Source organism: Elephas maximus, chromosome 25 (genome assembly GCF_024166365.1).
Source record: "Elephas maximus indicus isolate mEleMax1 chromosome 25, mEleMax1 primary haplotype, whole genome shotgun sequence".
Taxonomy (NCBI): domain Eukaryota; kingdom Metazoa; phylum Chordata; class Mammalia; order Proboscidea; family Elephantidae; genus Elephas; species Elephas maximus.
Genome location: NC_064843.1, coordinates 44,018,534 through 44,162,712, shown reverse-complemented (window position 1 = coordinate 44,162,712; position 144,179 = coordinate 44,018,534). Strand labels below are relative to the sequence as shown.

At 40.7% G+C, this 144,179-nt stretch overlaps 1 protein-coding gene across 2 annotated transcripts; it reads left to right on the top strand.

Annotated features, from left to right (window-relative positions):
• The first annotated feature begins 46,517 nt into the window (after positions 1-46,517).
• On the top strand, positions 46,518-109,207 carry GPCPD1 (glycerophosphocholine phosphodiesterase 1). Of its 2 annotated transcripts, XM_049868803.1 has the most exons (20): positions 46,518-46,721; positions 53,427-53,503; positions 66,383-66,479; positions 70,845-70,929; positions 76,700-76,775; positions 78,622-78,663; positions 80,995-81,118; positions 85,931-86,162; positions 87,819-87,981; positions 88,307-88,439; positions 89,578-89,632; positions 91,654-91,746; positions 94,240-94,317; positions 95,520-95,559; positions 96,999-97,060; positions 100,486-100,551; positions 101,994-102,130; positions 102,803-102,938; positions 103,480-103,640; positions 108,688-109,207. In XM_049868803.1, the coding sequence occupies exons 2-20, from the start codon at positions 53,455-53,457 to the stop codon at positions 108,875-108,877; spliced, it is 2,019 nt and encodes a 672-aa protein (XP_049724760.1). In that variant the 5' UTR covers positions 46,518-46,721; positions 53,427-53,454; the 3' UTR covers positions 108,878-109,207. The 2 variants fall into 2 exon arrangements, with proteins under 2 accessions (XP_049724760.1, XP_049724761.1); XM_049868804.1 differs by lacking the exons at positions 46,518-46,721; positions 70,845-70,929; positions 76,700-76,775.
• Positions 109,208-144,179: the final 34,972 nt, after the last annotated feature.

Sequence of the window (144,179 nt, the reverse complement as noted above, 5' to 3'; positions counted from 1 at the left end):
CAGGAGACAGGAGACTGTAATTATGGATTTTACCTGTGTGTGCTTAAGTTTGTATCACATTGTAAAAGAGAGATAACCAAGACCATCCCTGAGTTGAAGCCTTATTTCTTTCCTGACTGGCCCAGGAAAACATTCATCATTGTAGTAACTTCTCTGTAACCTTTACAAGTTCCTCACCTTCTTCATTTTGTTCAAACCAAATAGTTCTCTGGTGAGAGTCTGGCCAGAAGTTTTGTCTCCTTAACCAGGCAATAAAGTATAGCATCACTGGTTTCCTCCTAACCCTCAGCCCTCTTAGTTACTCAAGACACACATGGGTGGTCAGTTGAGACTTCTTGTTGTTAGGTGCCGTCGAGTTGGTTCCCACTCATAGTGACCCTATGCACAACAGAATGAAACACTGCCTGGTCAAGTCGACTTTGAGGAGGTAGCTCTTCCTCAGTCATCTTTTTAGTGCCTTTCAATCTGGGGGGCTCATCTTCCAACACTATATCAGACAATGTTCCGCTGCTATTCGTAAGGTTTTCACTGGCTAATGCTTTTCAGAACTAGGCTGACGGGTCCTTCTTCCTAGTCTGTCTTAGTCTGGAAGCTCAGCTGAAACCTGTCCTCCATGGGTGATCCTGCTGGTATCTGAATACCAGTGGCATAGCTTCCGGCATCACAGTAACACGTAAGCCCCCACAGTAGGACAAACTGACAGACACGTGGGGGAGTTGAGACTTAAATACTGTTTATTTGGAATTCTTACCAGAACAATCTATAGCTTTCAGTGTATAGAAACCAGCATACAATGAACAGCAAGTGACAAAGTGGGAGCTGGAGCCAATGGCAACTAAAAGGCCTGAGTACAAATTCAGACTTTCCCTCATAGAAGTTGGGTGACTTGTTTCCTGTCCCCTACTTGCTTTATAATTACAGGTAGTTGCCAACTTACTGCGGGATTCTGTTCTGTGGTAAGTTGATTCTGACATAAGTCTGACGTAAGTCATTATTATTGCCTATTGTTATCAGTATTTTTATTAATCTGATCATTATTTGTCTTTGGGGGTTGGAAACATTACATATAAACTTAGATATATTTTAATACATACATAAAAGTACACAAATCGTAAAAATTTATGCTTAAGAAGAGTTGGACAACATTGGCATTTTGTCAGTTGTGGTAATAACTCCACTTGTGGAAGGTTCTGGGTCATCTGGATTGTCCCTGGGAATAATCAGTATGGTCCTTTTCTTTTTTTCTTCACATATTTCACAGTAACATCTTCCTGCCTCCTGAATCTGCCTAACTACTTTAGCAAAGCGATTAGCGTTTGTGTCCATATCTTCAAGCAACTAAGGTCCCTGATTTAGGTTAAATCAAGCCTCAGCTAACCGCTTCACTGTAAACCATAACATTGAACATCTGCAAGTGAAAGCAATGCAATATTGAATGCAGTTCATATTTCTAACAACAAACCACCAAGAAAACCTGTTGCCATCGAGTCAGTTCTGGCTCATAGTGACCCTATAGGAGAGGGTAGAACTGCCCCGCAGGGTTTCCAAGGAGCGCCTGGTGGATTCAAACTGCCGACCTGTTGGTTTGCAGCCATAGCTCTTAAGCACTACACCAGCAGGGTTTCCTTCCTATCAACAAGATGTACAAAAAACAGATGGTTGTAAGTGCGGTTGTCGTGAAACGGAGACTATCTGTGGTATGCTGTCCAGATTCCTTTTCAGACCAAAAGGACCGATCTCCCAGCCACTGACAGCTGAGTCCCTCTCCAGGAACTGCCTTCACCTACAAAGAACCATCTCCCTCAGGGCCATGCTTCTTCCCTGGGAAGCCTGCAGACAATATCTGGTTGATGGGGAGAGTTGGGTGAAGGGAATAAAGGTTCAGCCCCCTTATTCCCACCTTCCTTGCTCCAACTCAGGACAACTCGAAGGAGTCAACCAGGAGTGGATTATCCAACAATAGGCAAGGTAAACATGGTGGTTACCTTGCTTACCAGATCATCCGTAGTGAACAATCTCACATTTTTTCACCACATCGAAGATTCTTCTAGGTATGGCTGGCATCTATCTCTCTCCCAACCCCACAGTATCTTCTTACAGAATCAAAGCCTCTTTTCAAATTCACGATCCTTGACAGGGGCAGGGGCAGGGTAGTTAGCAAGGTGTCTTCGTCATCTAGTGCAGCTATAACAGAAATACCACAAGTGGATGGCTTTAACAAAGAGAAATTTATTCTCTCATAGTCTAGTAGACTAGAAGTCCAAATTCAGGGAGTCAACTCCAGGGGAAGGATTTCTCACGCTGTCCGCTCTGGAGAAAGGTCCTTGTGATCAATCTTCCCCTGGACTAGGAGCTTCTCAGCGCAGGGACCCTGGGTCCAAAGGACGCACTATTCTCCTAGCTCTTGTTTCTTCGTGGTATGAGGTCCTCCTGTCTTTCTGCTTGCTTGTCTCTTTTAAATCTCAAAAGAGATTGGCTTAACTGTAGATTAATCTTGTAGACTGAGTCTATATAACTGCCACTAATCTCATCTCATTAACATCATAGAGGTAGGATTTACAACACTTAGGAAAATCACATCAGATGACAAAATGGTGGACAATCACACAATACTGGGAATCATGGCCTAGCCAAATTGGCACACATTTTGGTGGGACACAATTCAATCCATAACACAAGGTAAACAGGGTTTACTTGTGTCTACTTACCTAATCTATAGTGAACAATTTCACTTGGGTTTCACCACGTTAAAGATCTGGTAAGCAAGGTAAGTACCTTGCTTACCTTACCTGTTGGATAATCTGCCCTCGGGTCATTCCAGCTTCAGAGCTTTCCGTGGGATTGGCTGAGGCCTTGATGAGACTGCTTAGCAGCCCACTTCTCCTTCTACCCAATCCTGCGTCCCTCCTTTCCCTTCTACAGTTGCTGATCCCAAGAACACTCCCTGATGAGTCTGCACCTTAATGTCCTTCTCTGAATCTGCTGCCTGAAGTATCAACCTGGAACAATCGTGTTTTATGGCGCAGTTTTGGGTGATTTATTCCATACTCAGCTTCATGCCTAAGGCATTAGGAGGAGCCCATCTTTTCTCCATCCCCAGGCCACAGTGACTCCTGAATTAGGGCAAGGAAATTCATAATGAGAAGAGGTCTGCTGGAGCCTTCTGAGAAAGAAACTTAATTTTCCAAAAGGTCTTACAGAAGAGATGTTCTTTGTCATTTCATATGACGAGGAAGCATGTCGCCCTTGAGTTACTGATAGACATTTTGAGCTGATGAGGAGAGAATAGTGCTGAGATTACAGGCAACATCTGAAGCTAGCTCTACCTCTGATTTCTCAACTTGTGAACCAATGTAGTCACTTTATTGTCTAAGTCAACTTTAAGTTCCCCAACTATAAAATGGTGTTGATGATACCAGAACCTCCCTAATGGGGGATGCTTTGGAGAATAAATTATTAATACAGTCAGTACATGGGAAGCACCCCATGAATGTTAGGGATTCATATGGTTTTCAAAACCCATGGCTGATTTCCATGATGGAAGACAGCGCCTTTCCTTTAAACACGGGTTTCTCAAAGGTACAAAGGTTTTTCTTGGACGACGTCTGGGCCTTTCCTCCAAACTGTAGTTTGCAGCTTGGTTCAAAACTGAGCTTTCCCAAAGATGAGAAAGTAAGGGAGCAAGGAAACTAGATTATTGGAAATGGAACAACCAGAATTAATGAGAATGTAATGTAACCGAAGTCATCGAAAAATTTGTGTAGAAATTGTTAAACAGGGACCTAATTTGTTGTGTAAACTTTCACCAAAAAACACAATAAATATTATTTTTTTAAAAATCCGAGCTTTTCCAAACAACTTTTAAAGCATTGGCATTAAATTGTTTTTATTGTGGTAAAAATGTATATAACAAAACTTTTGCCAATTCAGCAATTTTTATACGTACAATTCAATGGCATTGATTATGTTCATCATGTTTTGCAACCATCATTGCTACGCTTTTCCAAATTATTCCACCAGCATTAAAAGAAACTCAATGTCACATAAGCACTGAGTCTCTGTTTTCCCCTCCCTCTCATCTCTGGTTACCACTAATAAGCTTTGGTCTCTTTCTTTTCCTTGTATAAGTTTTTTTTTGGTTGTTGTTGAGAATATACAAAGAAAAAAAAAAACAATTCAATAGTTTCTACATGTACAATTCAGTGACATTCATGATGTATATTCTTTGAGTTGTGCAATCATCCTCACCCTCCTTCTTTGAGTTGTTCCTTCCTCATTAACATAAACTCACTGCCCCGAAGGTTCCTATCTAATCTTTCGAGTTGCTGTTGTCAGTTTAATCCCATACAGATAGTTCTTAAAAGCACACAGTGCTCAAGGCAGATATTTTTTACACTTAAGTTGAACTCTTGTTTGGTTTTAAGAAGGCTTTAGGGGGTATTTTTGGTTTAAGGTTTCAAGATGCTCTCACGACAATAGTTTCAAGGGTTCATCCAGCCTCCATGGCTCTAGAAAGTCTGAAGTTCACGAGAATTGGAAATTCTGGTCTGCATTTTCCCCTTTTGATCAGAATTCTTTCCTAGAATCTTTGATCAAGATGTTCAGTAGTGATAGCTGGACACCATTCAGTTCTTCTGGTCATTTGGCAAAGGAGGAAGATGTTATGGAGGCAATTAGCCACACATTCCATTTCCTCCTCCTATTCCTGACTGTCTTTCTTCCTCCGTGGCTCCAGTCAAATAGAGACCAAATTGTTGTGCCTTGGACAGCCACTTGCAAGCTTTTAAGATCCCAGGCACTACACAATGAACTGGGAAATAGAACAGAAGCACTAAACACCCTAAGGCTTCAAACCAAGGAACCAAATCTCATAAGCTGTTTCCTTGCACATAAGCAGCCTCAGCAGCTACTCTTTTTTGTTGTTGTTGCGAATGTGTCTATCACACAACTTTTCCCAATTCAACTTTTTACAAGTGTACAACTTATTGACATAACTTACAATAATCAATATACTTTTCCCATCACCATAAACCAAAACTCAGTACTCCCTAAGCAGTAACTCCCCTTCTCCCCTTCCCTCACCCTTACCAAAAAACCCAAACTCATTGCCATGGAGTCGATTCTGACTCATAGTGACCCTACCACTAGTAAACGCTGTCTCTAAACATTTGCCTTTTCTCGCCTTTTTATATAAGTGAGGCCATATAATATTTGTCCTTTTGTGATTGACTTATTTCTCTCAGCACAATGTCTTCAAGCTTTATCCATATTGTAGCATGTATCGAGACATCATTTCTCCTCCTGACTGAGTAGGATTCCACTGTATGTATGTACCACATTTTGTTTATCCATTCATCTGCTGATGGGCATTTGGGTTGTCTCTACCTTTAGGCCATTGTGAATAGTGCTGCTATGAACGTTGTTGTACAAGTCTCTGAGTCTCTGCATTCAAGTCTTTTGGATATATACCAAGAAGTGGAATTGCTGGGTTATATGTGCATGGCACATGGTAGTTCTGGAAACCCTGGTGGCGTACTGGTTAAGTGCAACAGCTGCTAACCAAAGGGTAGGCAGTTCAAATCCACCAGGCGCTGCTTGGAAACTCTATGTGGCAGTTCTACTCTGTCCTATAGGGTCGCTATGAGTCGGAATCGACTTGACAGCACTGGGTTTGGTTTGGTGGTTTTTTATGGTAGTTCTATTTTTAGTTTTTTGAGGAACTGCAACGCTGTTTTCCACAACAGCTGTGCCATCTTGCATTCCCACCAGCAACGGGTGAGGGTTCCAGTTTCTCCACATCCTCACCAACATTTGTTATTTTCCGCTTTTTTTTTTTATCTCAGCCATTTTAATGGGAGCAAAATGAAATGGTATCTCATTGCAGTTTTGATTTGCATCTCTCTGATAGCTAATGACATTGACCCTCTTTTCATGTGCTTGGTAGCCGTTTGAATGTCCTCTTTGGTAAAATGTCTATTCAAGTCCTTTGCCCATTTTATGATTAGATAAGCTTTGGTTTTCATAAGCAGTGGCAACTTTTAAAACAAATCACAGGTGGAAACCACAGATATGCATATTATTGTTGTTGTATACAGTTAAATAGTAATAACGGAAACATACGGTGTACTTACTATGCGCCAGATACTGTATTTAGCACTATATGTATAGGTGATGTGTGCATGCTTGTGTTAAATATAGAAATTCACTGAAACCTCCCAATTGTCCCGTAGGGTAAGCACTATTATTATCTCTATTGCAGCTCTTGGGGACCCCCTGCATGCATTCATGCATTTGCAAGAGTACAAAGGATTCCATGTGGAGTTTGATGAGCATGGCTCTCTTTATTTACTCCGCGAATACAGATACTTTGAATCCAACCTTGGGTCATAAGACTTGGGGGAAAAAAGCAGAAAATAGAATATATGTGGTACCAAAACCAAACCAAACCCACTGCCATCGAGTCGATTCTGGCTCATAGCGACCCTAGAGGACAGAGTAGAACTGCCCCAAAGAGTTTCCAAGGAGCGCCTGGTGGATTCAAACTGCCGACCTCTTGGTTAGCAGCCGTAGCACTTAACCTCTATGTCACCAGGGTTTCCATATGCAGCACAGAAAGTCTAAAGTAATAACTCCACACACACATACATTCATCTCAGAGCTTTAGCTGGATCTCTGTGATGGCAGCTGTTGAGAAGTGCAGCTCAGTCACAGACTTATTCATCTTACAAACAGGCCTGAGAGGATACAATTTGCAAGAGGAAAGGGGAGGCACAGGCAGATTAAGGAATGGCACAAATACCCTATATAGAAATGTGAAATGTTATATTCACTGGGAGAGGGGTGACCATGCAGACCATAGGGTGTGTTAGGAAAACGTTTTACTTCCTCCTTTTGTTTAAGCTGTGCCATCTGAGAGACCTAATGTCTGTCTTTGGGAGGCTGTACCGATCCTTCCATTTCCTGATGGGTGGCTGCAAAATTAAGAGTTCTATCTGTAGCTACACTGGTAGGGAGTGTTAGAGTTCAGGGTTAGGACTTACGGAACCCATGTCCACACTGGACTCTTCTGAGAGACTTGGAACACCAAAGCTTTCAAGAACTGTCCTTAAAAAATGTGTGTACTAATTGTTTAATGAGAAGCTAGTTTGTTCTGTGAACCTTCTTCTAAAGTACAAAAAAAAAATTAAAAAAAAAAGGGAATGAAGGCCTCGAGTAAACAATATGTTTTCATAGACTTTGGCACTCAGGAAAGATTGTTCTGTGACACTAACCAGCAGAGAGGCAGGATCAAGGAAGCGTTTTTTTCCCCCATTACAAGTCATGTTTCTAATTTCTATCATCAAACAATATCCTAACTTGTAAGGCCTTTGGGGGAAAAAAAAAACTTATGAACATGCTTTTTAAGTTTTACTTCATTTGCAAGTAATAAACTTTGTACTTGTAAATTGTGTATGAGGTTTTCCTATGCTATACTCAAAAAAAAAAAATTTTTTTTTATACTCTATGTCTAGCTAATATAAAAGCCTTAATAAAAATATCTTTCCAAAAGAGTAAAAAAAGAACTGTCCTGACATCTCTGTCCCCAAAGTGTTGTTACAGACCAAATAAACCCACCTGAGGGCAATGCACTACTTAGGGAGAGAGATGGACGAGGACCCAAGACAACATCCTATGGACAGGGCTTGAGCTTAGAATGGGCAATAGAGCTATGCCTAGCAGCCAAAGAGGCTTGTGACAGTAAATGTTATGCGACATCTTGCCTAGGCCATGATTCTCAGTATTTTGTGATCTGATGTAATTATCCTCCATTTTGTGATCTTCCATAAGTAATATAATGTAATCACCTCCATGACGTGATCTGATGTGATCAGCCAATCTGCTGAAAGGAGAGTTTCCTTAGGAATGTGACCTGCACCCAATATATATATGTGGATGTTCTGGCAAAGCTCACTTCCTTGATCTAGATCCTGTTTCTGGCTTGTCATCATCTGACCTCTGGTTCTCAGGACTTGAGCCAGTAGCTTGTCATCTGATCTGCTAACTGCGGGATTTACCAGCTCTGCAGCCCTTTGAGCCAGCAGACCACCATCAGACCTACTGATTCTGGGTTCATCAGCCCCTGCAACCACTTGAGTCAGGAGAAGCCTCCAGCTGATGCCTGACCCACAGACTTCGGAACTCGCTCGCCTCCGCAACTGCATGAGCCATTTCCTTGAGATCAATCTTTCTCTCTTCCTCTCTCTCTCTCTCTCTCTCTGTGTTTCACTAATTTTGTTTCTCTAGAGAATCCAGCCTAAGACATGACTCTTATGCAGGGAATGGAAGATGAGCTGACATGGGTTGATTTAGGAACCAGTTTATGGAACAAGTGAAGAATTTAACTTTTCGAGAAGTTTTCCCTTGAACTAGAGAAAAATTCTTATATAGGCTCATTCTAAATTCCTTTCCTCATATGTTTCACATGTGGTAGGAGTTTACCTCAGCTGCTTAATGAAATCCTGATACACCTGCATACCTTGTGAGTCCTGATGATTTAGGGAGGGCTTGGGGGACCACACTGGTGCTGGGAACTCCGGGTTCTGCTCGGCATGACTCTGTCAGGGCCAAAAGACATAGACAGAGTAGGGGAGAATGAAAGGCAATTTTATTGGTTGGCCAAGCAAGGAGACAGTTGGGGCTGCGTGCCATCCAAGACTGCCTCACAGGCAGCTCATTGAGGTTGTTTTATATAGGCAGAATCAGTTTCAAAATACAAAATGGTGCACATAGGCGCAGAGAGTTTTAGAATGAGTAAGCAGTTTCCAAGGCCTGGTTTGATTCCTTCCGCAGGAGGAAGTTACCCATTTTTGTTCATTAGCATGTTAGCTCTCCACACAGGGTGGAGAATTTACCATACATGAGGCAGTTAATGAGCTAAAGGTCATCTGGAGTGCCATGATGGAGGGCAGGATGTGTTTCAGCTGATTCCAGCTAGCTAGTGGCTGTTTCTTTTCAAAGAAGTTCTGAGGAGAAAAATAACTTAAGAAAATGGGCTGGGTGAGGTGCTGTCCTGAGGAGACAAAGATTTTTAAGAAAAAGGCCTAGCCCTGTCTTAACAAAAGAGCTTGGGGTGGTCTAAGGCAGAGGGACAAGCCCCTCAGAGCTTGACAGCTGATGGAATCCAGGGGTGGATGTCAGGAAACCCTTGAGTGTCTTCCATATAACAGAAAGTGCAGATTAAGAGGTCCAGAAAACTCACCCTTGAGTTTTAAGCATAAAGAGGTCAAATAAAGTTTTTGGCTTAGCAGAGAGTAATCAAAAATCCATTCCAAACATTTCTCTACAGACTTGAAAATACTTGGTTGATATTTCCTGTGGCGGTTGATTGTAGAAGTCATGGAAACTGTATATTTCTTAAAGAAAGAAATTCACTATAAGTGGATTTGGCGTCACAATCTGTGGTGGGTTCCTTGTTGAAGGACTCCAGGTCAGTGAAATCCAAGTTTTTTTTGGTAAAGATTGCTTCCTGGCAGAACACCTAGGTGACAGGTGGGGAGGGACAGGAAGCCCAAGACTCTGGCTTACCTGTCACTCACCAGCAGTGTCACCCTGGACAAGTACCCTGGCCCCTTTGTACCTGGAATTTATTTTCTTTAAAATGAGAGGGTCGAATGTTATGGACTGAATTGTGCCCCCCGAAAATATTTGTTATAAAGCCTAACCCCTATACCTGTGGATGTGATCCCGTTTGGGAATAGAATTTTCTTTGTTATGTTAATGAGACCATTATCAATGTAGGTATGTTTTAAACCATTCATTTTTTATATATAAAATAGCAGATTCCAAACCCACAGTTCAATTCCTACAGGCACAGGAGAAATATCTACACTATCTGAAGATAAAGGAGGCAGACCAGTCATGTAAGTCCAGGAATTCCAAGAATGGCTGCCTAGAGAAGCTGAGACAAGGATTTTTCCCCAGAGCAGACAGAGCTTTCTCCTAGAGCCCGTGCCCCAAATTCATACTTCTAGCCTCCTAAATTGTGAGAAAATAAATTTCTGTTCTTTAAAGCCACCCACTTGTGGTATTTCTGTTATAGCAGCACTAAGAAACTAAGACATTAGACAAGGTAGTCCCTGAGGTCCCTTCCAACTCTGAAATATTTTGATTATAAGTCTTGCCTCATTTCCTAAAGGTGGAGAGATTTGAAGGAGGCCCATGTCCATGGGACCCAACTAAAGTAGAAGACCCCCTACTCAGGGTCTGCCAATCTGGCTGACTCATGGAAGCAGACCACACCCCATCTATGTTTGTTGAGCAATATAAGGAAGGCTCTGACTTGTGTTTCATGATATCTCATAACTTCTCCCAGGAGTTCAGCAGCCTCTGTGAATTATAGTTGGAACTGGTACAATTTTCTACATTGAAGTTAAACTGGGCAACTCTATGCAGGCCCAGTACAAACAACTCTCTTTAGAAGCAGCCAAGAAATGGTCTTAACAGACACAGCATGCTTGGATTGTTTAGCACAATCACTCGGCTTAATCACCTGACCCTTCCAGTTCAAAAAACAAAACAAATATTCTTCTCTTGATATCATTTAAAATTTTTAATTAGGTCATAGGTAGGGACTGTATGAAAGTGGCAGGAGCAAATATAAAAAGTACTTCAGAGCTAAAATATGCTTTCTTCCTTATAGAAACAAATATGAACAACTGGGTACATTTCCTCCTCAAAGTTTGCTCAGGGACAGATGAGTCTGGGATCTTTGGCCGTTGACTCACTTTCTATATGCAGAAATAATTATAGTTGTCTGAAGATTTGCCAATGCAGGCTTATTCCCTGCAAAATAGATTTCTTCCCAGAGAATTTCCACTATCTGCTCATGGTTTTAGGATTTATTTTGAAGTACTTGAAAAATTTTTGTTTCCTTGTGATGTGATATCAATTCACTTAGCAAGAATATAGGCTCTCCTGAAAGCTAGAATTTCAGGATCTGTAGCTCAACAGAGGTAACTTTCGGCTTTTATGAAATGTCAGAAGGTAGATGCTTCAGTGGGATAAATTTAACTAAAAACTTGCAGGTGGTTTGTATTCAACATTTAGGGATTTATTAACAAAACAGAAGAGAAGCAGTTTATGGTGTTAGAACAGAATTCAAATTCCTGAGTAAGTTTCAGCCAAGGAACTAACTTCAGCTGCAAAACTATTACATCTGAAGGGAACCTTTGCACTTTAAAGAGTATATTTTCTTAATGTTGACATTTTCTTTGAATATAGAAATTAAGAAGTACCAGACCCTAATCTGGAGTTTCGTTCATGTATTCATATGAAAGAATTTAAGTTGAGCTCAAACTTCTTCTCTTACTCCATCAAGACAATCTCCATTTCATGGGACTTTGGTCTTAGAGGAGGAAAAATGGGAAAACAACAAAAACTCTAATGAGAAACACAGGAAATGAGACTTGCCGTGGGAAAATTCTTCCACTCTCTGAATTTTAAGTCGAAGGCAGCTGTGTCATTGAAGGCCAAGACTGTAACAAAACAGGAACTGCTTAGCTAAGCACTTTCCACAGAGGGGTCGCAAGAGTTGGCCTCCTTTTGGGTTTCAGATGCTAATTTACCTCATCAATTTTTAGATATGGGCATGATTGGGTGTGACTGGTCGTGCCCAACAAGATCCTGAGTTAGAAAAGTAGTTCATTGTTTGTTGCCTTTGATTTGTTTCAAATCTAACAAGTTTCTTAAAATTCTCTCGGTTTCCTCATTTATGAAAAATTTAATATTGGCCTAGTTTTATGCCAATAGGAATAACCGTGATGATGGGAAGAAGAAAGGAGCTAAGCAGAAAATAAGGAGAAGAAAAAGATTTACTTCAGGTAGCATGGTCGGAGAAGGCCTCTCCCAGTGGACAATCATTAAGCTAAGACCCAAAGGAAGACAGGGAACTAGCCATGAAAACAGTAGGGGAAGAGCTTCCAGGAAGAGGGCACAGCATATGAAAAGACCCTGAGGCTGGAAAGGGCTGGGGGTAGTGAGCCAGGGAGACAGTGGCATGGAATGAGCTTGGAACAGTAGGTAAGAACCAAGTCCTGTAGCAGCTTAGAGGTCACTGCTAGTTTATATTTAATCCTAAATACAATGGGAATCCATTGAAGGGTTGTAAGTAAATACAGTGTGGCATAATCCGACTTACATTTTAAGATCAATTTATTTTCTGTGTAGAGAATGGATTGAATAGGACGAGGAGACTGGGTGGTAATGGAGGTGGACAGGTTTGAAATGGAATTTGGAGATAGAATTAATAATACTTTCAATGAATTGGATATAGAGGGTAAGGGAAGGCATAAATCAAGATATATCTAAGTTTCTCACATGGGCAATTAAATGAAAGGTGATACCATTTACAAGACAGGTAATACTTAGGGTAGGAGAACAAATGTGGGAGGTGGGTAACCAAGGACACCAGGAGACACATTAAGTCTGTAAAATGCCCTAGTAGGAATATGGAGAAGGTGGCTGGATATGGAAGACTCATGTTCTAGGAAGAGGTCAGGGCTGATAACATAAACGTTGACATTGTTGCATCTAGATGGTATTGGAAGCCATGGAATTGGATGAGATCATGCAAGGAAAGAGCAAAGACAAAGAAAAGACAAAAGATCAAGATCCTCAACATTTAGAGGTTGAGTAATAGAGGAAGAACTTACATAGATGGTCAGGGAGATGACAAACAAGGAGAAAATGATACCACAGAAAACAAGAGTGTTTCCAGAAATGGTGGAGTGGTCAACTGGATCAGTGTTGCTTACCAGTTACCAGCTGCCATCAAGTCTATTCTGACTCATGGCAACCGCGTGTGTGTCAGAGTAGAACTATGCTCTGATTTTTCAGAAGTAGATTTCCAAACCTTTCTTCCAAGGCACCTCTGGGTAGACTCGAACTTTCAACATTTTATCAGCCAAACAGGTAAATTGTTGTACCACCCAGGGATTCTGCAATGCTTAGACATCAGTAACTACAAAAGCAGAAAAACTGGATTGGGCAACACGGAAGGTGTTGTTGACTGATAAAATCAAGGTGCGTGAAGTGATGGGGGCAAAAGCCAGGCCAGAAAGAATGGAAAAAGTAAAGAAATAGAGACACTGTGTAGAGGACATTCTTCCAAGAAATTTGTCTCTGATGAAAGCAGTTTAAAAAACCCTTGTTTTCCTATGTGCTGTGAAAGAACAAAGCTCTAAGTTTATTGTCTTATTGTAGTCTGGTTTCCCCTTCCTGTTTTGACTGCAAAGTTTTCCCTACTTAAATTTTCAATGAGCACTAACTGGAAAATCACCTCCTTTCATCCCAGCATGAAGCCTGAACATTATTGTCCTACTTGTTATACTTATTACGTTTGCAAAAGTAAATTCCCGGAAAGACTGTGTCCTTGTTGAATAAAGGTATCGTTTGGGTGGCCCTGATTTCTTGTTTGAAAATATCTTTCCATCTTCATAAAACCAATTAACTATTCAGGAGAAACATTCTGCTTGTAGTTCAGCCAAGAAACTGAAAAAGACCTTTCATGGGCAGGGGCAGCCTGTCTCCTGTTGTTACTGCCCCAGGGCCCCTCTTGGCTCGTGATCCAGGTTTAACTGGTCCGTTCATACCTATCCACTACCACACTTAACAGATCCTCCTGGAAACAGAAACAGCCCTTTGTTAACACGAATAGCCAATTTTAGTTGAACAACTCAAATACAACTACTTTTCTCAGCCTCCCCTGCAGCTGGGTGTGATCACGTGATTGAATTCTAGCAAACAAGACGAGAGGTTTTTTGAGGACACTAGGGAGTATTCATAACAAATTATGGATAACATCGTGAAGAATGGAAATTCCAGAACACTTCATTTTGCTCGTGAAGAACCGGTACATAGACCAAGGGGCAGGCAGTCATTCCAACAGAAGAAGGGGCAAAACCAGGAAAGGTGTGCTTAAGGGTTATATCCTTTCACCATACTTCTTCAATATGTATGCTGAGCAAATAATCCCAGAAGCTGGACTATATGAAGAAGAACTTGGCATCAGGATTGGAGGAAGACTCATTAACAACCTGCCATATACAGATGACACAACCTTGCTTGCTGAAAGTGAAGAGAACTTGAAGCACTTGCTGATGAAGATCAAAGACCACAGCCTTCAGTGTGGATTACACTTCAATATGAAGAAAACAAAAACCCTTACACCTGGGCCAGTAAGCAACATTATGAAAAACAGAGAAAAGTTTGAAGTTGTCTAAGATTTCATCTTACTTGGATCCACAATCAATGCCCATGGAAGCAGCAGTCAAGAAATCAAACGACGTATTGCACTAGGCAAATCTACTGCAAAAGACCTCTTTCAAGTTTTAAAAATCAAAGATGTCACTCTGAGGACTAAGGTGTGCCTGGCCCAAGCCATGTTATTTTCAGTTACCTCATATGCATGCGAAAGCTGGACGATGAATAAGGAAGACTGAAGAAGAATTGATGCATTTGAATTATGGTGTTGGTGAAGAATATTGGATATACTGTGGACTGCCAGAAGAACAAATAAATCTGTCTTGGAAGAAGTACAGCCTTAGAGGTGAGAATAGCAAGACTTCATCTCGTGTACTTTAGACATGTTACCAGGAAGGATCAGCTCCTAACGGACATCACGCTTGGTAAAGTAGAAGCTCATCCAAAAACAGGAAGACCTTCAAGGAGATGGAGTGATATAGTGACTGCAACAATGGGCTCAAACATAGCAATGATCGTGAGGATGGCTCAGGATCGGGCAGCGTTTTGTTCTGTTGTACATAGGGTCACTATGAGTTGGAACTGACTTAGTGGCACCTAACAACAACAACAAGGGAGTGTCCTTAGAGATAACGGGCACGCCCTTCTTCTCCCCTTCTATCTTCCTATTGTCCTACTGAGTAGATTATGGACTTGATGGCTGGAGCTTGAGCAACCATCTTGGACCATAAAGTGGCACAATAAGGATGGTAGAGCAGGAAAATGAATGGAACCTGGATCCCTGATAATTGCAGAACCACTGTACCATGTCTTCTACCTCCCATCTTTATTTACACAGGAAAGAAATTAATTTCTTTCTTGTTAAACTCCTATTACTTTGGGCTTCCTGTCATCCATAGATGAAACTAATCCTAACTGATTCTTCCCTACATTTAGTTTACCTAGAATTCTTGCAGGTAAAAACTCAAGTTTATTAGTTTTCTATTGTTGCTATAACAAATTTTTACAAACTTAGCAGCTTGAAACAACAAACCTATTATTTTAAAGTTCATTGGTCATAGATCTGACATGAGTCTTACTGGGCTAAAATCAGGGCTGTGTTCCTTTCTAGAAGCTCATTTGGTTTGTTGGCCAAATTCAGCTCCTTGTGATTGTAGGACTGAGGTTTTTGTTTCCTTGCTGGCTATCAGATGAGGGCTGATTCCCGCTTTTAGAGGCCATCATATTTGTGGCTCATGATGGTAAGTACAGTCCCTCTTGCACTTTGAATCTCTCCTCATTTTTCTGTCTCATCTCTCTGACCCAGCTGGGAAAGGCCTCTGCTTTAAGGATTGTATTGGGTCCACCTAGATACTCTCTCCATCTCAAGGGCTTAATTCCATCCTTAATTCCACCTGCAAAATCTCTTTTCTTAGGTTTCAAAGATTAGGGTGTGGATATCTTTGGGAGGGCCATTGATTTGCCTGCCACATGAGTGTCTTATCTCATACCTGATTTGCTTGACCAGCTCTAAATAAGGAAGAATCATCCATGAGACAGGTGAAGGAATGCATTTTAAAAATCTTATTAATCGAACTTTCTTGAATATATAGACAGCATGGGATCTTACTCAGCTAGGAATAAGGATTATGAAGGCAATGTTCTTTTGGGAGTCCTGCTTACCTCATTGGCCCACTCTGTGGCCATATTCTTGATTCCAGTTGTTGCTTGGTGTACACTGGTCCAGAAAACTGATCCTATTCCAAATATAAAGGCATACTTCAAATCAAGAGTTTATTCTTGGGGTGTCTGTGTAGATGCCTTTTCTTCTAGGAAGTCTTCCCTGCCTAAGCTTAGACTAGGGAAAGGTCTCAATTTCTTGCAAAGCCAGGCCTTGCCAGCTGGCATGCCCTACAGAATACAGCTTCAGCTGAACAGACTTTCTGGAGAGATTGTGTGTAGTTCAGGACATGTGTTCTGTTCTACTACAAATGAGCATTTGGGTTGTTTCCAATTTCTGTTTCTTATCAATAACACTGCCATGAATTTCTAGTAGGTGTTTTTTTTTGTGTGAACGTGATCATAAACTGTAGTTTGTCCCCTCTTTATGAGTTCTGCCATGTTCCCCAGCTACAAGACTTACGACTAGTTCTCTCGTGTATTTCTGTGTCCACTGTTCTTCTGAACTTAGGGTTCTGTCTGCCTCTCCAGGGAGGAAATTCCTTCTCATGATCATCAAGGACTAAAGCTCAGAGCCTTCCTCTGGCCATCTCTGTCTCCGAAACTGGTTATCTGCGCCTTTGGACCGCACCCTGAGGCTGTGAGGACTGGCCCAGCCTGTCAGGCTCTAACCTGTGATTGGATGGAAGAGAAAAAAAGCATATTCCAAAATAAAGCAGTGTCTTGGGGCAAGTGAGGGCTTGGGTTGGTGAAGGATTGCAATAAGCCCCTTCCATGAGTACTAAGGCTCAGGTATAGAGAAACAATCAGACAACTCACTATGGACTTGCTTAAAATTGAAAATAAAATAAAATAAGGAACGATACCTAAACAATGCCCCAATCCAAACCAGGATGATTTTATCTATTCTTCTTCATATGTTTCCATTCCAAGTTACAGAGAACAAATGTCTTTTTTTAGTAGAGTTGACAAGGCTCTTTCAGATGAGAAATACTGTTTTCACTGAGTTTTGGGCTTCCTGTTTGTTCACGATGGTGTGTCTTTAAACCAGAAGAAGAAGGAAGGAAGGAATCAAGAGTCTCAAGAATGCTACAAAACTACCATCGCGTTGTTCCGGAGAGACCCAGCTTTATGCTTTGCTAGATTTGACCGTTGTTCATTTGTCATTCTTTTTGAAGTTCTGCCTTTAGAGAATCATGTATTTGACATATATTTTGTAAAAGGCAACATGTCTGAGACAAACATTCTATTTAGCTTTGCCCTCTGCCTTCACACTATTGGTATAAGGGAAATAAAAACAGTTCTTGAGAGCAGAGAAAGGGCTTCCTAGAGAAGGGAGGCTTGCACAGACAGTTGAAAGATAAGTTGCAGTTAGCTAAGCAAAGGGGAGGAAGGATAGAGTAAGGATGTGTTTTAGACAGAGGAACTAGCATGTGCAAAGACCCAGTGGCATAAAAAAGGAAGCACTCATTCAAGATGCAGAAAGAAGGCCACTGTGGCTAGAATGTAACCAGCAAGGTGGAGACCAGTACAAGATGAGGTGGGTGAGGTAAGCAAGGCCCAGGTCTTGCACAGTCTGTGGATCACAGAAAAGAAGTTGGGTCACTTTCCCCATGCTAATTACCACAATATTGTAGCTAAAACATTAGAACATTCGACAAAATCAACAACTATAAAAACACCAGGAGCAAGGAAAACAACAGTACGTGGTTTTAGCGGGTACAGATGAAACCACATAATTCGAAGCCTCATCGTAATTGGGTAATAATGATAGCTCTGACCAAAGTGCATTAGAAGGGTCAAAAAGGAAATTAGCACCGAGTTTTAGCCTTGCAGGTATATTGATACACGTGAGCTGTGCTTATGAAGTTTTTTTTTTTTTTTTGCTGTTATAACTACAAGGATTTTTTTGAATAAAAAATAAGAAATTTCTGCTCAATCACTGCACAGAAATTTGATAGCCAGTCATTTTGGTGTCACCCCCTCTAACAGTGTCACCTGGTGTGGTCTACACTCTCTTCACCTGCCTGGTGACACCATTGCTTCTGCTAGAAGTAAAAAGAAGATAGGTATGGAGGAATTTAGAGCTTTGAAGAGAGTAAAAGAAGATTTGCTATACATTTTGGGGGAAACAAGTGTGGTAGGTAGTTTCTAAAGACAGCTATGCCTCCTGTATTTATATTCTGCTGTGGTCTTCTCCCCTTGAATCTGCATTGGCCCTGTGACTCATTTTGATTGGTAGAATGTGGCAGGAAATCTTCTAGTCCGGAGCAAAGGAGAGTGAAGAAAAAAAGACTCGAGGAAGCAATTAGTCCAAAGGACTAATGGACCACTTGAATCACAGCCTATACAACCTAGATCAGAAGAACTAGATGGTATCGCTACCACTACCAACCACTGTGACTGGGGTCACAACAGAGGGTCCCAGACAGAAAAAAAAAAAAAAAATTATTTATTTTTATTTTTTTTTTACAGAGCAGGAGAAAAATGTAGAACCAAAAAATCAAATTCACAAAAAAGACCAAACTTACTGGTCTAACAGAAACTGGAGGAACCCCTGAGACTATGGCCCTAAGACACCCTTCTGACCAGGAAATGAAGCCATTCCCAGAAGCCACTTTTTAGCCAGACAATAGACAAGCCCGTAAAATAAATAATAACATCAGAGAGGAATGTGCTCCTTAGAGCAATCAATTATATGAGATTGAAAGGGCACTATTTGCCCAAAAGCAAAGATGAGAAGGCAGCAGGAAGGGGTAGAAAATCAGGACAAAAGAAAGCGGGGAACCCAGGGCAGAAATGAGGGGAGTGCTGACACATTGTGCGGAATGAAACCAAGGTTGTGAAACACTGTGTACAAACTAGAGAAGGGGAATCTAATATGCTGTGTTAATCTTTCACCTAACGCACAATTAAAAAAAAAAAAAAAAAGAATGGCAGGAAAGATAATGCGTGACTTCATTGGCTATGTCACCAGAAATATTGTACTTCCATCTGGATTTCTTTTCCCTTTTTTTTTTTCCCCCGTGGCTGTGATCCCGACATTTTTTATTACTAACAATGCTGAGATGAAAATGTTTACACATGAGTCTTTGTGTATATCTCTGATAATTTCTTGCTTTTTTTCTTTTTATTGTGCTTTAGGTAAAAGTTTACAGAGCAAATTATGTTTCTCATTCAATAATTAATACACAAATTGTTTTGTGACATTGGTTGCAATCCTTGCGACATGTCAATACTCTACCCTTTTCCATTCTGGGTTCCCTGTTTCCATTCATCCCATTTTCCTGTCCTTTCCTGCCTTCTTGTCTTTGCTTTTGGGCAGATGTGCCCATCTGGTTCATATACATGATTGAACTACGAAGTGTGTTCCTCCTGTGTGTTATTGTTTGTTTGATAGACATGTCTAATCTTTGGATCTAGGGTGAACTTCAGAAGTGACTTCAGTTCTGAGTTAAAAGGGTTTCTGGAGGCCATAGTCTCAGAGTTCCTCCAGTCTTTGTCTGACCAGTAAGTCTGGCCTTTTTTTGTGAATTTGATTTTTTGTTCTACATTTCCCCCTCCCCCACCCCACCCCCCGCTCTATTCAGGACCCTCTATTGTGATCCTTGTCAGAGCGGCTGGTTGTGGTAGCCAGGCACCATATGGTTGTTCTGGGCTCAGGCAGGTGGAAGCTGTGGTACTTGTGGTCCATTAGTCCTTTGGACTAATCTTTCCCTCGTGTCTTTGGTTTTCTTCATTCTCCTTTGCTCTGGATGGAATGGGACCAGTACATGTATTTTATAGAGGCACTCTCAAGCTTTTAAGACCCACAGATGCTACTCTCTGAAGTCTGATGTAGAACATTTTCTTTATGAACTATGTTATGCCAATTGGCCTAGATGTCCCCACAGACCATGGTCCCCAGCCCTCAGCCCAGTAACTAAGTCCCTCAGGGAGTTTGAATGTCTATGAAGCTTCTATGACTTTGCCTTGGTCAAGTTGTGCTGACTTCCCCTATATTGTATACAGTCTCTTCCTTCACCAAAGTTACCACTTATCTACTATCTAGTGATTTCCCTTCTCCACCCTTGCCCTCCCTCACAACCATCAAAAATTGTTTCTTTCTGTAATTGTAAACCTTTCCTTGAGTTTTTATAATAGTGATCTCAAACAGTAATTGTCATTTTGTGATTGATTTATTTCACTCAGCATAATGCCCTCCAGATTCATCCATGTCGTGAGATGCTTTGCGGATTCATCATTGTTCTTTATCATTCCACAGTGTTCTATTGTGCATATGTACCATAGTTTGTTAATCCATTCATCTGTCGATGGGCACTTAGGTTGTTTCCATTTTTTGCTGTTGTGAATAATGCTGCAACAAATATGGGTATGCACATGTCTATTTGTGTGACAGCTCATGTAAATATTCCTAGGAGTGGGATTGCTGGATGATATAGTATTTCTATTTCTAGCTTTTTAAAGACAGGCCATATCATTTTCCATAGTGGTTGTACCATTTTACATTCCCACCAGCAGTGCATAAAAGTTCCAATCTCCCCACAACGTCTCCAACATTTGTTATATTGTTTTTTTTTTAATTAACACAAGTGATGTCAGGTGAGATGGTGTCTCATTGTAATTTTCATTTGTATTTCTCTAACAGCTAATGATCATGAACATTTCCTCATGTGTCTGTTAGCTGCCTGAATGTCTTCTTTGGTGAAGTGTCTGTTCATATCCAAATAATCTTTTTTAATTGGATTAGTTGTCTTTTTGTTGCTGAGGTATCATAGTATCTTATAGATTTTAGAGATTAGTCCCTTGTCATCACCAAAAATTTTTTCCGTTAGTAGTTTCCCTTTTTACTCTTTTAATGAAGTCTTTCGATGAGTGTTTAATTTTTAGGAGATCCCAGTTATCTAGTTTATCTCTGGTGTCTGTTCATTGTTAGTTATGGTTTATATCCTATTTGTGTCATATATTAGCACCACTAATATTGACTCTATTTTTTCTTCCATGGATTTTTATAATTTTTGGTTTATATTTAAGTCTTTGATTCATTTTGAGTTAGTTTTCGTGTATGGTGTGAGGTATGTGTCCTGTTTCCTTTTTTTTACAGGTGGACATCCAGTTTTGCTAGCACTGTTTGCTAAAGAAACTGTCTTTTCCGCCCATTTAATGGATTTTAGGTCTTTGTCAAAGATGAGCTGACCCTAGGTGGATGGATTTATGTCTGGGTTCTCCATTCTGTTCCATTTGTCCATGTGTCTGTCATTGTACCAGTACTAGGCTGTTTTGGCTACCGTGGTTGTATAGTAGGTTCTGAGATCCAGTAGTGTGAGGCCTCCTAGTTTGTTCTTCTTCTTCAATAATGCTTTACTTGTCTGGAGCCTCTTCCCATTCCATACAAATTTTAATGTTGTCTTCTTTTATATAACAGCATCGCTGTTACCCTGTGTTGGGCTTTTTTTTTTTTTTTTAATCTTACTTTGTTTTTTTGTTTGTTTTTTTGATTTCCCAGTCTGGGTTGACTTCTGGTTGCTCTGCCCAGTGCTCTAGTCTTGGGTCGATGCCTGATATTATTGATTTTCTAACCAAAGAACGCCCTTTAGTATTTCTTGTAGTTTTGGTTTGGTTTTTATGAATTCCCTCAATTTGTGTTTATCTGGAAATGTCTTAATTTCACCTTCATATTTAAGAGACAGTTTTGATGGATATATGATTCTTGGCAGGCTATTTTTTTCCTTCAATTTTTTAAATATGTCATCCCATTGCCTTCTTGCCTGCATGGTTTCTGCCGAGTAGTCCGAGCTTATTCTTATTAGCTGTACCTTGTAGGTGACTTTTCTTTTATCCCTCACTGCTCTTATAATTGTCTCCTTATCTTTGGTTTTGGCAAGCTTGATTGTAATATGTCTTGGTGACTTTCTTTTAAGATCTACCTCGTGTGGCATTTGATGAGCATCTTGGATAGATATCTTCTCATCTTTCACAGTATCAGGGAAGTTTTCTGCCAACAAATCCTCAACAATTTTCTCTGTATTTTCTGTTATTCCTCCCTGTTCTGGTACTCCAATCACTCGTAGGTTATTTCTCTTGATAGAGTCCTACATGATTCTTAAGATTTCCTTGTTTTTTAAAATTCTTTTATCTGATTTTTGTTCAAATATGTTAGTGCCAAGTGATTTTAAGTTCAGAAATTCTAGCTTCTACTTGCTCAATTCTGCTCCTCTGACTTTCTATTGAGTTATCTAATTCTGTAATTTTATTGTTCATCTTCTGAATTTCTGATTGCTGTCTGTCTATGGATTTTTCCAGCTTATTAAACTTTTCATTATATTTCTGAATAATCTTTCTGAGTTCTTTAGTTGCTTTATCTGTGTGCTCCTTGGCTTGTGCTGCATATTTCCTCATTTCCTTCCTGATGTCTTGAAGGGTTCTGTATATTAAACTTTTGTGTTCTGCATCTGGTAATTCCAGGAATGCACTTTCATCTAGAAGATCCCTGGATTCTTTGTTTTGAGAGCCTGTTGAGGTGATCATGGCCTGTTTCTTTATGTGACTTGATATTGACTGTTGTCTCTGAGCCATCTATAAGTTATTGTATTAGTTTATGCTTGGTTACTGTGTCGTAGCTGCTTGCTTTGTTTTGTTTTGGTATACCCCTATGGGTTGCTTGAGTGAGCTAGCTTGATTATTTTCACCTTTGGAGCTCTGGTGTCCTGTCCCCAACTGGCTAGAGCTGTTATCAGGTATGCCAGTCTAGGAGTCCATTCAGTTTTCTTGCATGAATTCAGCTCAGGTTTCCAGGTAGCTGATATCGAGTGTGTGGTACAGGCTCTGTCCTAGAGTCTTAGAGGGGCAGGGGTGATTGGCATATATACTGGTATTTGATTGCAGCAGGGGATCACGCTCTGACCAAGGCAGGGGGCTGAGAACCAACCCCCAAGTGTCCCTGAGGAAAACACGTCTCTGTTCCCTAGAGCATGCTGGCGGGTGGGCTCTGCAGAGGGATCATGGGCACCCAAAGTTTTTATTGTAAGGACTGGGAGGCACCAGGTATCCCTGCACCCCTGTCGCAGGTGGCTGGGCGACACAAGTGGAGCCACCAGTCCTTAGGTCCCTGTTGTGGGTAGGTAAGGACCTTGTTTAATAGGCAAAGCAATGTCAAATATCAAACACCCACCTCTCCACCGCACTGCTGAAATGGTTAGAGTTTGCCAACAAGGGCCTATTTTCCTGAAATAGGCCCACACAAGTCCATGCAGAAGGGAAAGGTACTCAAGGTCCACGGACGGTTTATGCCTGGACAGGAGCCACTTCTGTCCTGAGCTACCCCAATTAATGGAGCTAGCAAATTATCTTTTCCCCCCAGTTGGAAATTTTTCCTTCCCCAAGGCCGGGAGGACGGCTCCAGGTGCTCACCAGGGTCTATCTCAGGCCCAGGGATTCAGCCGCTGAAGCTGGCTTGGGGAGGGGGGTGCGGTAAAATATACGCAAGTACTTAGCCTTTGCCAAGAGCGCCCTTCTGCTCAGGTTCCAGAGGTGTGAGTAGGCTGTGTGGCTGGCTGCTTCTCCCTGAGGAAACTGTGGCCGAATGCTAGGACCAGCCCACCGCTGCCGCTGCCGCTCAGGGAATGGTGCCTGAGGGCTCCCCGTGATTCAGGTCCGGCAACTCCTCTCCACTTCTGAACAGTCTCTTCCTTCCCCTGCCCTCTAAGTTCGTTGTCTAAGCTTGCCTTTGATGCTCAGGGCTCCCAGCTTGTCACAAATATACTTGTTTCACTTGTTTTTTCGGGTCTTTGTTGTAAAGAGGGCTCGACGGAAGTGTCTGTCTATTCCACCATCTTGGCTCCTCCTCCCCATTCCATATAAATTTAATGATTAGTTTTTCCATCTCATTAAAGAATGCTGTTAGTATTTGGATAGGGATTGCATTATATCTATAGATTGCTTCGTAGAATTGATACTTTCACAATGTTGAGTCTTTCTATCCATGAGCATGTTACGTTTTTCCATTTATGTAGGTCTCTTTTGGTTTCTTCCAGTAGTGTTTCATAGTTTTCTTTGTATAGGTCTTTTACCTCCCTGGTTAGATCTAGTCCTAAGTATTTTATTATTTTAGAGGCTATTATAACTGGTATTGTTTTCCTGATTTCCTTCTCACAATTTTCTTTGTTGGTATATAGGAATCCAACTGATTACTATACGTTGATCTTGTATCCTGCTACTCTGCTGAATCATTCTATTAGTTCCAGTAGTTTTCTTGTGGAATCTCTAGGGTTCTCTATGTATCATATCATCTGAGAATAGGGATAGTTTTACTTCTTCCTTGCCAATTTGGATGCCTTTTTTTTTTCCTTTCTTTTTGCCTTATTGCTCTAGCTAGGACTTCCAGCACAATGTTAAATAGGAGTGGTGATAAAGGGCATTCTTGTCTTGTTCCCATGTTCAGGGGGAATGCTTTCAGCCTCTGTCCATTGAGAATGATGTCCACTGTTTGTATAAAACCAAAAAAACCAAACCCAGTGCCGTCGAGTCGATTCCGACTCATAACGACCCTATAGGACAGAGTAGAACTGCCCCATACAGTTTCCAAGGAGCCCCTGGTGGATTCGAACTGCAGACCCTTTGGTTAGCAGCCGTAGCACTTAATCACTAGGCCACCAGGGTTTCCGACTGTTTGTGTAGGTGTCCTTTATTATGTTGAGGAATTCCCCTTCTATTCATATTTCATTGAGGGTTTTTATTACAAATGTTGGACTTTATCAAATACATTTTCTGTGTCAATTGAAATGATCATGGGATTCTTTTCTTTTGTTCTATTTATGTGGTGGATTACATTGCTTGATTTTCTAATAATGAACCATCCTCACATACCTGCTATGAAGCCCACTTGGTGATGGTGTATTATTTTTTTGATATGGTGTTGAATTCCGTTGGCTAGAGTTTTGTTGAGAATTTTTGCATCTATATTCATGAGAGACATTGGTCTGTAATTTTCTTTTTCTGTCGCATCTTTGCCTGGCTTTGGTATACTGGCTTCATGGAATGAATTGGGAGCATCCCTTCCTTTTCTATGCTCTGAAATAGTTTGAGTAGTGCTGGTGTGAGCTCTTCTCTGAATGTCTGGTAGAATTCTCCAGTGAAGCCGTCCAGGCCAGGGTTAATTTTGTTGTTGTCATTGGAAGTTTTTTTTTTTTTTTTAACCTTTTCAATCACTTCTCTTGTTATGGGTCTGTTCAGATTTTCTACCTCAGTTTGTGTTAGTTTAGGTAGGTAGTGTGTTTCTAGAAATTTGTCCATTTCCTCTAGGTTTTCAAATTTGCTGGAGTACAGTTTTTCATAGCACCTTTTTATTGTGGAGCCCTGGTGGTGTAGTGGTTAAGAGCTCAGCTCAGCTGGTAGTTCATATCCACTGCTGCTCCTTGGAAACCCTACGGGGCAAATCTACTCTTTCCTGTAGGGTCACTATGAGTCAGTATTGACTTGATGGCAACGAGTTTGGTTTGGTTTTTGGTAGTATTATTGCGGAACTATTTCTCTTTTCAGTGCAGTTAGAGTTTGTTTTATGTATTTTAGAGCCCTGTCATTTGGTGCATAGGTATTTATTAAGGTTATATCTTCTTGGTGGATTGTCCCTTTAATCATTATACAATGTCTTTCCTTGTTTTTTATGGAGGATTTTGGTGTAAAGTCTATTTTATCTGGGATTAGTGTTGCCACTCTTGCTCTTTTTTGTAGCTATTTTCTCGATATATATTTTTTATCCTTAGATTTTTAATATATTTAGGTTTTGGTGTCTAACATGTGTCTCTTGGAAACAGCATTTTTTTAAATTGTGCTTTAAGTGAAAGTTTACACCTCAAGTTAATTTTTCATACAAAAATTTATACACACATTGTTATGTGACCCTAGGTGCTATCCCTGTAATATGTCAGCACACTGCTCCTTTCCAAACCCGGATTTCCCATGTCCATTCAACCAGCTCCTGTCCCCTTGTGCCTTCTCATCTCACCTCTGAACAGGAGTTGCCAATTTAGTCTCATGTATGTACTTGAACTAAGAAGCACACTCTATGTGATTATCATTTTATGTCTTATAGTCTAGTCTAATCTTTGTCTGAAGTGTTGGCTTCGGGAATGGTTTTAGTTCTGGGCTAACAGGGGCTTCTGGGTCCATGTCTTCTGGGGTCCCTCCAGTCTCAGTCAGACCATCAAGTCTGGTCTTTTTACTAGAATTTCAGTTCTGCACCCCCACTTTTCTCCCGCTCCATCAGGGACTCCCTGTTGTGTTCCCTGTCAGGGCAGTCATTGGTGGTAGCCGGGCACCATCTAGTTCTTCTGGTCTCAGGCTGATGGGGTCTCTGATTTATGTGGCCCTTTCTGTCTCTTGGGCTCATATTTTCTTTATGTCTTTGGTGTTCTTCATTCTCCTTTGCTCCAGGTAGGTTGTAACTTTGCCCATGTTTTAAATGAGTTTGTCTTTTTGTTGTTGAGGTTTTGCAGTATCTTATATATTTTAGAGATTAGACCCTGATTGGATGTGTAGTAGCTAAAATTTTTTTCCCCAGTCTGTAGGTTATCTTTTTACTCTTTTGGTGAAGTCTTTGGATGAGCATAAATGTTTGATTTTTAGGCGCTCCCAGGTACCTAATTTCTGTTCTGATATTTGTGCATTGTTAGTTATGTTTTGAATTCTCTTTATGCCATGAATTGGAAACCCTGGTGGCGTAGTGGTTAAGTACTGCAGCTGCTAACCAAGAGGTCAGCAGTTCAAATGCACCAGGTGCTCCTTGAAGACTCTATGGGGCAGTTCTAACCTGCCCTATAGGGTAGCTATGTGTTGGAATCGACTCAATGGCAGTGAGTTTGGTTTTTTTTTTTTTTGGTTTTATGCCATGAATTAGGGCTCCTAACATTGTCCCTATTTTTTCTTCCATGATCTTTATCATTTTAGATTTTATATTTAGGTCTTTTATCCATTTTCAGTTAGTTTTTGTGCATGGTGTGAGATATGGGCCTTGTTTCGTTTTTTCCAGGTGGATATTAAGTTATGCCAGCACTATTTGTTAAAGAGAATGCCGTTTCCCCATTTAACATATTTCAGACCTTTGTCAAATATCAGCTGCTCATATGTGGATGGATTTATGTCTGGATTCTCAGTTCTGTTCCATTAGTCTATGTGTTTATTGCTGTACGGGTCCCAGGCTGTTTTGACTACCATGACAGAATAATAGGCTCTAAAACCAGGTAGTGTGAGGCCTCCCATGTGGACCTTCTTCAGTGGTGCTTTACTTACCTGGAGCCTCTTCCCTTTCTAAATGAAGTTGGTGATTTGTTTCTCCATCTCCTTAAAAAAATGTCTTTGGGATTTGAATCAAGATTGCATTGTATCTGTAGATTGCTTTGGGTAGAATTGACACTTTCACAATGTTGAGTCTTCCTATCCATGAACAAGGTATGTTTTTCCATTTACGTAGGTCTCTTTTGGTTTCTTGCAGTTTTCTTTGTATAGGTCTTTTATGTCTCTGGTTAGCATTAATCCTAAGATTTTTATCTTCTTGGGGGCTATTGTAAAAGGTATTGATTTTGGTGATTTCCTCTCTGAAGTTCTCTTTGTTGGTGTAGAGGAATCCAGCTGATTTTTGCATGCTTATCTTATATCCTAATATGTTGCTGAAATCTTCTATTAGTTCCAGTAGTTTTCTTGAGGATTCTTTGGGATTTTCTGTGTATAATGAACACACGTGAATGGGTGTTGGACTTTGTCAAATGCCTTTTCTGCATCAATTGATAAGATCAAGTGGTTCTTGTCTTTTGTTTTATTTATGTGATGGATTACATTGTTTTTTTTTTTCCTAATGTTGAACCACCCCTGCATACCTGGTATGAATCCCACTTGGTCATGGTAAATTATTTTTTTGATATGTTGTTGAATTCTATTGGCTAGAATTTTGTCGAGGACTTTTACATCTATGTTCATGAGGGATATTCGTCTATAATTTTCTTTTTTTGTGGTTGGGGATAACATATTGATGGGTTGTGTTTTTTATCCATTCTTTCACTGTCTGCCACCTGGATCTCTTGGAATGCTCACCCTGCAGGAAGTCAGCCATCGTGTAAGAGGTCTGACTGTTCTTAGACCACCATGCTGTGAGGAAATCCAAGCTCATCTTCTGAGGAAGCCACTTGAAAAGAGAGAAATTCCCGACCACCTCCCTGCTGTTCCAGCCATGCCACGTGAGGTGCCAGACATGAGTGCAAAGAAGCCATTTTAGACATCCAGCCCAGTTAGCCTTTCAGCCAACTGCAGCCCCCAAAACCAAACCTATTGCCATCGAGTTGAAATTCCGACTCATAGTGACCCTATAGGACAGAGTAGAACTGAACTGCCCCATAGGGTTTCCAAGGAACGGCTGGTGGATTCAAACTGCCAACCTTTTGGTTAGCAGCTAAGCTGTTAACCACTGCGCCACCAGGGCTCCACTCCAGCCCCAGTCACCATCTAACCGTAACTACATGAGAAACCCTAAGCAAGAACCTCACAGGGAAGCACAATCAGCCAACAGGAGATAATAAAATGGTTGTTTTAAGCCAATAAGGTATGCAGTGGTTTGTTCTGCTACAAAAGTGACTGGAACAACCATAGAGATTGTTGATTAGGGAAACATGAGGATTCCTTGATAGGACTGAAAATCATCAGTTTGTAAAGGAGCTCTTTCACCAGCTGTGTTACTTTCTCCAACTCAGCTTCTCAGGTTTGAAGCCAGAGGAAATGAACAGAGACTCAAGCAAGACTATTGTTTTACTATATGGCATAAAGAGACTTCAAACTCCCAAGTGAAACTAGGCATTTAATGAGACTGTGTTTTATTAAATAGGAGAAAAAGGATCTAGAAAACAGAGCTGTGGTTCCCAAACACTTGTTGTCTAGGATCAGTGTTGTTCAAGTAATTAATTTGTTTAAAAAAAAAAAAAAAAGGCTGATGTGTGACCATTAACAGTTCCTCTTCTGAACTCTTGACCACTTGCTTTCATTCACAATATTGTATCTTCTACTGTAATTACTTAGGTATCTGCATTATTTCCACCTATGAAATGGTGACTTCTAGTAGAGCAGGGGCTATCTTATTCTTCTGAGCATCTTTGTGACCCTTCACCCTATGTTTCAGATAGGCCTTCAATAAGTTGGTAGTGCCACTAGGTGTTTAATTTTTATGAAGGATCATCGATGTCTTATTATTGTTAGCACTTTTCTTGATCATGGAGTGGAGTGCTGGAAGCTTTCAAAACCACTGAAAACATACATCCCATGCTAGTCTTTGGAGTCCTCTTGGTCATATCAACCTCCTCAATCTTGGGATAGCTGTTGACTTTGGTGAAGGCTTCCAATTGCAAGTACTTCAGTCCTGGATATTAAGTGAACCATTTATTAATGGAAAAGCTTATCCCTCGGGGCAGTAGAGAAGAACAGGATGACATTTTTTCAAAATGGCATGCTGGTGGTATCTGACCTACTCTAACTTCACAAGGGGGAGAGAGAACCATTAGCAAAAGCCCAAGGCTGATTCCTATGAGGTGGAGATCAGATATGCCTCTACCCTCCAGCCCTCCAACCTTTTTATCAATTCTGACACCAGTCGTCCCTCCCATGGCACTCTACTTCTCTGCTGCATTCGATAATTTGTTGCAATGGCCATGCAGAACTCACAGACAATACTCACTACTCTGAGGTTATTAGGGAAGTAACAGGTTACATCTCAGATTCAGGGACACTCAGGATACAGTTGTTGATCAGGCCAGCCTCTTCTCAGCAGTGCCTGCAGGCAGGCCTCTCTCTGGCCCCTCGGCCTCTGCCCTGCTCAGGCAAGTGTTACAGAGCTGTTTAGCTCTGCCATTAAGTGCCTGGAGGCACTCCTCTCTGCCAATAAGGCTCAGCCCTAAGGCATTCAGTTCTCTCGCCCCAAAGGTCAGTGAGCTAGCTCTGCAGCCAAGTGCCTGGAGGCACCCTACTGCAGCCAGCAAGCCTCCTGTCTGAAGGCTCTCAGTTCTCTTGTTCTATGGGTCAGGAAGCCTAGCTCTGACAAGTGTCCAGAGGCGTTCCACTCTACCAGCAAGCCTCCTGCCCAAAGCCACTCAGCTTTCTCTTCAAGTAACCCATCATGCTGTCTCCTGGTTATGCTGCTGCCATGTCTCTAACGCTGCTTCTTGCTATCTCTCACTGTCTTTGGTGTTACAGTTCCCTCTTTCTGTCTCTTAAATCTAGGAGATTCTCAATGCAGAGGTCCCAGGTCCAAAGGACGCTGTCCACTCCTGGATCTTCTTTCTGGGTGGTATTGAGAGCCTCCTTCCTGCTTCTGGGATGGCTCATTGTAAGCCCAGCAATGGCAAAACGGATCAATCCCCTCGTTAGGGTACGATACACCTTATTTACATGGTCCGACCCTCGTAAGGGTGCCATGCACCTTATTTACATTATTAACAAGCTATCCAATCCCCTTGTCACAAGTAACTCATTTCCATAGTCTCGCCCAGTCTTTTGGTGGGAGTTACAAGACCACGGCTAGAAAGGCCATGTAAAACAACCCGTTGTACTGCAGAAATTAAGTGATTTATCCAAGATCTCCAGAAATGTAATGGGGAAAATGTAAATGAAATTGAAACCAAAGATGATGATTGCAGTCTTGACGTTTGACAGTTACCATCAGTGCAAACATTTCCCACTTTTGGTTTGTTTTTATGAGTCATTATGTAAAAGCTTCTGCACAGCTGCAGGGCATGGTCCTTTCAGAGCCTCGGCAGGGAAGTAGGGCATTTAAACCCAGGATTGCAGCATCAGGTCTACTGTGACTGGTGCTTTTGTGTAAGAGGTGATCCTATGATTTTAGATGCTCACATAATTTTTAATGACTTTGGTTGACATCACCTTGAACTATAGTTAGTGTTCGACTATCTAGAAAACCCTGAAAAATATTATATAACCGAAGAACTTCAGGTGACTGATAGTTACAGATGCCAAAGGACTACAAAATGAGATGTTCCTTGAGCATTGCTCCACATTCAACTGTGGCTACATCATGCCGAAGGAGCCCTGGTAGTGTGGCTGCAAAGTGCGGCTGCTCTGTGGGAGAAAGACATGTCAGTTTGCTTCTGTAAAGACTTACAGCCTTGGAAACCCAATGGGGCAGTTCTACTCTGTTCTATAGGGCCAACTATGAGTCAGAATCAACTCAACAGCAGTGGGCTTTTTTGGCTTAGATTGCTGAAGAGTCCCTGGATGGCTGGTGCAAAAGGTTAAGTGCTCAACTACTACCCCAAAAGTTGGTGGTTCAAAACAACCCAGTGGTCCCTTAGGAGACCAGCCTGGACATCTGCTCCCAAAAGATCACATCATTGGAAGCCTTATGGAGCAGTTCTACTTTGCACACACGGGGTCACCATGGGTCACAATTGACTTCACAGCAACTAACAGCAAGACTGAGGTGAGTCAGAGGACTGGCAGCATTGGCATCCCCTGGAAGCTGTTAGAAATGCAGAATCTCAGGGCCACCCCAAACCTGCTGAGTCAGAATCTGCATCTTAACTAGATCCTCAGGTGATCCGTGAGCACTTCGAAGTTTCAAAGGGCATCCCGTGATTATATTTGATTACTGCAAATGACCCATGACACCTATATCTTACTTCCTCCTACCTCATCTCCCTCCTCTTCTTCCTCTCTCTCTCTTCTATGGGACATATGCCAGGAAAACAGAGACCTTCAACTCACACATACATATGCGTGTAATATATGTACACATCTACATAGGTTTGCATATATATATATTTTTTTATGAAGCATAATTCTGTAATGAAGCTGAGACTGAGTCGAAGAAGGCAGAGGAGGAGATGGGCTATACTTCTCTCAGCTGAGTTTGAGCTTTGTCTTCCATACAGCAGTGAGGAGTTGGCCTTTGGGAGTGGGAAGGTATGGTCTTGGCTGCTCTCTTCTTCGACACCTGAGGGTGGTCCCGAGGTCACATCACTCACAAAAGTATTCAGAAGGAGGCAAGGCATTGACTCTGCCCCTTGCTTTCGTTTGTTACTATTCTATTTTGAAATAATTATGAACTTAAAGAAAAACTGCAAAATTAGTACAAAGAACTCCTGTATATCCCTTATCCAGATTCATCGTTGTTAACATTGTCCCATTGCCTTATCATTTTCTCTCTCTCTATGTATATACACACACACATTACTGACTATCTGGACATCTGAGAGGGTGTAGTGTCCATCATGCCCCTTACTCCCAATACTTCAGCGTCTATTCCCTAAGAACAAGAGTATTCTCTTATACAGTCACAGTAAAAACCAGTTGCTGTCTAGTCAATTCTGACTTATGGTGACATCATGTGTGTCAGAGTAGAACTGTGCTCCATAAACCCCCCTAAAAATCATTACCGTCAAGTTGATTCTGACTCATAGTGACGCCATAGGACAGAGTAGAGCTACCCCATAGGGTTTCCAAGCAGCTGCTGGTGGATTTGAACTGCTGGCCTTCTGGTTAGCAGCCAAGCTTTTAACCACTCCGCCACCAGGGATCCATATGGTTTTTAAATTCTTTTCTGCATTTTCCACCTTTTGATCGAGATTCTTTTGTAGAATCTTTGGTTAAAATGTTTAGTAATGGTAGCTGCACACTGTTCAGTTCTTCTGGTCTCATGGCAAAGGAGGCCGCCATTGTTCATGGAGGCAATTAGCCAGGCATCCCATTTTCTCCTCCTATTCCTGACTCTCCTTCTTTTTCTATTGTTCCAGGTGAATAGAGACCAATTGTTATAACTAGGATGGCCGGCCACTTGTAAGCTGTTAAGATTCTAAGCGTTATGCAACAAACTAGGAGATAGGACAGAAGCACTAAACACAATATTATGCTAGTTAACTGGGATGTCACATGAAAAGCTTGGAGAAAATTTGTATGAAGCGAGACATCTGAGGAAAAAGAAGCTGCTGTGGAATCCATGAGAGAAAGGAATTCAATCTCCTGCTAAGCAATGCTTAACTCAAAATAGTGAAAAGAAAAACAAACAAACAAAAAAGCTGGCTCTAGATATAGAACCAGCTTTTAATTTTGCCAGATAGGACATTATTAAACAAACAAACACAAACAAAAAAACTTCTATATTTCAATTTTAAAGGGTAGTTTAACCTTTAAAAGTAGGAATAAATGACATTTATTACTGTATTTCTCACTTTTCTTTTGGCTGGTAAGTTTAGTCTCTAGAATCATCACCCATTCCACACTAACTTCGGGAAAACTGCCCATTGGATAGGGTTCTAATGGTTTTACAGTATGCATGGAAAGATAAAGTGACTGAGATGAACAAAAGCAAAGAAGAGAATAAGTGAGTTAATGAAATAGATGTAATGGAAACCATATTCCCCATCTTTCAGGGATTGTTTTCTCTTGCTTCCCTCTGTATATCTGTTCTGCCTGTCTCTTCCTCTTCCCCTTGGCTTGCCCTGTTGACTCATGTTGGACTTGGACTGATTATGTACAACTTCCTGGCCCAAATAGCTGAGGACTTCCTTCTCAGTATCCTAGGTGAAGTTGCCAAGAGAAGCTGATTGGTTTCTCTCTGGTCAGGTGTCTAACCCTAGTCCAACCAAAGGCCAGCCTGCCTTTGCTTCCCAGCCTGGATAACTATGAGTGGGGCAGTCTGACCCACATACCTAATACTGAACGAAAGCTGGCAGGCAGGGACCCACTGGAGAATGGCTAAAGAGTGTGGCCAGGGGCTTAAAGACATCAGGGGAGAATCAGAACTCTTACCTTCAGGACAGTCTTCCATTGGGTTGAAGCTTGACTTTCAGGATGGCAGTATGAACCCCAGCAGGAAGATTCCCCATTTCTTCAGTCACAATAAGAGAGGCCTGATATTTTATTATGGTGGGAGGGGAAAGTTTCCAGGGCCATATACCAACCACTGAAATAATGTTGACAAATATCACCTTATTTTGATAAAATATCTTAGTTTATCTATGCCAGGCATTCTTGAAAGATACGGTTCCATGGGAGAAGAAATACCGTCTGGTTAATGAAATAGCTACTCAAAGGCACAAGTATGCCAAACAAAGTGAGCTATTCATGAAATTATTAATCTGGGCCCTTTGTGGCAGCAGCAGGAAGCATAAAGATTAAAAATATAAAATAAATGAAAAAGTCCACATCAACACCCAAAGGTGTGTTTCCCTAATTAGATTGAAACAGATGAAATGGGGGAAATCTTTTTCTGGGAATTTTTTTTTTTTTTGCTATTTTTGTAACTCTTTAACACTGCAGCTGGGAAAATACGCCTCATGATATGCAAAGCCAAGTCAGGAATCATTCCACCGAAATATGCCACTGAAACCTGAATTTGAGGCAGACCAGGAAGTCCATATCTTTTCATCTAGGAGCATTGGTGTGCTCGTAAAATTTTAACAGCCTGCTCTCCGAGGGAAAAAAAGCCCTAATTTATAGTGTTCATCGGTTTCCATGGTATAAATAAATACTCCCACTATGACTGATTTCAAGTCAGTGATCTGAGGACAGTGACCTTGAAAGTGGGAGAAATGAGACACTAGGACGTGAGCCAGCTCCTGCACATACTGCTGAGGCACCTGTTTCAATAATAATTAAATAATTATAGCAATAAATAATTATTAAATAATAATACATTAATTATACCAATGAATTAATAATAAATATTATTAGCAAATAGTACTTAATGTAGTTGCACTTGACATTGTAGAGAAACTAAACAGTATTGTTTCCTCTCTACCAGGCGTTTCATGTAAGAGCTTCTTCACAGTTGGCACCCATTTTTAATTCTTATGTTTGATGAGGCAGATACTATCTCAGTGTTATAGGCCATAAAACCGAGGGCCTAAGAGAATCATTGTTGTACTTAGGTGCCATTGAGTTGGTTTCCACTCATAGCAACCCTATGCACAGCAGAATGAAATGTTGCTTGGTCCTGTGCCATCCTCACAACAACAGGTACGTTTGAGCCTATTGTGACTCATCCACTGTGTCAATTCATCTCGTTGAAGGTCTTCCTCCTTTGTTTTTGCTGACCCTCTACTTTACCAAGCATAATGTTTGTCTCCAGGGAGTTAGTGGTTTGTATAAAAACAGGCAGCTGGGCTGAAGGTATTTAACTGCAATGGTCTTTGTTTCCTTGTCTGTAAAATGGATTAATGATAGCATCTCAAAAATGGTCGTGAGGATGTAATCAGATAAAAAATAGTGCCTGTAAAATTCTTAGCACACTGCCTGACATACAGCTATTCTCTATTTCACATGCATTTGATCCTCACTGGATTTTTTTTTTTTTTTTTTTTTTGGAGAAAATTAAAAAATACCCATATGTCAAAAAGAAGAAAATGTAAAACTCCCCTAATCGCTAACAACTTTGGTGCAGAGCTCCTGGTTCTGACTTCACATGACTTACGATCGGCAGTTCCAGCATACGAAGTACTTTTTCAGTGTTGAAGCAGTTGAGCAGTTGTTGAATACAGCTCTATTTGGAATGGATCATAATGGAAGCTGAGGTTGCATACCCATGCATGCAAATTAATTTTAAAAATAAATTCATACGGGAATAATAATGTCATTGTCACTCACGTGTGCTGTGCTGTGCTCTCTGGATGGCAGGTCTAAGGGAGGAGACGTAGGGGAGGCCAGATCATTTTATAATCGTGGGTGGAATGCCCAGGGGAACACGTGGTGTCTCTAAGCTATATCCCTTGTGATTGCCAATTGCAACAGGAGAGAAGGGGTGAGAACTAAGTGGAAAAAGCCCACAGCTAGAATAGGAAGAACAAGTATCTTCCAAACCCAGTCCGGTAGTAGATGCCCCCTCGAGTGTTGTGCTGTAAAGGACAGTGGGGCCTCTCCCCTGGGTGGGTACAGCAGGAAGGTTTCGCACTCTGCCTCAGGCAGAGGTGGGAAGCAGTGGTTTGCATGCGCCACCTAAGTGCCAGTTTCAGTTGCTGGCAATTCTCTACCTGATTTGACTGAGGACTTTCAGTGGAAACAGGAAGTGATACATTTGTTTCCAGAATTTCATGTACTTTGTTTCCTTGGTTAACATAATTCCCATATTAGAAGATAGGCTTGTAGTTTCATTTGCTTGCATATGAAAAATCTTGCCTATCCTGTCTTGGGAGCCCTGGTGGCACAGCGGTAAAGTACTCAGCTGCTAACCAGAAAGGTCAGCAGCTCAAATCCACCAGCCACTCCTTGGAAACCTTATGGGGCAGCTCTACTCTATCCTATAGGGTTGCTATGAGTCGGAATCGACTTGATGGCAATGGGTTTGAGTTGTTTATTATTATTATTATTGATTTATGGTCTCTTGTGTGATGAAAATAAACACATTCACATAGAATATTAGAAAAGTTGTGAAAAACACAAAAAAGAAACAATTTCACATATTCTTATTATTTTTTTCTGCATTTCTTCAACCTTTAAAAAAATACCATAATAGGTACATTTAACAACATACTTTTTATTTAAAAAAAAAATAGAATCAAATGATACACTGTACGACTTGTTCTTTTTACAAGACATCTTTCCAAGTGAATACGTAAAGAGAAATCACACTGTTTTTTGTGGCTGTGTAGTGTTTTTCGTGTAAATAAATGAGCATTATTGATGTAACTGTTATCTACTGAGGGATGCTTATGTTGTTTCTAGTTTTAAATTTTGTTAATTTTAGGGGGACAATTTCAAGCTATGGTACAATGAATATTTTGATCCATATATCTTTATGTTCCTGTATTAGTATTTCTGTAAATATATATGCCTAAAAGCACATTTTCTGGGTTGAAAGCTATGCACACTTAAATTTTTTATAGCTATGATCCAATTATTCTCCAAAAAAGTTGTATCAATGAACACCCCCAGTATTAGTGTTCCCGATTGCCCATTTCCTCACACCTTCCCCAAACTGCGTGTTACAAATCCTTCCTTCTGTCATTTAGTAAGGTTCTGTGGTTCTCTCCTCGTTGAGGATTCTTAGGTAGAAACCAGGGGCAAATGGCCACAGAATTAGAGGTACGGTGGAGGTGATTGCTTTGTTGGCTGGTAGGAGTGGTCTTTGGACCTAGGGTCAAAAGATAGCGTCCTGGGATCTGGGCAGGAGAAGACAGATGCTTGCCCTCGGACCTGAAGAACCAAAGAAGAATGCTCAGTGTAAGACTGTGGCAGCAGTAGGATGGCAGAGTAAGACAACAGGCGCATTCATTTGGGCCCAGGGCAGCATCCTTTGTACTGGAAATAGGATAAGGGATTGGAGTACATCTCTAAGGGTGGGTTGGTACACAGCCCTGGGCCAAATTTAAATAATCATGTGAGATGAATGATTTCTGATTGTAAAATCTCTTCAAGCTCTACTAAGGACTAGATGGTCCTTTAACTGGCTGAGTCTAATTACAAAAGAGGGTAGGTTTTAGAAGTCAATCCTTTATTTCCTCAGGCAACAGAATTGATCAAACCCAAGTCTCTAGATTTTGGGACTTTAAAATAGGAATAAGATTCATGACCTCAAGGAGTTTACAACCTAGTGGAAAAGTAATAAAGGGAGAGATTGAAAACTGGACGTGAATACATTCAACAGAGCTCAATCAAGCTATGATGAAAATTCGTCTATGCAAATTTATCCACACAGATATTTGTCAAACCAACAAAGGAGGAACTAAGGAAAAGGGAAAAGGATGTTTGTAAGAAAAAGGAAATGATTCCAAGATGAGCTGCGGACCACCTGATTCCATCTTGGAGTTAACTGTGGTTCAGGTGGGTGGGAGAGTGGCCAATAGAGACAAGTCTTCTAGAACAGAATGTCTTAAGCTTTATGTACACATAAATTATCTAGGAATCTTGGTAAAATGCAGATTCTGATTCAGTAGGTCTGGAGTAGTGCCTGAGATTTAGCATTTCTAATAAGCTCCCAGAGGAGGCCAATGCTGCTAGGCCAAGGACCACACTTTGAGTAGCAAAGCTCTAGGCTGAGGAGGCCTAAGTCTTTTAGCATAATTGGAAGGCATGAAGGTATCTTGGATCAGAGATGAAGACTAAGAAGTAGGGAGAATCAGCTAAAGAATATTAATCTGATTACAGAGAGCCATTGGGATACCAAAAAAAAAAAAAGAAAAGGTGTATTAACTGGGGAAGGAGTGGAATCTAATCCATAGAGGCAGAGTGTGGAGAAAAAATTTCCCACTCACCATTATTATTATTATATTATTATTATCCCAAAACCAGTGCCGTCGAGTCGATTCCGACTCATAGCAACCCTATATTATCACCGCCATCATTTGCATTTAGGCCATGAAAGTGGAGAATGACTTGAACTAAGAAAAGGGATACCAGATACCAGTTGCCATTAGGTCAATTCTAAGTCATGGTGACCCCATATATGTCATAGTACTGTGCTCCATAGAGTTTTCAATAGCTGAGTTTTTCGAAGTAGATTGCCAGGCCTTTCTTCCAAGGTACCTCTGGTGGACTCGAATCTCCAACTTTTCTGTTAGCAGTTGAGCGTGTTAACTACTGGTACCACCCAGGGACTCTGGCAAAGGTGTAGCGTTCTGAAACTATACGTTTATAATGCAGTTTACGATAGCAACTGAGCATAATGAACACAGAAAATACACCAATATATTTAGAAAGAGAGATGAAAGGAGAGGCAATCACGAGGCTACTTGGTTTGGCTGAGCCTGGCATACTGCAGAATCAGCACTGTTGTGAAAGCACAAAGAAATGTCTGGCTGTTACAGGATTCTTAGGTCTCTGAAATCCTTAAAATTTCCAAGATGAGTTCTGATCTTCTACAGAAAGTATTTTGGCTGTTTGCCTTAAACAATGGGTCTCCACTTGGACACAATCCCACAATTTGAATCACGAATTGGCGTTGACTTGACGGTGGTTTCTCTGAAATGCAATCTGGGGCCTAAGGACAGAATCACTGACTGTAACAGCAAGTTTTCATCAGACTGTGATGCTGTTTTCATACAGCATCTTTCTCTAATAATCTCCATCCCTGTATCTTCTCTCCCCAAACCCAGCAAAATATGTCTCTAAAACCAACTAATAGCTGGTTCTTTCTATAGTAGGCTGGGTAATAAAATCATCTGGGAGATAGTTTCCATCTCTGATGGGTTTTGGTTGTCTAACCACACTGTCGTTTAGTTCTCTCACCGTGAATCATAGGTCTGATGTTTGTATTAAATACTTGAAAAGCACTTATTCTGATTTCAAGAAAGCAAGCTTAGTAATTAGTTAAATTGGGAGGGGCAAAATGGCCTTAGAATTCTAACTGCCATCACTTTCATAGTCCCTAAGGGTTTTTTTTTTCCTTTAGGAAAATATTTTAATTATTTTATTTTTGCTATTTTAACAGTTTTATATACAGTCACATGAGTTGATTGTACGGTAATACATTCCAAATGGTTTGGACGGTTCCCATCCTCTCTCCATGCCCTTTGCATTTGCTCTTTTAGCAGGAAAATATGGTAAGGAACATGGCTATGACACCCACCTTTTTATGAAAAGAAGATGGATAGGTAGATAGAGAGATACGCAGACAAATACTGTGGAGTTGACACCTCCAACTCATGGTGACCTTATGTACAACAGAACTGTTAAAAAAAAATCAGAGCTCAAAGAAATGGAAACATAAAGTTTTTTCCGAGCAGTCATTCTATGCATATTAAGGAGACCATTCTGATTGCCAAAAAAAGCAAATGGCTTGAATTATGCTAGTTATAACGAACTATGTAACTATGTGACTACAATGAGAAGAATAGAAGACCAACCATTGGCTAATCTGATTGATTGATTGAGTCCCACACTCCTCCTTTTACTGAAATCAACTGATATCATGTCACAAGGTGATCTCTGGCCCTCTACCTACCTGCAGCCTTGATACCTGTTGAAATTAAAAAAGTAAACCTGACTTCAAACGAGAAAGAAAAGATTAGCAACTTCGGGCAGAAAAAAAAAAAAAAAAAAAGCCACTGGTGGGATTAATTTTGGGTCTGGAAGTTTTTTACAGTTAATATTTCGTTTTGTGGATAAGAAAAGCCTTAAAATCAAAGTAAGACATCTGTTATTAATTTCCCTCTTTGACATCACAAACCGTCAACTGTCCTGCATCTTCTTCATAATCACCCGTATGTTTGAACCCACCGTTGCAGCCACTGTGCCAATCCATCTCTCAAGCCCCTCTCTCCCTTGCTGGCCTTCTACTTTACCAAACACAGTATCCTCCAATGATTGATCCCTTTTGACCAAAGCGAGAGAGCCAATGTTCTGTTGTGATCCATAAGGTTTTCATTGGATGATTTTGGAAGTAGGTCATCAGCCCTTTCCTCCTAGTCTGTCTTAGTTTGGAAGCTCTGCTGAAATCTGTCCACCATGGGTGACTCTGCTGTATTTGAAATACTGGTAGCATAGCTTCTAGCATCATAGCAACACGTAACACACCACAGTACAACAAACTGACAGATGGGTGGGGTTCCCTTTAACGCAGCAAAACTAGGATGATCAGGAGTTGGCTGTCCTGGAATTCAAACTCAGCCTTATCTGGGCCAGGCAGGAAACAGGAAACGTACAACTCGGACGGTGGTGGGGGGTGGGGTGGGGTGAGTAACAGGGAGTGTTGGGGGCCTGTGTTGGGATAAGGTGTGCATGTGTGCATTCAAAATTAAAAAAAAAAAAAATCAGTGCATGGGCCATATGTCCATGGCTGTGGGTCAGTTATGTCATCTTACTAAATGTCAGAGCAGTACTCCTGCAGGGCAAGGTGGTGCAGGTAGGAGGGGGAGGCCACAGCAGTGGAGTCCACAGCAGCTGAACCTCTGCTTCTCCAAGAGGTCCACACAGTGCTGTCTTCCTATTGATGACCAAAATATTGACATCTAGAATGGACAAACCTACTTAATACTTTTCCCTCAAAATTTCACTTCTCTATATAAAAACCTTTATGCCTGCCATGTGCCAGGCTCTCTGTTGGGATATGAATATCAATAAGACATCGCCCTTGCTCTTGAGGACTTGATTATAATAGGGCAAAAGAGAGCTAAACAGATAAAAGCAACTAAATGTTAGCTTTCCCTGCATGCTGGGTGAGCGGCTGAAGAAAACTCTATTTGTTTTAGAGGCAAAACCACACAGGTATAGTTATGAGCCAGCAAGTCAGGAGTAGAACAGAGAGCAGAATCACGGTTTCTAATCTCCCCATCTAAATCACTCACATAATAAGTGTGCCACGAATGCAAAGAACCCTGCCTTCCTGCTTCCAATCGTAGCTTGCGGCTAGCTGCCAGCCTGGGTTTAGCTGCTGGGTTTCTTTGCCGGGTACGTGGCAGCAGTGCTATGGGAGTTTTTTTTTGTTCAGAGTTAAGGATCTGCTTGGAAAACAGCAGCTCATTCTGTGGGTAATTACCAACATTTTCACTAAGAGGATTGCCAGTCAGTTGCTGAGTAGTTTGAGCGGGAAAGGGAATTTCCTTTGGGAATTCATTTTAATTCAGAAAGCACAAGACTGGGCAGCATTTGGAAAGATGTGATAATATGAATAATACAGTAAAACCTGTGAAAGCCAGAATCTGTGTAAGGCAGAGAAGGAAAACAAAAATATTTTCCACTAAAATGAGCGATAGAAAAGTGGAAAACTGCACCCTGTCAAAGGCAGAATGATTGCGAGACCCGAAAAAACAAGGCGGTCTCATTGAGTTCCAGCTCTCCCTGGACATTTTGATTCTATGACACAGTCAAGAGCTTGGAAAAATGATACACTGAAAAAGCCAAAGCCAAATTGAAATTTGGTTTTAAAGGCTCACATTTGAAGAACCCAAATTGTTTTGGAAATCAGCGTTTTCCTTGGTTTCTCCATACAGTATTGACCTTTATATGAAAGAACAATCATTAGCAAAGATTAAACCATGACAACTTTGTGGAAGCTACACATTGTACATCCACGAAGGATAAGCAGTACCACTGAGCTCTGGTGGCACAGTGGTTAAGCATTCGGCTGCTGACCAAAAGGTTGGTGGTTTGAGCCCACCAGCTGATCTTCGGGAGAAAGATGTAGCAGTCTTCTTCAGTACGGATTATAGCCTTGGAAACCCTATAGGACACTTCTATTCTGCCTTATGGGGTGGTTATGAGTCGCAATCGACTCGACAGCAATGGGTTTATTTGTTTTTTTTAACTGTCATTTGGAAAACCATCTGTGTACTTATGCAGAGGGAATGAAAGTCATGGGTAGTATCTTTGAGAAGAAGAGAAATCAATGAGGTGAATAAATATACCGTGTTGGTTAAGATTGTGTGTCAACTTGGCTGGGCCATGATTCTCAGTGTTTTGGCAGTCGTATAACGTGATCACTTCCCTGCTGAGATTTGATATGTGATCACCCCCATGATGGGATCTGCTGTGAGTAGCTAGTCAGTTGAAAGGGAGTTTCCTCAGGCATGTGGCCTGCATCTGAATACAAGCGGACGTTCTAGCAAGGCTTGGGGGCTTTTGCTCATTCTGGATCATGCAGATCCTGTTCCTGTTCCTCTGATCACCAGTTCTTATGACTTGAGCTAGCAGCTTCCTTGCAGTCTTGCCTGCCCATCTTGGGATTCATTTTATCTTCACAGCCTGTGAACAAGACCCCTGCTCTCCAACCTACCAATCTTGAGTTCTCCAGCCCCTGCGGCTCCATGAATCAGTGGAAGCCTGATCCATGGACTTGGAACCTTCCAGCCTCTACAACCATGTGAGCCATTTCCTTGATATAAATCTCTCTCTATACATATATTTATATGCTTTATTGGTTTTGATTCTCTAGAGAACCCAGCCTAAGACACATATCAAATTGTTAGTTTTGAGTCTTAAAAAAATTCAGACAGTAGGGTCATTATGGAATATCTGAGAATAATCACAATATCTGCATGGATTGGTCACAAAATAAGTAGAAAAGATCAGTCTTGTATGCAATGCAAGACATAATAAATATTTCTGGGAGAAGAATGAGCACAAAACAAAGATAATAACAACTAAAACTGCCAAGGTAAAATGTGCTATTAACTAAAAAATGGTGGAAGAGTCACTTCTTTGTGGCAAAATGTAGATTTGCAAAATAATGCCACAAAAGGAAACTCACAATGGTAGAAGGTACATTTGGTTACCAAAAATTGATATCCACATAAAGCAATTCTTTATGGTAAAATGCATATGAAAAAATCAATTCTAATTGAAAATTTCAGTGAAATAAAAATGAAACAAATTAGCAACAGCTTAAATATACTTTCTAGAAAAATTGATTAAGAAATTAAATTGGTGCAATGGAGTTTTTCCAAGAAAATAAAATCTTGAATAAAATTCATCAATATATTTTATTTTTATAGTTTATTTTATTTACACTTTTTGTACACTTTTGCTTGAAAACTGCTGGATAGTATTTTAGATGATACCATGTTCACCCTGTTCTGATTGGAAAATTGAAGTTAAATATAGACAATACATTCCTTCCTCCTGCCACTTGTGAAATATTGGAACTTTTCAAAAGAATGGTCAATGAGGTTAATTTACATCTCACCTCAGCAGAACATCTACCAATTCAACAATTTCTGCATGTATAATTCAGTGACATTGATTACATTCTTTGAGTTGTGCAACCATTCACACCCTTCGTTTGAGTTTTTCCTCCCCCATTAACATAAACCCCTAAGATTCCTAATTTTCTGAGCTGCTGTTCTCAATTTGATCCCATACAGACAGATCTTTAAAGAACACAATACTTGGCAGCAAAAATTTGACCACAGATTTATATTAAAAATGTCGCAGATAGAGAAGGGTAAGATTCGAGTTCATGTCTGGCCAGAGTAGAACTGCCCCAGGGGGTTTGCAAGGAGTGGCTGGTGGATTCAAACTGCCAGCCTTTTGGTTAGCACCCAAATGTTAAACCATCATACCTCTAGGGCTCCTTATTATTATTGCCACTTCTAAAAACTGTATAAAATTTGATCTGATTTCGGACAAGTAACATATTTTATTATTTAATTAAATAAGATAATGAATGTTAAATTTCCCTTCTGGAAACAATGAGCTGAGATGTAAATTAATCTTATTACCCATTCTTTTGAAAAGTTAACAATATTCCACAGAAGTGGCAGGAGGAAGGAATGTATTGTCTATATTTAACTTCAATTTCCCAATCAGAACAGGGCAAACATGGTATCATCTAAAATATTATCTAGGAGCTTTCAAGCAAAAGTATACAAGATGGGATCATCTCCAGTGGTCCCTCTTTCCCCTGTGTGGGTCCAGGGTTTCTCTGCTCTCATAATGTTTCCAATCATCTAATGCTACTGGCAGGAGCCCTGGTAGTACAGTGGTTAAAGAGCTTGGCTGCTGACCAGGAGGTCGGCAGTTCAAATCCACCAAGGTTTCCTCCTTGGAAACCCTACGGGGCAGTTCTACTCTGTCCAACAGGGTCTCTATGAATCAGAATCAACTCAACAGCAATGAGTTAATGCTACTGGCAGGGTGATCACTGATAGTTCAGCGGTAGCATTCTCACCTTCCGTGTAAGAGACCCTGTTCAATTCCCAATCAATGCATGCACCTTAAGCGTAGCCACTACTCCTGTCAGCGGAGGCTTTCGTGTTGCTGTGATGCTGCACAGGTTTTTGCAGAGCTTCCACACTAAACAGACAAGGAAGGAATGGCCTGGGGATCTACTTCTGAAAATCAGTCAGTGAAAACCCTATGGATCACAACAATTTGATGCCATTGTGCACGGGGTTGCTATGAGTTAGGGGATGGAACAGGTGACAGCAACAATGCTACTGGCTAGTTTCATATCTTCTAGAAATTCCCCAGTTTCTAGCCCATTGGTGGCACTTTTTGAATACGTATAATTATTCTGTCATTTCCATATGTTTTAGGGAAGGAGGACCATAGATTAGGTCCATTTACTTGAATTATAAACGCTAGGCAAATCATTGCTCGAATAAGTGGTGGTTACAGGACAATAAAGATCTATTATAAGCATTTAAAGGAAGCAAACTATTATGGTAGAAATTCTTCACCGAAGTATGACTACCAGCAGAGGAATGAAATCAACAACAGCAGATTTAACAGATAATGGTGGATACTTACAAGGAAATCTAAATTCTTTAAGGAATTTGGGGTTAAAATGAGTGCCATCAATAAAACCATTGCATCCTGTGCCTACAACAGAACAGACGATTAACTATTTATTAATTGCGTGGATGGCATTGTCAGGGATGCCCTAGAATGTATACCAAGCTCAGATATCAAATGTGAACAACCCGATTTATAAGACTAGAAGCTGTCTAAAGCTAGAGCCCATCTAATCCTGTTCAATAGGCCAATTTGAACCCATTTGCAACGAGAGCAATTATTCTAAGGGTACTTCAGCACCCTGAGGGTTTTTTTTTTTTTTTAACAAATTTTCATCATTTCATCTGCCTTAGATGAAGCTTTTGATAACATAATTTTATTAGAAGTCAACCAGAAATACCTGGTGCTGGGAAGGTAACAATTAAGTCAGGTAAGTAGTAAATGTTAAGTTTCTCAGGTCCATGAAAGAACAATCTGCATTTTGGGGAGGCAGAGATAGGACCCACTTTTCAGAAAATAAAGAAGGGACTTTAACTTCTGCAGAAGAGTCTTTTTCCTCTAATCCTATTCCTTCAAACTTAAAGTGGCATACATATCACCTGGGGATCTTGTTAAATGCATTTTGATTGGGCAGGTCTAGGATGGGCTGAGATTCTGCATTTTCAGCTAGCTCCCAGGGGAAGCCGCTGGCCTGCAGACCATACTTTGAGTGGCAAAGCTTATAACCTCTCCACCGTCTTCGGTCACCCAATTCTGGTTTTAAACTTTAAAGACTGGTCTAAGGGTGCTTGCTAGTTTTGTAACGGAAGAATGTTTCCTAAAATTTCCGCTGCCCCCAAACCAAGCCCGTTGCGTCGAGTCGGTTCCGACTCATAATGACTCTATAGGACAGAGCAGACTACCCCATAATTTCCAAGGAGCGGCGAGTGAATTCCAACCGCTGACCTTTTGGTTAGTAGCCAAACCCTTAACCAGTGTGCCACCAAAACCAAACCAACCCGTTGTCGTGGAGTCGATGCAAACTCATAGCGACCCTATGGGACAGAGTAGACCTGCCGTATAGTGGTGGATTCGAACTGCTAACCTTTTGGTTAGCAGCCAAACTCAACCACTGCGCCACCAGGGCTCCAAAATTTCCCAAAGTCCTGCTCATTTCCCTGGTTTTCAAGCGTGAAAAACGGCAATTTAGGATCGCAGCTCCCGCCTCCACACGTGGCTGTCCCTCAGGCGACTGTGGAGACCAAGGTCTGCTTCTACGACCCCGGCCAGGCGTCCTCCGCGCGGGCGCCGCTGACAGCTCCAGCCGGCTCCTCCAGACAGCCGGAGGCAGGATGCTGCGGACGCCCCGCCGCGCCGCCGGCCTTTCCAGGAACGCGCGGGCCCGCCCTCCCCACTCGCGGCCGCCGATTGGCCGGCACCGCGCCGGGCGTGACGTCGGCCCCGCCCCTCCCGCCCGTCGGCCCCGCCCCGCCGGGTGGCCTGGCGGTTTGGTCTGGAGCAGCTGAAACCGGTTTTGAGCGGAGCCGCTTCCTGTCGCTCGGCGCCGCCGCGGGCCGCCTGGGGGAGCGCTGGCGAGGCGGGACGGCGGGCGCCGGTACCTCGGCCCCTCGGCCCGCAGCCCTCGCTGTCGGGCACTGCGGCGGCGCGGAGGCGCGGACCCGCGGAGCCGGCAGGTGAGCGGCGGGAGGGCGGGCTGCGGCTCACGTGGCGACCGGCTGTCAGGGCGGCCCGGGCGTGCGGGCGGGCGCAGCGGGCGGGCGCAGCGGGCGGACGCAGCGGGCGTGCGGGCGGGCGCAGCGGGCGGGCGTGCGGGCGGGCGCAGCGGGCGCTGGGGGCGAGCGGCGGCGGGTCAGCTGCCCGGCAGGGGCCGCCCGCGGGGACACCGCGGCCTAGACGTTCGCCCGGCAGCCGCTGGGGAGCACGTCTTCGGCTCATTGTTTGCCGCCAGGGCTCCGCGGCACCGCCTGGCGCGCGGTTATCTGTAAACAGGGGAAATACTTTAGGCAGATAGGCATGGAGGACGGGACCACCACGGGCATATCAGGAGCAAGAAGCACAGAAACCAAGAAGGCAGGGAGACCCCTCCGGGTGCCCCGTCCCCAGAGCATTGCGCTCGCCCAGTTCCTCTACCCCGAGTTATCCCTGAGGAAGTCACAGCGCTTTGACAGCTGCTGGTTTTCTGACATTGCCTAAGCGCGTCGTCTAGAACATGCTTGTGTAACTAAGTTACTGCAAGAAACCTAAGTGCTCACTGTTTTAGGGAAAGGTTCCGGTGCCCTCGATACAATTCTCAGACAGCTGCCCCCTTCTCTCCGAAGTCCTACTTTTTCTGAAGCTCTTCACAGTGCTCTGAGGACCTCTGGGACAAAGACTCGGAGGCGACATCAGTCCCTTCCTTTTACCCCGTTGCCCAGCTCTAAAGGAAGCCAACCCCAGTCGTGAATTGTGGAATTCATTGACCTTGAAGCAGGCTTTAAGTCTGATGGAGCAGCAGCATAGAGGAACTGAGAGAACCTAGCAGGCTAATCGGACTTGAGGATGTTTTGTTCAAACTCTTCTCTCTCCCAACTCCCAGTTTTCTGCCCAGCTTCTGCCCACTCTTCTATCCTTTCATGTTTCTCCATCTTGCAACATGTGTGACAATTTTGAGTGTGCCAAGAAGTAAATACAAGCTAGCAGCCTTGTTTCCACCTCGTCACATTCCTGATACAAATCACACAAAATGAAGCCAACTGAGGTGAAATTACATGTAGTTGAATTGGTTCTTGACTTAAATAATGAGAACCAATATTCTAGACAAAATTTGAATCAGCAGAGGTTGGATTCAGGGTAATAATGACCACAAAGAAATCTCACGGCGGCAGAGGACAGTGAAATTTTATATGTACAAAATGTAGGTTGATGAATCAGATCTTTGTGTATAACTTAAAGAAAAAAACTGATCCCTGTGAACATAATAGCAAACTAAAAATGGGATGGAAAACATTTGGAAACAGTCTTGCTGCGTTGTGTAGAAAGTTGATGAAAGAATTAAGTTGGCGTAGCGAAATCTACTGTAGAAAGGCTGTCTCACTAAAAAATGCATTGATGTTTGCTTACAATTTGGTGAAAATATACCAGAACTGTTTATTGCTAGTCACCCTGTTGTTGATTCGGTCTCATGGCGACCCCATTGGTGCAGAGTCGTTTTCAAGGCTCTGACCTTTCAGAAGCAGATGGCCAGGCTTGTCTTCTGTGGTGCCTCTGAGTGGGTTCTAACCACCAGCCTTTTGGCTAGTGTGTGCCACCTAGGGTCCTGGGGTCAGAATAATGGGGCCATAATTAACCTTTACCAAGATGAGAAGAAAATCAACTCTGGGAAATGTAGGCATCTCATATATTCCTTTTTGATAGTTGGCTGTGAGGATCAAATCTCTGGGGCTCTAGGAAATACTAAGGAGAATTGGAAACAGCTTTTTTCTTTGAAAAATTTTGAAGGAAAACTGAGAGCTGTTTTCTTTGGTCAAAAAAAAAAATTGCTTTAGCTAAAAATATCTACTGACTTCAATTGAGCTCTTTACTAAATGTTCCTGTACCCTTGGTTTGCTTAAATCTCCCTTTCTTCCCCCAACCAGTAAGGCCATGCACTGGCAAAGTTTTTTGTTTTTTGACAAAAATAATAGAGTGAAAATTATTTTGCTAGGTAGTATAAACTGTGAAGTATTTTTTAATGTAAATTATAATGTCATTTTTTGGTAGTTGCTTGAGTCTCTTTAAAATAGTGTTAAATGATACTCAGTCTCCAGTGAGAATGCTGCTTAATCTTTATCTTCAAGAAGCACAAAATGGAGGTTACATAAAATAAAACCAAAAACCTCTCTCAAGAAGTGTAGTCTATACTTGAGGTAATAGGTGAGTTGTTTAAATTATGTGTGCAGTCAGCTTGGGCACGTAAATATTCTTATTTTACGTATATCTGGAAGACCTCCCCACTCCAGGTTGTCATGCTTTTTGCTCGTTTGGCAGAGGGGAAAATGTAGGGGTTGTGTAAATTTTGTGTCACAAAACAGAGTAGGATTTTACTTTGTCACTACTGTTTTGGTGGTAGCTTGGTGCCAAAATCGTATGCTTCAATCCTGCACCAGAATTTTGGCCTCGGTCCATGATCCAGTAAACTGCCATGAGAACAGCACCCCTCCCCCAGACTTATATTTGGAATGGTATTAAGTTTTGGGGGCTGAAAATTAAACCAGATTATTTGGGTTTTGGCAGTCCAAGTGGAAGATGATGCCTTGTTGAATTTTGGGGATATGTTTTGGGGTGTTTTTGTGTTTGCCTATACAGCTTTGCATAGTATGTTTACTGCAGCTTTTTACAGCCAAGTGACTGCAGCCACTTTGATAAACAACCTTAAGAATGAAAGGCTCAGTTTTAGTTGATTTCGTTGCAATTAGATTAAGTTTAGGTAAGTTTCCCATTTGTCTTAATGCAGTAGAAATCTAGAGACAATTTTGTACCGGCTGATGATTTTAGTACATAGGAATAATTACGCCTGATTTCCCTAAAAATCGATTAAAATAGTTATTTTAAATTGATCAACAAATAGTTGAGTACCAACTACGTAATTCTGTGGGTGAGGTAGTTGAGAACTACAGCAGTAGATCCTGGGTTAAAGTACAGGTTATAGGTTGAGACTGGTTATTTAGCAGTTTTGCTGGATAATGGTGCTTTTTGCTGTCTTGTAAAATTAACTCAGCAACTTCAAAGTCAAGCTTTTTTTTTTGCTAGCCTTAAGATTTTTTTCTTGATGTGATGTAGATATTTGAAATTAAATGGAAGATTGCAGTGCTTCTGTGAACCATTTTGTCTATTAGAAAAGGAAACATTTGTACTCTTGTTCTCAAATTATCAGACGCCATGTTAAAAGAGAACTACTAAGATATTCAGATAACTATAGGTCAGTGAAGGGAGTAGCAGGCTAGAGCTATTTTTGGATTTAGATAAGAGCACTGGGGGTACGTACCGTGGTTAAGAACTCAGCTGCTAACCAAAAGGTCAGCAGTTCAAATCTACCAGCTGCTCCTTGGAATTCTATGGGGCAGTTCTACTCTGTCCCGTAAAGTCACTGTGACTCAGAATCGACTTGACGGCAGCGGGTTTTTTGGTTTGCACTGCTGGATGTGCTAGATGTATGTGCTTTAAATGTTACTGCTAGGTGCGGTCAAGTCAGTTCTGACTCTAGGTGACCCTGTGTACAACAGATTGCAACACTGCCCAATTCTGCACCATCCTCACAATCATCATATTTGAGCCCAATGCAATACGTTGTTTGATTTCTTGGCTGCTGCTTCCATGGCTGTTGATTGTGGATCCAAGTAAAATGAAATCCTTGACAACTTCAATCTTTTCTCCATTTATCATGATTTTGCTTGTTGATCCCGTTGTGAGGATTTTTGTTTTCTTTATGTTGAGGTGTAATCCATACTGAAGGCTGTGGTCTTTGATCTTCATCAGTAAGTGCTTCAAGTCCTCTTCACTTTCAGCAAGCAAGATTTTGTCATCTGCAGATTGTTAGTCTCCTTCCAATGCTGATGCCTTGCTCTTCTTCGCATAGTCCAGCTTCTCAGATTATTTGCTCAGCATATAGATTGAATAGATATGGTGAAAGGATAGAATCCTGATGCACACATTTCCTGATTTTAAGCCATGCAGTATCACCTTGTTCTGCTCCAGTGACTGCCTCTTGGTCCATGTACAGGTTCCTCATGAGCACAATTAAGTGTTCTGGAATTCCCATTCTTCACAATGTTATCCACAATTTGTTATGATTCACACAGTCCTGTGCCTTTGCATAGTCAGTAAAACACAGGTAAACATCTTTTCTGGCATTCTTTGCCTTCACTCAAAATCCATCTGACATCAACAGTGATATCCCTTGTTCTGAATCCTCTTCTGAATTCGGCTTGACTTTGTGGCAGTTCCCTGTCCACGTACTGTTGCAATCATTTTTGAATTGTCTTCAGCAAAATTTTGCTTGCATATGATATTAATGCTATTGTTCAGTGGTTTCCACATTCTGTTGGACCACCTTTCTTTGGAATGGGCACAAAGATGGATCTCTTCCAGTCAGTTGGCCATAGACAGTGTCTTTTACAGCATTGCACCCATTTGTTGAAACCTCTCCGTTGGCATTCCATCAGTTCCTGGAGCCTTGTTTTTCACCAGTGTCCTCAGTGTAGCTTGGACTTCTTCCTTCAGCACCATTGGTTCTTGATCACATGTTACCTCCTGAAATGGTTGAACGTCTGCCAATTCTAGATCGTGATTACTCTTAGACACAGAAAGTAGATTAAAGTGTCTTGGAAATTAGTTTGATCGAGGACTGGATTCTCTCCAGCACATGGTCTTGGGTTTTCTAACTGAAATGGTACAAGTAAACATGAAACTGTGTTAAGGGATGGCCTTGTTTAATGTATATTTAACATTTACATTTTATTGATGTAAATGTGTTGATGCATAATTTATAGCTAATGTTGCACTCGGACCCAGTGGCTGGCACTGTGCCAAGTTACATTTCTCTTGATCCTCACAGCAGTTCCCTCCGTCCCCTTGGGGGTCGCTATCGTAGATCAAAGTGGCTCAGCCTCACCACTATTGACAGTTAGAGCTGAATTATTATTTGTGGAGGGCTTCCTGTGCATCGTAGGGTGTTATGCAGCATCCCTGGCCTCTACCCACTAGATGCCAGTAGCATTACCCCCAGGTGTGACAACCAAAAATGTCTCCAGACTTACCAGTCATCCCCTGATGGGGGGAGGTTGGGAGTTGCCTCCAGTTGAGAACCACTGCTGTTGGTTGATCTGTCTCCCTTGGCTAGGACTTGTGGTTAACTGTGAGTAGCAGTGTTCATTAAAGGGCCATCGGAGAGTTCTGCATGTGTTAGGGGGAGGAGGAGAGGGAGCAAAGGGAAAATAAAATGATTTGCTTTTTTTAGGATTCTTTATAAAGTAATGTACAAATGTAAATAAACAAAATTTAAACTGGGGGAATTTATGGAAATGATGTAGAGTCAAGACATGATTGGAATTCTTTTAGGAACACTGGTGGATTGGGGTGGGAAAATTTGGGGGGGAATTGGAGAAGTTATGGATGGCACAGACAGTTAAGCTCTCAACTACTAACCTCTGGAATCCACCCAGAGGCCCCTCAGAAGACAACGCTGGCAGTCTGTTTCTGAAAGGTCACAGCCTAGAAGACCCTATGGAGTAGTAGTTCTACTCTGCAACACAAGGAGTCACCAGGAGTTAACAACAAGTGGTTTGATTTTGGTGTGGAGATGTTATATAGAATATGATGTGCCCTTCTGTGGAGTATGTGTTCTTTGTCTATGTAAATTATATAATCCTCTTGAGAATTGGTATCGTATTTGTTTTATCCATTTCCTGTCTTCCTTAGGTACTTAAATTAGGTGTTGGCAAATAGATTCCTTTGACTGGGAAAGACAAGAATTGAACATTTAGCTAGAGAGAAAATGGGGATGAGTGGTAAAGGATCTCAAAGACTTAGGGGTTTAGACTTCTGTAAGTAAATCAAAGTGATTCCAAGCCAGAGACATGAGGAAGAATATTCTAATTGACATAAAATGTATTACTGGGAAGAGAGAGAGAAGCCAAAATATAGGTAGGAGACTTTTGGTTTTGAATGCAGTTGATAACTTCAGAAAGAAAAATATGGGCATACAATCAATTAGATAGAATCAAAAGAGCTTGGTAATAGACAGTAGAGTCAAGATTCTAGACTTGAGATTGTAGAACTGGAGTAATGGTGGTCCTACGGCTAAAAAAAGAGAAAGTCTGAAAAGAGTGATTTGTGTGGAGAAGAGAACTTTAACATTGTATCTTAGAAGCAGATTCTCAAACTTGTTGCAAAACATGGCTAGTTTGTTTCAGTGGGCAGTACTTAAGTTCTTAGTTGTTTCAACTGATATCTTGTTATTAAAGTAGAAATTCTTTCTTGAGTTAAGCTTTTTCCTAACTATAGTTTTTCTTTCCTTCATGACATGAGCCTAGTTGGGAAGGTTGAATTTGGAATAGCTGCTTATCAGAAGAGAAAGTATGTGATTAGAGAACCTTGACTCCTTAAAAATAAAAAGTATGGACTTTTTTTGTTTTGTGGTATTTCTGGTTTACACATTTTTACAGAAGTAGGTTGGTAACATTACATCCTAAAACTTGCTGGGTACTTCTCAAGTAATGCAGTCAGTTTATATATAAGGACTCTGGAATTAATATTTTTCTCATAGTTGAGATTCATTTTCTTTTTAGCTTGTTTCTTGATGATAAATGTTTAGAGCTCATAATTTCATATACTGTAAATGACAATTTTTTTTTTCTTCCTAGCACGACATCCAAAAACAAAACCATCAGAATGACACCTTCTCAGGTTACCTTTGAAATAAGAGGAACTCTTTTTCCAGGTACTGTAAAATTTTACTTTAAAAAAATTAGCATTTTTGTTATCCAGATTATCTTAAATATACAGTTGTTACTAGAGACAAAAGTGGGCCTAAATTTTATGGGACAATATCTTTAGGCCTTACCTGAATGTCAGAAATGTGCTCAGAGCATGGTAAACTCAAGGAAAAACAAACAAAAATCTTCCCAAATAGCCTCTTAATTCTCGTATTTTCCAAGAGAGCTATGAGTTTGTTTAAATTTGGATAGGACAAGATGGTTGGCTATGATTTTTAAGTACAGGAAAATGAGGGAACTTTTGCTAGTGCAAGAAGCTGGTGAATTTTTTGGCTAATATGACTTGGCTGCTTATATTTTTTGCTGCCTATATAGGGTCGCTATGAGTCGGAATCAACTCGACGGCAGTGGGTTTGGTTTTTTGGGTTTATTAAGACAGCATGAAATAATTTTAGTATAAGATAAAAAAAAAACCCATTGCTGTTGCGTCAATTCTGACTCATAGCGACACTTTAGGACAGAGTAGAACTCTCCCATAGGGTTTCCAAGGAGTGCCTGGTGGATTCAAACTGCCGACCTTTTGTTAAGCAGCCATAGCACTTAACCACTATGCTACCACGGTTTTACTGTAATTATCTTTTCACCTTTAGTAGTGTGTACTGGGAATTTAAAAACTCATTTTCACAACCTCATAATTAAGTTAAAGGAATTTGCTATGAAAAGGCGTGTACCTGGGTCATGTCCATTCTTGTTTAATATACTCTGGCTATAAACAACCTGTTGCTGTGAAGTCGATTCCAATTCGTGGTGACCTCATGTGCTTCCGAGTAAAACTGCCTCCACAGGGTTGTCTTGGCTGTGACCCTACAGAAGCGAATCGCCAGGCCTATCTTTTGCGTTGCCTCTGGGTGAATTCAAACCACCAACCTTTCAGTTAGGAGCCAAGTACAAACCATTTGCACCATCCACTCTGCCTGGCTATGCTGATCCTTTTCTGTTCCTCATATCTGCTGCATTCCTTCCCCCCTTTCTTCCTCCTGTGGGCCCTTCTCAAATTCTGTTCCCTTTGCCGACATCTGTGGACCCACCCTTAACTTTCCCTACACGAGCCTCCCACTTTCCGCTAGGTTAGGGTCCCTGTGAAATTCCTTCAGGATCCTAGCACTGCTTTGTGGCATCTCTTACGGTTTTTATAGAACTGTCTGGCTAATTTTGTTTGTGGACAGATTGTAAAGTCTATGAGAATAGGACCTTGCCTTGTTATGCTGAATTCTTACACCTAGCATGGTGCCTGGCTCAGAGCAGGGACTTAGCAGATATATATTCAAAGGGTGAACAAGTTAACTCATTCTATATCCAGTGTTTTTGTTCTAGCAACCAACACAGTTGTGTGTGTGTGTGTGTGTGTGTGTGTGTGTGTGTGTGTATCTCCAAGTGCCCAAGTTCAAATTCTTAGCCTAGACGGCTTGGTACACCTCCATCTCTGGGTAGGATTCTACAGGTTGAAGATTGCTAATCACTCGGTGGATTGGCTCCCTTGGGTCAAATGCCTGCCTCTGTCCAGCGTGTGGCCTCCTCTGCAGAGAGAAGACTGCAGAGTTGTAGGCAGGCAGTTTAAGCCAGAAGGAGCTGGCTGTGTCAGTGAATGGACTGACCTCAGAGCTGGCCACAGAAGGGTCAGCTTGGTGAGGGCAGACACTTGTTTTCAGAGACTAGAGGGAAGGAGATAATGGTGGATGTGAATGTAGATGAATCTGTAGGTGGGAAAGAAGAGGTAGAGGGACAGGGACGGGACGTTGGAGAGGCTTTCCCCTCATCCACTGTCATCTTAGTTTCCTTATAGTGGCTAGAGGAATTGCTGTCTGCTGAATGTGGGAAGAGAGTGGAACAGAGGGGTGAAGTGGGAGCCATTGAGGGGAGAGGTGGAAGGAAAGAAAAAGAATATGTTCCACACTAATGCAAGTGTTGATGATGGCAGAAAGGAGTGTGTCTTAGTTTGCCGGTGCTGCTGTGACAGAAACACAAGTGGGTGGTTTTAAAGAACAGAAATTTATTTTGTCACAGTTTAGGAGTCCAAAAGTCACAAATCAGGGCCCTGGCTCTAGGGAAGATGTCTTTCAGTTTAGTAAACCTGGTGTTCCTTGATTTCTTGATGATCTCCAGGGGGCATGAATCTTCCCCTCCTTTCCTGCTTCCTTCTCTGTGCCTAATGTGCTCTTTTCATATCTAAAAAGCAAATAGGTTTAAGGCTGAAATGGCCTCATTAACATGACAAAGAAAGCCCATTTCCAAATGGGATTACATCCACAGGTATAGGGGTCAGGATTCCAACTCATATTTTACAGGGGACACAATTTGATTCATAACAGGGTATCTGAGGAGGAGAGGGGCGTATGAAAACTTTACTTTCTGGGCAGTTTTCCTGTAAACCTAAAACTGCTCTAAAAAAGGAAAAAAAAGTGCATTAAAAAAAAAAAAAGAGTATGTGAGGATGCTGGTTGCACATTTTTAAGTTAGTACCCTAGTCTTCATACTTTCCTATAAGTGAGGGCCAATTAAAGAAAATCTGTCCTAGTAAACAAAAACAATATTTTCTTTTTTCCTCAGAGAAACCGAATTCCTAGGAAATCAGCAAAAGACAAAGTAACATAGCAGACGGGAGTTGGTAAAATGTGGGAACACCTGTAGTAGCACAGTGGGCCACCGACCCCCAAGTTTCACTTTTTCCAGTAGCCTCCTGTTTTTGTGGGAACGAGTAATAATGACTCCATGAAAACATTCTAGTGAGATTCTGCTTTGAGATGGAAGTGTAATCGGCCCAAATTAGTGACTGTATGATGATGTATACTTTGGGAAGAGAGCCCTGGTGACGCAGTGGTTAAGCATTCACCTGCTAACTGAAGGGTCGGTGGTTCAAACCTATCAGCTGCTCCTCGGGAGAAAGATGTGGCAATCTGCCTCTAGAGATTACAGCCTTGGAAACTCTATGGGGCAGTTCTCCCCGTCCTATGGGGCTGCTATGAGTGAGAATTGAGGTAACGGCGATGGGTATGGGTACTTTGGGAGCTAGGAGCCTGAGACTATTGAATAGCAACATACGCAGTCTTGGAAATGAATATTTGTGCTTTGTACTTAACAGTGGTTAAGTGCTCAGCTACTAACCCAAAGGTTGGCTGTTCAAACCCACCAGCCTCTCCGTGGGAGAAAGATGTGGCAGCCTGCTTTCATAGAGATTACAGCCTTGGAAGCCCTGTGGGGCAGCTCTGCTCTGTCCTGGAGGGTCTCTGGGAGTCAGAGTCGACTTGATGGCAATAGGTTTGGTATTTAGCTCCATTCTCTCTCTCTCTTTTTTTTTTCCTTTAATCAGGAATGATTATCTAAATAATTAATTAGCCTAAGTTAATTACCAGGAAAAAAAAATCTGGTTACATTAATGGATTGGTGAGTATTTTGATGTGAAATCTCTATATTTAACTATCTTATGTTTCACATACATGTAATGAGACCTCTGAAAAATTCTGAATAATAGCATATTTTGAGTTAAGTTTTAGATGGCCTGAGCTTATAAAATGCTCATACAATTCTAGTCTTAGTAGAGCAGTACCCAAAGCTTGAAAGCCAAGCTGCACTCAGAGTGTGGAGGTGTTCATCTTATATTTTGTAACTGGCCTCAATTCATTATCTTTTTCTTTTTGAATTTTGATTATATGAATTCTGAGTGTGTCATCATATAAGTCAAAGACTTCTGCATGCCTATATCCAAGAAGTTGTAGATCTGTTAAATATACAAAACTTAACATGTGTAGGTGGTAGCTATATGTTGGTGTAAGGGAAATCAATGCAGTCTATCTATTCAATTCAGTTCAGTTCCAATTCATATCTGTTTCATTCTGTTCCCAATTACACATGCAGACGTCTTCCTCTGATCCTAACTGCTTGAGCTAGATTAGATCTCAAGTTAAAGGGCACAGTCCTTCAGACTGCTGAGTCTGCGCGAGACTTCAGGCACTAGCCGCAAGCTTGAAGGCCCCATAACACTGTCACTTCTGACCTGCTGGGTACAAATTTGGGGGTGTCCTACTACTCCCTTAAGAAGTCAGCCATAAGCCTCAGGGGTTCCCAGGGCCCCGCTCACTTCTGACCTGCTGGCTCCCACAACTTCCTTGGCTTTGGTAATTCACTAGAATGGCTCACAGAACTCAGGAAAGTGCTATACTTAGGACTATAGTTTTATTATAGTAAAAAGGGTTTAAATGAGGAGACCCATACGGCGAGGTCTGGGAAGGTTCCCAACACAGAGCGTCTATGTCCCAAAAAGGATATGTTGCCCTCCATGTGCATCCATGTCTATCACCAACCAGGAAGCCCATGGAACCTCTGTGTCCAGAGACTTTACTGGGGTCTCATTACATGTTACAGCCCTGGTGGCGCAGTGGTTAAGTGCTCAGCTACAAACCAAAAGGTGGACAGTGGACGCTCGCGGCGGAGGCGCCCAGGCTGCAGCGGGGGCAAGGGTTCGCGCCGCTCCTCCCACTTTACGGCTGCTGCAAACTCGGCCCGCGCCAGCAGCCGTACCGCAGACGAGCCCGTGCCCGCGCTGCTCAGATCTCCCAGCTGGACGTTGGAAATAGCTTTTGATGGTCTAGGGGCTCTTTCATTTGACCCCAGCCTTGACTCTGGAGGCCAACAGACCAAGCCAAATCTGCAAGAGTGCTTGTGGTCACAGGGACTGCATTCAGAGCCAGGATTCCCAGGAGGACTGTGGAGGCGGAGCCAAGATGGCGGACTAGGCAGACGCTACCTCGGATCCCTCTTACAACAAAGACACGGAAAAACAAGTGAATTGATCACATACATAACAATCTACGAACCCTGAACAACAAACACAGATTTAGAGACGGAAAACGAACTAATACGGGGAAGCAGCGATTGTTTCCAGAGCCTGGAGCCAGCATACCAGTCAGGTACGGCACAAGCACAGAGAGCTGCTCCACCCCTCTGAACTAACCCCGGGAGGGGGACCAGCCGGTTCCACGGGCGGCGTGGGACGCAGCCAGTAGGAGAAGTCCCCGGGAGGCAGTGACTGGTCTTGGAGCAGAAAGAGCAGCGTCCGAGCCAGGGAACCGTCCCGCAGGGATTTGGACTGGACGCAGGTACGGCATAAACACGGAGAGTTGCTCCACCCCCCTGAACTAACCCCGGAAGGGGACCAGCCGGGTCGCGTGGGCAGCGTGGGACGCAGCCGGTAGGTGAAGTCCCCGGGAGGCAGCGACTGGTATTGGAGCGGGGAGAACAGCATCCCAGCCGGGACACTCGGTTACGGCACAAGCACGGGGAGCTGCTCCACCCATCTGAACTAACCCCGGGAGGAGGCCCAACTGGTTCTCGGAGGCAGCACGGCCACGCCGCTGGAGGGACGAGAATTCCCCGGGAGGCAGCAACTGATTTTGGAGTCGAGAGTGCACCGTCCCAGTAGGGGAGCCTTGACGCTGGGCGTGGGGCTGGAAGCGGAGGATCTGACCATGACTCCAGCGGGCCAGACCCCCCGGGGGCAATCTCCACACAGCCAGCACACATAGGCGACGCGCCGCAGGAATCTCAGATATAATAGTCATTCCAAGCAAGACAAGCAACTCTGGCTATATTCTGAGGTGCTACTCTCCTATCTCTCTGTTCCCTCCCCCACCCTCCCCAGGCGGCTTCATTAACATCTGAATAGCCTGAGCCAGAGGGAGAACTCTGATAGGGATCTGACTGCATTTTTTTTTTAGCGGATTTTCTGGAAAAACTAGTTTCCCAGTGATGGCTCGGAGACAACAATCCATATCAAACCACTTAAAGAAGCAGACCATGACAGCTTCTCCAACCCCCCAAACAAAAGAATCAAAATCTTTCCCAAATGAAGATACAATCTTGGAATTATCAGATACAGAATATAAAAAACTAATTTACAGAATGCTTAATGATATCACAAATGAAATTAGGATAACTGCAGAAAAAGCCAAGGAACACACCGATAAAACTGTTGAAGAACTCAAAAAGATTATTCAAGAACATACTGGAAAAATTAATAAGTTGCAAGAATCCATAGAGAGACAACATGTAGAAATCCAAAAGATTAACAATAAAATAACACAATTAGACAACGCACTAGGAAGTCAGAGGAGCAGACTCGAGCAATTAGAATGCAGACTGGGACATCTGGAGGACCAGGGAATCAACACCAACATAGCTGGAAAAAAATCAGATAAAAGAATTAAAAAAAAATGAAGAAACCCTAAGAATTATGTGGGACTCTATTAAGAAGGATAACCTGCGGGTGATTGGAGTCCCAGAACAGGGAGGGGGGACAGAAAACACAGAGAAAATAGTTGAAGAACTCCTGACAGAAAACTTCCCTGACATCATGAAAGACGAAAGGATATCTATCCAAGATGCTCATCGAACCCCATTTAAGATTGATCCAAAAAGAAAAACACCAAGACATATTATCATCAAACTCACCAAAAGCAAAGATAAACAGAAAATTTTAAAAGCAGCCAGGGAGAAAAGAAAGATTTCCTTCAAGGGAGAATCAATAAGAATATGTTCTGACTACTCAGCAGAAACCATGCAGGCAAGAAGGGAATGGGACGACATATACAGAACACTGAAGGAGAAAAACTGCCAGCCAAGGATCATATATCCAGCAAAACTCTCTCTGAAATATGAAGGCGAAATTAAGATATTTACAGACAAACACAAGTTTAGAGAATTTGCAAAAACCAAACCAAAGCTACAAGAAATACTAAAGGATATTGTTTGGTCAGAGAACCAATAATATCAGATATCAGCACAACACAAGGTCACAAAACAGAACGTCCTGATATCAACTCAAATAGGGAAATCACAAAAACAAACAAATTAAGATTAATTAAAAAAAAAATACACATAACAGGGAATCATGGAAGTCAATAGGTAAAAGATCACAATAATCGAAAAGAGGGACTAAATACAGGAGGCAATGAACTGCCATATGGAGAGTGATACAAGACGATATAGAACAATACAAGTTAGGTTTTTACTTAGAAAAATAGGGGTAAATAATAAGGTAACCACAAAAAGGTATAACAACTCTATAACTCAAGATAAAAACCAAGAAAAACGTAACGACTCAACTAACATAAAGTCAAGCACTATGAAAATGAGGATCTCACAATTTACTAAGAAAAACGCCTCAGCACAAAAAAGTATGTGGAAAAATGAAATTGTCAACAACACACATAAAAAGGCATCAAAATGACAGCACTAAAAACGTATTTATCTATAATTACCCTGAATGTAAATGGACTAAATGCACCAATAAAGAGACAGAGAGTCACAGACTGGATAAAGAAACACGATCCATCTATATGCTGCCTACAAGAGACACACCTTAGACTTAGAGACACAAACAAACTAAAACTCAAAGGATGGAAAAAAGTATATCAAGCAAACAATAAGCAAAAAAGAAGAGGAGTAGCAATATTAATTTCTGACAAAATAGACTCTAGACTTAAATCCACCACAAAGGATAAAGAAGGACACTATATAATGATAAAAGGGACAATTGATCAGGAAGACATAACCATATTAAATATTTATGCACCCAATGACAGGGCTGCAAGATACATAAATCAAATTTTAACAGAATTGAAAAGCGAGATAGATACCTCCACAATTATAGTAGGAGACTTCAACACACCACTTTTGGAGAAGGACAGGACATCCAGTAAGAAGCTCAACAGAGACACGGAAGATCTAATTACAACAATCAACCAACTTGACCTCATTGACTTATACAGAACTCTCCACCCAACTGCTGCAAAATATACTTTTTTTTCTAGTGCACATGGAACATTCTCTAGAATAGACCACATATTAGGTCATAAAACAAACCTTTGCAGAGTCCAAAACATCGAAATATTACAAAGCATCTTCTCAGACCACAAGGCAATAAAACTAGAGATCAATAACAGAAAAACTAGGGAAAAGAAATCAAATACTTGGAAACTGAACAATACCCTCCTGAAAAAAGACTGGGTTATAGAAGACATCAAGGAGGGAATAAGGAAATTCATAGAAAGCAACGAGAATGAAAATACTTCCTATCAAAACCTCTGGGACACAGCAAAAGCAGTGCTCAGAGGCCAATTTATATCAATAAATGCACACATACAAAAAGAAGAAAGAGCCAAAATCAGAGAACTGTCCCTACAACTTGAACAAATAGAAAGTGAACAACAAAAGAATCCATCAGGCACCAGAAGAAAACAAATAATAAAAATTAGAGCTGAACTAAATGAATTGGAGAACAGAAAAACAATTGAAAGAATTAACAAAGCCAAAAGCTGGTTCTTTGAAAAAATTAACAAAATTGATAAACCATTGGCTAGACTGACTAAAGAAATACAGGAAAGGAAACAAATAACCCGAATAAGAAATGAGAAGGACCACATCACAAGAGAACCAAATGAAATTAAAAGAATCATTTCAGATTATTATGAAAAATTGTACTCTAACAAATTTGAAAACCTAGAAGAAATGGATGAATTCCTGGAAAAACACTACCTACCTAAACTAACACATTCAGAAGTAGAACAACTAAATAGACCCGTAACAAAAAAAGAGATTGAAACGGTAATCAAAAAACTCCCAACAAAAAAAAGCCCTGGCCCGGACGGCTTCACCGCAGAGTTCTACCAAACTTTCAAAGAGTTAACACCACTACTACTGAAGGTATTTCAAAGCATAGAAAAGGACGGAATACTACCCAACTCATTCTATGAAGCCACCATCTCCCTGATACCAAAACCAGGTAAAGACATTACAAAAAAAGAAAATTATAGACCTATATCCCTCATGAACATAGATGCAAAAATCCTCAACAAAATTCTAGCCAATAGAATCCAACAACACATCAAAAAAATAATTCACCCTGATCAAGTGGGCTTTATACCAGGTATGCAAGGCTGGTTTAATATCAGAAAAACCATTAATGTAATCCATCACATAAATAAAACAAAAGACAAAAACCACATGATCTTATCAATTGATGCAGAAAAGGCATTTGACAAAGTCCAGCACCCATTCATGATAAAAACTCTTACCAAAATAGGAATTGAAGGAAAATTCCTCAACATAATAAAGGGCATCTATGCAAAGCCAGCAGCCAATATCACTTTAAATGGAGAGAACCTGAAAGCATTTCCCTTGAGAACGGGAACCAGACAAGGATGCCCTTTATCAAAAAAGAACACTGAAGAGGAAATAACCAAATCAATACCATTCACAGTAGCCCCCAAGAAGATAAGATACTTAGGAATAAATCTTACCAAGGATGTAAAAGACCTATACAAAGAAAACTACAAAGCTCTACTACAAGAAATTCAAAAGGACATACTTAAGTGGAAAAACATACCCTGCTCATGGATAGGAAGACTTAACATAGTAAAAATGTCTATTCTACCAAAAGCCATCTATACATTTAACGCACTTCCGATCCAAATTCCAATGTCATATTTTAAGGGGATAGAGAAACAAATCACCAATTTCATATGGAAGGGAAAGAAGCCCCGGATAAGCAAAGCACTACTGAAAAAGAAGAAGAAAGTGGGAGGCCTCACCTTACCCGACTTCAGAACCTATTATACAGCCACAGTAGTCAAAACAGCCTGGTATTGGTACAACAACAGACACATAGACCAATGGAACAGAATTGAGAACCCAGACATAGATCCATCCACGTATGAGCAGCTGATATTTGACAAAGGACCAGTGTCAATTAACTGGGGAAAAGATAGCCTTTTTAACTAATGGTGCTGGCATAACTGGATATCCATTTGCAAAAAAATGAAACAGGACCCATACCTCACACCATGCACAAAAACTAACTCCAAGTGGATCAAAGACCTAAACATAAAGACTAAAACGATAAAGATCATGGAAGAAAAAATTGGGACAAACCTAGGAGCCCTAATACAAGGTATAAACAGAATACAAAACATTACCAAAAATGATGAAGAGAAACCCGATCACTGGGAGCTCCTAAGAATCAAACACCTATGCTCATCTAAAGACTTCTCCAAAAGAGTAAAAAGACCACCTACAGATTGGGAAAGAATTTTCAGCTATGACATCTCCGATCAGCGCCTGATCTCTAAAATCTACATGATTCTGTCAAAACTCAACCACAAAAAGACAAACAACCCAATCAAGAAGTGGGCAAAGGATATGAACACACATTTCACTAAAGAAGATATTCAGGCAGCCAGCAGATACATGAGAAAATGCTCTTGATCATTAGCCATTAGAGAAATGCAAATTAAAACTACGATGAGATTTCATCTCACACCAGCAAGGCTGGCATTAATCCAAAAAACACAAAATAATAAATGTTGGAGAGGCTGCGGAGAGAGTGGAACTCTCATACACTGCTGGTGGGAATGTAAAATGGTACAACCACTTTGGAAATCTATCTGGCGTTATCTTAAACAGTTAGAAATAGAACTACCATACAACCCAGAAATCCCACTCCTAGGAATATACCCTAGAGATACAAGAGCCTTCATACAAACAGATATATGCACACCCATGTTTATTGCAGCTCTGTTTACAATAGCAAAAAGTTGGAAGCAACCAAGGCGTCCATCAACGGATGAATGGGTAAATAAATTGTGGTATATTCACACAATGGAATACCACGCATCGATAAAGAACAGTGACGAATCTCTGAAACATTTCATTACATGGAGGAACCTGGAAGGCATTATGCTGAGCGAAATTAGTCAGAGGCAAAAGGACAAATATTGTATAAGACCACTATTATAAAATCTTGAGAAATAGTAAACCTGAGAAGAACACATACTTGTGTGGTTACGAGGGGGAGGAGGGAGGGAGGGTGGGAGAGGGTTTTTTATTGATTAATCAGTAGATAAGAACTGCTTTAGGTGAAGGGAAAGACAACACTCAATACATGGAAGGTCAGCTCAATTGGACTGGATCAAAAGCAAAGAAGTTTCCGGGATAAAATGAATGCTTCAAAGGTCAGCGGAGCAAGCGCGGGGGTCTGGGGAACATGGTTTTCAGGGACTTCTAAGTCAATTTTCAAAATAATTCTATTATGAAATCATTCTGCATCCCACTTTGAAATGTGGCGTCTGGGGTCTTAAATGCTAACAAGCGGCCATCTAAGATGCAGCAATTGGTCTCAACCCACCTGGAGCAAAGGAAAATGAAGAACACCAAGGCCACACGACAACTAAGAGCCCAAGAGACAGAAAGGGCCACATGAACCAGAGACCTACATCATCCTGAGACCAGAAGAACTAGTTGGTGCCCGGCCACAATTGATGACTGCCCTGACAGGGAGCACAGCAGAGGACCCCTGAGGGAGCAGGAGATCAGTGGGATACAGACCCCAAATTCTCATAAAAAGACCAAACTTAATGGTCTGACTGAGACTGGAGGAATCCCGGCGGCCATGCTCCCCAGACCTTCTGTTGACACAGGACAGGAACCATCCCCGAGGACAATTCATCAGACATGAAAGGGACTGGTCAGCGGGTGGGAGAGAGACGCTGATGAAGAGTGAGCTAATTATATCAGGTGGACACTTGAGATTGTGTTGGCAACTCTTGTCTGGAGGGGGGATGGGAGGATAGAGAGAGAGGGAAGCCGGCAAAATTGTCAAGAAAGGAGAGACTGAAAGGGCTGACTCAAGAGGGGGAGAGCAAGTGGGAGTAGAGAGTGAGATGTATGTAAACTTATATGTGACAGACTGATTGGATTTGTAAACGTTCACTTGAAGCTTAATAAAAGTTATTAAAAAAAAAAAAAGGTGGACAGTTTGAACCCACCAACCCCTCTATGGTAGAAAAATGTGGCAGTCTGCTCCCGTGAAGATTACAACCTTGGAAACCCTATGGGGCAGTTCTACTCTGTCCTATAGCAGCGCTATGAATCGCTCGTAGGCTGGTGGGTTCAAACTACTGACCTTTCAGTTAGCAGCCAAGTGCTTAACCACTGCGCCGTCAGGGCTCCTTCCTTATTACATAGGCAGGATTGATTGAATCATGCTTCCTCAGCCTAAGGTGAGCTGATATGCTCTGAGTCTTTCTGGCCTGGCCAGCCCCCACCTGAGTCACCTCATTAGCATAACCTATAAAGTATGTTCATTCTGGAGCCCTTAGAGATAACAAAGCCAATTTAATCACTGGGGATATTCCAGTTTATCTCTCAGGAACTAATGATAAAGACCAAATTTTTTATATAAACTTAATCATAAACCCCAAGCTTGGTTTTTAAGATCTACTGCTGAGAAGTATTCAGATGAAATGATAGTCATTTTTTGAATGAGGAAAACTAAATTTTCCACTATATCTGACTTTGGTTTGAGGTTTTTTGTTACATTGCTGCTGTCCCATTGATAATTTTCTTGATATTCAGCTTATTAATAAACTGCTTGAGTTCCTGGAAAATATTGGTTAATGTTTCTCTAGAATACTTCTCTGCATTTAGTCTTTGCTTTTTCAGTTGGAAGCCAACTTAAAGTCAGGAACAGTGCTTTGGTCACTTTGTGTTCTTGGTGCCCAACAATATGTGCTTGATAGTGGCTCAATAAATAGTTAAACAGATGCCCTCCTCCCTTTCTCTGGCCTCAGCTCTGTGTCGCTGTGTTAATGCACAGGTGCTAGTGTGGTACCTGGGCACACAGCAGCACTCCAGTGAGGCTGGTCCCTCTTTGGTAAAGGAAACTTCTCATCTGGTTGAACTAGTACAATTTACTGCTCTTTTCTTGCTTCCTAAAACTAAAATTGGAACTGTTCCTACTTATTCCACAGTAACTGCTTGTTCTGTTTCCTCAGGAGAAGTTTTTGCAATATGCGGAAGCTGCGATGCTTTGGGAAATTGGAGTCCTCAAAATGCTGTGGCTCTTCTCCCAGAGAACGAGACAGGTGAAAGGTGAGCATGGAGATGCTGAGTTACAGAATGACTGTGACACCCAGATTATAAATTTAGAGACTTCTCAAATACCTTGGGTTTTTTTTTTTTAGTTTTAACTTGTCAAAGTTACCATGTGCACAATTTAAAGAGTGAAAGAGTTTTTGTAAAATTTGTTGTGAAAACTCAGGCTCTTCTGCTCCTTGGTTACCGTCTGTCAAACCAGCACTTCTCCTTCCTGGCTGCCTATTTTGGTATTTATCAGCATGTTTCTAAATAAGTCTTATATTGCTATTTTTTATTTAAAAAAAAAAAAAGTTCAGGTTTTTTGCCTTCTCATTGCATGTTCTTGATAAAAGATCTAATTACTTTTTGTTTCAGCCCATAAAATTATTTTCTTGAAGTAATGGTTTAATTAAAAGTAACAAGAGTAAAACACATACTAAGGAGCCCTGGTGGCATGGCAGTTAAGTGCTGAGTCAAAAGACTTCACCAAAAAAGTGAAAAGACAAGCTATGGACTAGGAAAATATCTTTAGAAACCGTGTATCTGACAAGAATCTTATAACCAAAATATATATAAAACTTTGACAACTTAATAACAAAAATAAAAAGATCCAAGTCGTAAAATAGTCAAAGGACTTGAATAGATATTTCACCAAAGAGGACATTCAGATGGCCACCAAACACATGAAAATATGCTCAGCGTCATTAGCCATCAGAGAGTTGCAAATCAAAACTACAATGAGGTACCAGTGCACTCCCACTAGGATAGCTAAGGAAACCCTGATGGCGTAGCGGTTAAGAGCTATGGCTGCTAACCAAAAGGTCGGCTGTTCGAATCTACCAGGTGCTCCTTGGAAACCCTATGGGGCAGCTCTACTCTGTTCTGCCGGATTGCTATGAATTGGAATCGACTTGACGGCAACAAGTTTAGGATGGCTAAGATTTAAAGAAAATAACGAATGTTGATGAGGATGAGGGAAAATTGGAACTCTTACCCGTTGCTGGTGGGAATGCAAAATTGTACAGCCGTGGAAAACAGTGTGGTGGTTCCTCAAAAACCTAAAAGTAGAACTACCATAAAAAAAAAAAAATTTTTTTTTTTTTAAAGTAGAACTACCATACAACCCAGCAATTCTACTCCTATGTATATACCCAAAAGACTTGAAAACAAAGACTCAAAAAGAGATGTGTACACCAATGTTCGTTCATTGCAGCACTATTCACAATAGCCAAAAGGTGGAAACAACCTAAATGCTCATCAGCAGATGAATGGACAGACAAAACATGGTACATACATGCAAGTGAATGGACAGACAAAACATGGTACATACATACAAGGGAATGCTACTCCACTGGTAGGAAAAATCAAGTCTTGATACATGCTACAGTATGGGTAGAACTTGAAGACATTATGCTGTGCAAAATAAGCCAATCTCAAAAGGACAAATATTGTATGACCTCTCTTATATAAAAAGAGAAGACCAAAAAAAAAAAAAAACCAGATAAAATACCCTGTTTCCTATTTGTTATTAGTGTAACACATTTTCTTAGTCAATTCTTAGCTGCTTTATAAGTAAGGTTCTATTGATAATTGTTATTGGGGTATGATACTCTTTACTGGTCTTTCACAGAGGGATGACTTGTTTATTCCCCTCAAGTGGTTGTTTATTACTTGATTTTTCAGACCAGCCATTCTCATCCAAAGTGAAACTTCATGTCTTTCTGAACTTGTCCCTATAACACACCTCTGCTCTGAACTCTTGAGCTGCCCTGTCACTTTTCTTTAAGTCGATTTCAGCCAGCCTGGTCAAACTGCTATTAATGGAATGAGATAACTCCTAACTTTGAGGGACCAAAAAAAAAAAAAAAAAAAAAGGCCAAACCCCGTGCTGTTGAATCGATTCTGACTCATAGCAACCCTATGGGGCAGCGTAGAACTGCACCATAGAGTTGCCAAGGAGTGCTTGGCAGATTCGAACTGCCGACCCTTTGGTTAGCAGCCGTAGCACTTAACCACTATGCCACCAGGGTTTCCAAGGGCAGATGTTACATATTGCTGATGCACATTGAAATACAATTGATTTGTATATAGCAGATAAATACTTAGTGCTTCACAAGAAGAAAGGAGGTAGATGACATAGAATCCGGTTGTCTTTGGACAACATTTTTGTGTCTTAGAATTGTGTTTCTTCAGGCTTTCAGTGTACTCTGCGTCTGTGACCTCTGTGTCTCTCTTTTTCGTGGACTTTCTTACACCTCCCTTTACTGGCTGTACAGGTTTGAGGTTTTGAGTGCTGTTGAAATTTTGTTTTTCTACTTTCAGTTACTTTAAAGGTCACGGTATTCTTTCCTGGTAATGTTGAAAGTGTGGATCACTTGTGGTTTTCTTTGTTCGCCTATAGATTTTTTGGTATTTTAGGGGAGAATGAGAATGATTCAGCATCAGGCAGATGCATTAATAAACCTCACTGCCCTTCTTTCTTGTTTTTTCTTGGATTTCATTGGGTTATGGCCAGTCTTTAAGTCACTGAACAATTCAGGTTCTTTTTTTCTTTCTCTGCTATATCTGTGTTTACAGTTTTGTTAAAAAGGATACAAATCAGGACCAGCATAGAGAAGAGACGAACAGGGGGAGGTCAGGGAGGGTCTCTAATGCAGAGCTTCCATGTCCCAAAAACCCATTATCCCTGTGCTTCAGTGTTCTGATTCGTTTTTAATCAGTGCTACATTTGCTTAGAGACATTTGCTTTACTTTCTCTGTGTCTTCTTTTTGTGGTTCATAACCAGGAGTGGTGGGCATAGAATCACTTGGGGGAGGGCTTTTAAAAAAATATGCATGTGTTGGCCCTGCTCCTGGAGATTGAGAAATAGTGCCTAGGAGACATGTTTTCAACACATTTTTCAAAGTTTTCCACTAATTCCATTGCTTTATATACTCTAGCTCATTGTTTGTGGAAGAAATTTGCCTTTTTTTTTTTTTTTTGTAGCATAGCAGAGATTCATTTCAACTGTGAATTGATACAGCCTGCTTGCAGCCCTGTGTTAAGGATGCTGAGTCTTATGGGGGGCACATATGCCAAGTGTTTGCTGTCCTTGCTTTACAGCATTGATTCTCAACCAGCCATGTACATCTGAATGTCCTGTGAAGTTTTATGAAACTCCACATGACCAGGCTCCACCCCAGACCTATGAAATTAGAATCTCCTATGGTAGAACCAGGATATATATATTTTATTGATACCGGATTCATTTAATTGTCAAAGCTAGGACCATGGGTGACAGCTACTTATGGATATTTTGTTTAAGACCCAGGATGGAGTCAGAGTGTGGGTAATGCCCCAAATCTGTCTTGGTGGAGCCAGGGTGGCAGCAGTGGTGGCCATCTGGTATCATGGAAGAACGTATCTGGAGCTGCCGTTGACTCACTGAACTACTGAATTGATGTTTAGGTAATGGTCTATAACAGTGGCTCTCAAACTTTAGCGGTCATCAGAGTCACCCAAAGACTTGTTAAAACACAGATTACTGGCTGCCACTTCCCAGAGTTTCTGATTCAGCAGGTCTGTGTGGGGTCTGATAATCTGCATTTCTAACAAGCTCCCAGATGATGTCGATGTGCTGGGACCACACTTTGGGTACCACTGGTTTATGATTTGATGCTGAAAATCAGTTACAGTCATAAATTGTAATGAACTCTTTAGTCTGCAGGTGGCTATTTGGTCAAAGCTTTAGTTACTGATAGAATAGCGTAGGTCAGAGGAACACATGGAGTTGAAGCAAGTATGATACAGATACAGATTGCTTGGTTGAGTAAATGACCAGAGACTGGGCAGGGCAGTTAGAACAAGGGACAGTCAGGAACATGAGTGTAACTTGCCCACGTTCATCCCTTACTCGTGACACAAAGGCCTTGTCCTCACGTAACATCCCTAGCTAAGTGGGAGGCAAGAGAAGATTTTGGCTCTGGCTTCCACCTTTGAACTACTTGGCTTTTCTGCTTGGAGTATTTATGGCTCTTTGTTTGGCTGTTTCCTCCTCATCATTTAGGTCTCAGCTCATATAGTTTTTTCTCAGTGAGGCCGTCCCTCCAAAACTTCACAAAGGTCAAGTAGCCCTTATTACTGTGATCTGCAATTGTATCTTGTTTGGTTATTTATCAGTCTGCCCCTGAAGAAAGAAAGCTTCCTGAAGGTGGGGCTCTTTCTGCCTTGAGCATCACTGTGTTCCCAGCGCCTTGTGCAGAGCAGGCCTGTGATGAAATTTTGTGGAGGAATGGATAAATGGTATTGGTCATAGACCTAACTTGAGGGGGTTTGTGAACTCTGAAGTCTATGCGCTTTAGTTTGATGTTAATTCTGCTGCCTTTTTTCCCCCCTCTCAGCATGTTATGGAAAGCCACCATTGTACTAAGTAGAGGATTATCAGTTCAATATCGCTACTTCAGAGGGTGCTTTTTAGAACCAAAGGTATGTTTTCTTTATCTAGTTTCCAACTTCTCAAGCAAACTTATTTCTTTCAAAAGCTACTAACTTAAGTTTGAAAACAAAAGTAAAATGAGTTTGTTTTGGTTAAATAACAAAAATATAACTCTAGATTAATAGCATGTTAGTATCAAAAAGCAAGGAAGTAGCCACTTCAGAGGCAGATGTTGTCTGCCATGGAAGTTTTAAAAGATTAATAGTAAGTATATTCTTCAATATTCTTATCATGAAATTGGTTTTAATGATAAATAAATGTAATCTGTGGGTGTGCATTTTCTGTGACATTTGTAAACCAGTTAGTGACCAGTTGTAAGGATTTTTCTTTTTGTTTTGATTTTAAATCCTTTTGCAGTGGAAATACACTTAGAGAAGTATGTAGCTGGCCCTAAGCAAGTAATCTTTTTTAAATATTTTCACAGCAGCCATTTCTTAGTGGTTGCATTGTTTAACTTTTATCAAAATTGGAGTGATTCCTGTTAGATTTTTTCAAAAAGGGTCTTGATAGGCCAGAATCTTTTCTGAAGGCTTTTGACTATTAAATCTGCTTGCTCACAATGATTTTTTTATATTGGGATTGTCTTGTATTTAGAAAAAAAAAAAAAAAAAGAGTTGATTCTTTTCCTCTTATTTTAAAGATACTTGCCGAATGGATTCTTTTCCTTCATATTTTTTACCTTTGAGCATACGTAGGCTGCATGTGAATAGGGGTCCAGGAAGCAAAACATGGGTTAGATTTTTTTTTTTTTTTTTAATGTATTTCCCTTGGGGGTCAGTGAACACTTGTTACGTGTGAAAAACGCAAGCAGCCACTGTTACCCCATTTATTCTCTTAGCCGCCATTATAAAAAAAGAAAAAAAATTGACAACCCACTTCAGCTGTCTTTTGCACCTATTACGTTTCTTATTCCAAGAATATATTGTAAATATTCAGTAATTGAACTTAAATTACATTGTGGTTGATCATTGTGTTGGCTTATCTTGACAATAGTCTCACTTTAACGACTTAAGGGCATCTGTCATTCATTTGGCATAGAAGTTATGTGTAGTGTTCTTCAGTATAAATTGGACAATTGAGTATAGATACATAAATCAGCACTCATGACATGAACAGCTTATTTAAGGGTCTTATTATGTGAAATTTAGCATGGGAAATCAACCAAATTTTGCTTGGAGAGGGACGCTTAGACAAGACAAGCATTAATGAGTATAGTTTTCTAAAGTAAGACTTTTGTCAACACAGGTCAAATTAAGCCAACCTATAGTATTTTTTCTCTTCCTTGAAAATGTTACCAAAAGCAGCAAACCAGTCCAAAACTCCTTTTTGAAAAAATTGGCAAGAAGTCTACTTAAAGTAAAAAAAACAATTTTCCCCTCTTGTAATACTTGCAAAAGTTTACAGTATATGTTGGTGAGTGTGTTTCTTTAAGTAGGTACTCTGTATCGTGTACACATGTACCGTGTGATGCAGGGGCAGCCATGGTAAGTATGTTTTTCATGGAATAGAGTAAATAGCTACATAAAATCCCATGCATATGGCTAGAGTTTTTGTTTTTTTTTTCCACATGCCAGCTTAAAGTGACACTTCTTTGCTTTTGAAAGTTGGTGGCGCTTTTAAAATGAAACATAATTTTTAATAGAAATGTAGTGAAACTTTGTCTCAATTGTGCTTTGTCAGATGACGTATAAGGAATCTTAAACGATAAAATAAATTATTGGAATGCATATTTTATAAGCATAAAGAATGATAGCAAAGCAATTATAACAGCATAAAAAAACTGAATTGGGAGATAAGATTGATTTTTTTTTTTTTGCAAGTAGTCCACCCAGATGATGGTACTTGGAAAGGACTTAAGCTGAACTTCTTAGGACGTAGGCAAGTCATTTAGACTTCAGCTCTCTCACGAGGGTCTGACCTGACTGTATTTAAGGTCCCTTCTATCATTCATATTTTCTCTTCCATGCTTTGCTTTATCTGGCATCTTTCTTTTTGTTCAGAAGTTAGAGCCCTGAAATGCTTTTTCTCTTAAATCTCCAGAACTACTCAGTCCTTTACATTTTGTGAAATTAAAATAAGTTGTTCACGTGCTGAATTTTTAGATAATTTTACAGATTACAAAGCAAAATGCTCTCTTATAAAATAGAAACTTATTAAAGGAAAGTAGTGGGTATTCTTGGAATGAGTCTGTAGATCACCATTAATTTCACATCTTCACCAGAGATACTTTGTAAATTAATATATGATTGGAACATTTCTGATCCATGTCTACCTCCTTTGCTTGTGCCTGGAATGAGAGATGTTTTCTCATAATGAAATGTTAACCACTTTTTAATTATATTGTTTTTGAAATTTTTGCTTTATTTCAGTGGAAGTAGGTCTTTATTTTTCAGTAACATTTCTATGCTTCTAATTTTTATAGATGCTAACATTAATAATTAGATTTATTCCAAACTTTTTATATTCTTAATTTCCCCTGATTTTTGTTTAATCCCTAAACAAAAGAAACAAGCTTTACAGAGTGGTCCTCGATGATAGGCATGTGATTGTTCATTGTCAGCATAACGAGTTCTCATTTTGTACAATAGATTCATAGCACAGGACAATTCTTTTGGATGCTATATACTCATATGCTGGCTGAGATTTGAACCTTCTCTGCGATGTCTGTCAGCCTAGCTTCATTGCTTTACTCACTCCTAGATGACCATGTTTTTATTGGTCTCATCAAAAATAGTGATTTTAATAGCTATAGATCTGGCCTTAAACGACATCATAGATGATCTCAGGTCTTCTTTTACAAAATTGTGGAAACAGTAAAATTTTAAAAGTTTACATTTATAGATATTTTTATGATATCTGAAATCAGTGTTTTTATATGACTAGCTGATTATTTCACTTGGTAGTTTGTTAAAAAAAACAACACCTGTCTTACCTGTTGACAATTGTTAAGTTTTTTTTTTTTGGGGGGGAAACAAGTGAGTTTTTAAATTTTTTATTAATAATGCATGCTTGAAAACATTTCCGCAATCATCGGATTTATTATATGCTAAATTGTGAAATAACGTTACCAATACCATTAATGGACTGTTATCTTGGACTGATACTGTTACTTTTTTCCCCAAGGACCCTCCTTCCACTTAGCTCCAAAGTGCGTAAAGTCGTGGCAGCCTGTTGCAGAACGGAACTGCTCTTTTTCTCAGATCTCAGAGTCACAGCAGTTAGCGGGTTAGGAAGGATCACATATTTTGGAGTCATCACTGAGATTTTAAATTTCCCGATATTCAAATCTTAATTTTTTTTTTTTTTAAAGAACTTCAGTAAAGCTGAAATTTTAAGATTACGTTCTAGAGTTCAGTAAAGGAATCGTAACACATTTTGGGAACCCAGAGTGTCTTAATACTTGGTTAATTTTTTTTCAACATCATAACCAACCAGCGTGAATTGGCAGTGTGAACGCTAATAGCCACAATCGTAAGTTATCTGTCGCAGTGAGCCTTTTGGTCTGCTGCCCAGATAATCCGTCCTGTGCACGTCTAGGTGGTTTTTTGTTGTGAGGAGTGGGTTGGCCAAAGGGGGATGCCTTGGTTAGAGTTGTTAAAATTGTTGCTAAGATATGTTTCCTACCAAATAGTTAATTCACACAGCTATTTTTACATGGTTAAGCATAGGTACTATAGTCAACACTTTGTAAAGTTCCCCTGAGGCCTGAATTAAAATGAAACCAACAAACAAAAAAATCCCTGTCCTTTCCTTTACCCACTTTTTATCTCTGCCTGCATTTATTATATTCGTGGTACCCTTTTTAACCCACTTTTGATTAGTAACTTTTATAAGATTATAGGTCCAAACTATCTTTATAGAGTTTTTATTTATTTATTTATTTTGAGGGGACAGGAGGGTAGGGAAAGGCAATAGATTAGTTCTTTCTGGCTGCTTATTATTGCTAAGAAAGATTAGTCCTATTTTTAATGTATAAATGTGCATTTTTTGAGGGTTAGAAAGTTTTGTTTTTAAAACACAAATTCAAAATCATGTGCCAGGTAAAAAGTTGTGGTAAAAAACATCTAGCTGATGTAGAATTAAATAAATATATTCACCATATTTTCAGATGAGCAGTTTCACATTTGCATTTAAAAAAAAAATCTACCCAGTCTACCAATTCCTAAGTGAACCCTTATAATAACGAGGTATTCAGCTAGAGAAAATGAGCTTTTCCTTCTTTTAATATCCCAGTATCAATGATGTGAATGAATGGCTAATGCTATTTTAGTTTCCAAACTTCAGAAGTTTGCAAATTAAAAGCAAAAACCATTTTAACCTATAGTCATTTTAAGTGGCAGAATTATCTGTGTTTAATTACTTAATAATGTACCTAATTTGTTACACACTTATTTGTTGTCATTTGGCACTTATCAAATATAATCAGTATTAAAATCCTATAAACTGTTATAAAAGAGTATTTAATGCCATGTACAATATATTTTACAATATATAGAGAGAAACTTGTATGTTCCAGGCTGTTTAAGAGTACTGCGTCTGTAGTATGTGCATAGAAAAGGACTCAAAGGTTATCCATAAAAATGTTGATAGTGATTATCCCTAAGTGATATTATAATCAGTAGTTTTTATTTTTCTCATTGCTTCTCTGTATTTTATTAAAATTCTACAGAGACTCTGTAACGAAGAAAAAATTAAAATACCTTATAAGGTTACAGTTTGAAGATTTGCTTTTAAAAATATAAGATTTTTATTTTGACACATACTTTTAATTATTATTTCTTAATAATCAAAGGAAAATTAGGAGTCAGTCCTTTAGGTATACTCAGGGAGTCTTTGGTGGTTGTTTATTCTTCTTTTTAAACTACTGTAGGAGTTACCACCAACATATAAAACTAGTCTTTTTTTAGTAAGGGAACTTGATAACTGAAGACAGTATTAGGAATTTTTACACTACATGAATTTATAAACCCTAAGGCATTATAGGAAAACTGGGTATTAGTTCCCCTTTCGTCAGACTCTGTTCTATGGGGTCGCTATGAGTCGGAATAGACTCGAGAGCTCTGGGTTTTTTCTGCTTTTTAGAAACACCGGTTAGTGTGGTAGGAGAAATCTGGTGTTCTTCCTGGTTCCCATTTACTCTTCTTAAATAGGGTTGCTATGAGTTGGAATCAACTCTTAACAGCAGCAAGTTTTTTTCCCCTCTGTTCTTCGATATGATAAGTAACTTCATGCCCTTTAGTTCCTTCAATAACTGGTGATAATCGAGCTTGAAGTACATGTTCCTACTATTGCTACTAATGGAGAGTTGTTTGGGCTTTTCAAACAGTGGGAGCGTTATCTGCGGAGAGGACAATGAATAAATTCATTATTCAGGGTTACCTCATTGACTACTGACATACCAAACTTAAAGGATATTTGATGTTAACTTGAACTTACAACCAAATTAATTTTAGTTAAAAATGTAAATTTGTTTGAAAAAATCGAGTATTGCAGACACATTAAAGAATGGGTTTAAGACAGTTCTGTGTGCCAGTTCATCTTTTTTTTTTTTCACTGCCTCACCCTCATTTTCTTCCAGCACGCATCATGTTTTGTGACCTGGTACAGTCCTGATTTTTGGCATATAATATTGATGATTAACAAAATGAATCACTTGATTTCATATTTAGTATAAGACATAGGCCACAAACAGCTAATGGAGTCATGGGTAGAAAATAAGCTCTAAGAAATTATTGCAGACGTTTAACTTTTAAATTGCAGACTATCGGTGGTCCATGTCAAGTCATAGTTCACAAGTGGGAGACTCATCTACAACCACGATCAATAACCCCTTTAGGTATGGGCATTAACTGCATCTGTTTGAGGCATATGCATAAAGTTACTAATATGCTGCACAAGGGCTTAGTGGGATTTAATACATTTTGATTTTAAAGTATAAAGTCAATGCATTGTCCATTCTACCAATTTCACTTAGCGTTTTGTGGATCTTACTTCCAAAACTAAACAGTTCTTAACTGCTCTTCTTTATAAACTTTGTTATAAGTGCTTGCCTAGTTATTTTTATTTTCTTAGGTTAGATTAGTTTCTTATGAAATATTTATTTTTATGTGGAGCAGCTCGGAAGTTTATAAAATCACGTTCTTCTTGAACTGGGCATCCATGGCTTTATTTGATTATTTGCTCAGGCTTAGAGAACTTTGCAGAAAGAATTAATCCAAAACAAAGATTCTTAAATTTTTAACTTTGAAGAGTAAGAGAATAATTTTTTTTTTTCCTTAACTAATAAATGCTTGAACGAACTTGTATGAATGAACAAAAATTTCTTGGTTATAGCAGACGTATATTCTTCCTAATTTATTTAAATTCCCTGTTGGCTATGTTAGAATTGAGATATTCAGATCATTTTATTTTTTTAACACGTGGTTTTCTTGTTTTTTTAAAGATGGCATTTTCCTTCATACAAGTATTTTTGAATTTTTTTCTGTACCAAAATTAGAGTTTGAAATTCATTTCACAAACATTGGTTTACCTACTTGAATTCATCTGTAAATTGAATGAAATTGAAAAGTTTTGAAATGTATCTTTTAGTTTCTAGGTAAACTTAGCATTTAAAAATAATGAATGGCTTGCTGGTTACTCAAATTTGAAAGTAGTGGGAGTTTCTGCTTTACCCCGTAGCAAGGACACATCTCATTTAAGCAAATATCTCATTCCATCCTCTTTATTGGATTTTCTTTTTATATATTTTAGTATATTTTTGATAGCGTATTTAAAGTTTTTATGATAGTGTACTTTAGAATTATAGTAGTCCCACACTGAGGTTGGAAATTATTAGGTATTAAACATTTAAACAATTTGCATTTTAAAACATATTGGAGTTAAATATATTTTCTTATTATCAGAAGTGGGATAATTTTGCTTCTCGTCTTTTAAAAGCAGATTTCTTTTATGCCTTTGGGAACTATCACTTTCAGATTTAAGAGCTGTGTAAAAACTACCAGAGAATCTTTATGGGAATCTATGACTTATTTTGACACATATTTCAGACTTATGTTTAAAGTAAACAGGGAAGGGAAATATCAGAGAAGAGAATTAATATTTTGCTTAGAGGGATGGGGCTTTTCAGCTTTTCTTATTTGATCGAAATTTCTGTTAGAATTGGATGTGCTAGCACTTACTGATTTTTGGTAGTTCCTCACAGCTCTGTCTATACAGGTAAGTTTGTAAAGCTTTTAGCTAGTTATAAAAAATAGCTGGGATTTCAGGAGAATGACGTTTTAGACAAGTTCGGAATATGCACTACAAAAGAATAAGCATTTTAATTGTGCCAAGACCTTTGGTTTGAAAAATCAGGAAGGACTTATCATTGTCAAACAATCTGATGATCTCGTATGTTGGTGGGTATAGAAGTCTGTCCCAGTGCCTCTAGAGCCCTTCTCTGAGGAGTTTTTTATTTTTTTTTAATTCCTTGTAATATTGTGCGTGAGAATTATTATTTTTTGCTAGTGTCCTTAAAAGGGAATTCCTATTGAGGGCTACAATGAATATGCTTATTCACATTGGGCTGCTTTTGAATTTTAGATTTAATATTTTTAAAAATGCTTAAATTGAGTAATTTTTCAGTTGTTCATTCTGTATACATCAAGATTTTAACTAGGTTTCCGGTTTTCCTTTAATTCTAGAAAGTGAAATTGTTATCGATGATGGACAGTTTGGAATCCACAGTAAGTGAGACTGTGTTTTGAAACTGTTTAGTGATGTGTTTGACCTGCTACCTTACGTTCATTAGAAATATATAGTACAGGGAAATATGAGAAAGTATGATTTCAAAAATAGAGTCTAGATCCAAGAAACAAATATGTTCTATTAAGTAAGTTTCCAATATGATTCTTGTAATTTAAATTTTTATCCTTTTGGTGTTTATTTGGTGGTTTCAGGTATGTTAATATAATAAGATTATTATGTCGTTGTTGTTAGCTGCCAGTGAGTCCCCTTGGCTCACGGTGACCCGTGCACAGCGGAACAAAGCACGGCCTGGTCCCGCACTGTCGCTGGGGTCGGTCGGGCATCAGATCGTCGAGGTCCACAGGGTTGTCATTTACGTCTTTTTGGAAGCAGGTCACCAGAACTTCCGTCCTAGTCTGTATTAGTTCGGAAGCTCGGCATAAACCTGCTCAGCGTCATGGAAACGAGGACTCAAGTCTCCACTGACGGACAGGGGGATGGTGGCTGTGCTTCAGATGCACTGGCTGGGACTGAGCCACGGTTTCCCACGTGGAAGGCGAGGATCCTGCCACTGAACCACCAGCGCCCAAAATTGTTATCCTTAACATATTACTGCTTTTTATCAGTAACAATATGTTTGAAAATGATATTAACAGTTCTAAACATTGAAAGTGCGAAATGTTACTTTTCAGCTAAGTTTCTGTACGAGTGTATGCTTTTACAGTAAAATCCAGACTAAGCGGAATGTTCTAGTGATTCCTGTTGAGTCTTTAAAAACTATTTTACAGTAGAGTGGAAAATGCTCTTACTTCTAAGAATGTTGAAAATGTAATGCAACAGCATACTTTTCTGCTTCAGTGAGTACCTTATCCTGAGAACTCAAACTTTCTTCAGTGACTGGCATTCTCAGAGTGCATCAGGGTTGTCAGTCCTACACTGAAGGAGCCAGAAGGTGTAAAGGAGCAGGTGGCATGTGTGTTTGCATTGACTCCAAACCAGAGAGAAATCGCTGATAACCAGTTTGCTTTCCTATTGACTGTAAGAAAGAACACAGCCTGGATATTCTGGTTGTGGTTTTACTACGTACATATGTGTACGCACATGAGAAATGTACATGGATCTGGCTATATTTGGAGGGAATTTCATTTGTTTTCCTTTGTGATTGTTCATATTACATCAGAATATTGGTCTAAAATACTTTGATAGTTTTCGTGTTTAGCGTTTTAGAGTCTTGTCCCTTTATTATTTACAAACGTTATCCATGCAGCGTATATCAGAGAGGTTTCTTTATGGAGGAGTGGTTTTCTCGTTTCTTCTGCTGTAGTGCACAGTATTATGTCCCTCTATGATTTGCTAATTACTATTTATCCGCTATGAGTCGGAATCGACTTGACAGCACTGGGTTTTTTTTTTTTTAATTTATCCTTATAAATTTCTTTCCTACTTTTTTGTTGTCCTAAATTCAGTTTTGGTTAGCTTTTAAAATGAAAAGCTGTTTCTCCGACTTTGTCCTCTGAAAACTGTGTTTAAAATTTAGAGATGATAGTGATTTCTTTTTATTTGAAAAATTTAACAGTGATTAAAATTTTAAATTATACCTAAGGATATAAAATTTTTTATTTTTATTTTTTTAGCCCTATTGATGAAAAAGCTTAGGTTCAAAATTGTTGTCAGTTTCTGTTTCTTATGAAATTTTTGTTACATATGTTTGTTGAGTTCACATTTCCAACCTGAAGTTAAACAATGCTTAGCATGCTATTGCAGTCATGCCGCTTACTTATGACAGAATGTGTAAATAGGAAGACAGAATTGACTCAGTTTTATTCTTAGCCGTCTTGTATCTCAGACCTTCAGCACTAGGGGCATAACTAGTTTCAGGTGAAACCTTGGAAGTGTTAGTGGGTCGTCATGGAAGAATGGCCAGTCTAGAAGCCGTCTTAGAACATGTGTTCCTTCTGAAACAGATTTGTTTTACTTCAATATTGGATTCAGTAAGAACCTTTTAATTTTCTGAAGTTGTTAAAGCATGGGTAATTGTTAATATTCGTTTAATTTTTTTCCCTACTTCAAATAACAGCCCTTTTTCAACAAATTTAAGACTACCTATGTTTGTTTTGGGGCGAAGTACCAGTGATGTGTAAGCTAGGCATTTTAAAATGTTAATGTGAACTAGAATGTTCAATGCATTTTGTACTTTTTAGGTTGTTTCAAAAAACATGTATTACATGTATAAAAATGGCTGAATTGGCAAATGTTTCATATATATTTTATAATAAAACAAATTTTCTTAAACGTATAATAATTACCGGTTTTCATATTTGCTCTGCCAGATGGTATTGAAACTTTGGATTCTGGATGGCTGACATGTCAAACTGAAATAAGATTACGTTTGCACTATTCTGAAAAACCTCCTGTCTCAATAACCAAGAAAAAGTTAAAAAAATCGAGATTTAGGTAAGACTATGCGTATTTGTTACTTGAGGCATTTATCTTCACTAGCACTGTAGTGTTCATACCCATCTGAGTTTAGCCGTAAGTGTACAAACTAAGAAAGTAACACAGAGGTGACGTCACGTTTTCTAATAACTACAGGCCTTGTGATAGTGAACTGCTTTCCCCTCTCAGATTGCTACAGTTACGCATACTTACGTTAGTCCCTAAATTTGAAATCAGAAGAATTTGTTTTTCTATAGATAAGTGGTTTCTTTTTGTCATTTCTACCATTTAAAATTTCTTAGTATAGCGATAGTGGCTAATAATGGAAATGATCTTGTGCTAATGGGGGGAGAATGGCGTAAGCACAGAAAAACAATTGTTAGAAATATCCTTCAGTATTCTAAATTATCACTGTGGCTTGAAAACGAGAAGCCTTTCCATGAAGAAAAGTAGCAGTTAGCAGTTCTAGATTAGTTTCTTTTTTTTTAATGATATTTTATTGTGCTTCGTGTCCCGTTCAGCAGTTTCTACACAAATTGTTCAGTGACACTGATTACATTCTTCCCAGCACGTGAACGTTCTCATCATTTCCATTCTGCTTGTTTCATTTCCATTAGTCTAGTTTCCCTGTCCCCATACCTTCTCATCTTTGTTTTAAAATAATTGTTGACCATTTGGTCTCATATGGATGATTTTTTAAAGGAACACAGTACTCACAGGTAATATTCTTTATTTTGTGAGCCAATCTGTTATTCAGTTAAAAGGTGACCTGTGGGGTTTGTTTCGGTTCAAGGTTTAAAGAGTATCTCAGGGCAATAGTCTTGGAGAATTCTCTGCTTTTTAAGCCTGTATTAATTTCAGAAATAGATACCAAGCTGTATAAATGGCTAAATTAGTAACTTTATATTTCTGTAAAGTCATTGTACATACCTCTGAGTGAGCTGGCTTCTCTAAGAATCAGGCCCCCCCTATCATTTGAGTTTTTGTGACATTTGGGACAGAAGGATGTAAGTATTGCTGAGTAATGTATCTTTTTCTGGCTAAATGTCAGGGCTAAGTTGAAAGGGCCATTTTCAGTAACTGAAGTAATTAATCATACAATACTTATCTTCATAATAAAATTTATAATATCATGTTTTATAAATCCATAAATGCTTTACTGTAGCTGCTTAAATATTATAGTGCTTACGTATCCCAGTTGTAAGGTAGATAAGGGACAGGGTAGGTGGCACTTCACAGTCCTTTGCGTCTGTGGTTCTGGGCTCTACCGTCAAGTTCAAGTGGGTCTTCTCTCTGTGCCTTAACTCTCCTAGGCCTCTGCTTTCTGTGCCTTAACTCTTCTAGGCCTCTCTTCTCTGTGCCTTAACTCTCCTAGGCCTCTGCTCTCTGTGCCTTAACTCTCCTAGGCCTCTGCTCTCTGTGCCTTAACTCTTCTAGGCCTCTGCTCTCTGTGCCTTAACGCTCCTAGGCCTCTGCTCTCTGTGCCTTAACTCTCCTAGGCCTCTGCTCTCTGTGCCTTAACTCTCCTAGGCCTCTGCTCTCTGTGCCTTAACTCTTCTAGGCCTCTGCTCTCTGTGCCTTAACTCTCCTAGGCCTCTGCTCTCTGTGCCTTAACTCTCCTAGGCCTCTGCTCTCTGTGCCTTAACTCGCCTAGGCCTCTGCTCTCTGTGCCTTAACTCGCCTAGGCCTCTGCTCTCTGTGCCTTAACTCTCCTAGGCCTCTGCTCTCTGTGCCTTAACTCTCCTAGGCCTCTGCTTTCTGTGCCTTAACTCTTCTAGGCCTCTGCTCTCTGTGCCTTAACTCTCCTAGGCCTCTGCTCTCTGTGCCTTAACTCTTCTAGGCCTCTGCACTCTGTGCCTTAACTCTCCTAGGCCTCTGCTCTCTGTGCCTTAACTCTTCTAGGCCTCTGCTCTCTGTGCCTTAACTCTCCTAGGCCTCTGCTCTCTGTGCCTTAACTCTTCTAGGCCTCTGCTCTCTGTGCCTTAACTCTCCTAGGCCTCTGCTCTCTGTGCCTTAACTCTCCTAGGCCTCTGCTGTCTGTGCCTTAACTCTCCTAGGCCTCCGCTGTGCGTACGAAAAACTGAGGTTCGTCGGAAGATCCCCTTGACCTCAGAGAGTCTGTAACTAGTTAGATGTATGTAGCTGAATATTTTCTTTACAAGTTAAAAGGAGCAAATAAATAGTATTGCTGCTATAAATTGTCTTATTTGCATAAGACATTAAGATAAGGGTAGAAGTAGACGTTTAAATAAAGCCTTGGTTGGGCTTATTAGGATCCCCCCTCCCCCCGAGTTAAGAAGTTAATAGCTAATTAAAGACAGAGGTTTAGATTAGAGTATAAATGCATGCTGAATCTTTGTTTATGTAGGAATCACTTGGAGTGTTTGCAAATATTGTGTTCCTTAGACTTAAAATAAATTGAAATGTTTTCTTATAACCGTACTTAGTTGTATTATATGTAGGGTTGCTATGAGTTGGAACTGACTCCACGGCACCTAACCACAAACAACATATTTAGCTGGACTCTACACATTAAATAACATTGATTCCTATTGAAATAGTTGTATATAGCTACATATTAGTGTTTGTTCCGACCATCTCCCAAAGTCATATTAGTGATAGACTAAGCCTTCATGGAGTAGGAAATAAATTTATCTACAAAGATGTCAGGACTTTAAAAATGTAGCAGTAGCTTATGCAAATTATGTAAAATACTAGATGTGTGATCCCATCTCATTACCACCAAGTTTCAAACACAAGTCTCCCTTTTCAATTGCCTCCATCAGTAATTGCAAAGTAATATCTCTTTATGATAGACCATACCAGTTATGGCTTTTTGAAGAAAACCTGTAACATATACAATGAACTAAGTATTAAGTTCTTTTAAAGACCCCATCCCTTTAAACTTGATTTTTTTCTGTAACAGAAAAACATTGCTGCTGGCAGAATAACTATTTTTATCTTCCATGCCTCACTTTCCTTACTGACACTTGGAGGTCCTGTTTCATACAGCCTAGCAGAGAAGAATGTTTGCTCCTTCAGACTCACCAACAAAATAAATTGTCCAGAACGTTTCCTAAGTGTTTGGTTTCTGAGGAGAGATGATTATTTTTGTTTTGGGTTATTAATATGCTACTTTTGATTTTACAGTGTGATTACAGAATAGTATTACTAATTGGATAATCCGTATAGGTGTCCCCCTCAAGTGTACCTCAGAATTATGTGGCTATTAGACAAGCCTTAGTAGTGGTTGAGAGCAGGGGATCATGCAGGCTCTACCAATGTGATTCTGTTATTTATATTACAAATTGGGTTCCATCTAAATCTAGAATGAAAAATTTTAGTACTCTCTATGATAACATTGTTCCCTACATTAATAGTATTAAAATTGTTTAAACTATGTACATTCCAATTGTTGTTGAAAAGTGCCGTTGAGTCAGTTCCAACTCACAGCTACCCTGAGTACAACAGAATGAAACACTGCCTGGTTCTGCGCCGTCCTCACAGTTGTTTTTATCCTTGAGCCCATTGTTGCAGCCACTGTGTCAGTCCATCTTGTTGAAGGTCTTCCTCTTTTTCAGTGACGCTCTACTTGACCAAGCATGATGTCATCCTCTAGGGACTGATCCCTCCTGACCTTTTAGCCCTTGCCCCTGGGCTGGTGTGCCCCTTTAGTCTCGTTTTGTTTTATGGGCCTGTCTAATGTTTGGCTAAAGGGTGAACCTCAGGAGTGGCTTCATTACTGAGTCCAGGGGCCATCTCTTGGGGTTTCATCAGTCTCTGTCAAACCAGTAAGTCTGGTCTTTTTTTTTTTGTAAGTTAGAATTTTGTTCTACATTTTTCTCCAGCTCTGTCTGGGAACCTCTATTGTGATCCCTATTAGAGCAGTCAGTGGTGGTAGCCAGGCACCATTTAGTTGTGCTGGACTCAGTCTGGTGGAGGCTGTGGTACTTGTGGTCCACTAGTCCTTTGGACTGATCTTTCCCTTGTGTCTTTGGTTTTCTTCATTCTCCCTTGTTCTAGATAGGGTGAGACCAGTGGAGTATCTTAGATGGCTGCTTATGAGTTGACTTTTTAGATTACAAGTAGTGCTTTTTAGATTATAAGTAATTGCTTCTCACTGGGAGAAGACTGGGCTTTGACCCTATGGCCTGGGTGACTGGTCTTAACTATTTCCATTGCTGTGAGGCCTATAAGAGTTCGAGACTCTGATTTTTTTTTTCCATTATATTCAAATATTCCATATATTTATGTGTGTGTGTACATACATAGGCTTAGTACAAATATTTTTCTTTAGTAATATACTTTTCACCAAGTACCTGGACTTTCACTGTGGTAGAGTCAGGAAAAAATCTTTAATTTACAACCAACTGTAACAGCCTTTTAATGCACCCTAACAGGTTCAGCTTTGTACTTGTCTTACATATGTGTATTTGTGAAGCCTCTCAAAAGGAGGTCTTATTATTATTTGAAGGTTAAGAAATTTATATAGCCAGCTATAAATGAGATAATAGTAAATATCTCTTTAGATTCATTTTTTTTCAAAAATCTTAACCAAAGAATTATTAACAAAAACAATTGTAGTAGACACAGTAGACATCTGTCCCTTTTTAAAACTTGCAGGAGTATACGTACGTAAAAGCACAAGTTCCATGAAACATATTCAGTGCCTTAACCTGTAGTTCGTGTATCTTTGTATATTATTTTTGCTATTTGAAGATTTAAACGTATTCAGTAGCACTTTTAAATTCAGCATTTAGGTAGTAACATTTGTATGACTTTCATTTCTGTGCTTCTTTTTTGTATTTAATGTTTTCTCCTATTGTGTAGGGTAAAGCTGACACTAGAGGGTCTGGAGGAAGATGACGATGATAGGGCATCTCCTACTGTCCTTCACAAAATGTCTAATAGCCTGGAGATATCTCTAATAAGCGACAACGAATTCAAGTGCCGGCATTCCCAGCCAGAGTGTGGGTATGGCTTGCAGCCTGACCGCTGGACGGAGTATAGCATACAGACGATGGAGCCGGATAACCTGGAACTAATCTTTGATTTTTTTGAGGTGAGTAAGTTATTTTCAGTGAGGGGATTGAAAAAGAATGCAAGCGTAAGGTTATTTTTTACATACGTTTTGATTTTTTCATTTACTAATTTATGTAAAGGCATAATCCATACAACTTTTTAGATGTTTATTCCTCTACATTTAGCAGAATTATAATTATAAAACTTGAATATTGCTCAGACATAAAGAGAAATGATGTCCTGATACACGCCACAACATGGATGAACCTCGAAATCATTATGCTGAGTGAAATGTCACAAAGGGCAAATATTATATGATCCCACTTTCGTATTTTATGTGAAATAGGTGGATGTTTAGAGACCAAAGTTTTATTAGTGGTTACTCGGGGTGGGAGGGAAGGAAAAAGGAGGAGTCATTGCCTTAAAGGCATCGAGTGTCTGTTATTGGTGGTGGAATAATTTGGAAAAAGATAGTGGTGATGGTTGTGCACCATGAACATAATCATTGTCACTGGGTTGTACGTGTAAAAATTATTGAATTGGCAAAGGCTTTGTTATGAATATTTTAACCAGAATAAAAAAAATTGTGCCAAGCTGTTCGGAATCTGAGCTAAGTTTCCAGAGCTGTGTGTGATACTTACTGGAGCCCATGGATGGCTGTGGGTTCAGATAGTCCCTTCCCCAAGGTTCTTACTGCACTGTACCTGGCACAGCGGGGTGATGTGTACTACTTTTCCTCTAGCTCTCCTGCCACTTGTACCCCATTCCCACTGGATTATAGTTTGCAGTAGCACCTAGCCACAGTTTCTTGAAAATAGCCGAATTTAGGGCAAGCTTTAACCTATTGAATGAAACTTGTTACACAAAATTATTAGAAACTGAGTTGTTTAATTGGTGACATCTTTAGATATAGCCTTTGTGGGTGTCTTTATGGCTACCCTGTATTATAAGGAATCAAATTATTGGCTAAGTGATAAAATCTATGGGACTTTATTGTAAAAATAGGAAGTTTTTGTTGAGCTTTTCCTTGTTGCTTCAGAATCTACCTTTTAATAATCTCTTGAAGAACCTAACTTTTCCCTTTCCTTAATTAGCATTTTTGGAAATACTGTGTGATTCATAGACTGGGCTATGAAACTGTCCAGTGCCTCAAAGTGAATATTCGGTTTTCTAGAGAAGTTACTATCGCTCTACGCCACCTGTGTTGATGTACTTTTAGAGAATGTGATACACATTACAAATTCACTGTGCCTTGATCTTTGAACATGAAGGCACCACAGAACCTTCCCATCAGTGCTTGAAACTGACGTAATGCAGGTTAGAGGACCAGAAACGTAAATTCAGTAGAGTTATAATTCATAAAGTAAGATACAAAAATCTTAAAATATTAGCGGATCTTATTTATTGTGAAGAAGCCATCTAAGTTACCGTAATGTAACTTTGAGTGTATTTTTCATCACCCGTATACGTGTTGCTGTGGAGTCGATTCCGACTCTGAGTGACCTTATAGGACAGACTAGAAGTGCCCCACAGGGCTTCCAAAAAGTGGCTAGTGAATTTCAACTGCTGACCTTCTGGTTAGCAGCCTTAGCTCTTAACCTTAAATATCCATAGATTCTGAATTGACTTTAAGGGAATTTTTTTTTTAATTAAATTATAGCGTAGAAATTGTTTACTCTAAACCTTGTTTTTCCAGGAAGATCTCAGTGAACCTGTAGTTCAGGGTGATGCCCTTCCTGGACATGTGGGTACAGCATGTCTCTTATCATCTACCATTGCTGAGAGTGGGAAGAGTGCTGGAATCCTTACTCTTCCTATCATGAGCAGAAATTCCAGAAAAACAATAGGCAAAGTCAGAGGTAAGTTTGGAGGGTCTGGGTGGTAGTTACTTGGCCCTTTACAAACAAGCTAAGGCTAGGTTGGAATTTTAATTAGTTTCAAATTGGTTTTACAAGAAAGGTAAAGATTAAATTATTTGTTTCAGAATATTAAGTAATATGATTTTAAGGAGCATATCTATTATTTTTCTAGAAGCTTTACTTTGAATCAATTTCAACCTTTTTTTAATATTTGATAGAGGTTATTAAAGTAGAGTTAAGTTGTATTTAAATATAATCGAGCTCTTGATGGCCTTTAAAAATTTTTTTTTTATCTTTGTTTCTCCCCTTTTTTTTTCTATGAAAGTTGACTATATAATTATTAGGCCATTACCAGAATACAATTGTGACATGAAATCTTCATTTTCCAAGTATTGGAAGCCAAGAATACCATTGGATGTTGGACATCGAGGCGCAGGGAACTCTACAACAACTGCCCAGTAGGTTGAATATTTGAGTAGGATTAGCATTTGGTAGCTCATATGTTTGATAAGGTTGCATTGCTTTGTCCCACTGATGGTCAGATGGTCCTTTTATCATTAGAGTTATGAGTTAACACAACAGTGTGCCCTTGAAAGTAAATGTCACTTGGTACTTGGGGTTTGTAATTTATTTAAAGACCGACTCTCTCCTAAGATTCTGGTCGGTCTTTTTAATATTCTCCTGAATTGATGAACAAGGGGGGCAATAAGAGTCCTGTTCTGGTAGTACCAGTGTGTAAACTCAGGGAAGGATACTAATTCAACCTGGACTGCACAGACAGACAGAAAGCTGTGTCTCTTTTACCAGAAGCGGAGCTCATTTTGACAGAGTTGTTCTTCTGCCCAGCTTTATAAGTTATTTAATTACCAACATGTAGCTCACTTCCACAGCTTTTCTACTTTCAGTTTTAATCCCTTCCCACCCTTATTTTTAAAGTAACACTGTTATAGCGTTGGGATTTATGGAGATCACGGTCTATCAAATCACCATCTGAGAAAGAAGTACTGTAGAGCTCCATCTTGTCAAGCAGTGAGGCTTCTTTTACCTCTATTCTTTTTTCCCCGCCTCTAAATTTTATTTATTTTGTTGTTGAGAATTTACACAGCAAAATTATCTCTATTCTTAATTTATTTTCCATAACTATCCTGTTGGTGCATCCATCCTTTCCCATCCTCCCACCAGAGGCTGCCAGTATTACGTCATCTGGAGACCGCATTACAAGGAGCAGATTTCTATGTCTCTACTCCTTCCTGCCTTTGAAGGGGATTATATTCCTTAATTGGTCCATGCACCACACCTCACTTTTCTCCAAGAAAAAAAGAAGTCATCCAATACTATTACAAGAAGACACACACTCTCTGTTGTTGTGGTATCGGGTGTGTCTATGTTTAGCCTGTAAATACCTTTAGCTGTATTAATATGATAAATACCTGTATCAACCAAGTGATGGTTACAGTCTTATTTGGGGGCTGGCAAAATTAACTTCACAGTAGGGGACAAGTACTATTTCCATTTTTGAAAATATAGCCGGCTTCTTCATTCAGTGTTTCTTCATCTTCTCTATAGTATATAATAAGTACTTCTTTTCTATTTCAGGCTTGCTAAAGTTCAAGAAAATACTATTGCTTCTTTAAGAAACGCTGCTAGTCATGTAAGTGAACCTCTCTTTTTTTTTAAATAACTTTGGTCTTTTGAGGAAGAGAAATGTGGGCCTGGGGAGTCACCTACAGTCTGGATTAATAGGTTAAAAAGGGGAATATTTATTTATTTATTGTACTTTAGGTGAAGGTTTACAGAGCAGACTAGTTTCTCATTAAGCAATACACACATTCTTTTGTGACATTGGTTAACAACTCCACAACATGCCAACACTCTCCCCTTCTGAACCTCGGGTTCCCCATTACCAGCTTTCCTGTCGCCTCCTGCTTTCTCGTCCTTGCCCCTGGGCTGGTGTGCCCATTTAGTCTCGTTTTGTTTTATGAGCCTGTCTAATTTTTAGCTAAAGGGTGAACCTCAGGAGTGACTTCATTACTGAACTAAGAGGGTGTCTGGGGGCCATACTCTTGGGGCTTCTCCATTTTCCTCTACCTCTGTCCGGGACCCTCTATTGTGCTCCCTGTCAGAGCAGTCGGTGGTGGTAGCCAGGCACCATCTAGTAGTGCTGGACTCAGTCTAGTGGAGGCTGAGGTACTTGTGGTCCATTAGTCCTTTGGACTAATCTTTCACTTGTGTCTTTGGTTTTCATCATTCTCTCTTGCTCCCAGTGGGGTGGGACCAGTGCAGTATCTTAGAAGGCCGTTCACAAGCTTTTAAGACCCCAGACACTACTGACCAAAGTAGAATATAGAACAGTTTCCTTATAAACTGTGCTATGCCAATTGAGCTAGATGTTCCCCAAGATCATGATCTAAAAACGGGAGAATTTATGCTGCTGCTGCCGAACATATTTCTAAGTAAAGATGAAGCATCTCTTGGTTATGATCTTAAGCACCCTGCTTTTGAGATAACTAATTTTGGGTGATCAGGAAAGAAAAAAGTTCTCCATTAAATACTGGTTTTCGTTAATGGAATAATGTGCTTATTCAGATATTCACTTTGGAAATAATGCTTATAGAACGATTTGATGGTAATGTGTACTCTAAGTTGAGAAACCTTCCATGACCGGGTCATAGATGCCATAGTAAAGGGTGGAAATACATCCATTCTTATATAACTCACTCCATAACGTTGCAGAATTCCCAGACATTGTTTAGTTGATTTCAGCTGGTTTTCCTTCCATGAATTCACAAATTGGTATGTCAGTTTCTGTCCTCATCTTTTATTGGGATTATTTCTCTTTCTGGATCAGACTCTTAAAAATATATCCTTAACATAATTCTTGTGCTTTTCTTCTGTTTAGGCTTACATCAGGAAATTTGGCATTCGTATTGCCCATTTCTGTTTTCTCTGTCTCTTTGCAGCGGTTTCCACCTCCTCTTTAATCTGTTTTGCTAAGAAAGGCTACAGAGTACGCTGCTCTAGTGCACAGGGAGTGTAACTAAGAGGGCCTGCAGCTTGTTCTTTTCCCCGTCTTATCTTTGAGAGTCAGCTGACCAACTGGGGGGTGCAGGGGTGACAAGGTGAGGTAGCCCTGTGCCCCAGGCTCCTGTTAGGCTCCAGTTCTGCTAGCAGCAGTAGCAGCTGTGACACCTGTGAAGGCTGCATCATTGCCACTGAGGTGCCCTGCATATTTCAAGTGGATCAGTGCTCCTTTTTGGCCAAGAAAACGTAATTGCTCTGCTAGTGGGGGAAAAAAGGTAAAACAGTTATAATTGTTTTAAGGGAGGAAATTATTTTTGAGAAAAAGCTTGAAGTGTAGTATTACGTATTTCATAAGGAAGTTTTATGTTGTCGTAGTGAATAATAAATGTACCAAACCCGTTGCCATTGAGTCGATTCTGACTCATAGTGACCTTATAGGACAGAGTAGAACTGCCCCACAGGGTTTCCAAGGAGTTCCTGGTGGATTTGAACTCCCGACCTTTTGGTTAGCAGCCAAACTCTTAACCACTACGCCACCAGGGTTTCCAGTAAATGTACATTGAATGATAAATTTCTTACCTCCGTGTAGTTTTAGATGTATTGTGATCCAGATAATGTTTTTCTCCTACTTACTTCCTTTATCTCCTTCAGGGTGCGGCCTTTGTAGAATTTGATGTACACCTGTCAAAGGATTTTGTGCCTGTGGTCTATCATGATCTCACCTGTTGTTTGACTATGAAAAAGGTACGTTGAAATTCCTTCATTTTAAACTCTTATTTTTAGGTAGGAGGCCTGGTGGCTCAGTGGTTAAGAGCTTGGCTACTAACAAAAAGGTCAGCAGTTTGAATCCACCAGCTGCTCCTTGGAAGCCCTATGGGGCAGTTCTAATCTGTCCTGATAAAAACTAGGAACTTTGTTGTATTTTAATTATTTGTTAGAGTCGCTCAATTCTCTATAAGTAATTCAGTTGGTGAATTACTGCCAGTTCTTTCCTCTCTCAAGCTCCTACAACATCAGAAGAGTGAGGAGATGGGAATATTAATTTCCTTAAGTAAAAAAAAAAATAAAAGGTCTCTGTTTTCCCAAATTTGCTTCTTTATATTATCTAACAAAGGGACATTCTAGATGATTCTGTATCAGTTAGCCATTGTCACTACACTGAGGCAGGAGGGGAAGATATCATACTGTTAGTTTATTTTTTAGTTGCCCATCTATTTCTGCTTCAGTGCTTTCCTCAATTTAATAGGCCGGTATGATTTGACTAAAGTAGGAAGAGTCACAGTAAAAATTAAAACTGGACAGGTGGTTTGGCTCCACATAGTGGAGGGCCTCAGTGAAGGGTAGGGGTTTTAGGGTTAGGAGCTAGGGAGAGATGGAAGACAGAGGAGGATAATGTTCAGAACTAAACTTCAGGATGAATATTTTGGGTAGCTGATATAATATGAATTTGAGAGGGCAGGGACTAGAGGCAAAGGGAAGAGTAGTGTGAACCAAAGGTAAATTAAGTCTGAACTGGAGTAAAGATGGTGAGAATGGAGAAGAGGGCATGATGGAGGTTTGAAAAACATCTAATTTTTTTAAAATTGTAATTGTTAATGTACAGACATATTTGTGATAATAGGCCCTAAACTTCAGTATACAAATTAATCAAGTGATTTCTCAGGGACTTACACTGTGAAGGTTCATTTGAGATTTTCTTTAGAACTGTATTGGGTATTATTTTTGACTGAGTTGACTTAAATAAGGCCACTTTGCTAACATGTCTTACACCATACTGAAAAAATCTGTTGATTCCAACTCATGTGAACTGATTCCAACTCATAGCGACCCTATAGGACAGAGTAGAACTGCCCCATAGGGTTTCCAAGGAGCAGCTGGTGGATTTGAACTGCCGTCCTTTTGGTTAGCAGCTGAGCTCTTAACCACTGTGTCAGTGAGGGCTCTATACCGTACTAGACACTGCTTGTTGTAGCTGTATAAAAGAACATGACAAGGCACATGGCCGTGCCTGCTAGTGGATTCTTATCTGAGTCCTGTGAGGTTGGATTACTGTGATATATAGAAAAGCACCCTTCCGTTTCTGTGAGACGGTATTAGGAGAGGGAAGAAAGGAGATGCATCTATTCAGATGACAGAAATAGAATAACAAAACAGAAATGGAGCAGGTTGTTTTGCCACGGGGAAATATTAATGTGAGGGGAAATGAGAAGGAATGGAGCGCAAAAGGACCTGCCTACACAAGATGGAGATTAATGCATCTATCTGTAACTTATTTCTAAAGCTCTATGAGAGACAAATTGGAAGGACTACTTACTCATCCCGAGTTTTTACCAGACTCTGACTTGCTCTGATCTTGAACCTGGATGAGTTAATTGGGTAATGAAGTAATGACTTATATATATTATTAGTTCGAGTTTTAATTAAGCTAGTATTTTTCTTATAAAAGCAATTCATGTGTATTGTAAAAAATGCAAATAGTTCAGAAGATTATTAAATGAAAAAAAAAAAAGCCTTTTTTTACCTATTCCTCTTCATGTCAATCTTAATAGTTTCTTCTGTATCTGTCCAGAAACACTTCATGTTCACACCACGTGCACACGAATACCTTAGTGTATTTGTTGGATTGGTAATTTATTGATGATGTGTTACTCAGTTCCATAGAGGTATAGTGTGGCAATTGATATCAGCATTAAAAGCTAGTAGTTTTGCTTATTGGGAAAAATTCATAGTAGATCAGGTTCTTGTTAAATACTGGTGCTTATAGCTATTTTCTATTTCAATGTATCAGACAATTTTTAAGGACAGTTGCTTTTTCTAGCAATTTTTAAGCAAACTTAAGTTTTAAAGAGGCTTAGACAAGCTTAAAAACTTACTGACAGAACTCGATCCCTACATAGTACTTACATGTTGCTTTCCTAGCTTTTTTGCAGGAGTGTGTGTAAGAAGTGTACAGCCTGACAGGGAATAGGGGAAGTGATAGTGACTGACCTCTGGCTCTGTTGTATCTTCAGTGCCACAGCTTATTCTCAGCTGTTTTTTCTGCCAGGCCCTCTGTAGCAACATTAAAAGCAGGATCTAAGAGCCGGGTGATGGTGTTGGGTAAGATGGGCTCCCTGTGTGGGCTTACCATGGCCACATAACAGTTGTTCTCATCATTCGGTAAATTGAGATGTTAGGCCTAACATCTAAACCTTTCAGTAATAACTTGAAAGTCTGTTTTTCTCTTTTACTTTTCAGAAATTTGATGCTGATCCAGTTGAATTATTTGAAATTCCAGTAAAGGAGTTAACATTTGACCAACTCCAGTTGTTAAAGGTAATAGTAGTAGCATGAGATGTGAATTATCCTTTATCTTTTAACTGCTTAAGCTTGCTTTTATAGGGCGCATGGGAATGACTGTATATTCAGCACCCAGCGAGCATATGCTTTGGTCTTTTGTTCCATTAGGGAGAATGGGTTTGTGCTGACCCATTTGCCTCCTCTAACAGTTTTCCCAGACCCCTTGTTTTTGCGTTTGTGAAGGGGTTAGGCCACAAGTCTTTGTAGGTCAGAGGAGCTAGGCCTTCTGAACATCTTAGGTTAGCCTCTGGTCTGCTTTAGCCCTTCTCTGTACAACTCACTGTTTTATAATAATATTGGCCTTTTATGTGATAGTTGGTTTTTACTAATTTCTAGGATCCTTGTATATTGTACCGTATGATTTTGCATGGTCCCTCTTCCCATCCCCATTAGATACCTAAATAAATGGTAGATTAAGTATAAACAGATTCCTAATTTATGAATTTTTAGATTCTACATCCCTACTTGGGTATTTTGTTATGACCTATGTGTATGTATATACATATAAAATGTATACAGAGTGATTATTGCATTTTTTTAATAGTTTATTTATGTTGTTGAGAATATACACAGTAGAACATACTGTATTTTTATGCAAATAACACACACCTGCATTTGTTTGCTGGCCACGCGCTCCCCCGCCAGGTATTTTGGTAAGGGCACCGTGCTAATTTCTTTTTACAGTAACATGTGGAAGAGGACTGGCATGGCAGCATTTGTGAGGGTGTAGCCAGCAAACACGTGCATTACTTGCATAAAAATTGTTCTCACCCTCCTTTTCTGAGTTGTTCTTCCTCTATTAACATGAAGTCATTGTCCCCTAAGTTTTCTATCTTTCAGGTTGCTCTTGTCAGTTTGATCCCATATAGGTAGTTCTTAAAAGAGCACAACGCTCAAGACAGACATTCTTTGCTAGTTAAGCTAGACTATTGTTTGATTTTAAGAAGACTTTAGAGAGTATTTTTGGTTTAAGGTTTAAAGATTATCTCAGGGCAATAGTTTCATGGATTCATCCAGCCTCCATGGCAGTACTTATCCTATTAAACTGATACTTCGATGTTTTGTAGTCTTTTCTAATTTGCTAGTTTTTCAAGTGACAGTTGTATTAACCATATGTTCGCAAACTAAGGCTTTTTTTTTTCCTGATTGTGTTTTGTGTTTGTGTGTGTGTTTTCTAGCTCGCTCATGTGACTGCACTAAAATCTAAAGATCGGAAAGGTATGTATCGGTATGGAAACACTTTCCATTTTATAGTTTGCATTAATGTGGTATTTCCTTACCCATTTTAGTGAATTTGGTATTGGAATATCTAAATGTAATTTTGTACAAGTGAAAGCCTTACATATATTCATTTCCAAATATATGTCTCTCATCAACCAAACTAGTAAAATTTGGGTGCTTTAGTTCTTTACTTATGCAAAAATGGACACACAGAAGCCAGGAACCACAGTCCTAATATGTCCATGAAAGCATGTAGAATATTGTCGTTTGTGTAGTAGCCATTCATGGTTGTTCCCTTTCATGACTTTTCTTACCTTGATGATCAAAATTCTTTATAATTTTGTACCAATCAATCTTTCCAAACATCCTTAACCGTTATAACATAGAAAGTATATCAAGTACAAAATCTTATTCCAAAGCCAGGTCAACTGGAGTTTGAATCCAGCTCTACCGTTTACCAGCTGGGACCTTGGGCAGGTTACTTTTACTTAACCGTTCTTTGCCTCCATTTCCTCAAAGCTTGCCCTGCCTGCCACATCTTTTTGTGGTTTTACTTTACTCTGTACTCCTATAGAACTGAAGAGTCAGTACCATTTATTTGCGGCTTATTGTATCTTTTTTTTTTTTTTTGGTATTTGTCATGTCTCTCCAACTAGAATATAAGCCTCTCAAGGATAGTGAAAATGTTTTTTATGATCCCAGAGATGATTACAGTGCTCTGCATATAGTAGGTACTCAACAGGTATTTGTCAGCACTTGTGATAACAGTACAATTTGAATGCCCATGTGAAGGAATGTGAAGTGCTGAACAGTTAAAGGATTTATCCCCAGAGCATAAACATAACATAGTTTAACAAGTAACTTTATAGGGTTATAGATATTTCATGACTAGCAATAATAATCATCAATGTTTAAATAAATTTTACCTTTAGTTTTGTACAATTGGAAAATTTCATTCTTTTGGGGAAAAATTTTTGTGCGCTTCTTAAAAATACAGTCTGGGGTTTACTGTAATGGTAACACAAGCACAGCAGTGGCTAGAGTCTCTTAATTGCTTAATTTCTGAGCTGATTTTGGTATTTCAAATAGAGATCTTAGCAATGTGACTCAGCTCTCAATCCCACTGAGAAATAATAATCACTGTGACTCCTTTAAGAAGAGTAATATTAGAAATTTTTATGAGAAAATAATCACTGCTGAGGCCACAAATTATGGTATTTTTATCAGATGTTGCAAATTGGTTTCATAAAAGATGCTTGAATAGAATATAGGATTTGAGTGGTTAAAGATAATAAATACAAGAGCCTTCAAAAATACGTGCATAAGAAGATTTTAGTTGCTTTAGCTTTTTTTTTTTTGCCCTAAGAATTTAGGGAAGACGTTAGTGATATAATGCTATTATTTATTTACTGAGTTTTTACAATTCAAAATTTCAGAATCTGTGATTGAGGAAGAAAATTCCTTCTCTGAAAATCAGCCATTTCCTTCTCTTAGGATGGTAAGTTTCTTGCCAAAAAATTAAGGCAAGGCTATTCCATTCATTGTTATGTCTTAATGACATTTATTTCTGGTCTGTTAGGTGGGCTCTGAAACAACTGTGTCAAAGAAAACATTAATATAAATTTATCATTGTTGGTGCTTTTTGAGAAGATACGTTCTCGTCGGATATACCTGTGCTACTTTTTTAAAAAGACTAACATTAATCAGCTCAGGTGAATAAAAGTTACCATCTCAACAGGTTAATTTGGCAAGAATAGCAAATTCACCTATCTCTGTATATAGACAGGAAGGAGAGGGCACAGACACGGGGCAGGATGGAGATGTCGTGGTGGGTCGGGCATTTTTACGGTGTTCAAAACCGTTCCTTAGCTTCTGGAGAGAAACAACACAGTCAGAAAGGCAACCAAAGAAAATAAGTGCCCTGGTTCTCAGAGTGGAGGCACAGATTTCAAGAATTTACTCTGAAAAAGTATAAGCAAAAACTAGCATAAAGATTTAAAAACTAGACACAATTCATACAGGAATCCCTTTGTATCAGGAAAACCTACAGGGACACCAGACACGCTCCTAGACAGCACTAGATCTGCTTTTCTTCCTACTAGCCCATTTCCTAATTACTAGTCTCCTTCAGTGTCTTTTCCTGGTAATACCAGCTTCACTAGATTTCTCAGGCAAAAATAGGTAATTCCAGTTTAGCATGATACGGAAATGTATGTTTTGGGAATAGGGGTTATTCCCTTAGTGGGTTTTATCTAGTATATTATTTGGTTCCTAAAGTCTATGTATGTGTGTGTATATTTAGAAAGGAAAGAAGTGGCAGTAAACAATGTATAATAAAGATATTTTGTCAAAATACTTCTGAGGAGCTCATAAAACAATCTAAATCAGTAAAGTCTGAAGTGGTTAAAAGTAAATTAAGGATTAATTATTCCCTCTGCAAAAAGGATGCTATGCTTTAAGACAGCCCCTAAAATGGATCACTGTCCTTGTACATTTAAAACATGAGTCATAGAATCATCCAGGTGTGTATGAAGCCCAGCTGAGGAAGATCTTTCCTTCTCGTTTAAAATCCAAAAATCATTTGCTTCTTAGAAATCTCAAGATTCCCAGACTTTTGATTTCATAGAACAGAAACTTTTTTAAAAAACTGTGTCTGTAAAAGGTTTGACAGCTTTTATTTAGCCAAATAAGTTAAATACACACTTTGATTCATTCACTCACTCACTTTACCTTCATTGTCATTTAATCAGAGAGTCTAACACCAAAAAAAAAATTAGGCTAAATACAATTTCAATATAAAGGACAGTCTTTCTTCAAATTCAGTATTTAACAATAATAACACTGATACACATGTCTTTATTTTTCTTATTTTGTGTTCCATGATAGCCACAAGTATAAACGACGGGGGGGCTGTGGCCTACCTCCTCTAACTTCACAAGGAGGACGGAGACTCAAGGTCAATAGGCCGAGGCTGATTACTGTGAGGCAGCGGTCAGACATGCCTCCTCTCTTCACCATCTTTGCCAATTCTGACACCAACTATCCCTCCCACGACACTCTCTACTTTTCTGCTGGGTTCGATGACCACACAGAACTCACAGACCATACTCAGGATTATGGGGTTTTAGGGAAGTAACAGGTTACAATTCAGGCTCAGGAACACTCAAGGATACAGTTCTTCCATGAGGATAGGCTCTTCCCAGCTGTGCTTGCGGGCTCGCCTCTCTCTAGCCCAAAGGCTTAGCTTTCTTTCTCCGTGGGCCAGGAAGCCCACTGTGCTGTCTCCTACCAGCCTCTGCGGCCAGGTCTTTGCTGCCACTTCTTGAGCTCTCTCTCTCTCTGTCTCCTGGGTCCAGGAGCTTCTCAGCACAGGGATCTTGGGTCCAAAGGATGTGCTGCCTCCTGGCTGTTCATCTTTGGTGGTGGTGGGTTCCTCTTCTTCCTGCCTCTGAGGTGGCGCGTTTCAAGCCCAGCGGGATGGCAAAACTGACCATTCCCTTTGGTGTGCCACAGTTACCATGTCTGCACAGTCCCTCCCAATCATGTGGGTGGAAATTACAAGACCATGGCTAGAAAGCCCACATAAAAGTGATCTATGGCACCGTACCACATTAAATAAATGAGGCTAAAGACATAAGAGAAGGACGGCAAAAGCAGGAAGTTAAAAGCCTCACATGAAATTGCATATAAACTGTTTCGGGAAACTACTTTTCAGTCAGCTGGTTAGTATAAGATGCAGGACTAGATCCCAGGTCACCAGACTTCCGGCTATGTTTTTGTGTGCCATCGAGTCAATTTATGACTCATAGCGGCCCTGTAGGACAGAGTAAGGAGCTCTGGTGGCACCTCGGTTAAGCGCTTTCCTGCCAACTGAAAGGTCAGTGGTTCAAACCCATCAGCAACTCTTCCATTCTGCTCTATCACACATGGAATCACTATCAGTCGGAATTAATTCAGTGGCACACAATGACAACAACAACAACAGGACAGTAGAACTGCCCCATACGGTTTTCGAGGCTATACTCTTTATGGGAGCCTATCACCAGGTCTGTTCTTCTGTGGAGTCTCTGTGTAGGTTTGAACTGCCAACCCAGCACTATGTTATAGAATGTTATTCTATTAGTAGGCTTTTATTTATTTTATAATTTAGTATAAATTTAAATACCATATGTATTATACATGTTAAGGATTTTTAAAGTTTTGAACTAAATTGAAGTAAAACATAATCTGTACTAAATTCATTTTGACCTGAACATGTTTATGTGTTTGCCTGGCCTTCATGTTTGTTTTAAGATTAAACAAGTCAGCTCTTTGTAGATTAATAACCAGGCTTCGTATTTTCAATCTAATCTTCTAGTTATGAATGCCAAAATAGTCTTGACTGCAAAGTGTCTAGATGGTTTAACTTAAATGGATCCCGTATTATTCATTATATAGATATAGTCTTATTTACTTACAAGCTGCGGCATAATCTTTCAGTTTGGTGTTACCAGCGTGGTATTTGTCAAGTGTTATGTAACCATGTCTTAGTAGACTGATGTATCTGAATGCTCTTCAGAAAACATGAGGAATGTGTCTTGACTTCATGAGATTCCCTGTCTGATTACAGTTCACTTTGGATGTTCAACATTAAAGTGAAAAGGAGTCTAGGTTAGTGGACCCATCCTTGTGATGGTGGCAATCAGTTACCACAGATGTTGCCTGCTTTTGTTAGTTAATTCCTTTTGACTTTATTATTTAACATAATAATCGTCAGCCAAATCAGTTCGATAATGAGAAAGATCTAGTGGTTTATGCTTGAGGCACAATACATTTTATCTTGTCTAAGGACATGTTTTCTTATTAATTGCCTTTTGTAATAATTCTCTTTTCCTTTTTTTCTTAATCCACAACTCATCTCACCAAAAACAAAACAAAATCTAGGTCTTAGAGTCTTTGCCAGAAGATGTGGGGTTTAACATAGAAATAAAATGGATCTGCCAGCAAAGGGTAAGTCATTCTCTGGGGAACACAGCCTTGCCCCTCCCCCGTTGTTTATTTTCTCAGTGTTTTTGTTCCTATTTCTTTCTGTTGTTAATGGAATAAGGGAAACTAAAATCACATTGTGGCTTTCTCCAGCCACCACAGTGGTTTTTAGACCTTTTTATAAAGCATATACTAAGACGTGAGTACTTTCTTAAAATTAATGATTAACGTATTATTGTAGAAATTTCAGTTAACAAGTGTCTCATGTGTCCATTAATATCATGGGTGGTTTCCGGGCATATTTACAAAGTAGGATTCATACCTAATCAAGCCGTAAGTCATTGCCTAAGCGGTTTCTGTTGGGTGCGGCAGGTAATGACAGTAACCCAGGGAAAGAAATTTCTGCCGATGTGTTTTAAATCAATCCCAGACTCACTCATTTGCTCAAAAAATATTTATTGAAAATCTGCTCTAAGTAGGCGCGTTCCTGGATGCTTGGGACAAGTCGTGAACAAAACTGTGTAAGGCCCTGCTTTCCTGGAACTTCCATTCTAGTGGACGGGTGGGTGGATGGGGGAAACGGCAGTTAAGTAACTAGGGAACATGTCAGGTGGTGAGAAGTCTGAATGAACAGGTGAGTGGGCAGTTCGAAGTAGGTCAGTCGGGAGTCATGATTGGGCAGTGGGAGCAATTAACTGGAATTTCTTTTGGTCAGCGTATCTGTTTGTGACAAGCTGGTCCAGGTTAAAGTAGTAAGCGTTCAAGAAGGTTTTGCTCATAGGTGATTTTTTAGTTTTCTAAGCTTCTAGAGTTATTTTAATGATTCATCTTTAAAATCTTTAACATTTGGATATCAACAGGGCTCTTGGTATCTTAGCTATATTTATTGAATTATTTTAAATATTTGTTGAGGGTATTTTGTATGCCTGAGACCCAAAGAATAAGATTTTTAGCTAGTATACTGGATGGGTTCGAACCACTAACCTTTCAGTTAGTAAAAAAACTAAACCAAACCCAGTGCCGTCCAGTCGATTCTGACTCATAGTGACCCTACTGTTGAGCCACCAGAGTTCCTCATAATTAATAGGGTTTTGTTATAATGAGCTAATGAAATGAGGTAGAATTCTTTTGCCCTGTAGTTTATGAAAATTTTATCAAAATATCTTAAAGTCACAGTGGACTACAAATTTCCAGAGTTTCAGCTTCTGTTTTGTTAACCTTCTTAAAGTCTATTAGTGGAATAGTTAATCACTTTGTATGGAAGAGTCTCTATGCCTGAACTATGATCAATGCGCTGTCACTAACTAGCACTGTGGTGTTGGGTAAGTCACTTAATCTCTTCAGGTCTTTGGTTTCCTGTGTGTAAAATAAAAGGGTTAGACTATATGTGTTCAAGATTTTTTTCTAGCACTGTGATTTTAGGGTGGGTAATGGTTTTTATTTTTCTATTTATTTCTTTTACATAGGACGGAATGTGGGATGGCAACTTATCAACATATTTTGACATGAACAAGTTTTTGGATATAATTTTAAAAACTGTTTTAGAAAATTCTGGGAAGAGGAGAATAGTGTTTTCTTCGTTTGATGCAGATATTTGTACAATGTGAGTAATATATACAGTTTTTTTCTCTTAGACCCTTAGAATGTAACCAGGACTTGATTTGTCCTGTCAGTCTGGTCATATATTTTTTCATATCCTTTAATCACTGCTTTCTGGAAAGCTGTCCACTTCTGTGAACTCTATACCTACTAGGTCCTAGAACATCATACCCTGTGTTTCATTTTACAAAACACGTAAAATCTTATCGATTGTAAGCCCTCAAGGGCTTTCTTATTGCCCATTTATGAGAATATCTTAGCTTTTGTATCAAATAATTTTAAAGGTTTATTTTGATTTTGAATGAAGAGCATGCTAATGGTGGTTATATCTGATTACCACACATTTTTACATGAATAACTTGTACTTTCTAAGTTTGTTTGCCAAATGCGCTCTCCCCCAGCCCCGAGGTATTTTCATAGGTGTGCTATGCCAATTTTTTTTTTTTTTTTTTACAGCATCACGTAAAAAGAAAAAAATTGGCATAATACCTCATGGAAGAGCGCATAGTTGGCAAACAAATGTAATATGCATGCATTATTCTCTTAAAAATATGGCAGTAGGATTTTTTGTTTGATTGTTTTCTATATATTTTTTATTATTTTCTAAAATTTCAAAACAATACATTACATTTATCCTCCCATTGAAAGCTATTTTTTTTTTATTGACTTATTTTAGGGTTCGACAAAAACAGAACAAATATCCCATATTATTTTTGACTCAAGGGAAATCTGATATTTACCCTGAACTCATGGACCTCAGATCTCGGACAACTCCCATTGCAATGAGCTTTGCACAGTTTGAAAATCTACTGGTAACTTTTGTTTGGATTTTTCTTTTTCATATTTTAGAGCAGTAGTAAATAAGGTTTCATTATTACTTTATATATCTGGTTGCTAAAGTGTGTAAGAAGCAAGTAGCTCTACTGAAAAATGAAGGTATTAGGTCTCAATGAAAAGCGGTTAAATGAATGAAAATAGAAAATTTCTTTTAGGCTTAAGGGAAGTTTTGTGAGTGGATCTTATGAATCCTCTAAATGGTTAGACTGTAAACTTGTTTAATAGAGCATTCCATCAATAAAATTTGTTTGAGTGCACATCTGTATGTTTATAAATTGCTTATATATTACATACATGTATTACTAATATTACTAAAGAGAATATTATATATATATATTTATATATGAGTTACACACTAAAAAGGAATTTTTAAATGATGAGAAAAAATAAATGGTAAATAATTCTAACGTTTTCTTTTCCTGCCCACTCCAATTTGGAGAGCACTAGCATATGACCGTTTAGCATTTGCCACTCATAAGTCCCGTTTTCATGCATAAGTGATTTTTCTTGTTATAGGGGATAAATGCACATTCTGAAGACCTGCTCAGAAACCCGTCCTATATTCAAGAGGCAAAAGCTAAGGGACTAGTCATATTCTGCTGGGGTGATGACACCAATGATCCTGAAAACAGAAGGAAATTGAAGGAATTTGGAGTTAATGGTCTGATTTATGATAGGTATTTGTTTTTCATGAAAAATTTCCATGGAATGATAGCGACAAAGTAGTTTTCATCTTATAAATTATAAATAAAACTTAGTTAAATTAAAATTCTGTACTTCAGCCTGAGGTTTATGTTGACATTTGTTTGTCAGTGGGTTTTTGCAAACTTTGGAGAAAACCAGAATCACTTGGGAAGCTTAGTAAAAATTCGGATGCCTAGGCCCTAACCCAGATGTAGTAGGTCATCTCAGGAGATGTAGGGGCGGCTCCCTGTCCCCAGACTTCTGTGTCTGTACTGACTTTCTTGGTGATGTCACCCAAATCTGGGGCAGAATTTCCAAATACATGTATCTATAATCAGACCTTCCCTCTGACTTCTAAACTTTTACGTCCAGCTACTGACATCAGTTCCTGTAGTCGTCCTGATTTCAGTTTAAATGACAATTCCATCTTTCCATTTTTTCTGGCCAAACTCAGGTCATGTTAATACTTAAAACTTCCCCATGGTTTTCGGTGTCATTTGGAGTCCCTTCAAGGCCCTGTATAAGCTGCTCCCTGTTCTCCGCCCCCACCGTCTCACATACACCACCTCCCAACCTCCAATGACTTTCCCCCATGCACTCCACACTGACCTCCTTGCTGTTTCTCTTTTTCTTTAAAGAAAGATTTCAGTAAAGGCTGCAATGTGCCGTTCTCAGCAAGGCTTTCCCTGCACACCCCATTGCCCATAACAACCTCTGCTCACAGTGCACTGCCCTTTTCCGTGGCATTTCTCACCGTCTGACAGACTGCATATAAGTATTATATTTTCCTCCTTTGCTTTTCTCCCTGGTCCCTTTTCCCGCACACGCCACCCCAACACACACAAACGAGAGCCTTAGCTCCCTGGGAGCATGGATTTGGGCCTGTTCTCTGCTGGGCTCTGGAGTGTGGAACAATGTATTTTACCCAGAAGGAGCTCAAATACTTGTTGAATAAGTTGTTGTTTTCTTAAATAAGCCCCTCATATTACTTACAATGTATATTTGAAAGCCAGTAATCTGCAGGACAAAAGAGTTGCTTAGTATAAAGGAACTTTGGGGTTACAGGAGATGTTGTTTACTTTGCTGCAGGATGAAAGGGCTTGCTAATACTTGAGCACCGTCGTTAAAGAGTAAGTGAACTGATTGGAATAAAATTCTCAGCAGGCCTGCTTTACAAAATACTCTCCTTGGATTTAGTTCACATGACTGTTCGTTCTATAGAGTCACAACATTTTTTTTTAATAAAGCTTACTTTTTCTCTATTTTTGTCTGAATTAGTCTGGTATTCAAATCACAGCCTAGATAATGCCTGCCTGCCTTCCTGCCTGCCTGCCTTCCTGCCTGCCTGCCTTCCTGCCTGCTTTCTGTTCTTCCTTATTACCTATATGGTGAAATTTGCATTAAATGGCATGATTCCTTGCCCTTTTTAATAGACATTTCCAGCTAATTAAATGACAACTGAGAATTTGAAGGAAGTACTGGCTTTAGCAAAGGTTGACGTGCTAATATTTTGTTTGGGATTTTTGCATTTATGATGAGTAAGATAAGCCTTTAATTTATCTTTCTCAAACGGCTTTTGTATAATTTGGTATGGGGATCATATTGGCCTCATACAGTAAATTGAATAATGTTTCCCCTTTTTATAACTACTCACATTTAAATGATTAAAACAAAAACAGTAACAACACAGTGGATACCGGTGTTTAAAGTAAGGAACATTATCATTAGATTTGAAGTCTTCCCTGTGCCCTCTTCTAATCCCGTCCTCTTATCTCCTCCCTCAAACATAACTGCTTATTAAATTATTCTCTTCTTTCTTATTTCAAGTTGTGTCTATTTCTGTCCCTAAACCATTTAGTTTTACATTTTTTAAAACTTTATTTGTACTTTTTTTTTACTTGTCAGTATGTTCCTGAGATTAAGCCATACTGTTACATATAGCTGTAATTTACTAATTTTCATGGCTGTGTAATATTTCATTGCATGTCTACTATAATTTTTTCTGCTATTTTAAGGGCATTTGGGTTGTTGCCAGGTTTTTGCTATTACATTAGTGCTGCTATCAATATTGCTGACCATGTCTCCTGGGATACGTGTGTAAAGTTTCTCCAGGGCACTGACTTTCAATTTTTTTTGTTCCCAACCCAATTAGAAATACATTTTATGCTGCAATGCAGTATACACAGATACGTCTGTAAGTGTGTACCTGAAACAAAAAGTTAAAACAATGCCCCCTGGATATTTTCTGTGTGTGTATACTTTCTTTATGCTAGTCTTAACCTTCTGAACTGATCTTGTGACCCAGTAGGTCTCTGGCTTAGCACAATCAGGCAGCCACCTGCCTGTGGGTCAGACATTGGATGTACAGCAGGAAAATGATCACACAGAGTGGACTGGTCTGTATTTCCAAGCTCTAAGCAGTTCTACTCTGTCCTATAGGATCGCTATGAGTTGAAATCAACTCGACATCATTGGGTTTTTTTAAGCTCATTGTAGCCTACTATTAAGTCTCAGGAGTAAGCCAAAGCATAATAATCCTGTTGGGTAGAGCAGAAAGTTGATCAGCATATGGTGAAGAGAAATCGTGTTTAAGTAAGACTCTGGTTACAAAGCTGGTAGAATCATAGTGGCCTTTTTGGAGTGAGAGCCCTTAGCACACCTTCTTTTTCATTCTTGAGAGATGGCAGCTCTCCTGTTCCCTGTATCTCATAGCTTTTTCTCATTTTATGCAACGCATCTTCCAGCATCTTCTTGAGGAAGGGGAGCATGGAAAGTAAATGTTTTTGAGATTTTGCGTGTTTGAAAATATCTTGGCTGACCATAGAATGCCATGTTAGATATTACTTTTCTTTGGAATGTTAAAAGCATTTCTCTTTCACCTTTACAATTCCAGAGTTGCTGTTGAAAAGTCTGAAGCCATTTTGATTCCTTTTCCTTCTTGTGTGATTTCTGTTTCCTCTGTGGAAATATTTGGAGAGTTCTTTGTCACCAGTGATCTAATCACATAGAGATGGAGCTTCTTGTGAGTCTGGTTTTACCATTGTGCTTGGCACAGGGTTGCCCTTGTAGTCTTGTTGGTGTATGCCCTTGAATTTAAGGGAAAGTTTTTAAATTATTTCTTCCTTTGTTTGTCTCCTCCACATTTGTTTTTTATTGTACCTCTTGGTCTAGACTTCTAATTCTTATCTCTTCTCCTATTTTCTACCTTTGTCTTTTTGTACCACTTTGAAAGATTTCCTTAACTTACCCTCTACTCACTTTATTGAGTTCTTCATGTCTGCTATTGTCCTCTTAATTTCCAAAGACTCTTTTTTTCTCAGAGTGCTCTTTTTCTATGTATAAAAGATCCTGTTCCTGTATAATAAAAGTTTTCTTTCTCAGATGGCATTAAGGTTTTTTGGGGTTTTCTTTTCTGTCTTTTTGAGTCTTCTTCGTTTTGCACTCTATCTTCCATGTTAGAAGCTTTCCTCGGACATTTGGAAATCTTTTGTCTGCCTCTCATGACAAAGAGTTGGAATCTAAAAAGCTTGTTCTGAGTATGTGAATGAGGCATGTTGACTTGACTACAGGGTGATCTGGGTGGGCTGTTGGGTTGCACCTCTCATGTCAGTACATTTAGAGCTCTATGTCTTGGCTAATCATATTTCTCATAGAAGAACCTATATGTTGTACCTGGAAGGGCCAGGTCTGGTTGCTAGGTTCTTAGAATCAAGTGAGGGAAGAGAGGAGGTGGGGCATACCTCTGTACTTAGCATTTGGTACACATATACTGTCTCTAATTGCCCTGCTGGTGGTGGCAGCTCTGGCGGCAGTGGTTTATAAAATGCCCAAAGTTCACCTGGTCCTGCTGTCCTCCATTCCAAGAGACATCTGTTAAAGTCTTTACCTCCAACCCTCTGCCAGGGCCGGGGAGGGACATCACCAGTGGCGAGGAGTAGAGGAAGAAAAGCACTTACAGCTAAAGTCTTGGCCACATCCTGTTCCCTTCATTCCCAGGTCAAGAGGAACTTGATGCTGCTTTTTTACTCTGCCTTTTATTTTTTTCTCACTACTGGCTTCAGTTTGGCCTTTTCCATCTGCTGACTGAAAAACTTAGTTGTTATCCATCTGTTTTCTAGCTTCCAAAATTTTGTTGCTGTGTCTGTTTCCCTTACGCTCATGGATTTCTCAAAAATCCTGTTATTTTACTCTTTTTAATGGGATGTAGGGGGACGGTGAAGTTAGATGCCTTTGTTCAGCCTGATGCCTTGACCCCTAGAGTTCCTGTCTGTATCCTCTCATGGTTGTCTCTAACCAAAAGCCTTTATTAAAATATAGTCACATATTTAAGTCTTTTTTTTTGTCTTGGTTAAGAAATTCTTCCCTACTGTGCTACCACAAAAATTGTCTTGTAGTACCTCACATCAGGCATCTGGCTTTCACATGTTAAGTAGGGAAGACCACCGTTGCTCTGCTGGCGGGCAGGGCTGGCGGGCAGGGCCAGTGCAGCTGCCAGTCATGCGAGTCTCTCCGGGCTCTAGACTCGGGGACATCTGTCAGCACTACACAGCTGTAGGATGGTGCTCACACTGCTGAGCAAGTCCTTCCCACCCTGGTCACAGAGACTGGAAAGTGAGGACCAGTGTGGATTCCAATTTTGCCTCTTGCTAGCTCTGTGATTTGGGGCAAGCTATCTAACCTCGTAGTGTCCCCATCTGTAAAATAAGGCATGGCCGACTTTGGCCTGGAAAGAGGATACTTTAAGAATCACAAGTAAGTAAGCTACAGATTTCATTTCTGATTCAGTTACTGTATATCCAGCTCTTTATATCAGGGTACAAAAGGCAGTGCATTATTCTGGAATAGTGGGAAGACTAGGTAGGAGAGAGGTGTTTTTAAACAGAACGGACATGCTTGCATCTTTGTTTTTTTTTTTTAAAGGACTCTCTAGGTGTTCAAGGCATTCTGTAAGTGAATTCTCTTGAAAGGGTTAAGTCAAGCAGGTCTTAAGTAAACTATAAATTATACCATTTTACGTGTTTTGTGTTTGTTTCACCATAGGATATATGATTGGATGCCTGAACAGCCAAATATATTCCAAGTGGAGCAGTTGGAACGCCTGAAGCAAGAATTACCAGAGCTTAAGAGCTGTTTGTGCCCCACTGTTAGCCGCTTTGCTCCCTCCTCTCTGTGTGGGGAGCCTGATATCCGCATGGATGCCAATGGCATCGACAACGCGGGGAATGCGTAGCTTTTACTGCACAGAGGCTGTTTGGGGGCATGCACCGCTATTCTGGGTCTTCACTTCTCACTACTGAGCATTGTTCATCTATGCCTTTTGGGTTTCTCAGTCCAATGAAGCAATAATGAAGTATTTTACTATTTCTCTACAGTTCTTGCTAGAATTTCAAGTATGCCATTTAAATCACTTGGCCAGGTATAATTACCAGTCAGTCAGTCTCTTGACCATGAGAAGATTTATTGGTTGGTAAATATTTTAAACTAAAAATGTAAACCTGTAATGTTAAACAAATGCTCATTAATAGCATAACTCTTTGAAATTAAATATATGACTATCTCATCTTTTCGCTTGTTAACAGCTTTTCATTTGATCAGGTCTGAAATCTTTAGTGCTTGAGGAAAATGGCTATGCATAGTTATACCTGACCATGGGAAAAATAAGTACCTCAGACGCATGCGTTTGCACCGGTGATTCCAACTGCACAAATCTTCGTGCCATCTCTGCACATATGTCTTTTTACATGGATTGACACGCCCGTTTTCCTTCAGTGTGAACCTTGAGATGCTGCCATTTCCCGTGTAACCAAACCCAACACCTGTGTAAACAGCCTGGATGTGAACCTTGAACACTTGTTTCTTCACAAGTCTTTCAAAAGTTGTTTCGCAGAAAGGTCACAATTTCAAAATGCTGCAGGGTAATTTAATGTAAAATATTAGTAAGAGGACGTACGTGTTGTATACTTAGAGTAGATCACATGTGTAAATTCTATCCGATGCATGCTTCAGGGTTTAAGCATGAGATGGTACACGTTTACTTAAGTCCTTGCATCTGTGGTGCTAGGTGAGTGAGAAGGTGCCAAGGACTGAAAATATTTTGTTGCCTAAAAGAAAAAGAAGAAAAAAAGCCTGTTTGTAGGCATTTTAAATACGCTTATTTTAAGTGTCTCTCACTACCTATTACACACCGTTGCTTTGTGGATTTGTTTTGTGAGTGTTGTACAGTAGTTCAGTCTCCACGCAGAAAAATAAATGTCCTGAATTCTCATATTGGTATTCTTTATTGGTTAATGTGTATCATGCATGTAATTTATTTAGAAATGTAGAAGATTCAACTAAATGTATATGCATTTTTTTTTTAAGATTATACTAAGATTTCCTTCATTAGAAGCAGATTGTTTGGATATAACTGTAACTTAAGAACGAATGTTAAATAAAATGACACAGATTTATTTTCCTCATTATAAAATGAAATTTCAAGAAGTTGTTACTTTTATAAGAATCAGTTTTATAATATTGTTATGAAAAATTGAAATTTAGTGTCTAGCCTAAAGAGCTGGCTTATTTGCATCTGCATTTTACTGCATGTTATTTGCTAGGCAGTTTATTCATGTCTTGACAGACTTGGGGAGTAGCTGAGAACCGAAGACTTGAAATTATATATTGTATCTTTTTTTTATTTTTTAAGCTAAGCAGTGTGGTTTTGACCAGGTCTTAATTGTGTGAAGATAGGCCTTGAAATCGTATGGTATTGTTTTGGTGACACTGATGTTTAATGGAAAATAGTTTAGAAAATGGAGTATTCTGGAAAGGTTCTGTGTGCTTTTCCCACATTGAGATTTTCCAGCATTTTGGTGTGAATTAGGTGGTTGTAGAAAACTCTTGAAAAAGCATTTTTTTTCCTCATCTGCAGATCTTAGTACAGTACAATCACCATTACGTACAGTAATTTGATTGGCCATATGTATGTGTTTCTAATCCAGTTCCAGCTCCATTTTGAAGGTAGAGGGGAAGCAGATCATGAAGGGAAAAAAGGGGAAAGCAGAGAGGACGAGGAAAGGAGGTGTGTGGAGTGCGCCTAGGCAGTTTATGTTTATTGAGAAGAGCTTATAATAACTGCTTCGCATACAGACAGAGCCTCCCTGCTCACTTTTCTATCTCTTCCTGCCCATAAGACCCAATGCTAGTAGATAATTAAAATATAACAAGCAATGGCTCTTGATTTTTACAGGGCAAGTCCAGGCTCTGTGTCACTAGCCACTGCCGTAAACACTCGGCTCCAGCCACACCTACCCAGAAGTCCTCTGCTCCCCACGGACACTTTCTCCCTGCCAAACTCTCATTTCTGCCTGAGTCGTCAGTTTTGTTTCTTGAGCCCTTGCCAAAGCTTCTTCAGGAGGGACGAATCAATCTTTTTACTCCATAGCATTGTGTTCGTAACCTTGATCACATGTGTCACAGAACATTCTAGATAGGCGTGGTTAGTGTCTGTCTCATCTACCAGGCTGTGGGCTCTCCAAGAGCAGCAACCTTATTTTATTTCCACAGTACCTGGAACATAGCAGAAGATAACTGTTGGAATGGTCAGGATAATTAATTCGTATCAAATGCCCTTTTGAATTAAGAGATTTAGTCATGTTTACTAGGAATGTAAACTTTGAATTGGTTTACATTTTGATCATTGGGGTGGTTTATTGATGTCAATTTTGAAATGTAGAGGTCTAATGTTAAATTATTTTATATTTTTCTGGAATTGAGTGAAATATTTGATAAAATGCCGCCATTGTCCTGATATTTTCTAGTCTCTGAAATTATGTACTGTAACTGGGTGTCAACATGAGGAACACAGCTCACTCCTGTGTCAGTAGTGCCTGAGAGCTACCACAGCTGGCCTCCTGCCACCCCATTTACCTCAGTCCCGTTGTTCCTTGTGACACTCATCTTTCTTTCTCACCTCCAAGCCCCATGCTTAGGCCTACCTCAGAACTGCTTATCTGAAATGCCTTTCTCTGCTATCCTTCAGTGTCCAGCTCAAGTGCCACCATCTCCATAAAACTTTCCTCAGCTTTTGATCAGTTTCATGATATTCTAAGACGGAAACAAATGCAGACAGCCTCTAAATTGCACTACTTCATTTTGCAGCTGAGGTAATAAACCCAGAGAGGTTAAATGACTTACCAGGTTGGGACTAGATTCTGAGTTTCATGACTTCTAATCTGGTGTTCTTAAACTCTGTTGCCTTCTGAATTCTTGTGGCATTTGTTAGCATGTGCTTTCTTATAGTCCAACTTTTTATGTGCCTGTTACATTTCCCTAATAAGATTGTGAGCCCCTTAAGGGCAGGGACTTCTTTGCATTTCCGGCACTATTATAGTGCTCTATACTTAGTTATGAACTAGATAAATAAATGGTGGTGGCAGCGATCCTACTTTCCTAACTCAAATTGTTTGACAGTGTACATGCAATTTTGTATAGCATGCTTGGCCATTTTGTTTGGAGTGTGTCATGTGCATGTGTGCATGTTTGCATGTGGAGTTCTCACTTGTGCCCTGGTTGCTTGGAGTCACATATTTGATGAGCTACCCTAACCAATGAGCAGAAAGCTGGAAGAGTAGTGGTTATTATTCCACTGATTCAATTGGAAGATATGATACAGCTTTTCCCCAGGTGTGGTTGCTGCTTCCTGGGCAATATACCTAAATCCTGTCGCTGGTGGACTGATAGTGAAGAAGGACTGTCTTGACCCTGGAGGGAGGCCACCTCATTAGTCCTGGTGGACAGTCGTTGCCCTTGCTTCCTCTTCACAGCTGTGGCTGGATTTTAGTGGTCACAATACTGCTGGTTTGATATTCTAGGCTGGATAATGGAGTCTGGTTAATATAGATTTAGATACAACTGATTTACTTTCTTTTACATTTTAGCTTTGGGCCATGTAGTTTTTGGGTGGAAGGCAAAGTATGCGTCTTAGAAATATTGCCTAATTTTTGTATTCATGATGAGAAATTCATTCAAATATTACCTCTTAATGGGCTTATATGGTTTGAGAAATGTATTTGAAATGTTAAATATAGTGCAAGAGAGTATATGATTAAGGCCATACAAGTATGTGTTGGGGGAGTTAAGAAGGAGTGATTGTGGAAAACCTTCATGGAGCTCTCAAGCCTTTACAGAAAGGGGTAGACGTCAGCATCGTTATGAAACCAGTTTGGGGCACAGCCTGTGTAACCTCTGAGGCCAGGGTAGTATTTGTGATGTGTTCAGGTGGAATGAAGGAGCCATCCTGACAACAGAGAGGAGATTACGAATGCCAGATAGAGGCTTTACATCCTTGGAGGAGATAAAGGTTTATTAACGATTTTAAAGAATGGAAGTGACATGAAAGACACATTTAAAAATAATAATGAAGAGAGAGGTGATATTAGTACAGGAATAATACAAGGAGAGGGGCGGGGAGTAATTATCTCCTGAACTGATTCAAATGTGCCCCTACCGCCTCTGATGGGGAACAGAAGTGTGGGCGGGATAGGCGGACTTAGGAAATCACTTGCAAAGCCAAACCGTGTAATTTTGCAGGAGGAAAGCCATCAAAACTTAGCAAAGGTTCAGTGGTATCCCATGGTTTCCAATGCCATTTATAGATGATTGCTAAGTATCTCTTCAGCCCAGACCTTTACCCTGAACTCCAGATGTCTGTCCACATCTTCACTTGGAGGCCTACTGGGCATCTCACACTTAACGCACCTCAGCAAAGCTTGTCCTACCTCCTTCCCCACCTCTGCCACCAAACCTGCTCCCATCCCATCCCCAGTAGGTGGTACCTAGGAGGCTCCCTTGGTTTTTGTCTTACTGAAACCATGAGGTTATTATAGCTTTATATTATACCTGATTCAGTGGCTGCCCAGTTCTTTTCCAGAGTTTTTTATTCACCAACGTTTTCTTAAACGTTTCGTAACTTGAGAATCACCTTATCAAATGCCAGAAAAGCCCCTCTTGGGATTTAGATAGGTGTTCGATTTTCTAGATTAACGTGTGGGAAGGATTAACATTTTAAGAATAAGTTTCTATCCACAAGACAGTAAGTGTCTCCATTTATTCAGTATATTTATGTCCTTCAGTAAGATAAAGACATAAAAATTCTGGCTAAATGAAGACACATGTACATGCGTCAGTTTCCCATTTAGGCGTTGTATGTTTTTTGAAGCCCCTAGGAATAGATTTTTTATTTATTTCTATTACATTTCCTTAAATACTTTTCTTCTGCACCAATAATTAGCTTTTTTTTTGGTCTACTGATGTAATATCTAGCTACTTGGATAAACTTACTTGTTAGTCAAAATACTTTGTCATTGAGTCTATGGGATTGTCTAGGTAATTGATTGTGTTATCTACAGTGTGTTTTTCTTTCTAATTTTTTCATAACTATTGTCTTATTTTATTAGCTAGCCAGAATTATAGGCATCTTTATTTCTTTCCTGACTGTAATGAGGATGTAAATACGATGGCTGCTGAAGTTTTCTTGCACATGTTAATTAAATAAGATGAAGGATGTTAAAATGACAAATGTTTTGTTACGTATATATTTACCACTTTATTCCCATAACTCCCTCTCCCCTCAGATCTAAGCAGCCACTAACCTACTTTCTGTCTCTATAGAGTTCCCTGTTCTGGACTTTCATGTGAATGGAATTATATATGATCTTGTGTGACTGGCTTTATTCACCTAGCATAGTGTTTTAAAGGTTCGTCCATGTTGTAGCATGTATCAGTACTTCATCCTTTTTTATAGGCAAATAATATTCCACATTTCGTTTATCCATTTGTCAGTTGGTAGACATTTGGGAGTGTTTCCGTTTTTTGGCTATTATAAATAATGTTGCTATAAACATTTGAGTACAAGTCTTTGTATGGACACAGGTTTAAATTTTTCTTGGGTGTGTACCTAGGAGTAGAATTGCTCATGTGGTAACTCTGTGTTAATTGTTTAAGGAATTGCCATACTGTTTTCCAAAGTGACTGTACCATTTTACATTCCTACCAGCAGTGTGTGAAGATTCCAAAATCTCCAGGTCATCACCAAACTTATCTGACTTTTTTATTCCAACCATCTTGTTGGGTGTGAAGTTATTTTTTTGCTCTTAATCTCTTTTTAGGGGAGGATGGGGGTTACTTTTTTTACTAGATTATCAAAGATCTATGTCCCTTTTTTAAAACTAGTCTTTAGTATTATCCTTCCTATTTCATTAATTATTGCTCTTGTTTAGTTTTTAAAAATTTTACTTAATTTGGATTTATTTTGTACTTTTCTTGTTTTTTGAGTTGAATCCTAAATCACAGATAAATCTTCCTCACTTTTAATAAATTCATTTAAAGTTATAGATGTTTTCTGAGACCTGCTTCTGCTGTGTCCTGCAAGTTTTGATATTGTCATTAACTTCAAAATAGTTTTAAATTTCTCATTTGAGTTTCTTTTTAACCTTACCTCCAAATGTAAGGTTCTCTAGGGTATACTTCAATGGTTCCTTGTTGTATTGTAATCAGTAGGGCCTACGTGATTCCTGCTCCTCAAAATTTGTTGGCATTTTCTTTGTGTCATATATATGAACAATTTTTCCAAATGTTAAATGGATATTTGAAAAAAAATGGACATACTATTGTGTGTGTGTTTGGTCAAATATATTTGTGTATTCAAACTTGTTACTTGCATACTATGTATTTTTTTTAAGTTCTTGATCTACTGAGTTCAGAAAAGGGTATTTTTTCATTTCCTGTGATTATGAATTACTCCATTTCTCCTTGTAGTTCTTGTCAATTTAGTTTTATGTGCTGTGAAGGTTTTTAGGTGCACAATGATCTGTTAATGTTTCCACTTGTAAGTGGATAGTGCCATTCACCAACACGGCATGTCTCACTGCCCCTCTAGGTGTTGTCTTCACTTTTTCCTTTAGTGTTTTGAATATTGTACATTATACTTAAATTAACAAATATTTCAATTTAAAGTTTTCTGTTGGTATCTAGGTCTGATCAGTATTACTCAGTGGCTTTATTTTTCTTTTTTTCCAAATAAACTTAGAATGCATTTCTTTTCTCCCCACTTCTCTCACCAAGAGCCTCCAATGTTAGGAGTATCTGGAAATGTAGCTCCAGATTGTAGCTGATTTTTTAAACCCGTAGAAGCTATGGGCTCAAGCATAGCAGCCATTGTGAGGATGACGCAGGACCAGGCAGTGTCACGTTCTGTTGTACGTGAGGTCGCTGTGAGTCGGAACCAGCTCTGTGGTATCTAAACTATGACAACAGCCAAGGTTGAGTGTACCATTTCTGTATTACCACTGTGTATTTCATGTCATCCTACTGGATTCATTTTTGTGGGAAGGGTTGTTTTGCTGATATAAATTATGTAGTATATTTTAGATAATGTGTAGGTGATAAACTTTCTGGGATGTTTGGCTGGATAATGGATATCATATTCAGAATAATTTTCCCTATGAATTTCAAAGTTTTTATGTTGCTAATAAAAAATATGATACCAAATCTTATTCTCATAGTATGTGGTTGTAAAAAGGAATGAAGAGGATATCCATATACAGTGTGGATTAATATCAAGGCTGCATTATTAAATGGAAGGAAAACAAGGCTCCGGGCTTATGGTATGCTACATTTTATGTAAGAAATGCATGTATGTTTGCTTATATTTAAAAAAATCATGGAGGACAAATCAGAACTTAATTAAAATGGTTTTCAATAATGGGGAGGGAACAGGGTTGAGGGAACAGTGGATAAACTTTGCCATACTACTTTGATTTTGGAATCTTAAAAATATTTTACATAATTAAAAAAAAAAGCCAAGTCAAATAGGAGTAAAACAACCCCGCGAAATTTAAGACAAACTGAAGCTGATCAGCCCAACGTATGTCATGTTGGAAGCAAGATCACACAGAAAAAAAAAAAAAAAACATGAGTTTGAGTGACTTTAAAATGGGGATATTATGCTTGAATATCCCTAGTTTAATATACTTGGTAGACGGTCGGCAGAAAAGAGGAAGACCCTCAATGAGATGGATTGACACAGTGGCTGCAACAATGGGCTCAAGCATAACAACGATTTTGAGGATGGCACAGGACCAGGCAGTGTTTCATTCTGTTGTACACAGGGTCGCTCTGAGTCAGAATGGACTTTGACGGAACCTAACAACAGTTGAATATATGCTAAAGAAAAAAAATCCACGAGAATACCTGAAGTATGTCCACTTTTGTTGTTTTGTGTAATATTGGTTACTCTTCTTTAAAATTATAGGCATATTCTAGGATAAAGCAAATATGCAGTTATATTGATATTGATGTCATTGTGTGCCATCAAGTCGATTTCGACTCATAGCGACCCTACAGAACAGAGTAGAACTGCCCCATAAGGTTTCAGTGAAAGAGACAAGATGTAAATATGAAATTAAAGAAGCAAAAACCTGTAATCTTAAATTTGAATTGGAAATATCAGTATGACCCTATGGTTTTTTTTTCTTAAAATGAGTATCTCTTTTTTTTTCTTCACTGAAAAAACCTAGATGTAATAACCTGTTAACAACATGAATCCTTTGCATCCAAAATTGTGGTCTCTAAATACCATCTCCCACCAAAACAAGAGTTCCTTGAAGAAATGGCTAATTTCAAGTTGAACCAGCACTCTTGAGAAACATGGATGATCATAGGCCTGGGGTGGGGAGGGGCATGAGTGGAATGAAGTCAAAGGAACACAGGAGCTAATGTGAAGGGACTTTAATCAACTAAGATGGGACAGTTTTAGAATCAAAATGGATAATGACTATAGTGGACGGAGACATATCAAATATATACAAATCTCATGAGTTCATAATAGCAGGAAAAAAAAAGTCCTGCATTTGTCACCACTAGAAGTTGCCAGGGCACAACTCAGTTCTCCGGGAAATGATAATCACAGAGCAAGCATTTTTCCTACATTTACTGTGTCAACTGTATTTCGGGACAACTGTGTAGTTGATAAAAGCTTGCCTTTATAGAAGTATTCCAGCTGATAAAGGCAAAGGAATGAAACCATCACCAGCTGCTGTCAAGTCAGCTCCAACTCATGGCTACCCCGTGTGTTTCAGAGTACAACTACTCCATAGGGTTTTCATGGCTGTGGCCTTTAAAAAGCAGATTGCCACATCTTTCTGAGGCACATCTGGGTGGCTTTGAACTGCCAACCCTTCAGCTGCTAGTCAAGCATTTAATCCTTTGTACCACCCAGGGACTTCTTGGGAGTGGTAGAAAAATCATCTCGTAACCCTTAATGAAAGAATGGATGTAGACGATAATCAAGAGATGCCAGAACGATGATGTGAAAGGTTAATGAGGACAATAACGGCGTGACCAGCTCAACACCACCTGAACCCACTGAGCAGCCTTAGTATCACCAAAAGTGGCAAACAGGTATTACCTGTCTCCCCGTGTATAGTCAATAGTAAGTGCGCAGTACCATCTATCAATTCTTGCCCAAAAAGCTGGATCTGAATCTAAGCAAGACTCTAGACCTGACTACCAATGTTCGGGACATACAGAGAAAAGAAGAGCAGGCTAGATGACCCCATAAGAAACAAAAAGTCAAATCCAGAATATTCTGGAAGACATTTGACCCAGCCTTCAACAAATCAATGACATTAAGTCAAAAAAGGAGAGGAGACGGTTATAATCTAGAAACGAGACATAACCAAATGCAATGTATGGACCTTTCTAGATCCTGCTACAATGGCCCATATAAAAAGGCACCTTTGAGATGATCGGGATGAATATGGACAGGTATTAGGTGACATCAAGGAATTATTGTTAATTTTATTTAGTGTTTAATGGCATGTTGCTTTTTTTTTTTTTTTCCTAATCTAAAATGTTTACAAAAGAAATGACATCATAATGCCTTGGATTTTCTTTAAAACTAGTACAGACCAAGGTGGGTAGATAAAACAGCGCTGGCAAAATATGGATAAGCATGGTAATTACTGTAGCTGAGCGATGAGTACATATGGGTTCTTAATACTGTTCTGCTTTTGTGTATGTGTGAAATTTTTGGTAACAAAAAGTTAGGAAGAAAAAGGGGTCTGGGCTCTGGTTTCAGTCCTGTCACTAGTTCTGAGCTGACCAAGTCAGTTCACCTCCCTGCAGTAGTTTTCTTATCAGTAAAATCAGTTAACTGTCACGATGACCTCCCAGCGCCTAATTTCTGTTGTACTTTATGGTCTCTTTGACTTAGGAGCCATCTAAAAATGCCTCCCCAATTATGGCCATGAGGGGAGGCACCCAGTAGTGTAGGTCATGTGTGTATTGCAGGAGAAGAGGAACTCCAGGGGGAAGTGGAGTGCAGAACCAACCCAAGTTAAAGAGTGATAATTGAGTGTATTTTTGTCATCTTAGCTAACCAAGGAACTACAAAAGGGAAGGATTCATCTGGTGCAATTTTCTTCCTTTTTTGCAATGTGTGGGTTTGGTTAATTCCTGTGCAGAAAGCTCTGTGCTGAGGGTGTGGACAAGAGAATGGCTTGTTCACCAGTTGGCCCAATGCAGAGGGAATGGCTTTCTTCTGCCGGGTTGGTGTGGCTGGCTCAGCTCAAAAGACTCTGACCCAAGGTTTTATTCATTTAACAAAATTCCAGGTATGTAGAGAAATGTTTGTAAGGAGCCAGGGGCAGCTTGTGAGTGGGGAGAGCAGAGGGTAGAAAGTTCTTGAGAGCAGCTATAGGTTCTCTACATTGTGAAATACATAAATACCAGTCTGGCTTTGTCTCCCCAAGCTTATTTCTGGATCCGTGTATCCTGTCAGCTGGGGCACTTTCAGGGTATACGGGACAACTGTAATATTAGATCCAGCCAAGTGTCATTTAGAATGTACACCTGCAAAAAAAAAAAAAAATGCATCTTAAAAAATAAGTGGGGAGTTCGTTTTTTTTTTTTTTTTTTTATATACTGTGGCTGTTTATCAAGCTATAGGGAAACGATTATGGATTGATCTATAATTCTTTGATCTCCCAATTCACATCCCGTAGCTTTAAATACCACCTATACACTTAAGACCTTCAAATTTGTATCTCTAGCCTCCTCTCTCCCCTGAACTCCAGACCCCTATAGCCAATTGCCTACTCAAGATCCTCAAACCTAACTCATTGCAAACTCATGATATCCACCCACCCCCCTCCCCCCCAACACAAATACATTATATTTGTAGTCAGTCTTTCCCTTCTCCGTTCTTCCCATTACTCAGGCCAAATTTTTGAGTCATCCTTGAGTCCCCTTTTACTTTCATGCCCCACATCCAATCCATCAGCAAGTCCTGTTGGGTTCTTCCTTCAATGTACTTCATTTTAGATGCCTCCTTTGGCAGAGCAAAAAGGGGGTCCCTAATGAGAGCAGAACTACCTCCTTACCTCTAAGCAGTCCCAGCCTTGCCAACAGTATATGCCTGGAGAAAAAACTTTACATGACTCTCATCTCTGCTGATTCCAGACACTACAAGAACCCAGAACTCCCTGGAGATCCCTCAGCCCTGAGACACTCATCCCCATATAAGGTGCATCTGCCTCTCTGACCTTCCATCCCTCACCAATCCCTGAAAACTTTTCCATGTGTCCTCTGGAACTCGAGGCCAGTCATCAGTCAAATGTTCTATTTCCTCCACCTCTTCTTTAGAGAAGCCGTGGTGGCACAGCAGTTAAGGGCTTGGTTGCTAACCAAAAGGTTGGCTGTTCGAAACTATGGGGCAGTTCTACTCTGTCCTATAGGGTCGCTGTGAATCAGAATTGACTTGATGGCAATGTTTTTTTTTTTTTTTTTATCTAGAAATTTCTTTATCTTCTTTCTCTAAGCCAGCACTGTCCAGTAGCCATGTAATGCAAGCCATATAGGTGATACAAAATTTTCTGGTAGCCATATTAAAATAAGTAAAAAGAGAAGAAAGATTCGTCTGATGCAATTTCCTTCTTTTCTTGGAATGTGTGGTGAAATTAATTTTAATTTCAACATGCCAAAGTATAAAAATATTAATGAGATATTTCACACCCTTTTTTTCACACTAAGTCTTTGAAATCTGGTGTTTTACACACAGAGCACATACCGGATTTTCAGCAGCAACAGTGAAGTGGAGCCCTACCAAAACAATAAAGCTGTGTTTAACGGGAAAAAAATATTTTGTGCTGTTTCAGTTTTTAATTTAAATTCTGTTCAATTAAAAATTCAGTTCTTCAGCTCCCTGAGTCACATTTCGAGTGCTTAGTGGCCACATGTGTGGCTAGTGGCTGGCTGCCATATTGGAGAGTACAGCTCTAAGTGAAACCTCACTTTATCCTGCTGCTCTTTGTGATGTTTTCTTTCCTGCACTAGTATCGGTGGGCCTGAAGGTGAGGTGAGTGTCTTCCTCGTAGTTCATTGCTGCTTTCCTAGAACATTCTCCCACCTTCCCAAGACAAGCTGTTTCACCTACCACCCTCCTGGTTATAGCCACCTACCAAACCTGAGTAGATGACTGTATTCTTTGAAGATTTTACTTCCTGGATCACTGTCAATTTTTCTAACACTTTCCTGTCATGATTCTGTGATATATTCTTATGTTTCCAGTGTCCTGGCTTTTAGTTCTCTACCAGTGGCTGGTTGTCTTCCCTCCTCAGCCATTCATTCCTGTGGTCATACCTGAGACCTTGTCCTGTCCTCTACTGATACTCCCTCCACAGCAGAAATTTCATGCCCCTACTCCCCTATTAGGAAACCCTGGTGGTGTCGTGGTTAAGTGCTACGGCTGCTAACCAAAAGGTCCGCAGTTCAAATCTGCCAGCTGCTCCTTGGAAACTCTACGGGGCAGTTCTACTCTGTCCTCTAGGGTGGCTATGAGTCGGAATGGCCTCGTCGGCAGTGGGTGGGTGGGACTTCCCTATTGAAAACTCTGGTGGCATAGTGGTTAAGTGCTATGGCTGCTAACCAAAAGGTCAGCAGTTTGAATCCACCAAGCACTCCTTGGAAACTCTATGGGGCAGTTCTACTCTGTCCTATGGGGTCACTACGAGTCGGAATTAACTGGGCAGCAACGGCTTTTTTTTTTTTTTTAATGGACTCCCCTATTGCTGGTCACTCTCTGGCACCCTCTGCTCAGCAAGACCACTGCACTTCCAGCCTCACCCAGCCTTAATTCCAGGGTCAGACGTTGCAATCAATTTCTCACCCATGCCCAGAAGGCCCTAGCCCACCTCTTGCTTCATCACTCCCCTCAGATTATATCTACTTCTCCTGCAAGCCTGCTTCCACACTCTTACATTAAACATGGCCCCAGGAAAGCAAGCAGCACTTCTAACTAGTCTCACTTAAGTTCTTGGCCACTAACTAACCTCAGTTGCCATACAAGGCTGGCCCCAAATCTGTTACAGCTCCATTCTCCTGGATGACTATTTCACACCTCTTCTCTTCTGAAACCTCTTCATCTTCTCCCCATTCTTACACACAGCTTTAATTTAATTGAATAAGCAAAGCTGTTGGCCTTGCTTATTGTTCACTGAGGAAATGGAAGCATCTGAAGGGAGTCTCCACCTGCTCCTACCATCACTTCTACCTGTGCACCTGAGCCCACGTGCTCTACCTTTCCTGCACTCAGCTGCCCAACTCTTGACAGCCTCTCCACTAGGGCAGCAGGTCCATCTCAGGGCATCCCTCCAGCAATTCTCCCTCTCTCCAGCTTTCCCCAACATTTCTGTCTGGACTGGGTCACTTCCTACATACAAATGTGCTGTTCCCTCCCGCATCTTTCAAAACAAAGCAAAGCCTCTCTGATCTCACCTTCCCTCCCAGGCACTGGCTCCCTTTCTCTGTTCTCCTCTTTCATGATAAATTGCTCATTACTGTTCTCACTAATTCCAAGTTAAGGACTATTCTCAATGTGCTGTTACGCTGGACATGTAAATGATCGTATTGTTTCTGTGGTTATGTGCCCTCGAGTCACCTCTCAACCTATGACACAGTAGAACTGCCCATAGGGTTTCTTAGGCTATGATCTTTATGGGGAAAGCCTGGTGACTTAGTGGTTAAGTGTTATGGCTGCTAACTAAGAGGTTGGTAGTTTGAATCCACCAGACGCTCCTTGGAAATGCTACGGAGCAGTTCTACTCTGACCTATAGAGTTGCTATCACTTGGAATTGACTTGATGGCAACGGGTTTTTTGAATCTTTATGGGATCAGATCGCCAGGTCTTTTCTCCCATGGAGCAGCTGGTAGGTTCAAATCGCCAACATTTTGGTTAGCAGCCGAGTGCTTAACCATTGCACCACCAGGGCTCCTCATAAATGATCATATCGGTTACAAAACGTTTTTGATGGAATTGCAGGAAGGCTTCTGCAGTTTGGAGTATTGGACCTAGACTTTAGCAGTCATGAAGCAGTAAAAACTTAGCATGACCTAGAGGAGGCCTCATCCATCCAATGGGGGTCAGGCAAGCCAGGTTAAGAGTCCACCTCAGCTTTTTCTAGAAAGCTGTGTTCCTTTACCAAGCTTCCTAAACTCTCTGATCCTTATTTTTCCCGTTTGTAAAGTGAAAATAATGATCTCCACTCCAGGCAGCTGCAGTTAAGGTTAACGCCCTAAGGTGTGTAAGGCATTGCCCATCTGCTCAGCCAGCCTCCAGCTAGGCCACCTGCTGAGCAAATCCTTTTATCAGGCTTCTAGTGCAAATGGGTTTTGTAGTGCAAAATACTGCTCTTTACAAAAGGGTTACAGTTCTGAACTGAACATCTCTTTGTCCTTTGAATCTATGTATCTGCTTCAAGACATGCTGCATGTGTTTGCAACACATTATAAAAAGATACTTTACCATAAACCCTTAAGTGTAGGCTCTGTCACCAGATCAGTTTAATGGCAACATTCTCTGAGGTGGAAAGAGTTTGAAATGCTGTGTGCATACGCCGCCATCTTGTGGTATGTTTTGGAGACCCTGTCTTTGATGTACTGTGGAGTCAGCTGACTCAAGAGTTTCCTCCTTTTTGGGCAGGAGTACATCTTCCATTCCATGGGCACCCGTAGCACCACACAGGAAAAAAAAAAAATGTGTTCCACACCATGGGTTACTTCACCCATAGAGGTAGTCACAGGCCGCTCCAAGGGTTAGGAGAACAGATGACAGGCCACATCCCTGCCAAAGAAGGAAACAAGGAGGTCGCCGGATTGGGTGTTTCAGACTGAGGCAGATCTGGGAAACCTACGGGCGTTGAGATGCAGTTCAAGATTTACCCAACCCCAGACTGACCTCTTCAGCTCTGCTAGTGTGTCACCACTGTTCTTTCCCAGCCCTTGACACACACCCCGACTCTGCCCCAGTCATGTGCCCACTCTACGGAAAGCCAGAAACCTTTCAAGTATGAACTTTTGCAGCATTTGTCCTCAAACTGCTCTGGACAAGGCTGTGATCAGTAGTGGTGGTGGAGGGGGGTGTGGCAAGAACAGGGGAAGGGTGTGAATCCAAGAGATCAAGGCAGTTGAGTTTGCCACCCAGCAATGAGCCACAGCTCCCTGACGAAGGCACACCATGGGGCCTCTCTTCTGGGCTGCCGGCACCATGAGCTGCCTGAAGAACACTCTCCTGCTTTTCTTTATCCTGAGAACTTCAATCGAACTCTTCCTGCAGGAAATGTGACTAGAATGGAAGGACTTTCTTGACCTATCCACAGCATCTAATATTTTTCTCTTGGCTTCCTGACACCCCTGTCTTTGGGGCTTTCTTCATCTTGCAATCTGTTTTACCCTAAAGGGCCTCAGGACTCAATCCTTGAAACCCGCTTCTCTTCTCTCTCCACCTAACTCCCTGGAGAGTTTATCCTTTCTCATAGGGTATGCTGTGTGCTGAGGACACTCAGATTTTTATTTCTACCTGTCTTAGTCACCTAGTGCTGCCATAACAGAAATACCACAAGTGGTTGGCTTTAACAGAGAAGTTTATTCTCTCACAGTCCAGTAGGCTAGAAATCCAAATTCAGGGTGCCGTCTCCAGGGGAAGACTTTCTCTCTCTGTCGGCTCTGGAGGAAGGTCCTTGTCATCAGTCTTCCCTTGGTCTGGGAGCATCTCAGCGCAGGAACCTCAGGTCCAAAGGACGCGCACTGCTCCCAGCACTGCTTTCTTGGTGGTATGAGGTCCCCACGTCTCTCTGCTTATTTCTCTTTTTTATATCTCAGAAGAGATTGGCTTAAGACACTATCTAATCCTGTAGATCTCATCAACGTAACTGCCACTAATCCATCTTATTACATCATAGTGATAGGATTTCCAACACTTACGGAAATCACGTCAGATGACAAAATGGTAGACAAGCATACAATACTGGGAATCACGACCTTGCCAAGTTGACAGATATTTTGGGGGGACACAATTCAATCCATGACACTGCCTGAAACTTTATCTTAAACTGCAGACTCTTGAAGCAAATTGCCTGCTTGAAACCCTCACTTGGACCTTAAACTTAACTTTCCAAAAGTGAATTCCCGACCTTCTCCTGCTAACCTGCTTTCCCTCAGTCTCCCCCACCTTGGTAAAACGCCAACTCTACTCATTCGGTTGTTTTGGCCAATATCCTTGGAACAATCCTTGACTTTTCTTCTTCTCTTTGATCATACAATTTTTCTTCATTGTTATATTGTGGTTAAAAATATATGTAACAAACATTTTCCACTTTAACCACATTTAAGTGTATAATTCAGTGACATTGGTTACGTGCGTCATGTGCAAACATCACCACTGTCCCCAATTTTTTCTCTTACCATTAACTGAAACTCACTGTCCCCTGAGCACTGACTCCCCCTTCTACCTCCCCCCCACCCCTGGCAACCACTAATAAACTTGGGTGTCTATACACTTCCCGATTTCAGATATTTCATGTAAGTAGGATCATACAATATTTGCCCTTTTGTGTCTGACTTATTTCACTCAGCATAATGTTTTCAAGGTTCATCCATGTGGTAGCGTGGATCAGGACTTCATTCCTCTTTATGGCTGAGTAATATTCCATTGTATGGATGGACCACATTTTGTGTACCCGTTCATCTCTTGATGGACGTTTAGATTGTTTTACCTTTTGACTGCTGTGAATGCAAAGAACATCTGTGTACAACTTTCTGTTGGAGCTGCTGATTTCAATTCTTTTGGGTATATACCTAGGAGTGGAATTGCTTATAATTGATACCAGCAATTGGTAATCCTTTGTTTAACTTTTTGAGGAACTGGCCAACTGTTTTCCACAGTGGTTTCACCATTTTGCAATCCCACCAACAATGGATGAGGGTTACGATTCCTCCATAATTTTGCCAAGACTTGTTGTTTTCCATTTCTTTTTCATAGCCATTTTAGTGAGTGTGAAGTGGTATCTTCTTGTGGTTTTGATTGGCATTCCCCTAATGACTAATGACATTGAGCATCTTTTCATGTGCTTATTGGCCATTTATATATCTTCTTCAGAGAAATGTCTATTCAAGTCTTTTGCCAATTTCTTAAGTTGGGTTGACTTTGTACCATAGTATACCACTAGGATAGCTATAATAGTAATAATAAAAACCAGATGACTGTTGGTGAAGATGGGAAGAAATGGAAGGCTTCTACATTGCTGGTGGGGATGTAAAACAGTGCAGCAACTTTAGAATAGGTTTGGAAGTTCCTCACAAAGGTAAACATAGACTTACCCTTTCATCTAGCAGTTTCACTTCTAGGTATATAGCTAAGAGAAATGGAAACATCCACACAAAAAGTTTGAACAAACGTTCATGGCAGCTTTGTTCATAATAGCCCAAAAGTGGAAACAACCCAAACGTTCATCAATTGGTGAATGGATAAATAAAATGTGGTGTATCCACAGAGTGGAATATCGTTATTGTTGTTGTTAGGTGCTGTCGAGTCGGCTCCAACTCACAGCGACCCTGTGTACTAGATGAACGAAACACTGCTCAGTCCACACTATATCAATGTCCTGCTACTATTAATAAGGTTTTCCCTGGCCAGTTTTTCAAGAAGTAGGCTGCCAGGTCCTTCTTCCTAGTCTGTCTTAGTCTGGAAGCTCTGCTGATACCTGTCCACCATGGGTAACCCTGCTCGTATTTAAAATACTGGTGATATAAGCTTCCAGCATCATAGCAACACGCAAACCCCCACAGTACGACGAGCTAACAGACGAATGGAGGAGAGGAATGTTATTTGGCATTAAAAAGGAATGAAGTACTGATACGTGGTACAACACGGCTGTACAACCTGTGAACACACTAAAAACCATCGAATAGTACATTTTAAAAGGGTGAATTGTGCGGTGTATGAACTATATCTCAATAAAGATGTTACAAAAGAGAAGGAGAAAAAGGAAGAAGAGGAGGAGGAGGGGAAAGAGGAGGAAAGAAGCACAGAGCCTGCGGACAACGGCAGCAGGCATCCACTTTGTTCCACAGGCAGCTGAGCTGGCGAGGAGCTAGTTGGTTATTCAGTTGGGCAGGTGGCCACCCTGCTCTGTCAGCCAATCAGAATATCTGGCAGTTGCTCCCTTGGGGACAGAATCAGTTAAACTGACAAAGCCTCAGCCCTGTGGTCCAGTCTCTCAGTCAGTTGATACATCAGGGCTGGTGAGGACTCTCACTGGTCTGTCTCGGGCAATCAGTCAGGAAGGCGGTTGGTGGAATGTCTGTAGTCAGGGAGGCGTTGAATGGTGGCCGGCTCCCGACAGAGAAGGCCCACCCTGAAGCAAGTGTGTGCCTGCCCTGGGTCCTGAAGAAGACAGAAGACTCAGCTGCTCGTGGGCCTGCAGAAGAGCTTCCCTGCTTGGGGAATGTCACCTCTTGCCTGGTAAGAGGTGACAAGCCCACAGCAGGGCTGTGGCTGAGTGAGCCCCGTCCCGAATCAGGCCCTCCCCCAGGGGCTGGACTCCCACCCTGTCACCTGACGGCAGCTGTCCTTCGTCCTTCGGAGAAGACTGGGAAGCAGCTGCGGATTTGGGTTGAGGTCATAGCAGGTGCTCTGGGCTCAGGAATTTGGGCAGGATCCTGGGATCTGATCTGAGCTGTTGGGGCTACCTGCCCCTTGGAGAATGAGTACATCACCCATGCATGGTTGATGTTGACAGTCTCAATGTGAACCTTGATGCTGCTTTTACCAACTCGCTGCTGGTGGTCGTATGGGAAGGTGGTGAAAGCTGTGGTCAGGATGGGGAGGGAACATGACCCCATGGTGCTGAGCTCAAGTTCAGCCCTCAGTGCCCTCTCCCCACTCTCCCAAATGCATCCTTGGGAGGACCTTGCTGTAGGGGAGTTAATATACCTGGGTCCACCTCCCACCTCTGCCTCTAATCTGAACCGGCCCCCCAGTTCTGCCTATGACAGCAAAGACCCTGCACAAGTTACTCATCTCTTTGTGCCTCTGGTTCCTTAGATGTAAATGCCAGTATCAGCCTGCTTCTCTGGGGAGCCCACGGCCAATTCCTTTAGGAGCCGCCAAGCCTCGTACTGGTGCAGGGGCTGTCCCCTCTCAGCTAATGGACAATCTCCCTGTAATCCATCAAGGGCCTGGGAGGGAGGTGCCCTTTCCCTGACAGCCTGAGTCACCAAGGCCTCCGCAATCTGGTGAGATAGTGGGTGCTCAGGCAGGTTACCCAGGCCTCCCACTGGTTCCTCTCTTGGCTGTCAACGAGACACCCTGTTCTGTTTTAACCAGGGCTTTGAACCAGTTCCGTTGCATTTCTACCCCAGATATACTGAATCAGAATCTACATTTTAACAAGTTCTCTGGGTGACTCTAAGGTATAATTTACCCGGACTTTGCTAGAAATGCAAATTCTCAGCAGGAAACTTTTTAGAAATGCAAATTCCCAGCAGGGGTTCAAATCAGACGAGACTAACTGGTTGGAAGCCCCGGTTTTATCTCAGAAGTGTAATATAGGAAATGCTATCTATTTTGTGTTTTTCTTTCAGTTGGAAGAAAAGCAGATACAATAGGGTTTTTTGGTGGGGAAACACCTTCCTCTGACTGCAGCAACTACAGTGATGGGGGGGGCAGAGTTTGGGAATCAAGGGTTTAAGAATTAGATCTGTGAGGGGGATGTGTTCCCCCTGCACGCAGGAAGGAGGGAAAGATTACGACTTCAGGCCTCAAGAGACACTTGGTTGGTGTTTCCCAAGGTCTCATACCAGGTACCTTGGCCCAACCCTCACTCCAGCCACCCTACTGATCCTAGGCAATGAGACAACCCAGAGAAGCATGCTCTGTCCATGAAATGGCTGCCTCCAAACACCCTGAGTGAGGAAGGCTGTGTAGTGTTAGGAAAGTCAGCTCTGGGGCCTGACTACCTGGGTTCTGAGACCAGCTCCCTAGTTTATGAATGCTGGGGCCTTGGGTGACTTAGGCAACTTCTCTGAGTTTCTGTTTCTTTATCTGTAAAATGGAGGGGATAATAGCATCCACCCCATAGGAGTAGATCAAGGATTTAATCAATGTAATATGCTTAGAAAACTGCCTGGCACCCAAGAAGTCCCTCGTTGACTAGTGTAAAACAAATAAGGAAGCATAGAATCGTGTTAACCAGTGCAGACACGTGCAAGTTAGCGGGTAACCTGGGGACCATCCCTGGAGATGGAGATGTGGGGCTCTGCCCTGTTTAGACTGGAAACCATTTGAACGACGTAGGCTCTGGGCAGAGGGAGAGAGTGGAGTGTAACAGCCACAGGCAGGATGGGACAGCACCTCTCAGCCCCAGGACATGGTAGGCACAGTGTCCAGGACCACAAAACATTTTGGGGCCCATGAAAATGTTTCAATTTCTTTTATAACCAGGAGGGGGAAAAATGGACTTTTAAATGGGAGAAAAATTTTAATATATAAAACAAGCATAAACCAGCTGCCATCAAGCTGATTCTGACTCATGGTGGCCCCACGTGTGTCTGAGTAGAACTGGACTCCACAAGGTTTTCAGAGGCAGGTTACCAGGCCTTTCTTCCAAGGCACCCCGGAGTAGAGTCAAACCTCCAACCTTTTGGCTAGCAGCAGGGACTCCTCAATATATAATGTTAATAATATTCATATTTACACTGACACAGTCATAAAATTTTAATATTTTTTTAAATGGAGGAAAGAAATCACACTTGTGGCCCCCCAGGGTAGTGATGCAGCCCTGACTGATGGGAATTCTTGGAGGGAGTGTGAATTTGATAATCAGGTACCTACAGGGACTAGTCTGCTCTGTTGGTGCTTTTCAACTATTGGCTCAGCAGCCCCAGTGTAGACACAGAACGTTATGTCTATCCAGGGGTGTAGCCAGGGGTGAAATTTTGCAGCGAAAGTGGATGGACAGCCTGCAGAGGAGCCACTCAGGCAGTGTTAATCCCCATGAAGGGAACTGGTTTCACTACGGTTGCCAAGGCCCCCCCGCTCCTCGGGCACAGAACCCAGATGCACAAAGCAAAGGATGCTACTAAGATTTGATTGAAAATATTTGGAGGGCTCAGCATGGGATGGAGGGAGAGACGGGAAAGCGTCGTCATCTTTAAATCAAGCTTGGTTATTGCTCAGTTTTGTTCTGAATCCTTCCTGGCCTCAATAAAAAGGGGCCACAGGAAGTGGGGCCCACTGGGCATTTCCTCTGGGGCCTTGCTTATCAGAAGGCTCACAGGGTCACTCACTTGGGGGGAGGTGTTCCCCGAGCATGCACACAGGAACACACAAAGATATGCATGCACATGGATAACGGGCAAACTGAGGCACAGCTACATGCAGACACAACCCTGCTGTCCTCTCTGCCGCCCAAGGAGGGGCATGGGATGGGGAGAGGGGGCATGAGGCAGAGACCCCGCGGGGAACACGCCCAGGAGGAGGGCTCCACAGGGGCGGTAGGTGAGGTGAAATCCCCATCAAAGCACACCCCAGTCCCCCCCAGCTCACTCCCCATCCCCACCACCATAATGAGCCCTTGGGAGCTGGGCAGTGGTGTGAGTGTGGATGGGGGGTGTTGTGGGAAGCAGTTTCAAGCTATCCTGGGAGGGGGAAGGGTGGGGGGAGGGAGAGGGGAGAGGGAGGGGAGAGAGCAGAGGAAAGAAGGAGAGGGGAGCTCCGAAGCATGGTAAGGCTTAACAAACACTGTCCCCACTGGAGCTTCAGGAGGAGGAGGACGATGTCTTCTTTGCCTTTTTCTCTAGCAATCCACCATGATGCCCTCTGCATTGCCAACCGTCCTACCTACCACCTACCTCCTCGCTCCTGTGGCCGCCTGCTCCTGAGCGGTGACATTGGAATGGCTGACATTGGAATGCAGAGGACCAGGGGACTAGCACCCTCCCCGGTGGCTGCCAACTAGATGGACGAGGACAGAGGCCCAGCTCCACAACTGCTGCAGAGGACCCCGGCAACATGGGAAAGCCAAACGCTCATCCACCTGTACCTGGGCTGAGATTCAGAGGAGTGATAAGGACTGAAGGACACAGTCAGGCCACCAGGCAGCAGAGGCGCCACATATTCAGATGGTCCTGCAAGTTCTCCCGGTACCTCCCCACAGGCTCCTCCTCCACTGTCACTCCTCTGGGGGTCTTTAGGGACAGGTGAGACCTGAACCACACACATGGTCTTCCCGTGGTCCAGAAGGGCAAGCCACTTCTGTGCTAAATTCGTTGCCATTGAGGCAATTCCCAACTCATGATTGATCCCATGTGTTACAGGGTTACCCTAACTGTTCCATAGGGTTTTTCTCTGCAATAATCTTTACAGAAACAGGTAGTCAGGTCTTTCTTCCATGGAGCCTCTAGGTGAGTTTGAGCTGCCAACCTTTAGGTCAGTAGGTGAGTAGTTGAGTGTAAACCATGTCCGCCACCCAGGGACCTTCCGCACTACGGGCCAATTTTCCATTTAAAATACCTGATTTCATCCATTCCAGGCTGCCTTGGGTCCACAGCCTCCCGCTGAGCCCATCTGGGCTCCAGCCCTGCAGTTTGGATAACGAATTTGGTTGCTTGCTCTTCTGCCTCTTAGGGGACCAGAGTCACAGAACCGACATGACAATTCTTTTAAACCCGTTGGTGGTTATATTATTTATCATAATCCTCACTATGTTGAGAACGACATTCTAAGGAAAAGTAATTGCACACATAGCAGCCAGCAGACAAATCTCAGAGACGAGCTTGAGCTCATTGCTACTCCTGCCCCGCTGGTCACGCCGAAGGCATCAGAGGGACCCTCAGGGAAGGGCTTCCCATGGGACAGATGAACCTCCTGTGACTCCTGCTCAGCCAGAGCTGCTGGCCGGGCCCACTCTGCCTGGTGAGTGAAGGAAATTGAGCTCTGGCCGAGGGCTCAGCTTGCCGTCCTACCTGCCTTGTCTGCCTGTAGCCTCTCACTGTGAACAGAAAATAAGGAATGCAGAGAGAGGCTGAGAGAACCAAAGAGAGAGAGTTAACAGGGGTATGTAAACCCTCAGGGGGGGTGTGTAACCCCTCAGGGCCTTTGGCAAATTCCCAGGTATTGTGAGGCTCTTTGGATGCTGAGGGAGCCTGAAGGAGGTGGCTGCTTCCACACCAGACCGGGCTGGCTCACTCCCCCCGGAATGTGAATGGGGCCGCCCTATGGCTTCTGGGTTCATTCCTTCAGTGCCTTGCATGGGCCGGCCTCCACCTTCCCCCGGGGACTGGCTGACACCTGTGGAGATTCACAGCACCTTTCTCCTTCCCTAGGATACTTCTGCTCAACAGAGCTCTCCACTGTTTCTGCCCTGCTCTTGTTACTCACACCTTCCAGAAAGGCCCTGGGCTCAGAGAAACCTTGACTTCTGGTGCAGTCCCTGCCTGTCTGGCTGGTACGATTTCCTTAGCTCTCACAGTCCTCAGCTTCCTCCTCCCTCTTTCTGGGAGGTCCAGAGGGAAAGGGAGAGTCTGAGAGCAGGACAGAGAGACAAGGAAGGGAATAAGCCGGAGTTAAATCTGATCACGTTAAGCTAACTGCCTGAATTCAAAGGCAGCTAGCCACAAGTTGGCTGTGGGATCTTGGGCAAGTTTAACGAACCTCTTTGTGCCTTTGTTTTACCTGTCTCCATTCGTTGATGTTATGGGGATTTTTAATGAGTTTCTGTGTCCAAAGAGGAGCCCTGGTGTCGTGCTGGTTAAGAACACAGCTGCTAACCAAAAGGTTGGCAGCTTGAATCCACCAGCTGCTCCTTGGAAAACCTGTGGGACAGTTCTACTCTGTCCTACAGGGTCGCTATAGGTCAGAATTGACTCAAGGGCAATGGGTTTGGGTTTTTTGTTTGTTTGTTTTTTATGTGCAAAGATCCAAGGACAGGCATTTGGGACTCTAGATGGGGGGGTTACTCTTCCTTATATAATTTGTTGCTGCAGAGACTTTGAGCAAGATAGCTTCTCAGAGCTTTGTGATCCTCATCTACCTCGTAGTTCTGTTTTGAGGGTCTACCGAGGTAAAGGTCAAGTCCTTGCTTCATGAGCCTCCCAGATGGGCATATTTTAATTTATTCCAAACTCCACAAATCAGAGTAGGTCCAATACCAGCTGAGGATCACTTGGTGAGGTGGTTGTTTTTGCTACAGAGTTGGCTCTGACTCATGGCTAAAAGGAAATGTTGCCCAGTCCTGTGCCAGCTTCACGATTGTTGACATGTTTGAGTCCATTGTTGCAGCCATTGCGTCAACCCATGCCCTTGAGGGTTTCCCTCATTTTCCTTTGCTCCTGAGTTTCCCAGCATGATACCCTTTTCTAGCTATTGGTCTTTCCTGATGACGTGTCCAAAGTGAGCTACTCGAAATCTCGCCATCCTCGCTTCTAAGGAGCATTGTAGTTGTGTTTCTTCTAAGACTGATTTGTTTATTCTTGTGACAGTCCACAGCACACTCAATTTTTTTTTTTTTTTTTTTTTGCCAGCAGCACAATTCGAATGTATCAATTCTTCTGTCTTCCTTTTTCGTTGTCAAACTTTCTTGCATACGAGGCGATTGAAAATACCCTGGCTTGGGTCAGGCACACCTTAGTCATCAAGGGGACATCTTTGACTTTTAAAACTTGGTGACGTTATTGGTGGGTTTTTTTTTTTTTTTAATTATAGGAAACAAAAATATGTAAGAGTATTTACCCTGAAGTTGTAACAACATTGTAATCACCTGGAGATGAAGTGGTGGCCTGTCTTCAAACCCAAGTTAGAGTCTGAGCCCATCGCTCCCATTAAAAGGGGAGAAAGTCATTGCAGGGGCACGTTTCTGGAGGAGGTAGAGAACTTAGCCAATCTCACTGAGTGGCCCAAAGAACTGAATTGGGTTTGATGACCTCTCTCTGGAAGGGTTTCATGACCAGATCGTCCTGGAGATGGTATCATAGGCTTTGGCCTTCGAAATACTTCTTTTGCTGGGCCACAGCCTTTATTTCCTTTATTCTCTCCTCTCTTTCAGTCCAGTTGTCTTTTGGGCTCAGTTTCTTGTTCAAAGGGTCTCACAGAGCAACTGTCTTCCAGGGGCCCACTTCCCCTGAGGGCTTCTCTCTACCCCTCGCATTATTTCTGTTCTGGAATCTGCTTCTTTGAATGAGCCCTGCTGGGTTTTTCAAATGGCTTCTTGCTGGTTTTGTCTTCTTTTCATAATATTTTAACCCCTCCTTGGTTTTTTTGAACTTCTGCTTAATCCATTGTTGAGTCCCTTGACATTGTCCGTTTACAGTGTGCCAAAAGAACAAATACTGATAAGTATAGGCTCTCCTGACACAAATCTGGCCCAGCTCTTAGATTCTCAGGTGGGGTGGCTGTGACCAATCAAATCTCACCCTCTCTTTCTACAGTTTTAAAATGTAAGGGGTCATCTAAGTCTGATATGAAACTTTGGCATTTCTTAGCTCCAATGGGGCAAACACATCTAAACTTTCTTTAGGCACTTTTAAAGAATTTCCTCATTCTCTGTTGTTCTCTCGTCTTTCTCTGTGTGTAATTCCACCTGCCATCAAGTTGATTGTGACTCATGGCGACCCCGTGTGTTTTAGAGTAGAACTGAGCTCTACAGGGGTTTTTCCATGGCTGTGGCCTTTGGAAGCAGATCACCAGGCCTTTCTTCCAAGGCACATCTGGGTGGGTTTGAACCACCAGGCTTTAAGTAGCTGAGTGCTTAATTGTTTGTGCCACCAGTAATAGGCCTCATTAACTTCACTTACTGATATTTCAATTCCTTTTTTTCTCAGTGTCTTGTTGATTAGGGAGTGTCACTAAGTAGTTGTCATCCAAGGTCCAAGGAGTAGCTGATAAGACATTAACCTTCACTGAAGAGAGTTTGAAAGTGGTGTTTTGGGCTTCTCATTGAGGCTGATCTGCCACATTCCTCACCCTCATAACGTTGAAGCAGCCATTCTCACGTTGGCGATCCCAGTCTCTTAGACCCTGGTTCCCACAGGTGGACTCAATGGCTTAGTCTCATTTGTAAAGAGTTAGGAAGAAAAGAGAGCTGTCTGTGTTCAGACTTCTTTCTGCCTTGTGTCAGGGCCTGGCAACCAAGACTTTTTTATCCCTTCCTGGTGACTGCCTGGCCAACACCCAGCACCCACCCTGATCAGATCTCTATGTGACCTTTGCACTGACTCCCTCCTTCTATGACTCAGACATGGACATCTCCCTTGACCTGGTTGTTCTCCAATTCCATGCCCCAGAGGGAACCCTCTCAACAATATTCCTCGCCTTCTTCCAACTCTGGCATGTCTCTTACTCCATCCCACCTGCGCGCTGTCCCCTGTGGTGTCAGGAAATGTCCCACATTTTAGAGGTAAAAAAATTGGGGGCTCAGAAAAGGTGATCTTCACAAGATCACATGGAGTTAGTGGAATGGTAAGCCCTTGAAACCAGGGCTCAGCACCGCTGTGCTGCCTTCCAGAGCTTCCTCATTTCCAAGAGTCCCAATGAGCTGGGATGAACAGGGGGCCTGAAAAGAGCTACCTGACCCTTCCACCTTTAAAGTCCCACCCAGGGCACGTAGCCTGTTTTCCATGGTGATGCTGAATTAACTACTTACTGCCTCTTCCGTTACTGCTTTTTTTTTTTCTCCTCATTTCATTCCATGCTAAATGTCCAGATGTGACAGACCCCCCAAGGAGAGAGGCCAGGCTCTGGGAGGGGTGTGGCCTTGGAACTCGGGCAGGATGGCTCCATGTGGCTCACAGGGAAGAGTCCTTCTCCTCCCCCCGCCCCCACCATCTACTCTCAGACAAAAGCATTGCTAATCATTTGACATTTCCCTTTTTTTAAATTTCCTTTAGCTCTCTTTTCATCTCACCCTTTAGCCTTGGTATCTCTAACTTAATCGCAAATATCTCTAACTTAATCGCAAGTATCTCTACATTTGCCTCCTCCTCTTAGAGGTGATTGCTTCATTAATTTTTTGTAATTTGGTTGAAAATACTTGGTCATACTTTTCATTTGCCTTGTGGCAACATTTTTTTGGTGAATATTCTATGTTAGCCATTTGTTTTTGCTTTCCCTGTCCTTTTTCTGGTAGTATCTTTGATTAGATCAGGTGCTCATTCTTTTCTGATAACTCGTATGTGAATGAGTTGGATTTACCTGTACTAAGATTTTGTAAGCCGTCCGTGTAAACTGAGTCCCAGGGCTGTGTCCTAAGCTGTGTATTTTTATTGTGGTACAAGGTTTTTGTGTGTGCTAATTTTCCCCCATCTGAAAGAAAATTAAATGTATGGTATATATGAGGGGTTCTATGAAACGTGTATATATAAGCTATAGTGAGTACTAATAAAATAAAGATCCACGTACCCAACACTTGCCTTAAAAAATAAAACACTACCACTATTTTTTATCCTTGCGGTTCTCTGTGCATGCCCCCAAACGTATCTCCTCCCTCACACCCAGAGAAACCACTATCCTGAATTTTATGCTTCTTAACCACGTGCTTTACTTTACAGTTCTACTAGTTTTTTTTTTTTTTTGCATATCCACAGAATCTTTTAACCATATTTTTAGATCCTTGAACAACAGATAGAAACTTTTGTCTTCTGTATGTTTGTCTTATGTAGCTATTGCTCAATAGCGCTACATAACAAACCATCCCAAGATTCAGTGGGATGCTAGAATAAGTATTTACTTTGTGACCGTGTAACTGAATGTTGGTTGGGTTTGATTGAGGGAGGCGCAGCTGGGCTTGGATCCAGGGTGCAGGCTGTGTTCAGATCTGGTCCCCGTGCCTGGTCTCTTTAAATCTCTATCTCCCCGAGGCATGCTCTTCAAGAGGCAAAAGGGAGACGCTCAAAAGAGCAAAACCAAACACACGGTCCATTTTTGCTTTTGTTTGCTAAATGTCCACTAAAGTCCCTTTGGTCAAAACAAGTCAGAAGTCAAATAGTAGGGAAGTTCACTTCTGCCTACCATGAGGCTTTGGCAAAGGTGCGGATATAAAATATGACCACAGGGAAGTTAAAATTGAGTTAATAACTCAATGTACGGCAACTTCACAAAATTACACTGTGGAATTGCTTTGTGTTGGAAAATGTAGCCAGTTTATTCGTGTTTCACTGATGTATAGTATTTTATTGTAAAGAGTATACCCGTTAACCATACCCATTGCCAACTCATAGTGACCCTATAGGACAGAGTAGAACTGCCCCATGAGGTTTCCAAGGCTATAAATCTTTACAGAAGCAGACTGCTACATCTTTCCCCCACAGAGCAGCTGGTGGGTTTGAACCGCCAACCGTTTGGTTAGCAGCTAAGGGTTTACCACTGAGCAACCAGGGCTCCTCAAAGACTATAGTATAATTTATTTTTCCATTATTCCCCTGATAGACATTCGAATGATTTCTAGATTTTGCTAATGAAAACAATGTTGCTTTGAACGATCTTGGAAATGTGTCTTGCGCTGGTATGTAAGAATTGCTGTTGGTAATGTAACTATTTAGCATAATTATCCTAAATTTTGAAATAAAGTAAAAAGAAGATGTGTAACATTTAAATATCACTCTGCGATTATTTTTGTTAAGTCCTCTTGAGGGTCATCCAACTCAGAGAATGAAACTTTATTGTGGTTGGTTAGGTTCCTAAGGTTTTAGAACTCTCTAAAGTTAAAGGTTGACTTGTAGAAAACTGGTTAGGTGTGCTGATTTAAAAAGGAAAAAAAAATTCAATGAAGGAGATAACACCAAAGGTTATAATATTATTGCCTTGTGGGGCAGTAACCAGTTTTGTATCAAATTTAGCCATTTTATTTCAGCATTTCTTTTCACACAAATTATATAAATATCAGTTTCTCACATCCTCCCTGGATTTTGTCATTACACTGCTTCCTTCATTTGTGAGTTAAATAAAAATTTGACGTATGCTTTCACCTATTTTTATGAGAATTATGCTTTTAGTAATTTGAAAATGGCACCCTTATATACCTAGGAGAAGAATTGCTGGTTCACAGGTGAGATCCACATTTAACTTTGTTCAATAAGATCAAGCTGTTTCCCCAAGTGAAGGAGCCAATACAGAACTCTGAATTCCAAAGTAAAAGACCTTGCCAACAGCGACAGGCAGTTGTAGGCCTGTTCACAGGGATAAACTGCCCCATTAGAGTCCAGGGGCACTGCAAATGGTTAACACATTTGGCTGCTAACAAAGGTTAGAAATTTGAGTCTACCCCGAGGTATCTCAGAAGAAAGGCCTGATAATTAGAAAAATCAGCCACTGAAAACCCTAGGCACTACCTGCTAGTTCATTGCATAGAACCTGAGGTCTTAAAAGCCTGCAGGGGCCCAGCCAAGGTACAACAATTGGTCTCTATTTGCCTGGAACAACAGAGGAAGAAGGAGAGTCAGGAAGAGGAGGAGCAAACAGAACAAGTGGCTAATTGCCTCCAAGGACAACTGCTCCCTTTGCCATGTCTCAAGAAAAGACAACCTTCAGGGCGCTCATTGAGACAGAGACATAACACGCTGACCATGCTATCTAATTTTAATCTGGACTTTTAGACTAACAGCTATGTTTTTTGAGAAAAACATGTTTTTCCTCGGTGGTCAAAACCACATGCCCTGAGGGGTCTTAAATAAGTGACCATCCACATCCCTCAAAATACACATACTCAGGAAGAGTGCTGTCTGGGTGTTGTTGCCAACAAGATATTTCTGCAAGATAGACAAAGACAATACATGTAAGAGTCCTGTGACTATGATGTAGGCATTCTGTGAAGCTATCTGTAATCACTAACTAAACCGTTAACCACCAGTAACCAATCAGAGTGTGATTATTACAATTCATTGATTTTCCTGTAATTGCCCTCCCTATGATTTGGTTCCTCTTTTTACCCCGTAAGAATACTTGTGTAATGAAGCTGCCCCCGGACTACCTGGTTCCATTTTTAATGGGCTATGTAGTTCCCCAATTGAAATTGTTTTAAACCCTAAATAAGTCTCTCTGATTTAACTTGTAACCACATGCAAGTTTTTCTCTACAACAGCCATGAGACCAGAAGAACTGGATGGTCCCTAGCTATCACTACTGAATGTTTTGATCAAAGATTCTATAGATGACTCCTGATCAGAACGGGGAATATGCAGAGCAGAATTTAAAATTCTCATGGAATCCAGATTTTCTGGCTACGGAGGCTGGATAAACTCCTGAACCTATTAACCCGAGATAATCTTTAAACCTTAAACCAAAAATACCCCCTGAAGTCTTCTCAAAACCAAACAATAGTTTAGCTTAACTAGTAAAGAATGTCTACCTTGAGCACTGAGCTCTTTTAAGATATATCTATGTGGGATCAAATTGACAACAGTAACTAAAAAGATTAGATAGGAAACTTAGGGGTCAGTGAGTTTATATTAATGGGAGAGGAACAATTTGGAAAAGCAGGGTGAGGATGGTTGCACAACTCAAAAAATGTAATCAATGTCACTGAATTGTACAAGTAGAAATTTTTGAATTGGTGTATGTTCTGTTGTGCACATTCTCAACAACAAAAATAAAACAAATTACTAAAAAATGTAAAAAAAGAAAGCGCCAATAAACCAGAGACTACATCAGCCTGAGACCAGAAGAAATAGATGGTGCCTGGCTACAACTGATGACTGCCCTGACAGGGAACACAACAGAGAACCCCTGAGAGACCAGGAGAGCAGTGGGGTGCAGACCTCAAGTTCTCATAAAAAGACCAGACTTAATGGTCTGACTGAGACTGGAAGGACCCCAGAGGTCACAGTCCCCAGACCTTCTCTTAGCCCAAGACAGGAACCATTCCGAAAGCCAACTCTTCTGACAGGAATTGGACTAGACTATGGGATAGAAAATGATACTGGTGAGGAGCGAGCTCCTTGGATCAAGTAGACACATGAGACCATGTGGGCAGCTCCTGTCTGGAGGGGAGATGAGAGGGCAGAGGGGGTCAGAAGCTTGCAGAATGGACATGAAAAGAGAGAGTGGAGGGAAGGAGTGTGTTGTCTCATTGGGGGAGAGCAACTAGGAGTATATAGCAAGGTGTATATAAATTTTTGTATGACAGACTGACTTGATTTGTAAACTTTCACTTAAAGCACAATAAAATTTTTTTTTAAAATGTAAAAAAAGAAAACCCTATACAGCACAGTTCTACTCTGACATACGTGGCTCGCTGTGAGTCAGAGCCAACTAGATGGCTATTGGTTACTGGTTTTTATCCTCCATCAAACAAACTGCTTCCTGAAAATATGGCTTCCCTATGCACCCCTATTGGGCTTTACTCGCTTCCAGGCTGAGGGCAGAACCCAGAACTCACTCACTTCTGGAGTTTGGCTGGAGCCCTCAAACGTTTGCTGATACAGCTTGGATAGAATAGAATGGATGAGACAGGATAGGATAGAACTGAATGGTAAATTCAAGGAAAAGAGGAATTTTTCAAAGGACTTGGGGTTATCTTCACTAATATTCCATTGGCCAAAGCAAGTCATAATGCCTAGCCCAAAGTCAAAGAGTAGGAAAGTATAAACCAGCTCTAAAATTCTCACCCTTGGCAAAGAGAGAAAACTTGAAGTCAGGATTTTGATCAATAAGATCATGATTGCCCCTGTCCATTTGATCACTACTACCACTACCTTTAGCCCCTTCCACCCATGAGACTGTATTATGATTGTGCTCATCCTGTTAGGATGAAACTGGGTCCAGGGAACTTCACATCAGACTTGTGCACCCCGTGCCTCGTGTTTCAAGGAAGGCATATGGCTTTGTAACTCAGGATGCCTCCCTCTTCTTGGGAGCTTCTCCAGTAGTCTGCATCCTCAGGCATGGCATCTTCTGTGCTCAGCCACTAGAGCTTTGGCAGTTCTTCCACTTATTTTGTGGTTCAGCATTTCAGTTTAGATTCTAAATTATTGGAAAATGGGTGGGTAGGTGGGTCAGCGTCCTCAACTGGTATCTGGAGTGGCAAAGAGGCACAGACAGTCCCACTTGTAGGCTGGCTATTGTTTGGGATGGGGGAGATGGAAGAGGCTTTTGACAAGTCCTTTCTGCCTCTGGAATTCCCCAAGCCACTCACTGTACTCTATGTTCCTCTCCATCCCCACCATCTGCTGAAAATCCTTTGAAAAGTCCTTCTCTCCCTAAAATCTTCAGTTCCGTTCTAGCCTATCCTGTATCTCACTATTATTTCCCATTCTACTCTGTCCAAAATATGTCAGCAAATTTTTGCAGGGCAGCACCCAAACTCCAGAGGACAGTGAGCCCGGTTCCTGTCCTCAGTGACCTCCCACTTCCTGGGGGTGATGGAGCCCTCCCCTCCTTTTCTAGGCCTCCGATCCATCCTCAGATCCAGCTGTTCTCAGACTCAGCTCCACCTGTGCCCTTGCCAGGTCAAACATCACCAATGCCTCCCCTCACCTAGGGTTTAGCTAGAGTATAAATCAGATCTAAAATTCTCAGTGTTGTCAAAAAGAGAAGTCTTGAAGCCAGGATTTTAACCAATAAGATCATGATTACCAATCTCCAGCTGATCACTAATCCTTCTTCCATTAACTCACTTGCACTCATACGGCTGTATTTGTTCTCTGAGTGTGAACATTATGCCACCTTTATCCATTCGTCTGTTCTGAAAATGGAGCTGCTGTTGAAGAAAGTTCTTTAGGACCAGTTCTCATTCCTTTACTTTTTGAAAATGTAGGCGATATCAGCTTAGTTTATGATCACCCAACCCATAGCCAGGTACCATTTCTCTCATACAACTGGTATTGTGTTCAGGTTTGCACATTAATGTTAAACTTACCCAAATATTTTAGGAAGATACATATACTTTTTAAAAAGTATCAAAGATAGGAGGTGGGAGCTTCCTCTACCTTGACTGCTCAATATGATGGCCTAAAAGAGACTTTGGATTAAGGAAATTTGAATTATAGACTTGTGATCACAGAATCTATGATCCTTGGCTTTAAACACCGTTTATACACAGATGACTGTGGATTTCTATCTATAGCTTCAACTACTCTCCTGATCCTCCCGATTTATTCAGCCAACCAGCAACTTGAGATCTCCACGTGGCTGTCTAGTAAGGCATCTCACACTTCTCTATTTATCTGTCATCAAGTTACTGGTTATCAGTGTGCATCAGTTTTCTCATCTGAAAATGGAACCCATAGAGCCATCTACATCATGGGGCAATCAGGACAAACACATAACATGGTTAGAAAGGGGTTACCAAACCAAACCCATTTTCGTCAAGTCGATTCCGACTCATAGCAGCCCTCCAGGACAGAGTGGTACTCTCCCATACGGTTTCTAAGGAGTGCTGGTGGATTTGAACTGCCAACCTTTTGGTTAGCAGCCAAGGTATTAAGCATTGTACCACCAGGGCTTTGGAAAGGGGTTAAACATATAGTAAATGCTTGTACCACCACCCGTCTGCCATTTTGTCGTACTGTGTTGGCTTGCGTGTTGCTGTGATGCTGGAAGCTATGCCACCAGTATTTCAAATAGCTGCGGGGTCACCCATGGTGGACAGGTTTCAACAGAGCTTCTAGACTAAGGCAGACTAGGAAGAAATGCCTGATGATTTGCTTCTGAAAATCAGCCAGTGAAAATCCTACGGCTCATAGCACTCTGATCTGCAACCAACCATGGGGGTGGCAGCAGGACCAGGCAGGATTTCATTCCGTTGTGCATGGGGTTGCCGTGAGTCAGGGGCCAGCTCCACAGCACTTAATAACAACAACAAAAAATACTTGTTAAAAGTCTGGGTCCAGTCGGGAGAGAGGAACCACAGAGTGACTTAAATAGGGGAAGTTTGATATAAAGAATTAATAAGCCATAATAAAAGACTAATAAGACGCAAAGAGCACGCTATAAAGCAAGGATGAAGGAGAGCATCCAAGGAAGGACATACCCACACACTGATCAATTTTGCTGCTGCTGAACTAGCAATAAATCGTCTTCCTCCTGAGATGTTCCTTCAGCGCCCTCAACTAACAAACTTAACATTGTGATCACTGCAAAGGAGAAACGCTTACAGGAATCCTGTCCACTGTAACAGCAGGTACTGAAGGTGCATTAGAAACTGAGACGCAATCAACTGATAGCACAGGCTCAATGCCTACTTTCTGATGTGGGCTTTTAATTTTAAGGGGAGGGACATTACCTCATCCCTCTGCACCTCTGGCAATGAATTATGGCCTTTTTTTTTTTATATCACCACCCTTCTGGCCCACAACTCAGCACCTGACCCAAGCTCCCAGGGACCTGGGAAGTGGCCAGTTGAGCATCAGCTAGGATAGAGAGCAAATCTATCACAGCTGACAGCAGCAATGCAATGGGAGAACCTGAAACCGAGGACTGGAGAGCCAGGAGGAGGCAAAGACGTGAAATCCTAAGTTCACAAGCAGAAGTCCACAAACCCAGCACTTTCTGTACTTTCCAGGTTGTGGCCCATGAGCCACCTCCTCCAACTCCTCCTACTCCTGTGGGGCCTTAGATGGACAGGTGGGCCTTTGACTCAGTTCAGGGTTTCCCCATGATTTTGCAGAGCAAGTGACATTCAAAATATCTTATTAGCTGTAATGACAGTCCTTTGCTTAGGATCTATATATGTGATTATCTACTCATTTTTACTGCTGTCTATTTGAAATGTCAACCTTCATTTACACGTTCATTTAGTAAAGATTTGAGTATTTCTCACAGGTAAGGCACCATGCTAGGAATTACGGAGCCAACCATAACCCAGGTAAACGTGTTCCTTTCCATTGATTCCTGGCAATCAACAAAGAAATTTTCCCTTTTTAAGTAGAACTCTTTCTCTTGCTTAAAAAACCCACATGTACACACAGAGAATAAATCATTGCATACCCATCAGCAAATGTTTATTGAGGACCTATCCGGGGCCACACTCAGTGCTTGCTGGTAGAGAAATAAAGAGGGTAACATTGTTCTGTTCTTATCCTTAAGGACTTACAAGTACCCTGGGAAGGCAGGGAAGACATAATGCACCATCAGAAAAAGAGGAAATTTTCTTAACAGTCACACATAATTAAAAACAAAACCAAACAATCTACTTCATTTGAGATCAGAAAAGATTGATGGTGTCACAAA

Excerpts from the sequence above, each read along its gene's own strand:
- GPCPD1 (XM_049868803.1), top strand. The coding sequence starts at position 53,455 with ATGACACCTTCTCAGGTTACCTTTGAAATAAGAGGAACTCTTTTTCCA. Across the intron at positions 91,747-94,239 it reads GTTGTTTGACTATGAAAAAG|AAATTTGATGCTGATCCAGT; the intron begins GTACGTTGAAAT and ends TTTACTTTTCAG. Across the intron at positions 103,641-108,687 it reads AATGGTCTGATTTATGATAG|GATATATGATTGGATGCCTG; the intron begins GTATTTGTTTTT and ends GTTTCACCATAG.